The sequence below is a fragment of the Calonectris borealis genome, chromosome 3 (genome assembly GCF_964195595.1).
Source record: "Calonectris borealis chromosome 3, bCalBor7.hap1.2, whole genome shotgun sequence".
NCBI classification, from domain to species: Eukaryota; Metazoa; Chordata; class Aves; order Procellariiformes; family Procellariidae; genus Calonectris; species Calonectris borealis.
Window position 1 is genome coordinate 17,194,709 of NC_134314.1, and position 144,179 is coordinate 17,338,887.

At 42.7% G+C, this 144,179-nt stretch overlaps 2 protein-coding genes across 5 annotated transcripts; both read right to left on the reverse strand.

Annotated features, from left to right (window-relative positions):
* Positions 1 to 2,487: 2,487 nt before the first annotated feature.
* Positions 2,488 to 47,630, reverse strand: GRHL1 (grainyhead like transcription factor 1). Its single transcript, XM_075145065.1, has 16 exons — positions 47,496 to 47,630; positions 43,585 to 43,771; positions 40,439 to 40,509; positions 38,584 to 38,974; positions 37,711 to 37,787; positions 36,749 to 36,905; positions 36,147 to 36,258; positions 35,080 to 35,174; positions 22,052 to 22,210; positions 14,392 to 14,479; positions 12,033 to 12,172; positions 10,890 to 10,927; positions 10,699 to 10,787; positions 8,805 to 8,890; positions 6,938 to 7,002; positions 2,488 to 5,731 (listed from the first exon to the last, which is right to left on the reverse strand). The coding sequence occupies exons 1-16, from the start codon at positions 47,513 to 47,515 to the stop codon at positions 5,617 to 5,619; spliced, it is 1,890 nt and encodes a 629-aa protein (XP_075001166.1). The 5' UTR covers positions 47,516 to 47,630; the 3' UTR covers positions 2,488 to 5,616.
* Positions 47,631 to 54,430: 6,800 nt separating this feature from the next.
* Positions 54,431 to 109,118, reverse strand: TAF1B (TATA-box binding protein associated factor, RNA polymerase I subunit B). Of its 4 annotated transcripts, XM_075145069.1 has the most exons (16): positions 107,743 to 109,117; positions 106,746 to 106,844; positions 106,195 to 106,282; positions 104,248 to 104,345; positions 103,862 to 103,957; positions 103,112 to 103,244; positions 99,534 to 99,690; positions 92,927 to 93,026; positions 69,667 to 69,814; positions 67,360 to 67,537; positions 67,012 to 67,058; positions 64,132 to 64,222; positions 63,606 to 63,676; positions 61,321 to 61,546; positions 56,274 to 56,388; positions 54,431 to 54,955 (listed from the first exon to the last, which is right to left on the reverse strand). In XM_075145069.1, the coding sequence occupies exons 1-16, from the start codon at positions 107,821 to 107,823 to the stop codon at positions 54,944 to 54,946; spliced, it is 1,740 nt and encodes a 579-aa protein (XP_075001170.1). In that variant the 5' UTR covers positions 107,824 to 109,117; the 3' UTR covers positions 54,431 to 54,943. The 4 variants fall into 4 exon arrangements, with proteins under 4 accessions (XP_075001170.1, XP_075001168.1, XP_075001169.1 ...); XM_075145067.1 differs by lacking the exon at positions 54,431 to 54,955 and having other exon boundaries at positions 55,711 to 56,388; positions 107,743 to 109,118; XM_075145068.1 differs by lacking the exon at positions 54,431 to 54,955 and having other exon boundaries at positions 55,711 to 56,388; positions 107,777 to 109,114.
* Positions 109,119 to 144,179: the final 35,061 nt, after the last annotated feature.

The window sequence follows — 144,179 nt, forward strand, 5'->3', positions numbered from 1 at the left end:
ACTCAATTCGCCTGCCTTTCCTTACGTCAGTTTGCCCCCTCTCCAGATTTCACTCCAATTTACACTGTTTTTTCCAGCCTGGCGGCAGCAGCCACCCACACACCATGCTCCATCATCCCTCACTGCCATCGATCCCTGAGCCCGGGGCCGTCCCCACCTCCAGGTATCAAACCCCCAAAAGGTGCAAACGCTTTTCCACCATGTTCCCACTCTTCAGAGCTGCTGCCAGGCTCAGCCACGCACCTTTCCTCTGCCCGGCACGTGCTTCCCACCCGTCAAACTGCGGCGGAGGTGACGGGCCTGCGGGCCAGCGCCAGGCTGGGGATGCTGCCTGAGATGACCAGCGCTGCAGCGGGAGCACGCAAGTTCAATGCCGTTGACACTGGTCACCAGCTGGGATTTGCGAACGCATCTGCGGCCTGCAGGATGGCCATGCTGGAGAGATGGCAAAATAAATAACGCTTAAGCCAGTGGGCATGCCATCCCTCCGCGAGCCGTGTGCGCAGGCAAACAGATCGATGGGGTAATGGAGCATTGCCCTGCGCAAACAAGAAACTGAAAGATGCACCAAAAACCCCACAACCACCCCGGCAACCGCAGCTACTGAAACTAGCCAAGAAGAAAAGAAAAGCCAAAATATCCCTTCTGCAGTATCATGAACTATGCAAAGGTACCCAACAAGGAGCACTGGTGGTGTAGTAGGGTAGTCCAAGAACAAACAGCAAAACAAGTTATAAGTGCTCGTATTTTTTTATTAGAGTGATTCATCTAGTGGAGGGGTCATCTAAATATCATCTAATATTTAATAATTTAATCATAATAACAAAGCAAATAATCTAAAATAACAAACCAACCAAATAGAGGAGCATGTAAGCTCCACGCTCTTGCAAAGCCTTGAGAAAAAGCTCCTGCAATTAATTTATATAGACAAAAGATCCTTGAATAAGCTGCAAAATTCAGCTTTCCCATACAAAAAAAGATCAGATCTTAAAAGCTTAACTAAATGTTTGTGATACTAGAGCCCCGAGTCACGCCCCAGGGAAGTAGCACGGCTCTCCCTGTAAGACTGCCTGGCTTGCAAGTTCAAAGCTGCATCTCTGGGAGTTCACCTTTCATCCACTGACGCTCTGCTGCAGATAACAGCGGCTTAAAAACACGCTTTCTTTAAATCCAGTAGATGAAGAGAAAAGGGCCGAGGGGCGGCAGGAGGAGGAAGGAGGGATGGCGTAGGCGCACAAACACACGCTGCGTAAAGGCTTGGGAAGTCGAAGCTATCACATGGCCGAAGAGGCAGCAGCGCTGCTGCCATTTCGCAGCCGCCCTGCAGCGGGTCCACCCTCACGCTGAGGTTTACTGCGAGATGGCCGCCACGCCACAAACCGACTGTATGGGGGCTAAACCCCACTCAACCTTCCGGTGGGCACCAACTTGGCTGGAGATGACACTCGGCATCACCTGCCACTTCTGCATCACCCAGGGCACCCCAGGACCTGCTGGGCGATGTCCTGCAGCATCTTCCTACATCTGGGACACAAACTCTGCGAGCACAGCCCGTACCAGAATAGAACTAACTCACTCACTCATTAAAAAGTGCTACCTGCCTTTTTCTAGCCCAGAAATCTTCTGCCACCCACGCTGCCCCCCACCGAGCCGGGGGCACGCTGACGCAAGCCCAGCGATTGGGAAGGTGCCGGTGCAAAAGCGGCCCCAGGGCAGCACCCTGCAACCGCTGCAGGGGCTGGGGAGCCAGCTAAAGCAAGAGCTTGTTGAGACATTTTCTAACAGTGAAAAAGAGGAGGTGAACACCTCTCCAGACGCTACAGCAATTAGGATTATTCTGGAGAATTAGAATTTAGTCTGTTTTCGTTTCGGGAAAGTCAATGCCTGCAGCTTCACCGGCGGTCCCCCATGCTGCCTGGGAAGTGCCGGTTACAACAGCTCCTCCTGGAAAGACACCCACCGCTCCCGGTAGCGATCGCGGGCTGGTGATTACATGAACCACCTCGGACCCGGCAGCCAGGGACAGCCGCTGGCACTGCTGCGAGCCCACAGGTCCCCCTCCACGCCTGCAGCCGTGGGGGACCCCATCCACCACTGCACAGGGCGCAGAGTGTGGCAATGCCCCCGACGCTTTTGTTCAACCTCCAGCAGAGACCATAAGGCATCACCGACCCACTACGCACCCAAGCTTACCGATGGCTTTTTGGTTTTGTTTTACTACCAAAAGAAAGCGTCCTACTAAAACACAATACTACACGGCTTCCCCACGCTCAAAAATGAATGAGGTCGGCTGAAATCAAGCAGGGAGTGAGAATGGGACTAACCATTTCTTATGTGGGAGTAACAGCAAGGCTGGCATTGGGATTATTTTCTTCTGCACAGAGGAGAAACTACTAAACGATCATTGAGGTTTTGTTTTATAGCTCAAAGGAAAGATAAAGGGGGAAGGGCAGATGCGTTTACTACATAAAAGACTCATCATTAGAAATGAACATATAAAATTTAATAGCTTGGTTTAAAATACATTTTCAATTAAAAAACAGCAGGTAAAACCAAAAAAATCAGTTTCATAAAACATACATGACATTGCTGCTACTGTTATAAGACCCGTGTCCCAGAATATCTTATAGTGGAAAACAATCGTCAGATTTAGTTCACATACTTCATTAAGCAGTAAAAAGAAATAACGTTCATATCAATCCTACCTCTATGAAGACTCTAAATCTACTTCCCTGACCCTAGACTGAGTTTCTGTAATAAAACTTCCATTTTCAATAAAAATGTGTAAATATATATATGTATTCTATATACCAGGTTTAAAAAAAATTCCCTTGCCATAGTAACTTATTCCCCGTGACTGATGAAGGGAAGCCCAAGCAGCTGGGTACGAGTCCCATGGCTGCTCTGCTCTGCAGGCGGTGGATTTCTGTACTAGGTGGCATGTGTTGGCCAAGGTTCTTCAGCGCCGTGCTGCGTGCCGGCTTCTCTCATTCGACTTCAAGCCCACGGGCTCCGTCCACGTGCCCACAGTCATGGATGCATCCACGCGGAGTTTGCTCGACTCCAGTCACAGCGTGAAGAGGGCAGCATGCCGTGCCCAGAGTGCTGGCAAGCCTCCATGGGGCCCGTCAATGGAGGAGGAGGAGGAGGAAGGAGGGGGGGAATGAAGCGGTCTACGAACCAGCTCAGGATTGGTCTGAACACAAATCCCAAAATACTATATTTCATGTAAATCATTAAAAAAATATGGTGGGGAGGGACTTCAAGTGGTCACCTAGTCTCAGCACCAAGGGAGAATCAAGTATACCTGTGACAGTCCAGAGCTATGTCCACCCAGCCTGGCTTTAAAGACCTTCGATGCCAAACTCCACCGCCTCCCTGGGTGGTGAGAACCCGGGTGAAAACCTGCTCTTCTCACTAGAAAACCGCCTTGACACCTAACCTGAATTTCTGCAATTTACACTCGCTACTTCTCGTTGTGCTTGCAATGGACCGGGAGAACGCTTCCACGTGTTGGGAGGCTGCTCCCCTCAACCTTCCCTTCTGAAGATGACCCCTCACCAGGCCACTCATCCAGTCCTTCCTCCTCAGAAGCCATGAGCTCTAGCTGAAGGACCAGGCGGGTCTGGCCTCTCGAGGACATCCGATAGGAGTAGGCTCTGCTGGAAGGGCCAGGCTCAGCACGGGGCACAGCACGCCAGCAGAGGCCTCGGCAACGCCAAGCAGAGCAAAAGGCAGGTCTCCTATTTCTTGCAGGCCGTGCTCTCGTTTATCAACTCAACACGGCATTTGCCTCTCTCTTCCAACAGCAGTGTGACACAGCTGAACAACATTCGGTTACAATTCGTTAACCATTAAGTAGAATTGTTAACGATTAAGTAGAATCATATCCTACTTTTCCGGACTATTTCTCCAGCCTATCCCGATTGACCTTCACATCCTAGGTGAGGCATGTGCAGCTCTGTGCTGTCTGAAAACGTTATAAATCTCTTTTTCATTATCCAGATCCCTAACAAAAGCACCGAGTGACACTGGACCTGGTACTCGCGCTCATCTGCTCACCCTGTAATGCAGGTTTTTGCGTTAGAGCCAAGTGCTGCTGTTTAAGTGTTCCTCTCTCACTTGCTACTAACCAGAGGGTGCCTTTCCTTCATGAGCACATGCACGCGATGAGTAAATACTGTACAATCCACTGCAGAGCAGTATTTTTTTGGAGGTGTATGGCACTCCCAGTTGAGGCTAGGCTCAGGACACTGCTACCAGCTGCCCCTGTTTGGTCTCTCCACCTCAGCAGCAGGTCAATGCGATGTACATACACCAGGAACGCTTAACCTGCTTGCAGCCCCCAGTGCCCGCTAACGCTTGGCCTGCTGAGCCGGGATGCCACCTTCCTCTCTCAAAAGCCTTGCCTGTGCACGTCCAGTCGTCGACATCCTAGGACCCTGCAAGCTGGCTCCGACCCATGGGTTCACCCAGCCTGAGCAGCTGCTGCAGCCAGCAGCCAGCTGAGCCTTAAGTACACTGCTACAGAAAAAAATCCACCCTCCAGCAGACCTTCTTCCTCGCTCCCAGAAGTGAGATTTCAAGGAAACTGCATCTGCTCAGCTCCTCTTGGGACCCAACTCTCAGACTCGGACCAAATCGCCTCCCAGGGCAGCGTACGCAGCCGTTTCAGGGCTCAAACTGGCAGTTCGTAAGAGAAGCCGGGACTGCCGTCGCCTGGCTGTGCAGGAGGGTTTAGGAGAGAGCTGGTACCATTTTCCTTCCACGCAGGAAGATCCATGTTGAACAAGCAGGTCTCTGGTGCCTTCTACGAACGTACAAACGTGTGCTCACCTTTGGTGCGTGTTAAGGGTTTGTCCGTTTTTAAATAGCTACGTTAAATATCTGTTTTCTCTGTATATGGCATCCTTTTAGGTGGGCTTCATTGCATATATTCACGGTATATACAGAACACCATATTTTATATATATTATATATCACTTGTATGTACACATTTACAAACCTTCAAAAATATATTGCACTTATATACAATATAGCTTCATCTGATGAGAGTTCACACAGTTACTAAGGCGAGTTCTTCATAAGCAAGGCAGTTTTACATTCCCCCCAAATGACACAAGTGATTTCAACAGTCTGCCCTGTTCAAGAGTAAACATTATAAAGACCTTTCTCCAACCTGCACACAATTCCTACTAGTATCAATTAGTAGTTTTGCAGCTCTACCTAGCAGAAAACAGTCCAATAAAATGGTATTAGCTGATAACGGGCTCAAACATGGTTACTGAATAGATAAATAAGATATCACCACTCTAAAAGGCCACCTTCAAGGAGTTTTCCCCTCCTGTATTGACTAGTGTTTTATACATGCTCTCTATTTAATCGCTGATCTTTGCTCGCTCATTTCAAGTGCAAATAAGGTCATGAGCATTACAACGTTCTTTGGAAAGAACAGAAACACAAATGTATTAAGCAAAACCACTGCTCTGCTCCCCAGAAAAAGTCAACACCTGGCTTTCTTCTGGAGAAGGTGATTAGTGTTTTGCCCGACATACTAAATTATGGGAAAATGTTCACTTGAGACCTGTGTTTAAAATCCACAGAGGATCCATGATCTTAGATCTCAGTCAGAGTGAGCTTGTAAGATCCTCCAACTTCTTCAATCTGCAACTGGAAGGTATCTTCATTAGAATAGTGTTTCACGATGTTATCGTCCATGTTGACCAGAATTCTGGAAAAAGAAAATAAATCAGGGATATATTACAGTTCTAAGTGCCAAAGACAGCAAAGGTGCCCTCAAACCTCAGAGAGCCTGGACTGTCCCAGAGTAACGCAAGATCCCTGCTCACCTATTTCTGACTCATCGCTTGCTATAGCGGATCTAGCTGTCCTCACCCAAACCTGCCATCAAGGCTTGCAGCCACGCTTCTAGGATCTGAACAAAAGGGTTAAGTCTGGCTCCTGGACCAGGAAGGGAGAGAGATCTTGGAACTGGCAGAAATCCTTCTGAAGCTGCAGACACTGGGGCAACCTTGGCGCTCTGAACTGATTTGTTTGACAGTTAGAAACAATCAGCACAGGACGCTACAGAGCTTGCAGGGAAGAAACCGCCAATGCTTGGCCACTTCTTTCATTTGCCAGAAAGGTCAACACCTGTGTGTTTATGTGCACAAATGCGTGAGTAACGCGCAAAGCTGTCCTTAGCAGTGGTTCAGCTACCATCAATTTGAAACTTTTGTTTCTGGTGGGGTAATTCTGCTATGAAAGCACAACCCTTGAAACTACATTCCAAAGGTGATTAAAGGATGTAATTTCCTGGCCAGAGGGGCTTTGGGGAAGGGGCTGAGACACCAAAGTGACTTTAGAGGAAAAAAAAACAAAATTACTGAGAGATTAAAAGGAAAAATAAAAGCGGACAATGTTTAGGAACTCAATTATTTATGCTACAAAATAAAAAGACAGTGGAGTGTGGCCTCTGTGGGGAACAGGCACTTCACAATTAAGTTCTCTTCAATTTAGCCCACAAAAAGACAACCAGGTTTAGTAACTGTAGCCAAATGCGGACATAGTGAGTACAGTTAACCACTGGAACAATTTAACATGGGTTGAAGTAGGTTCTTCGTCACTGGGAGTCTTTAAACAAACTGAACTCGTCTTCCTCTGACATGATCAACTCCGGTTCAAATAGCAATTAACTCAGAGAGGTTCCGTGACTTGTATTTACTCAGGAAGTCAGACTACATATTTCTATAGGACCCTTCCAGTATTCAGCTCTATGAGTGACATTGGAACGTGTGTATGTTGCATGCACACACACATATCTGCAAATGGCATTTGCATACATGCAGTGCATGGAGGAATTATAAAGCAGATTTGCCTAAGGTTTGAAAAAAGGAGTTCGGATTCTCAGACAGTTGCTGCATAGGTACATACTCACCCTTTTTTACATTTTTTGAAGATTTTTCCTATTTTATCGAAAGGAACGTCATACTTGTCAGATATCTAGAACAAAAGAAAGCAAGCATCGATGAAGCAGGGAGACTGCTGGCATTGTCTTCCACTTACTATTTTACAGAAAGCAACAACAAAAAAAAGGTCTGCAGATGAAAACAACTGCTCTGCCCTATAAAGGCAATACTAAATCCTAAACTATAGCACAAGCCTACAGATGAGAACCCCTCCTCTGCAGTTTGCCAACTTCTGTGCAAAAATTTAATCATGTTCTAAACCTGGCCGCTGACTTCTCATACAGCAACCCCCTGCCCCCACACCAAAAAGCCCACACATTAAAAAAAACCACCCCACACCCTGGTTCTCATCCTCTCTTGGCTCTCTCTTCTACTTGGCATACCGAAAACCATTTTTAAATTCAGTGTCAGAGGGATCAAGTGAAAACTAGTCATCACAGTGGCTGATGCAGGAAGAAAATAGCAACAGAGCGAAGACCTCTGCTGCTAAGGACACGAGCTGATCAGAAATGTCCCTCTTACCCAGCAGGGTGACCTCAGTGTAAAACCACAGCCACTAACGATGGCGCTTCACCGTACAAGCCTCCAGAAAGTCATGAGGTCAGTAACCTAAGCCTGGTTTACTTTGGCAAATTGCTTTATCACACCAATACAACACACAGCAAGTACCAAACCAATACGCCGTTTCAGGCTGCAAAAACACAGGGGGTTTCCTCCAAGCTGCATTTGTGACCTCTTGGTTCCTTGCTTTAAGAAGTCCAAGTGAAACAACAAAGGTGCAGCTTCACTTCAGGACCATGAGGTAAAGGAGGACTTCATAGCCTTCAATCCCCCTCCCCATTAGCCCCCACCCCTAGCCTGCCTGTGCTGGCAAAGCCCCACAGCCAGGAAGAGAGAGCTTCAGGTTATAGAACCACCTCTGGGTCCCAAACCTAATGGCAAGACTTGGCTGTACAGCCCCAAAGCCTCCATCCACTGAGCATCGACGAGGCGTTAGTCACAGAAAGAGACAGCCAGAAACGTCAGTTTTGAGCTTGCGCCAAACATTACACCATTCCTCAGAGTTAAGCTCTGTATTTCCTCTGCAGCACTGCAGCAGCAGAGATGGTGGAAGGCTATTTTGGAAGTCAAGTACCAGCGAGCAATTTCACGCATGTGTGCACAAATATATAAAAGTCTTCAAGCACACTCAGAAGCTGGGACTTGGAGCTCTTCATAAGCAGGTTATGAAAGGGGAAGGGAGGCCGCCAAACAAGGCTTTGAAAGAATAAAATAAACCCAAGCCACCGAATGCATTCTGGAAATCACTCCATCTTCTCATTAAACACCCTCTCCGACATGAGGGACATCCATGGTGGGAGTCTGTTGACCATTTTTTGATGCAGCTAGGAAAAGACCTACACAGCTGCTTCTGCAGCTTGGCCAAAGCAGAGCCTGCATAAGAAGTGAGCCCAGAAGGCTCTCTCTCCAGCAGTGCCTGTCATTTTGAGACTATCTCAGGTATCCAGTTATCAAGCTTGACACACCTGGATTTTCAGGAAGGTTGAGTAACACCTTCTTACACCCAGACCTCACAGATGTGGGGTGAGGCACTTAAAAGAGAAGCTTTCTGAAGTCCCTTAATAATGAATTAAAGCATTATTTACATTAATTTCCATGTCATTGAAAGGAAATCAGCCTTATGCTTCTTATCCAGAGGAGCAGGAATATGTGGACACAAGCTGCAATTGAGAGTCTAGCTCTGGACTGTCCAGTGTATAAGGACTAGATAGCCAGGGACCACACTCACTTCTTCTCAAACTGGAGGCAAGGACTGTAAACAGCCTTATTACTTACTGCTTCCATTAGACCTTTCAGAGACGGTGTCTTTAACATTAGTGCATCAAAGACTTCCTCCGACTCTTTTCGGACATACAGCAACACTGAAAAGCAAATCAGAGAGAGGAATTAACTGCATAATTGGTCCTCAGAAAAGATCTGTATATGATAGTGGTTAAGCACACAGTAACATACATTGAGGATCTTATGAAGAGATATACATACGTACATTCAATATACATTGAAGATTGCACCAGGAACATGCATAGCTAGGTTAGCTCAAAACATACTTTTTGCACACAGAAATACTGCATGCTCAAGCATCTTTATTGTCAAAATACTTTTAAATTTCTCTCTATTTGATATTTTCTCTATTATTTGAAAAAGGTCATATTTAAAACACGGAAAGGAGGTACACAAAACACAGAGCTTTGAGACTCTTGGGTCCCTCCATATCTCACAGGTCATTTGCTGTAAGACTTTGCACAATAAAATTATTTGACAGATGCTACCACAGCAGGTGAAGACATCCTGGCCACCTCCTCATTTTTAAATAATTTATTTGTATAGTCCTCTACTCCTCCTACACTGTCTCATCTCTCTTCCTACCCCTCGCCATGTTTCAGTAATACTCATACCACCACAGCTGACATACAATGCAGACTTAGTCTCCTGCTAGGAAGGGAACGGAAGAATAAGAAACCCAATTAGGTAAGCATCCCTAGCATTCTCACGCTAGCAGAGAGTCATTGTAGGTAACATCAGCCTCATTAAAAACTGCATTAGGGCTGAGGAATAAGCCATGAGAGCAAGAAAGCTTGGACTTTAACAGCTTTGCTGTCTTTAATTCATCTTCTAATAACTAGGTATCACAGCCTGGATTGTTTACAAGGGTTCATCAGCCAGGGCTTTGACACACCTGCAACACAGAACAATTACTGGCATATCTAATTGAACAAGGTGAACTCAGGACAGCACAGCAACTTGATAGATTTCCTTTGCTAAAGGCAGATTTAAAAAAGAAGGACATAGATTTAAAAAATGAAGACAGCACACATACTCTTAGTTACAGTACAGGTCGGACGATACACCAGCCAAAGGAGAGAGAATCCCATGGGTCTCATTTTATGGCATACAGCAAAAAGAAAAACCAGTAAGTCTAATTTCCTTTTATAAAATCCATCCTTCCTTACTAGTTTATCCAGACTACAGAACTGCAGCCCCATTAAGATCAGTCTTGCTAGACTTAACCTTCGCCGCATCACAAGTTTAATCCTCCTCTTTTAATCCTTTAAGCTTTGTCATGGTCCTTCCACACACGACTGTCATCAGGCAGCTAATCCTCTACATCATCTCCAAAGGGACCTCTCATCTCCTTCCACAACACCACAGCAACATCCAGTCCCACATCAAATTGCAAAGGTTGACAACAGGTTAAAAACAAACAGAATATTCTCTCAGTTTGGCTCTCAGCGGTCAATTGCCCATTTTCTGGCACCATAAAAATGCAACAGTTTTATACCCAGAATCAGTTCTTGGCATTTATTGCTTGAAGTCCTAGAGAAGATTTCCAAAGTATTTTGTAATGGATTACATGATGAATTCTCTCCCCCAATCCACCAAGGAGACTGGTAAGCTGCTCACCTCCTCTGAATCTCTTTCCTTACAGATTCAGAGCAAATTAGTGTCCGAGTTGGCAGAAAAACCCAGAAATTCTGACACTGTAAAAGATTTGTGGAGCTGAACTACACCCTGATATACAAACTCTTTCTATTACTACTCAAAAGCCAGAAAAATCAGGCTAAAGTATACTCCAAAATAAATTAAAACAGCTCTTTGACCTCAAATGCATCCTTTTATCATGATGGACAAATACTCCAGTAATTCAGACTCTGAAAGAAGTAAATAATACCTCTTTTTGGTTCTTCTATTCTGGTCATCTTATTCGGAGTAGCAATAAAGTCCTCTTCACCGATATAGGCTCCTCTCTTCAGGTTGGAGCTGTCATTGGCAGGGCAAAAAGTTAGTAGTGCTACCATTACAGGGACCTACCCCTCTGTCTGAGGGCAAGACTTCAGTAGGCTGAAGTAGTACAGCTCTTACCTTTCACCCTCCAGTTCTTCTGAAGCAACAGGAAGGACCTTTTAAAACAAAGGGGAGATTTTCTTGACATATGCAGAGAAACACACGCTGAATTAGCTAGCTAGCGAGAACCTTATGTGGTACTCAGTCCTCTGAAAACACTACAAAGGGCTCTGAACACTACAAAACAAAGTTGCACAAGGACAGACCCATTAGCAGGTGTAACATGGCCTCGTCAGCAACGCTCTCCCCATCCCTCTAAGTGCTACCTGTTAACAGTGACTGAGCAATAGCTTTGTTTGCATTAAAGAGTCACTGGCACAGAACAACTATCCTGCTGCATCTGGCATGAGCAAAGGTCCAACAGCATCAAATTAAAGGAGAGGGAACCCCTGAGCCCACGGCAGGAGCTGCCAGGGATAGGCAGGCGGCTCACCCACCCAACTCGCTTGCAAGCACATCAGTACAGGACATAGGGGAAGCCAAGGCTGTCAGGCAGGGAGCCAGCCACAACTACACTACTAGAAGAAAACACGCAGAAAAGTCAGGCTTACAGATACAAGTTTATTCTCCATCCCTGCTAGGAGTTTAGGCAACGCTCTTAAAAAGTAAGGTTTAGATTATGTTAGAGCATGCCAGAACTCCTGGCACACGAAAGTTGAAGATTTTGAAACTTGGTTGCACTTTAATTTTTTCCCTTCCAGTTCCCTGTCAGCTGGGACTTTCCAGGAACGCTGAGGCAGGGCGGTCTGGCAGCGGATCACAGAGCTGACACACTTGCCAGTTCCACAGAAGGGATTTTCACCCTGCAGCAGCAGGCTGGAGGAGCCCGCGGTCTACAGCAGCACACCGGGAACCCAACGGACTTTACAAGAGAAAACCAGCCTGCAGTTCCTTCAATGAACTCTTGGCTGGAGATGCTGTGGAAAAATCCTTTCAGGTTCATGGAAACAGGAGTTCATAGGAAAATAATTTAATTGGAAAACATCCCTAGCTAACTCCAGCCAATGCGTCTAGGAGCAACATCTCTTGCTCACATGAGACTCAGCCTGTATTTGTTTACAGCACCAATGCAGACAGTCTGGCATTGCATACATATGCATCCCAGGCTTTTTGCAAATACATCCCAAAGCCTCCTCACCCACGCCCATGAGCTTTACTTACATGAGCCCCACGCTGAAGATTTGCAAAGTGAACATCAGGAATGAAAAGGACAGGCTGAGTGTCGAGATCCATGAAGGGCTTGAAGATGGTGATATCCGTACGTTTGTGTGAGGGAAGCATGGGCACTTTGACATCAGAAACTGCAGAGACCAAAGATTGGAATAGAGGATAGTGAAGGCACTGACGGGGCTGTGACTTTCCTACATCATTTAAAAGGCACATACGCTGTTGAACAACGGTCCTCTGTAGTCAGGGTCAAAGGGAGAAGCTCCTGTTTGAACCTGGGTTGTCTACCTCTCAGGTGAGGGCCCAGACCCTGAGGAAACAGCTTGTTTCACAGAGTAGTAGTTTTCTCCATCTCTCCAAGTGAGCTGCTTGACTTTGTTCAGATATTAAAGTGGGCTGGAGTATGGTCTGGCCACTCACCCCAACAGAGGAACCCAGGTCTTCCACATACCCAGCAAACCATCCAAATAGAGGGCAAAAGCTAGTCTAGGTCCCCCCTTCTCCCTATCCGTTCCCTCAAAAGGTTGCTGGATTTCCTATACCAGAAAGGCAGAACGAAGACAAAGAGACAACTCGCAACCCACATGGTTCCAGCTGGGAGCCTCTCACAGAAACAGCACCACAAAAGCACTATCACACTACAGAGGTGGTACAAATAGTGTTTCTTGCAAGATGCTATATTTAGAGTTACGTTTCGATTCCACGCTTTCAAATTTTACATTTTTGTTCGTCTCATTGTTCATCCTGGTCACCTCAAGCTGCCAGACCCCAGTTCATCCCCCAGCAGGACCAGCACTGTCTCCCACAGAGCACTTCGGCTCTCACGATGCACCAGCTGATGTGACGCAAGCCACCAAGTGGACAGACTTCACCCACAAAGATCCGCTTGGGAGAGAGCAAGGCAGGGGGTGCCTTAAACTGCACTTCAGGCACGTTCATGTCAAACTGACCCCAACTGAAGACTTCACTTTACCAAGTGGAAACATTTCAATTTTGGGTCAAATCAACTGCAAACAAAACACTTCATTTCTCATGTTCCCAGTGGAAAATACACTACTTTTTTTCCTTGCAAAACTGGTTTTTAAAATATTGCTTAATCCCTGTAAAAATAACTTTGACTAAAAGCCACAAACTATTTCTGCTGTTGATGAGTCCATGCGCACATGGCATTTGTGATCCCGGAGGTGGGTATAACAGCTTATGGCTTATAGCAATCAAAAACTTCCCACACAAGAACTAAACAGCAATGGATTGTACTTTCCAGGAAAACAAAAGTCACATCAGGCTAATCCCAAGCCTAAGAAATTCATATTGGAAAGCAGCTTTTGTAAAATCATAAGATCCTGGAAATCTGTATTGATACCGTTTGTACTTTCCAGCCATTACGCAAAGGACTGCATGCAGTAATCTGTTGGGAGCCGCTGGGGCTACTACATCTATGAAATGCTACCAGTGTGCTGAACCTACCTTTCACGATGAACTTTGGGAAAAAAACCAAAAACCCAGCCCTTTCTGCAACTGCCCTTGAGCACATGGGTTCCCTTGTAGCATTATCTTCTGAAGCTGCTCCAGCAGCCTGTACCTGCTGCGTCAGGAAAATCCTGCCCAGCAGGCCGTGAGGTGCGTGCTTGTTGAACCAGTTGGACTGTTAATAGCACGGCTCTGACAAGCACACTGAGCACAGCAAGGGAGAGCACGCACCTGCCCCGTGCAAAGGAAGAACAGGGAGGTGGTGAATAACAGCTCTACCGGTGAATAACCAGTCATCCAAACACAGATCTGTTGCAGTCATCTGCAGCAGTTAAAGGAAAGATGCTCAGCAGGAAGAAGCTCCACAGCCTTTGCGTACTACGGTGCTGAGGCCTTCACATCCTTCACATGTGCAGAAACAACTTTATTGAAATTATTTACTATGGACCACTTTGCTCTACAAGAGTAAGCGTAGGGCTGGGAGGCTGGAGGCTCAGTCCCAAGGCTGCCATTGCCTTGCTGCAGAGTTGTAAATGCATTTTTAATGTAATTTGAAGCCTAAGTTTAGGATCAATCTGGAAACATTTGGAACAGCTCCAGCAGTGCCCAAAAATCCCACCTCACCCTGTCCACTTCAACTGCTAAAACCCATACCTGACTGAATATATAGCAGGACCCTGTCCTGGACAGGAAGAACTACGTAGAAGTGTCCCAAGGGACCCACTATGTTGCAAAACACAATTAATGACTCCATAAGCAACTGCTTAAAACAAGCACTATTCCATAAGGGATAAAAATAAACTTAACAGTTCTACTGCACAAGTTATTTGTAGCCAAAATGACATCTAGTATTTAAAATACTGATGGAATAATTTCTACTTACAGGCATTCAACTGAGAGCTGGGGTCAGTGCACTTGCCTTTTCTTTTGCTTTGCTTTCGCTCTTCATCCCTGATCTTCCTCTCTGCTCCCTGCCAGACAAGAGATTAAGGGAAGGGGGCGGGGGGGGGGGGGGGGGGCGGGGGGGGGGGGGGGGAGGGAGAGAGAGAGAGAAGGTCTTTTTAGTTTTTTCAGCTTTTCAGGGGGGTTTTCAGCTGCAGAGGCAGGAACACCGATTCTTCCACAGCTGTGTTTGTGGAGGTCAGCTCCACGGTACCTGAGCTGCAGGTTTGCCAGAGCGTGCCAACTCTGAGATCTGTTTACTTTTGAGTCTGTCATCTAATGAAATCCAACAACCATATCCAAGATGCAAACATTTGCTTTTCTTTCAAGTCAGATGGGGATATGATGACAAAAGTTATCCACAGCTGTAACAACTGTATAAACTGTGAGATAAAAATACACCTGAAGTGTTTAAAACAATAAAAATTGCAAGTTCCCTTAGTGAAGGAGTTCACTAGATCATCATTAAATCCTGATCTATAAAAGCCACGCCACACGTGGATCACCAAGTGTAAGATACCTTCCTGCACGTTGCACATGGAGCCAGCAGCAGTTATACCAGCCTTCGCTGATCTCAAGCTGTAGACATGCATAATTTTAAAGCAGGCATTATTCCTTCTCTTTTTGTCAGGGCCAGCTATGGTGGAATCCACAGATACCAAACTGGGTTCACACCTGCATGGTTCCTGGCCTTCCAAACCAAGCAGCAGTGGGGAAAGCACCATATTTTCTGCAAGGTGCAGGCAGCTACGACGGAAAGAGAGAAGGAAGGAAGAAGATTTGTATTGGAATCGTGTTCATTCCTCCAGCTCTGCCCAGACCTCACACGTGACTGTGGGTGAAGTCGGATGTCACGCTGCCAACTGCATAAGGTGATAAACCCACAGTAGATCCCCAACTCTCAATCCTGGTACTACCACCAGATCACTGCCCAAACTGGTATACACAAGTTCTACCTGCCTTCCAACACCCTCCTGCAAAGCAGCATAAAAGGTAACAGTTACCTGGCCACAGGAAGCCATTATTTCTCATTCCCACCCCTGCAAAGCTGCCAAAACACACCCACATCCTTGCTCGGTGCTGGGGGAAGACTAGAAAGCATGTGACAATGGGGTGGGAAACAGTGCCTAACAGTGCACAGCATGGGAGAAGGGCAACAGCCCTCCTAACCGCCCAGTAAATCAATACCCTATAGCTGACAGAATGCCTATGCCTGCTAGGTAGCAGTGGGCATGTCTGCACTAGCAATAAAAAGGAAAATCAGCCCAGGTATTTGATGTGCATTAACATGTACCACCTTTTCTCCCACCTAACAGCAGGGACACAAGCAGCTTCAGGCAGCTGCTGTGAAAAACAGAAAAAATTACTAATGAAGACACAGACGTTGCCAGCTTTGCTTGACCCCATAAAGCTGTTTACACTAGTCAAGGACTTTTCAGCTTCCCATGCTCTGCCAGATGCACAAGAAGCTGGGAGGGGGCACAGCCAGGACAGCTGACTCAACTGGCCAACAGGGTATTCCATACCATATAACATCACGCTCAGTATATAAACTGGGGCAGTTGGCCCCGGGGGTGTGGCAACTGCTGCTCGGGGACTGGCTGGGCATCAGTCAGTGAGTGGTGAGCAACTGCATTGTGCATTACTTATTTTGTATATTCTTTTATCATTATTATTATTTTCCCCTTCCTTTTCTGTTCTATTAAACTGTCTTTATCTCAATCCACGAATTTTACTTTTTTTCCTTTCGATTCTCTCCCCCATCCCACTGGGGTTGGGGGGGGGGGAGGAGTGAGCGAGCGGCTGTGTGGTGTTTGGCTGCCTGACGGGTTAAACCACAACACATCCCACCTAAACCTCAGTACAGCTGGACCCGCACCCCTCTGCGGCCTCCCTTACCAGAATAGTCACAACATCTCAGTTCGATAGCAGAAAGATCAGATTTGGCTCCAGACCTGTTTGTTACCTTTCACATGGAAATAATAAAGGTCTGCTACTCAAACACTGTGCTACAGAACAGCACCTGCTTCCTCATGGAGAACGTGCTAATCCATCAAGAGGCACACATCTTGAGAAAAACCCTGCCCTCCCATACCTACAGCCAGGGGTCTGCTTGAAAGTCAACTTGTTCCAGGCTACAGGGGCCCAGGGAAACATATCTCAAATCCCACATAAAAAAAGGAAATGTCTTGGTAACGGGCTTTTCTGCCTTGCCAGCAGTGCTCAGCGACAGCCAAGATCAGATACTTTTGAAGGAAAGACACTGGCAATCCTGTACTCTGCAATTATGGAATAAATAAGCTCGTAAGAAACAGGTTTTCCCAACTTCATCACCTAGAGAACAGCCTACAGTCTGAAAAGCAAGATTTCACACTCTTGTCTATGTGTTAAAGACTGCAGAGGGTTTTTTTGTTGTTCTTTCCCTCAAAGTCTCCAGTCGTGTAATGGACCCTTGGGCTGAGAAAGGGAACTGGCATTTTGGGGACAGCTGCCATCCCTCCCTCCTGCAGAGAAACATGATGTATTTGATAAGCAACAGAGATGTGCGGAGAGGATGTGACGTCGAGTCACAACACACTGGGATTTGGACCCTTCATGACACCACGGGACTCCCCGCTTCCTGCGTCACGGGCTGCGTCAGTCAGATGTGCTCCAAAAATGGAGGGCTGCTCCCTGGCCCTTCTCTGCACGCCCTCTCGTGCTGGGTGCCGCTCTGGTGCGCAGCCCACAAGCTGTTCGAACTCTTCTCCTGCCCTGTGGCCCCAGCGGCCAAGCTGCCAGGGGATACTGATCGGACAAAAAATCGGACATAAACTGGCAATGTGCGCTCACAGCCCAGAAGGCCAACCGTGTCCTGGGCCGCATCAAAAGAAGCGTGGCCAGCAGGTCGAGGGAGGTGATTCTGCCCCTCTGCTCTGCTCTGGTGAGACCCCACCTGGAGTTCTGCTTCCAGCTCTGGGGTCCCCAGCACACGACAGACATGGACCTGTTGGAGCGGGTCCAGAGGAGGGCCACAAAAATGATCAGGGGGGTGGAACACCTCTCCTGTGAAGAAAGGCTGAGAGGGTTGGGGTTGTTCGGCCTGGAGAAAAGAAGGCTCTAGGGAGACCTTAGAGCAGCCTTTCAGTATATAAAGCGGACTTATGAGACAGATGGGGACAAACTTTTTAGCAGGGCCTGTAGTGACAGGACAAGGGGCAATGGTTTTAGACTGAAAGATTAGATTGAACATAGGGAAGAAGTTTTTTTACGATCAGGGTGGTGAGACACTGGAACAGGTTGCCCAGAGAAGCTGTGGATGCCCCATCCCTGGAAACATTCAAGTGAGGTTGGATGGGGCTTTGAGCAACCTGATCTAGCAAAAGATGTCCCTGCCGAGTAACAGCAGGTCCCAGAGAACAACACCAGCTACAGCCTGTGAAATCCCGTATTTAATCTTCCCCATGCGGATGCTTCGCTGAGGTGCCATTTACAGCAGAGAAGGTCGTCTTTCTCTGGACAGGTCACCCCCATCCCCACACAGACCAAATATTGCTGGGCCAAGCCTGAACAAAGCTTGTGCTGTAATATGCTACAGGCTGACACCATTATGCCCATACTGCTTTACTCAGGTCTTGAAACCATGTAGAATTAGATGAAAAACAAACGTCCTGGGCACCTGTGGACCGCCTTTCCACAGAGCGAGTACGGAAGCGGAAGGGGAAAACAGAAACGCATGAAGAAACTTGGTCTCAGAGGTAGCAGCCAAAAACTAGAAACAAGTATCAGCAGCTTTCCCTTCCACCCCAAGCATGGGAACGCCCCTCCTTCACTCCTCTTCCGTGCAAAGGCCACCACACAACATTAACTAAACTGTTTGACCTTCCATAGGATATCTATCAATTTGTACACAGAAAAAAAAAAGACAGCAGAGGACTGCCATGCCAGTGTCTGGGTTCAAAGTCAGTTCAGGCATGCAATGCAAGCACAGCCTTAACAGACAAAGGAATAGAGGGGACCTACACAGAGCTGTCCCTGTTAGGTGGCCACAGCATCACCATTTTGGGCTGGTTTTTCCAACAGACCTCCACACTACAGACTTGGCCCTCCACTAAGAAAACATGGATAACGGCACTTCTACAGACATGAGTGGCCACGTGAGGACAAACACATTAAGGACTGCAATACGTGTGGATACTATAGTAACAATGGTCCTGTAAACATTCAAGACCAGCTGACTGATTACTTAATCCCCAAGATTCAAAGCAAGGAAGAAAATGGGTGCTCTTTCTGAAATGCCGATGCTCTTCAGAAGCCTGGAGAAGGTGGCCAGTGTTGGGGTCTATGAGCGTATTGGGTTTGCATGGCAAGGTTTTGGTTGCAGGAGGACTACAGGGGCGGCTTCTCTAAGAAGCTGCTAGAAGCTTTCCCTGTGTCCGACAGAGCCAATGCCAGCCGGCTCTAAGACGGACCTGCTGCTGGCCAAGGCTGAGCCAGTCAGAGACAGTGTTAGTGCCTCTGGGGTAACATATTGGGGGGCGGGGGGAGGGGGGAATTGCTGCACAACTGCAGCCAAAGAGAGAAGTGAGAATATGTGAGAGAAACAGCCCTGCAGACACCAAGGTCAGTGAGGAAGGAGGGGAGGAGGTGCTCCAGGTGCCAGAGCAGAGATTCCCCTGCAGCCCATGGTGAGGCAGGCTGTCCCCATGCAGCCCATGGAGGTCCATCCACAGTGGGGCAGATATCCACCTGCAGCCCGTGGAGGACCCCATGCCAGAGCAGGGGGATGTGCCCGAAGGAGGCTGTGACACTGTGGGAAGCCCACAGTGGAGTGGGCTCCTGGCAGGACCTGTGGACCCGTGGAGAGAGGAGCCCACACTGGAGCAGGTTTGCTGGCAGGACTTGTGACCCTGTGGGGGACCCATGCTGGAGCAGTCTGTTCCTGAAGGACTGCACCCCGTGGAAACGGTATGTGGAAAGGACCCACACTGGAGCAGTTCATAAAGAACTGCAGCCTGTGGGAAGGACCTATGTTGAGAAGTTTGCGGAGGACTGTCTCCCATGGGAGGGACCCCAAGTTGGAGCAGGGGAAGACAGTGAGGAGGAAGGAACGGCAGAGACAACGCGTGATGAACTGACCGCAACCCCCATTCCCCATCCCCCTGTGCTGCTGGAGGGGAGGAGGTAGAGAAACTGGGAGTGAAGTTGAGCCCCGGAAGAAGGGAGAGGTGGGGGAAGATGTTTTAAGATATGGTTTTACTTCTCTTTATCCTATTCTGATTTGATTGGCAATATATTAATTTCCTCAAGTCAAGTCTGTTTTGCCAGTAATGGTAACTGGCAAGTGATCTCCCTGTCCTTACCCTGACCTGCGAGCCTTTCGTCACATTTCCTCTCCCCTGTCCACCTGAGGAGGGGAGTGATAGAGCAGCTTTGGTGGGCACCTGGCGTCCAGCCAGGGTCAGCCCACCTCGGTGAGTCAGCAGCTGTAAGGACACAGCTCTGCTCACAGGAGCACTCGCCCAGCGCACCTCAAACAAGTGTTTGAGTACAGAGTTTGATTCAATGCGGTGACAAACAGTATTCCGCTTGTCGGCCTCTGTCCCCAGCTCTCATTGCTGGACTCAGACCGGATCTGAAAGGCAGCAAACTTCAACACCATTTCTCTAAATGCAAATTGCAGAATCTTCAGGCACCAACCTCACATCGGCTGCATGTTCACAGAACGAACAACAGTCAGATTAAATACAGAAAAGTTATCTTTTCTCCTTCACTCCCTCCTCCTTTAATTCAGGTACAATTTGCAAAGTATCTGGAGGAATAAAGCAGGAGAAAAGGGTCAAAATTCCAAAGGAAAATAAAAAATACACTGGCATTACTGTATTACTAGATTTGCTGAAGTTTATATATAGACTCAAATGGTTTCCTTTAAGCTATGTACTGACTACACGCCCGCCCTTTTATTAACCTGATTTGTCTTATTAGCAGTGGCAAAAGCCTGTCAGTAATTTTAGCAGAGTGTCAGTAATTGACTAGAGAACTTACAAGTAAAAGATCCCCCCCTTCCCGGCAGCAAGTCTATACTCACTGGTATTGTAGAGAATACAGGTTGATAACACGCAAGACTCCCAGATAATGAAAGAGCTTTAGATGACACATTTGCCTCAGTCTCACTTTAGAGGAGGAAAGAGAAAAGAAAAAAAAGGAAGGAGAAAAGAAAAGAAGAGGCCTGAAGAAAGTCCATGAGACCCAAGCCTCTTAGGCTTACTGGCAAGTGTTTAAGATAGCTCTGGGGGGCATCATCCACTCCCTGGTAAATTCTTTGCAGAAATCACAACTGGCAGGCAGCTACAAGCAGCTTCTCCCAACCATGCAGGAAAGCAGAGGGGCTTATTTAAAAGCATACAGATAGACAACAAAACGTGGCAGGATGAGTCAATGGGATGCTACTGCAGCGGCAGACTGTAGAGGGCTCCATAGATTTTGGGAAGTAAGCAGAGGCCGAGCAATGGCTCGTGAGATGAATCTTTGCAACAGTTCCCTGGGGGACGACGAGGCAAGACCGCACAGTACGCAATCGGTGCAAAGCTAGCACAGGACTCAAGAGTAGGGGTCACCTGCCCGCCTCAGACCTGCAGCTGCACAGAGAGATATTTGAGATCTCACTCGCCAAGAGTCCACGCGATGAAGACGCAGTCCGTATACAAAGAATGAGAGGCCCTAATCAAGCAGGATGCCAGCAAAACAGGACGTCGGAGTGGTTCAGTGATCAAAAGAGGGACTGGGGAAGTCGGGGTAGCGCTCACCCCAGCCTAGAAAGACCTTGGTCACTCTGGAAATAGTAACTTTGCACATTACTTGCTCCGGTCCTTCAAAAGACTCTTCTGACAGGAACAGGTTACAAAGATTGGGAAAATGTCCTTTCTTTGCAAACTCAGTTAAGCTTTTACAACTGCTTTCAGCTCAGCTCCTGCTGTGTTTCTTCCACAGCTTCAGGTGAACAGTGGCTTTGGGAAAGGTGTTAATTCTCTGTGTGCTAAGTGCATTAGGCAGAGCAGTCAAATTACAGCACCCATCCAGCTTGTAAATGGGCTTCATAATACTGCTGTATCTCACAAGGGCACAATGAAAACAGCAACATTTTCTGTTCACAAGATGTGCAAGTTGTTGGGCTTTTTTAATGACAAATGCAGTAAGAACGCACAAAGAAATTTAAAAGGACCAACACGACATAGCTTGGGCAAAAAGGCAAGCCTCCACTTGCTCCAATCAATTGCAACGATTTCTCCTACTGAAGGCACTCTGCAGGACTTTCCAGTGTCTGGAGTACTGACAGTCAGTCTTCTGCCACTGACCGACCCTTCTCCAAAGTCAAAGCTCAGGAACACTTCTCAGCGCTCCAGTATTTTGAAAGCAGCAAATTTATCTGAGGCCATCATACCATCTATGAACCAAGTAAAAGGGGGTTGAAATTTTTTCCTTGCAAAGGCTGAACGCAGACAGGAGTTTTCAGTGAGCCAAACTAGCAAGTGGCAGAATTAGGAAAAAAAAAAGAAAAAGGCTGCTAAGCTGTGGAGAACAGCCTTTCCCAAAGAGTCACTGGCACATTGACCCAACCTTACCTTGTCACAGAAGACTTTAATCTGGCAGTAGGCTCTGTGGACAGGTTTGTTACTCCTGTTATTGTAGCTGTAGGTGTCAATCTGAAGATTCAGGGGCAGGCCTTTAACTCCCTTCTGAGAGGAGAAATCCGTGCTGAGGCAGTTCACAGAAATGAAAACCTGCAGAAGAGGAAAGCATCACCTGTCAGTAGTGACACACAGCCTCCTGGCTGGCCACTGAGCAAGGGAGTACTAAGATCTAAATGCTGGTCCTTGCCACTACGAACAGGAGATCTGAGAGATCAGGTAAAATCCCCAAGAAGCGGTATGACATTCTTAATTCTTTATATAAACCATTGCAGGGGACAAAGCCACTTAGTCCAGAATGAATTTCAATAAACTCTCCAAACTTATGAAGACTCCACCCACCTTCCCCAGGTATTTCTGCCCAAGAGATCTCAAATGTCATCATCAAACTTTCAGCAACAGGAATCTTCCTACACCCAACCTTCGCTGGCCAATGCTTTACCATCTTGGTAAGAACATAACCATGCTTTGAAAAACTTACATTACTTTGGGCAAGTTAAAACAAAGCTTTCCATGAGTTTTACATAAGCAGCTGTGAGCACAGCTTATGAGTGAAACTACTTGGGGTTTTTCGTTGTGGTTTTTTTTTTTTTTTGTGATTGATATTAAAAGCTTTTAAAAAAATATTAGGCAAAGTGTTATCTTTACACATAGGAATAATGCCATTATTTCAGTGAAGGAGTTTCTGGGCTTTACACTTGAATATTCCCCAGTAAGACCTACAATACCCTGTTAATGTTCAGATCAAACGGGAAAGAGTAATATTTTCATTATTCTAATAAAAAAATTAAATTATGGGAAAAATGAATTAAGAGTGATTTTCAACATATCTAATTTCCTTTTCATAATTGCCTAAAAAAACCAAACACAAACCCACAACCAGAGAACAAGTCCAACGCTGCTTAACAGAAGGAAGAAATATCCGTGTGCAGATATGAACAGATAGAGCAGAGTACTTTGTATCCAGAACACGGGCTTGCTGTGTGCTAGGCTCTTCTCCAGACACAATGTTCATTATTGGCATGTCTCAGAAGAAGTTGCAATGATTAATTACCAGGAATTTATGAGCTACCAAGACCTGCAGTGGCTACTCTCCTCTCTACCTCAAGAACAAAGCTAGGAACCCACTGCTAAAAAAAGAAAAATAAAATAAATCAAAGTCTTGGGAGTCAGAAGCACCTTGCCAGAGATTTTGCAGGAATACTGTCCCACCACCTGATCGCTCACTTATTGTGCTACTACCACGAAGCACCCGTTTGACAGTCCCTGCAGTGAGTTAGTGCCACCTCCCGGAGCCATCCCGGTGTTGCAAAGTCTCAAGGTAGATTGTGAAAAGCTTAAGGGTTTGGGTTGGATTTGTGGTTTTGCAAAGTGCTTATCACGGGCTTTTTCACACAGGTTCTGCAACATCCTTTACCAGTTTTAACAAAAGAGGGGAAATGGAAATGTAATAACTATCACCAGATTAGGGATATAAGCTCTTTTTTTTTTTTTTCCATATATAACAGAGTAGCATAAAAAGCCTGGGAGGAGTGGGGGAGGGAAGTATACATAAGCGTCTTCTCTCATAATAACTTGCCCGAACGTTCAAGATGCACGTGCAATTTCTTGCAGCCCCTGTGAGCACCAGCTGGCCCAGAGCGGGGAGACAGCTGCCGGCACACCAGCTCGGCAAACAGTCCCCATCCCTTCCCCTGGGCACCCACACCGTCTCACAGACCTGGCAGTGCCCCCGCCCAGTCCCGCTTGTGCAAAGGGAAATTGAAATGTGTAAAATAACGTCTAACTCACACCAGCGTGGCATGCTGGCAGAGCCCCATCCCCAGCCACCCCAACCTGCGCTGCTTGTTCTGCGGTGGCCCAAGCCAGGACAACGCGCAGGGATAGCGGTGCCGAAGGTGAGCCAGCCTGTGCCTCAGCATCCCAAACCCATGTTGTTCCAAGACAACTTGTTTCGAAAGCATTAAATACATCCCAAATCGCAGCCAGGAAAATTATTTTCAAATAAGCTCTTCTCAATCTTCCCCACACTAACCTGAATGATGGCTTTGCCATCTATCCACCCCCCTTCCCCCCTTTTTGCTACCTTCAGCTTTATGCGGGCATTTTGCTTGCAGCACTGGCACACCCCAGGGGAAAGCTTCAAGGAGTTTGAAGAGCTGCTTTCACCCACTTCGGAGCTAGGTAATCAGATGTATGCACAGCCTGAATAATTGCGTTCCCTGAGCAGGGGTTTTGTTTTTTAAAAAGAGCCTCAGCTCTGGTGTTTGCATATTTTTACATTTTACATTTTAATTTTAAATTTATTTACCCATACTGAATATTCACACACAACTCTCATGTCTGTGTGAAGAAATGACTGCGTTCTTCACAAAACATGCCCGAGCAGCCATGCCAGCAGGTCCACCACCGCCTCAAAATTTCTGTGAAATCCCTCGTTTGAGTTTCACACCACTGGACTCACCAGCGGCCTCAAAATGCAGCATCGGCCACCAGTTCCCTAGCAAGCGGTGTCACTTCTTTACCAGATAATTCAGGTCTATGTTTTCAGTTTTCATGGCTTACCAGCCACGCAAAGCCCATGCAGCAGGCTGGGTTCAAGGTAAAAGCATTGGTCTCAGCACAACAGATGCACGCTACAGCAGCGGAGCTGCACGGATATCCCATGGGAATTTGGGATTGCCTGTCAGATGACAAAGATTATCCTCCTACTTTAGAGTCTCCTCATTTGACTACTTTTGGCTTTAAGCAGCTGACTTCATTTTCATGCCATTTAAGTCTTCGGGACTCTGGGAAGGAGATGACAACTAAAATCTAATCACCTCTCTGAAGCAACAGAGAGCCAGCCTGTCTTCTCCTGTTCATGCAAAGCCATTTCAGTTCAAAGGATCATCTACTTCTCCCTACCCATCCTGTAACTCCTGTTTTTGAGCAGCTTCAGGTTGCCTCAAGTTCCACAAAAATGGAGTTTTAGCGAACAGCTTTTCCAGTTTGGGCTAAAACAGTTTCAAGCCAGGTGCTTTTTGTTCAGGAAGATTTATTTGACTTGAGTTCGAAAAGAAACGTAAGGCCAAGTCACTGCGCCAGCTACATCCCCACCCCAAAATTGCCAGAAGAAAGAAAAACGTAACCGCAGAAGTTGCTCTGCGTCTTCAGCCTGCTGAGCAAGATTCCTTTTCATGTGTCCAACCTATTTTTCTAAAGGCAGTTCCGCATTCTCAGCTATATTAAGATTTGTTGTTACTTTTAAAAAAAACATTTTCATCTCACCTCCCAAGATTCAACATAAAGACAGCATTTAAAAATAGAGCATTGTCAAGCCCAAGCACTTACAAACATGAGTCAAGCCTTCAAAAGTTACGCAGATTTTCTTTAAAACTGAGATTTCTAAAAGGATTAGAGACCTGTTCTCAAGCTATTTCGCTTGCTTGGCAGTTAAGCCTTTAGTCTATATTTGAATCATATTTCCAGGTTTTCTCTCCAACCAAAGCCAGGCTTTATTTTCCTTTTCTTTTTTGTTGATTTTTTTTTGTGCTTTTTTTATTATTATTAATGAAAGCTGAGATTCTCATCGAGACAAATGGCTCCACAAAGGCGAAGTTTAAAGATAAAACACCAAACAGCATGAAACCTGCGAGCTGGTACGAGCCGTTAACCCCCCACATCTGGTGAGGTTCAACCCAACATAGTACAGACCCTCCTCCACCCAACACCAGGCTGGGTTTCCTGCAGCTTTTGTGGCAGACGAGCAGCAGCCCAGCCGCACACAACGAAAGACAGAAGGCAGAAGGATTAAAGCACCTCCTCCGGGATCACGCTGGAAGTCAGCGTGGGAAGAAGCCAGACCTCATGACTTCCCGGTCTGCTTTAACCACCCGACCACTCGCGCCCCTCCTCGCGTAACTCAGGAGAAACACACCGTGCCTACGTTCAAACCTACGAGAAACAATCTTCCATTTTAATAATGCAGAAAAAAAAAAATTAATCTGGCAGCTCTGCTGTGTGCCCTCAAGGAAGGGCAGCAGAGACAGCCAAGTTCTTTCCACACAGCACCTTTTTCTAACAAGATCTGCCTTTCAAACAAACCAGGAAAAACAGGCATAATTAAAGGGCAATCAGAGCGCTGCAGGAACCTCGCTGTCAGCGAGATGAAAGATGCCTTTTTTAAATGAAGGCTTGCATACCCAGATCTCTTCTCCTCGGTTTATCTTGGACGCCGTGCTCTTGTCACACAAAAAGCACCAGCAATTTTGATTAGTCCAAAGGCTACATATGCAGCAGCTTTAGATGAAATGTCACCTTGTACAGCCTCTTCTGACTCACTGCAAAGCAAAGTTAAAAAGGAACGATATGTAGGTACACACCAACAATGTCTGGGGTTGCCATAGGTAATGGAAAGCAACTCGGATGGGTATTAGCACACTGTAAGCTCTGGCCAGTCCCCGGCAAACACAGGCGTGGGTAACACTATAATGGCCACGTAACAGATCTCCCGTCGTGCACAGTCTTGTACGTCCTTCTGGATAAGACCCTACACAGACAGACTTGGGACTATTCCAATCTGATCACATTGCTCCACAGGGCTTTCATTTCAATAGAAGACACTTAAATTGAATTCACCTCTTCCTATTTATGCTCCATTGTATTTTTGTACCCAGAGGATGAAGACATCACTCAATAATCCATGTCCATTAGGTATTTCTTTCTCTGTTGAGAATTCAGATAAAACTTTAGCTCTTTTCTATCATTAGTAGGCAAAAGCCTCTCATTTTAATGTTATATTCAACTTGAAATTGTCAGAATGCTTTTGATTTTGGATTACTGTGTTTGGACAGAATACAGAGTTTGGAGCCTACAACATAACAACCATGGCTAAATGATTTCAATGTTCTGCCCAAGACACAGTAGGCAAAGGGATTCCAGTGTGTCCTGGGACCACTTCCCCGTCACAAAGGCAGTGTCTCGCCCGTGAACCGATCACCGTGCATCCTGCTCGCAGGCCAGCCTGAGGCCGCAGGCAGCCCTCGCACAAGGGGACCCACGCGGCACCTCGCTTTGCTCTCCCTCGGAGCAGCGCGGCCATTCCTGCGGTCTCTGGCTGGGGAGGGCAGCAGTCACCGCGCAGCTGACTTGATCTACGTATTATTTTCACTTTTTGCAGGACAAAGGGTCATAGAAACCCTCAACCAAACTGAGATGTGGAGGAGCCTTTGAGGCTACAACAGCAGATTAAAAACCAGAGGAACAAATAAGGTAAAGGATCCATCAGATCTAAATAACAGCACGTGGGTATGGACCAGAGGACATGAAAACTCCCTCCTTCTCCGCCTGCACAGGCTCCCTCGGAGAACAAAGACACGCACCATCCCACACGAGGGAGTGGGAAGCTACACAGCTATCACCAACGCCCGGACACAGCGGCTCCCCACCCGGGCTGCCAGCAGGAATTCTGGGAATGTCAGTGCAAAGCCCAGGAGCCGCCAGGTTGCTTGGTCTCCCGCAGATGCGTGTGCAATTCAGGGGTATGCAGCCATTTGGTCACAGCACTCCTCGCTGGCTGGCTGAAGGAGCAGCCCTAGGCCCAAATTCCACAAACAACTCATTTATCAGCCCTCTACTAAAGAAAAATTATCCGGAAGCTCAAAGGTTGTTATTTAAATGCTGATGGCTGAAAGCATGTGGTTTCTCTAAAGACTTGAACAAATACAAACATAAAAGGGAAAAATAAAGGGTCTTCTCCTAAAGATTTGTCCACATGGGCGTAATACAAGATAGGCCTTAACGTGCTTCATCTGTGCTGTGAGCTGGCTGGATGCAAATCACCGCCAGCCCAAAAGCCCTATGAATTACACCAGCGCAGCTCCAAGCCCTTCGAGAGGCAGAGCTGTCAGCCTGGGCACCGCGCCGTGCTAACGTAGCTACGTGGCTTCCAGGACTGGCGCTGGGTCACGGCCAGGCAGCTCGGAGTGCAGGCAGGGCAAGCACGGGTCTGCCTGCACACATCCGAAGGCATGTCCTAAGAAAGCAGCACTGGGAAGACTGTTCCGTCTTTAAAAGAAGTGGGGGGGGGGGGGGGGAAGCTTGGTACAGATCACCTGAGAGGTGGCTAATCTTACTGCTCTCACATTCGTTTCTTCACCTCCCACATGCACCACAGGTTTTGCATCAGCAGGAGGCGAGCCAGGAAAGAGAGATAAAAAAATTGGGCAACTCGTGCACCTGTGGGCTCCCCAGCTGCCTCCTGCCTTTGGGCTCGGACGCTCCAAATAAGGCTTGTCTGGCAGATGTGTGATAGGGCCACATCCGTTCCAGCTCCACTCAGCCAGACCCAGCACCATCCTGCTCGCAGCCCAGGGAAGTTAGTTTGCAGTCAAACCTACCAAGCCCAATTTGGGTGACTGACACAAAACACATCGCGGGTCCCACACCACAGCAAGGAATGCCAAGTGGGAAACATGACCCAGCCCTGGATAAGAAAACATCCTCCTAGCAAGTTCACTCCATCAACAAAACAAAAATGAATGGTAATAAAAGGAAAATACATATTCCTGCTCACAAAGAGCAACGCTGATTGTTATTCCAACCTCTTCTGAGGCAAGGAAATACAGGAATGTCTCCGCTCGCAACACGTGGGAAACCTGGGGATAGAGGTTCCCAGTCCTACTGATGCTTCCTCCCACCCCACGCTCCGATAAGATAAAGGTGCAGGGCCAGGTGTCAGCTTTTGTCAGGTTGGTTGGAAAGAAAGTAAAACCAGCAGTTTGGCAAAAAAGTGGCGATACGTAAAAAAAAAAACAAACCAAAAACAAAAAACCCCAAAAAACAACCACAGCCCCAAAAACCAACCCACCCCCTCCAAATGAACAAGCCAAACCCCAAAACAACCACCAACAAAAAAAACCAAAACCAACACAAAACTGAAAGAATTAAGTCTACAAAGGCGCAAAAATGGCTGAAAAGGAAGCACTGCCATCAGGTATAAAAGGAATGGAGAAAAAGAAAAAAAAAAAATCACCTCCCAGTTTTCTCTATAGAAAAGCTAAGGTCAGAAGGATTTTTCTTTCAGCTTTAGGAAATACACTGTGAGCTCCGTAGTTGGAGGCTGGAAGACCAGACGGATGGTGGAGTTTGGGACAACAAGTTCTGAAGAAAAACTGCGAGTTGAAAACCTGCTTCTAATTTGCAACGCTTAAAATCAAGGGCAACACATGCTTGTTTTTAAGAAAACCCAGGACAAAGCAGGGAGAGGTCTGCATTAAGAGGCAGGTAAGCAATACTTGCTATGACTTTCCTATGTCACTGCTCCAAAGGCTGTGTGTACTTGCGCCTCAAAGTACTTGTGGTCTGCAGCCTTGGCTTCAAACCAATCTCTTTAAGTATGTTTGACTCATCAGATTTCATAGTTTCATTTCCAACTAGCCAAACCTGTACCTCCTCAATGCTGCTGAAGGTGGCAACACCTTCTTTAATGAGGCATATGACTGCTGTTTCATTACAATGGCATCCATATAAATGTATGCAATATTCATCAATCAAAAAAGTTGAAATTCTTCCTACAGTGAACACCAAGTGGGGATTATGCTAGGATGAACTCTTAAAATAAATCAGTGATGTACACCCCAGCCTTACTTCAAGTTGTTGCAAGAGATCCACCCTCTTCAAAAATTCAGCTCAAAATTTGAGCTGAACAAAAAATCCTGCCCAAGAACTTCAATCAAGACACATGAGGATCTGCCAGAAGACCACCCTTGTTGCCCAATCTGCTATTTCAAAAGGCTCATCCCAAATTAGCTGCAAATTACTGTAACACAGGACCATTCCACCTTTCTTGACAAAAAAAAAAAAAAAAAAAAAAAAAAAGGCAGCATTGTTTAATTGCTCTGTCATTCAGGGCATCACTTAAGAGATAACACAGCACCTCCCCTTTGGTGGAAAGACAACAAAAAGCTCTACCATGACATTCTCCAGCTCAAAACGCCCATTACACCCTTACCATGTATCCCCTTTTTAGTAGAAAGGGTCTTTTCACACAGAGCATCTAGCTTACAACGCCTTTTTTTTTTCTTGAGGGAAGGAGTGGGAGGACAATAGAGTCCTTGATGTGCAGTGACATCATTTTTGGCTACAGTCCCACCATCCAGCCTAAAGCAAGCCAGACAGAAGACCTCCACGGGGGCCCTTCTCTGGGAGCTGCTGGAAGCAACACTACATTCCAAAAGTGACCCGTTGGCAAGCGTGGAAGGGGTGCCCCAGCACAACAGCAGGGTCCTTGCACTGTTAGGACTACAAAAACGGGGCAAGGAGGCTCTTGCAATCACCATGTAGACAACAACTCGCCCTGTTCAGACATGAGGCCCTGACCCTCCTGCTCCATGGGGCAGGAGCTCAGACGGGATTTGAGCAAAGCGGGATCCAGCAAAGCCAGTTAACGCTGGGGAAACCGATCTGTCCAGATTGTTCGACTGCTACTGACCTGAGAGCAGGCCATGTCCCCAGGCCAGAGTTAAGGGATACAGAATTTGCTTCACAGCCTAACGGGTAACACAACAGAGGTAACAGGACAATGGCCAACACTATGAAGAGTAGCTGGAAACACTCAAAAGAAACGTGCACTTAACCATGCACATAGTGGCAATTTTCATTAGAAGACCTCTAATGGGTACCAACCAAGAGAAGGAGAACTGGGCATGCTGTACAGACCTGAGAAGAGACGGTTCCCAGCCTCATAAACTCATGACCTGAACCTACAAACACTTCTCCTGATTGACATACGGAGGTCAAAGACACAAAAAGGGCTGCAAAGACAGGATTCCTCTTCCCAACCTTTAAAATCCCCAAAGATGGCCAAGCCTGCTCAGTCAACAAGGAGGGGCAGGATCCTCCAGAGAAAGCTCCATCCCAGCTCTAGACACCCCATCCCTAATGAAGTCATAGAAGCAAAAGATGACGAGCTTGTGTTCAGACATCTAAAAGCTTCTTTGCAGAAGAACCCCACCTTGACTGTCTGCCCAACATGGCAGACGTCCGGGACAGGATGGGAAACTGTTTGAAGTCTCCACAAGCCTCAGGGTAACTCCGGCATTACCTGTTGCGTGCAAGCGAATATCAGCTACACATCTTTGTCAGACTCATCGGACCACGCTTCCACTCAACCAGGATGGCTCCTGACTGAGTAGCTGCGCTGGCTTTCCTAAATATCCCATTCAACAACACACCAGTTCATCAAGTAATTTCCCAGTTCACCATCTCCCTTTTTCTTCTCACAAAGCATGATTGTCTCCTCATCCAATTCTTCCCCTCCCTTGGTCTGTCAGGTGGTGGGGTCAGACCTCACCTCTAACACGGACACCTGGAAGCCCACCTGAATCACTGCTTCCCCACTCTTGGCAATCTTTCTAACCCTGACCTCGCTCTCCTTCCAATCTCAGGAGCACCACTTCAGGGCAGTCTGTCTTTCCCTCTCGAAGCCTGGCCTTCCTCCCCACCCTCAGCTCCCTTCACTGCCTCAGAGCAAGGAGGCTTTGAATCCTGGGCCCTTTTCCAGCTTGAACACACTCTTGCAAAGGTCAGAGAATACTTAACCCACCACTCTTCTAAAGTGGCCGCTTCTAGCAGCTCCTGTGATGTCCCAAAGCAACAGAAGAGGGCAGAGAGGAGCTGCCAGAAAGAAGCACACAGCATTTGCTCCAAAACTCATGGACACTGTCTGGTCCCAGAGTGGGAAGTGTCTGTCATGCATGAAATACTCCTGATTTCCCCACACACGGGCTCACAAACAGCACACCAGCGCATCCAGCTGTGTGACAACTCCATCTGTGCAGAGCCAGACCTGCCTGCTGCGTCCGGCGTCCAAAGCCCTGGAGTTGCCCTCAGCTCTCCCAGCACAACGCAATTGGGAAATACTTGTTGCTGAGGGCATCTCAAACATCCTTTCCATCCCCCAACTCCACAGCTGCAAAATCTGCACATTTTCCTTGCTACAGAGTGAGCACATGACTCGTATCGCCTGAAAACAGTGTTTCTTCACCAGAAAGCTGTACTTTACAAAATCCCTAAAGCGCCCCAAGGGGACTGGCAAAGCACTCTCTCAGGCAGGTGACACCCTCCTGCACGGACAAAGCAGCAGAGGTCCGGTATTCCTGTACATCCCCACAATGAGGGCTAGCACAAGAAGGGCAAGTACCTGGGCCCACAGCTGCTAGGGGTAACTTCTTGTGATAATACGCTATTTCTCCCTTAAATCTGACACACACCCAGAGCCCTGGGTGCCTAAATGAGTAATTACATCAGAAAGCCCAGATGCAGAGCCTCATCACCTCCCACAGGAGGTGCACAGGACCAAATCATTCCCACAGCGAACTGGGAGCAAGAGCAAGAGAGAAATGGGAGAAGCAGCAACCCCAGGAGAATCATTTGGCTCTGGTCCAGGTAACTCCAGGGCTCAGGAAGCAAGTTTCTAATAATCAAGGCTTGCTAGCTGGTTAAACATATCATCTACGCAACATTGCTGCTGTTATTAAACATAAGACACTGTATTACTGTGGAGGAATTTCTGTAGCATCAGAAACTCAGCTCTCTTTATTGCCTGCTCTCTTCATATACTTCAAGACTATTATTTGGGGGGGAAGAAAAAGGAAAGAAAAAAAAAGGAAAATAAAAGAGAGGGGGGAGGGGGGGAAGAGAGAGAGGGAGAGAGAGCATGCAAGGTAAACGAACCATGCAATAAAAATTGTTGAAATTGGCTCAGGCATCTCCTGATAAGATCACAGGAGTTGAGAAAGAACTGCAGCTCTACTGGTGAGAAATCCAACCATTGACAAAACGCATCCACTCAGGGAAAAAAAAATAAAGTTAAACAGACGCTTAAACACACAGATCATTTCCAAAAATTGCCAATTCTTTGAACACTAAAGTCCAGAGTATTTTTGTCTTAATATGATTCTGATCCCAGGATCAGAAGGCTTGCACTCTTGGTATCCACAGTCCTCTCTGCAGGTTTACAGAAATCAATACTGAGAGTATATGGGTCTCACACACTAAGACTGTGAATCTGACGGTAAATTTGCCTATGTAGCTGCAAAACCAGTGTGAGTCACACCTCCCCACACCACCTCATCCCATGAAGTTCAGCTCTTAGCTGAAATATCACCTTGAGGGTCCTTAGACCTTTTCAAGCTGCTATTGGCAAGTTCACTATGGACTGAAACTACTTATTCAGGGGTCTGTAGAGCACCTGGGCAATAACCACCTGCTTCAGAGGGCTGGGCTCTGTCACCTGGTGGGAAGGGATGGCTTTCCTTGGGGCAGCCACAGGGTTCTCAGCACCAGCTCTAAGCCCTGCTCCTGAGTTAGCGGCCTGTCCCTACTGCTGTAGGATGGCTCAGCCAGCAGAGAGGCAGTTGCAGAGCTGCAAAATGCTTCTGACTCCCTGGGGATCTGAAATCATCACTCTGTCTGCATGATCCATCCCTGCGTGCAAATCCTAAGCCCTCCAGTACCTCGCAGACAGAGATTATCAGAGTTCCTTGAATGGGACAATGTTAGACTGGCTATGGCAGCAGGATACCATTTTGGGAATACTTACTGCCTCCTTTTGACAGCCCTTCTGAAGCTTCATCTGTTTGTTCACATAGCCAAGTGCTTCATGCTTCAAAAATCACATCAGCTTTTTAGCATCCTCCGGGAGGTAAGGCCCTCCCTGCCATCCCTCTCAACCCAACTGAAGCCAAATCTGGTGAACAGGGAAGCCTGGCACCCAACACCAGCCCCAGAAGTAATGTCACGCACGCTGCAAGGCAGAACTTTCAGCAGCAGCACACACAGCTCCTCGCTGCTGCCGGCCAAACATCTCAAACTTCTCCCACAGAGCTGAAACCCAACAGCAGCCCCCACACAACGCCCCCTCTCTCTTTTCTCCAAAGGTTTCGTGCTGCACAGAGGAAAGCTCGTGGTGACAGTGAGCTCTGTGCAGTGACACCGTCCTTTGTGCCTCCTGCAGAGCATGGTGGCACACACAGCTCCAGAGCACCTTTGCATTCTCTGCTGAGAGCTCCTGTGTCCCCCAAGCTAGGGCTCTCCCTAGACGTGGCACTCTGCAGCCACCCGTAGTTTTCCCCATGATGCTGGTGACTAGCACATGACGTACTAGCAAGGGAACAGCCAGCCTCCAAAAATTGAAGGAAACCGTTCCCAATTTTTAATGAAAACCCAGGAAGTAACGAAACTCTCCAAAGAAAACTCCTGCACTTTGACTCCAGCAACAAAGCAGTGGGAAATGCCTTTGGAACGGATGTGACTCCACTCTCTGACCTGCTGTCCTGGCACCCAAAAGATGCACGGGCCTTTTTCAAAGGCTGGAGTGGCTTCAAACAGCTGCAGTTAGCTACTAGCTAGGGAAGCTGCCTGTACTTACACATCTACCGTAGTGCCCACAGTTCCGAAAAAAGATCAAACCAGAGTTCACCAGAAGGCTGCTCTAACTTGAAATAGGTCACGGGATGTTGGGATCCGCGGTTTCAGTAACGCATGCTTTGGGAGCTCAATGGCAGCAGCTACTCCCTTCTTCTGCTAAAGGCAAGCCCATTGCCACAGCTTTAACTCCCTCAGAAGCTGGCCCCTGCCTCTCGCAGGGATCCTCCAAGAAACTCTGTGCTCCCTGCCAAGCCCAACTACACTCCATCACACCTCCCGCACCACTTCATCTGCTCTGGAAATGCTCAGCGCTTCCTTTTGTCAGTACTTGTCTGTCAGGTAGGCAGTTCTGCCAAGAACCTTAAAGCAGTTGCAAAGCTCTCCGCAGTTGCACATGCAAACCCTCTTAAGAAATAGCCAGAAGGTTTTGCCTAATGTAAGAGCGTAAACAAACTTGTTACATGCTAATCACCAGGTAGGCCACACACCCTTCCCCTCCCCCAGCCCCCAAATCTGCTAAAAGGACAGGAAATATAATCGTGGTCACATACCTTTGCTTCCTCATTGATGTCCCAAGTGAAGGATATGGCGTTGTACGCGATCTCCTCAATGTTACTGATGGTGTTGAAGCTCTCCTTGTAGTCAGCTGTTAGAAAGAAGGATGCATGAGGGAGAGGAAGAGGAGATACCACCTGGAGTCCTTAACCACACAAAGCAGCTAGAAACTGCAACTCCTCAGCAACCCCTTGGGGACAAAGGAAGCTGAACTGTACTTAAGAATGGATCGTTAAAAAGGCTGGAAATGGTTCTCAAGCAAAAACAAAATACAACAAACAGGAGGAAGGAGGAAAATGGGACTCGGCAGAAATTCCAAACTAGAAACTCCAGTGAGAAAGGCAGCCATCCCAAATATCGCACGTCCTGCGCCATAGCCTGCTGTGTGCGGGAAACTCTACCCTGTACGGCAAGGGCATAAGCTCTCAATAAAAGTCCTTCAATAACAAACAAAGATTTGCATGCGCGTCTGCTTTAAGTGCCAAGTGATTAATCCCTGCTTTTATTCACAGAATGAAGGGACTAGAAGTACAACCCAGCCTTCAGCCAGAGAAGGCTGGAAGCCAGCCAGCCCCAGCCTTGTCTGGAGGCAAGTGGAAATTTGCAGTGTTTTCTTTTTTTATGTGTACCAAAGACCAGTTGTGAGCGAAGCTGTGGGAAGGAGGATCATTAGTGTCGAGGTATTTCTACAAGGATCTTGTCCTTTGAAGAAATACAGTATTTGGGACAGCCACAGAGTCTATAAGCTGCGATTTAGCTACAAGCACCAGGATATGCCAAAGCAACTGTAGTTTGGAGGGGGTGTTAGATCTATCAAGGCAAAACCCTAAACTCGGACTGCTCACCAACTAAAATCCTCCAAAAATCAGCCTCTTTAAGGAGTCCTAAAAACTCCAGCATTAGCTCAAGCAATCAAAAGCTCTCTCCAGGCTTTCAGCAAAGCTATGGATAGTAGAGAGCATGATCCAAAGGTTCCTTAAAATAACAAAGCTTTAACAGAAAACCAAATCTTGCCAAGGAATTAGGTTTGGAGCTTGACATCAGCAATGAGAATGTTCCTTACCTATGTCAATGCATCTTTGTTTGGCCGTGTGCTGTCTTGAGTGCCAGTATTTCCAGTGCCTGAGCTGATCTTCTCTTGTTTTGTCTTCAGCAAACACGACCATGATGACACTCTGAAAGGAGAGGGGGAGGGGTAAGATTAAAAAAAAAAAATAAAATACAACGCAAACACATGAAAGAGAAAAGGCCACAGAGTACATTTGTTTTGGAAGTTCTCCTCGGTATCAAATTTTCTGCTTTAGGCTTTCCAACTTGATGCACTGCAGAATACCTGGCACACCGCTGCCAAACAGGAAGGCAGACAGCAGCGCTTTCTGTGTCATAAACAGAGGTGAGCAGAACTGCTCTCCTAACTGGAGTTCAAGGATCTCATTCCAGGTGTTGCATCACCTTTACACAAGTGCTGACACCACTTCTTAACAGACTGAGCCAGGATGGGTTGGTCTGGAAGTAGGTGGACAGCAAAGGAATGAACATTGACGTAAGACAGTGGGTAAGCTGGCCTTAGTGCTGATGCTCTGGTTTAGATTACTGCACTTTGGAAGAGTTTAAGGCTACCACTGCACACACCCTTTTTCCCAAGAAACCACAAGAGCCACTCACTCGGACTTTACTGATGGGGTGATGGATTCCTTCACTGCTGCTGACTTCTTTTAGCGTGATCGGGTAAAATTGACCTTTATTCAGGTAAGTCATCGTGCTGTCCCCAGGCTTCTGTCGGAGGGACTTGGAGGCTTCCAGAGTGTATTCAAAGTTATTCCTACGGAGCGAAGAGGGCAGTGATTGCTAAGGCATTTTCCTGGAAAGCCGATTAAATGTTCCACATTTAATCTGGAGAAATTCCAAAGTCGTTAGTTGACTCACTAAGCCATCAACAGGCAAGGAAGTTGGAAAACAGGATGAGCCCCTTTTTCAACCATTTCCTTCATGAATGAACATTTAAGAGAAGTTCTTGGCAAGCTAAATCCCAAGACACATCAGCAGGCAAGACTGGAAGCTCCCTATTCAGGCTGAGAGCAGCAAGCTGATCTCATGGAACAGAGAAGTATCTATTGGCAATTAAATTAAATTCACAAGCTAATAAGCCATTCAGTGGCCACGGTCTTCTCCTCTTCCCTCTTGGTCAACTGCAGCTAACCAAACAACTAGTTTATTCCCCTCCCTTGGAGTTCAGATGAGTTTCATGCTTCCTATTTCTGCTGTAGATTTCCAACAGGGAGAGAGCAAGGCAAGCAGGCCAGGGAGAGGGACACAGCTGGAAGCCAGCTACGAGACCACTGCAGAAGCACTGCATCTTCCCATGGGACAGGGAGTTGGTACAAGGACATTGACTGAAACAGGGTGGTATTTCCAACCCTGCATGTAGTTTTCCTTAAAGATACAGGTAGGATTTTCAACTGTGAAATTCAAATGAGCAGGCACAGTTGTGGTTTTGAGATCCACAGCGTCCCCAGTGCCTGATAGAGACTCAGCGCAGAAGGGAGTGAGCTGTACTGCTTGCTCGTGGACAAGCCAACTGTAAGAGAAGAGGAGGATATAGGCAAGCAAGGGGCTTAAAGCATTACCCAGAAATGCTGTCAAACACATAATCTTCTGAATTCATGTTGGCCATCCGGAGATTCAGTTCAGTAGGAAAGAAAACCTGGGGTAGACAAAACAAAACAACACAACAATTAACACAGCAGCAACAAGAAAAGTCAAGATTAAACAGATACTCGTTACCACAGAACTTCTGGCAGGCAAATTGATCATCAGATAACAACTGATTTTTGGTCTGTACAAACAGGACACTCGAGCAGGGTTTTAATCCAAAACTTTTGGGTGCCAACTAAGCACAACATCTCACAAGCCTTCTGAGTCAGTTTAGGGCAACATTTTAAAGCTTTCCCAAATCTCAAAGAAAGGGCATAGCTACACAGTTCCTCGAGGTCTGGCTTGAAAATAGAAACATGGTTACGCTACTGTTTTCAGTCGGTACCATAAAACAAAAAACACGGATTTTCATCCAGGTTTAACTCTCACTCAAGGCCCTTGGATAAACCGACTGTTTTCCACTGACACACACCACACCTAGAAACTGGCAGTAAGGAAGCTTACAGACATAGTCACCTCACTTCGGTACCTGCAAAGGCACTGCGGAGTGCCGAACTCTTGCAAAACCTGGCCCGCTGCTGTGGATCAAGATAACTATTTCCACACTCTGCAAGCCAAAGGCTCTGTCACTAGTAAGATTACTCATTTGCTTTTGGTAATGATTTCATGTTGTGAAGTTTTATTTACTAAGTTATACTTATGCACCTTTCTGAGAAAGTCTTGTATTCCTAAATCCCTGGACAGATTTCTGGCTCACGTAACAAGAACAATTAAAGATGGAACTGGATCTCTCCATCCAGATCAAGACACGCACACATGCACACAGTGACCATCTCTCTTGGTACCTCTTGCACGCCCTCCTTGAAAGTCTCTGAGAAGGTGGAGTCTGGCGTTCGCCTCTGGGAGTTTTGAGGCTGGGTGTTGGAACTGAACTGGTCAGGATTGAGGTTCCTGTCAAAGACCACCACTCGCTCCGGGGGCTCGGGGTGGTAGACGCTTGGCGGAATGCCCACTGCAAAGCCATGGGGCTGTGTCTCCGTTTTGATGGAATGGGTGGGCATCGTGGCAATTGAAACAGTGACGGTTGTGTCAGGGGTTGTAAGGTGGCCTCTTTTGTCCATGCCCATCTGGGGCGTGTGTGGAAGGACAATATTGAAAGGCACATTTTTCAGAACTTGGACTCTGTTTTCCCCAGCAGAAATGAGCGACTGTTCTGTCACATTTGGGATGCTGTTCCTTTAAAGGACAAAGAAAAAAAATCATGCGTAAATTATACAGCTCATTTTCTCATTAAACAAGAGCTAGAAATACTTCTCAGCCTTTTGGACAAGGACAGCTGATACCAACTCTCCTGCTTGTGCAGAACAGCTCAATCCTGAAAAGCTGAGAAACTCATTCAAAAAAGAAACCTCACCCACTGCTAACAGCCCCACCTTGGAGATGAATTACCCTGGAGCAAAGGGTGACGGTTCACAGCCCAGATCCTCACTGCCTGGAAAACAGCGATCCAAAACTAAGCGTTTCGAGGCCCTTCCCACCAACATAGGCACACGCGGGCTCCATGAAACTGCTCTTGGGTGGATGGAGGAGGACTGAGAGCAAGGTTGCTGCTCCTCTGCCCTGGGACTGCATGCCACCCGGGAAGCACTAATAGGGAAATTACACCCCTCTTTCATGCACAAAACCCCAAGAAAATCCACACCGAGACTCCCTGGAGTGCTTTGCATAACTTCCCACTCTCCACCCCACCACACTCATTTCTGCCAGGACGACACTGAGATCTGTGGCTGAGCTGACCTCATAGCTAGTAGCCACTAAATCAGCCTGCCCTCCCTTTCTCCCTCCCCACAACCGTGGTCCTGCCCTCTCCTTTGCACCAATTCTGACGCTCCCCTGTCCCCTTGGTGAGCCAGTTTGGCTTGTTCCACTGGCAGAAAACTAGCCACTTCTTCTTTTCCTGCTAGGTTATGGGTCAGTGGAAGACCAGAACTGGTACGAGGGGAGCAGTGGGAACACATGGCTGGGAACCAGACCGCTCTTCTCAACGACTTGTTCAATTGGCTTAGCCAGTCCACAAAAACCTCACCTCGAGTCCTTAAAGCATGTGAATGAACCTCACATTTGTAATATTTACTTAATCTTCTTCTGCTTGGGAGGCACAGGAGAGAGAGGCCAGGAAGAGGAAGAAAGAAAGGCGTTCCAGAGGATACAAAAGAAGTCCACAAACAATACAAAACCAAAACTAAATCACAAGCACTCTGAAGTCCCTCCCTATCAGCCCATGCACGAAGAAGCAATGCTGCTGGTGCCCGAGAACAAAATCAGTTGCAGTGAGCAACTGAGGCAACTGCATGCAAAAATAAAAGGGTCACCAGTCACCTCCACAGCCCTGGGAAAGGGTGCCTGTGCTACCAAGCTCTGCCTAGTGTTAAAAAGAGCAGCTTTTACTACACTGACTGTATGACACCAGTACATAGAAAGCAGATGGATGGTGATGAGAAGCAGTTTGGGCCTCTCCACATCATGGTCCAATCCCATCCTGTTCCTAGGGCAGCACAGGAATTTGGGGCAAAGAGTAAAAGCAAATAATTTCTCTCCTCCAGCACAACACTGCAGTGCAGCAAGGTGCTTTCCCTCAGCAGCTTTGGTGGTCTAGGAGAGAAGGGAGATAAGCAGACATGCAATAATAAAAACTAATACCTTTTGCTATGGTCTTGGTCAGGATGTTCTACCTCTGGTTTAGCTGTCGAAGATCTCCTCTCCCTTGGAACCTAGGAAATACAAGACATACTATAATTGCATTCTTCCTCCACACAAAAAAAAAAAAAAAAAAAAAAATTAGCTCCTCAAAACACAGCCATTTGGTCAAATTAAGAAAGCATTGCTCTCCGACACCAGTCATTATTAGCATTACAGCTTGACTGATGTTCGCATGGCTTTGGGATGCCAGGCCCATCCCAGATGATGCCCCACAGGTCCCCGCGTAGCTGATCCAGCCAGCTGTGCCAGCCCTGGGCTCCTGCCAGCACCAGGCAGCGGGAAAACTAGTGCAGAAAACTGGCCATCGCTGGCTGGAGCACCAGCACTGGGGTGAACAGGACCAGGAGGAGAGTCCCCAGGTTTGTGCTGGCAGTGCAGGTTTTCTCCTCTGCAGGCTGGCAGGGTTCAGCTTGCTAGATGAGCTCAAGGCTTGTGAAAGGGCGCTGCTCCACAGCCCCTTCGCCCTGAACGCATGCTCTCTAGGTCACTTCCTCAAAGATCACTCAAGGCTCTTCTTTCTCCTCAGAGACCAGGGGTTTCGGGGACGACCAGGGTCAGTAAGTGTATTGGGATGCTACAGCTCATTTTTGTGCATGGCCACGTACATCACACTGGCCCAAACTGTATTAAAACTTTCATAAAGGAAAGGTAACCACCAGTGCTCTGGATTTAAGACAGCTCAATACTGCTCCTCATATTTTATGCCATGGGCAAGATTTGCCCTGAAAGCACCACATACTGCAACACCGATCACACAAGGCATCTTGTCCACACACAGACACACGCCATTTTCCTGGCTGTGCTGCAAGGCCAAGGCATACAGAAGAAGGTGAACTCTTTGACCTATGGTGGCTCGGTTCACCAGAGCACACAGCCAGGGCCCCAGCGACCCAAACAGCTTTCGCCACGACTGGCACAAGCCCGAGGTGCTCAGCTCCCCTCGACCGCGCAGCAAGTCCACACAAGCTCCTCTGCGAACACACATACGGTGCCCAGGACTTTTGTCACCCTCAACACACCTCCCAAATAAGCAAAGCAAACACTTTGTGCTATAAGGAGGAGTAAACTCCCACCACTCTCCTTTGCTGAAGGTTGCTCAGATACTGCCCATGTTTGCCAGCTTGGGTGCAACACGGGGAACCACCGCTTTAGTGCTAATTCGAAGACTGATGGCATACCTGTGTGAACAGCATACTTCTCTAAACAGTCCCCAACTAAATCCTAAGTCCTGGCTCTTCCACATAACCTGGAATCTCCAGTATCAAGCAAAATTGTTGGATTTTCCACAGTAACCAAAATTTGGAGAACCTCTAGCTGGAGGCTGCTAGGAGGCCGACGTTCACTAGTCACTGAAAAACAAGGGTCTTCCAAGCCGCGTTTGGCCTCAAGTCCAACACTCCTAAACTCTAGATTTTGATCAAAAATTTGTTTCACGTAAGGCCTTATTAACCACAGTTGAGCTGGTAGCCCATTAGTGGAAAAAACCTCGAATTGTTTGGTTTCGTTGTTTTGGGGTGGTTTTTTTTTTGTTTGTTTGTTTGGTTGGGTTTTTTTTAATACGAAGGTGATCTTAGCAGCTGCCTTTAATAATGCAGAGGGGGCGTATTAGAAATGCCTAGACATCGTCCCTCTAGCATTACTTTGTAACAGCCCTCAATAAATCTTCCAACCTCTAAACCATTTTGCTTCATGGAAGTGTGTGGCATACATGTTGTTTCACTGGTTTTTCTGTACACCCGCTGTGATACCCAAACATAAGAGGAAACCCCGAATTAGACATTAATGTACAGCAAATCCCTTCCGCTTTGCCAAGCCTGAAGCATCAATATCAGCGTTCTCTTTGTAATCTATAGGTTTAGAAATCAAAATTGATTTTGTGGATTAAAATCGTTCTGGTGAAAGTGTTGGGTTTTTTTTCCAAGAGCATAGCAAGTGCAGGCAACAAAGCAGAAAGCCAGTTTTCTCACAAAACTAGCTGAATAACATCCACATCAGTGAGTTTGTGGCATTTTGTCGTGTGTGTGTGGAGTGCTAATCTCCATATTAAGCATTACAAGAATATTTTGATACGTAAGACATGTTCAACTCTTAAAAGGACAGGCAAGGATTTCGTATGCACAAGGCAGCCTCTCCTTGTGCTTGAAGAACATACCAAGGCTGGCAATTGCACTCACTACTATTAAAAGACGCTAGCCAAAGTGCCAGGCACGCGAGTCAGCCTCCTGGCCTCCCTGCACGCTCAGCAACGAAAAAACAGGCATCTCCACCCAGTGAGCCAGGCCACCGTAACGCAGGCATCTAACGTGAGCAGGATGCCTCTCTGCCTGAAAATGTCTGCTGGTCTCCACTGTCTTGGACATGGACCGGGATAACTACCCTGGCTTAGACTTCTGCTATTTAGGAAAGAAAGCTCAGCAAGATGTACCCCATGCAAACCAGGTTAACTGTTTGACTGTTCAATTCATCTGTGAGCATCTAGGAAGGCGCATGTCTCCGAGAAGACCGTGAATGCTGGGGAAGACAACCACAGTTGCCAAAGGATTAAGAGATTACAGTAGCTGAAGGTTAGAGGGATGCAGACAGCAACTCCTTCAGGTGGACACTTCTGCCCCGCACACCACCAAAAATCTGTAGTTACAGCTTAGTATCAGCTGAGACTAAGGTAGCACATCAAAGCCCCAGCAAAAGCCAACGGTCTCACCAGAATAGGGATCATGTGAGCAAAAGGAGAGAAATTTCTTTCTCCATGTGCATTTACATTCAGACAGGGATATGCTCCCAAAGTCTCATTCTTCACAACTATTTCTATAATACATTGCCTCCTGCAGAACCTGGAGTCGACAAGCAAAGTGCAACTGAAGCTTTTGACCCATTACATTAAGATGCAGGGGATCTTGTTTTACTGAGCTAAAAATAAACCAATTTTCAGAAAAAGGGACATGAAATTTTTTCCATTTAAAACCCACATAGTTTAAAGTCCTTGTGATTTATTCATAGCTTCTGTAAAATCCTCTAGCAAATGACACCTTTTCCACAGGTAGAACAGGACCTCTGCTGCCTGCCAGAGTGTACCCACACAAATCTACCTTGTAGTAATCATAGAGCAGTCCGAGGGCAGCTGCGCTGTCTTCATCACCATTGATGCTCATCATAGCTTTGGTAGCTGCTGTAAGGGGATTTTCAAGAAAGGTTTTCCAGGCCTCATCTTCACTGGTGTAAGGACGTCTCTGAGAGTAGAGAGAGTCATTCTGAAGAACCAACACGGGTCTTTTACTTGAATCACAGAAAAAAGAAGAAAGAAGAAAGAAAAAAGCCACCTGTTAGAACACATGAAAAACATTCCTAAAGTTCTTCAAAATTAGCTGCCCCAGTTTCACAGGGTTCATATTCTGATTCAGTGCACTGCAAGGATTAGTCAACACAAAAAGCCCAGAAACCTAATTCTGATCTCACTCCCGCTCAATGTAAATCAGGATTAACTTGACCCAACTCAGCTGGATTACACCAGCCTATATAAAATGGCAAAGCCATTTAAGAGTACCACTGACCTGCTCACACTCTGAATGCAACACAGAAAAAGTTACATGCGCTTACTGGCCTACCACCTACAAAACCTCTAGCACATCCTACGTAACACTACCGAGCCGCAACCTGCTCCAGTTCCCACGTGGGACTAGAAAATGTGAATTAATGAAACATCTCTTTCCCCTAGAGCTTCCAGAAGAAGGTGTCTTCCCTCTCAGAGTGTATCTGAAAACACCACCTAGAAGCTGCTGATTAGCTATGGACTACACAGGAAAATTGGTCAAAGGGACCTCAAATCAATTTGGCAGTGAATTTTTCTGACAAGGGAAGCCAAAAGACTTACTGCCTGGTTACTGTTGAAATAATACGTGACACTCGTTTGAAACACCCTCAACAGATGACTGGGAATAAAGAGAAAAACTGGAGTTTTCCCCTTTATGTTGTAGTGTACAAAAAAAACCATATTTATTCTGAACATTTTGAGATTGCTGAGAACAAGACGACTTGGACCTTCTACCCACAGGTGAAAGTGGGACATCTGTAGAAAATGCTGTCCTACCAGCTTAGACAACTTAATATACTTTGGTTCTATTAGTAAAATATACGCTTCATCTTTCAAGCCAGCTAAAGCTAACGTTGTTTAAATCTGACTTTTAAGCCAGTTTTCTTTCCAGCGCAAGTGTAACATTAGTTTACTGCAGATTGGCAGGGAGAGGAGGGAAGCTTTTTTATTTTTTTAAATAATCCCAAACTCGGCATTTTTTAATGAATTGGTAATAGTTTGAAATAAAAAAACCAAACCCCACAAAAAACAGCTCCCCACCACCATCACACCCCTTCCCCAGTAGATAAGCATTCTTGTCATCTATTTACCCAGATGCATTCAGAGATTGAAATATACTACAAATACAAAAAGTTGTGAAATATAAAGTTGTGAAATACTCTAATCACTATAATCAGCTTAACAGTATCCTACATTTATCACCACCTTCTACCAAAAAGATTGCAAAGCACTTTGCAAATTATGCGTTCGATCCTTTATCAGTTACACAAGGAGTCTCGCTGAGCTTCAATGGGACAGCTTGGCTGAGCTGAAGATACTTCAAGCAAGTGGGAGTTTCCAGGACTTGTAAGAGCACTTTGTGGCTATAAATCAGTCTTATATAGTCGGAAAAAAGCAAACAACAACAACCAAAAAGACAAGATCTCCCACCGAGCCCTTTCTTTAGGTCTTTGTACATATTTGTGTACACACTGACGCAGATACCAAAACGCAGTGTACCAAAATGCAGATACCTCTGGTATAGAGGACATCCACTTTCTATCAAAAACTGCACAGCAGAAGATAAAGCGGAATTTTCCTCAGGGACATGGTACAAGCTCCTATTCTTATACAATGTGATAAAAGAAACCTCGAATATCCATAGCAAACGGGTAAATCCTCCAGTTAAAAGTCACTCGTAAAGACAAAGGCAACTGAAGTATCCAGAGTGCAGTTCACTTGACTCTCGTCTGCCAAGCTGAAGGGCTAAATCAGCCTTGCTGGGACTCACAAGACCACTAAGCTGATTCTCTCCAGCAATGCAACGCTCACATGGAAAGAGAGAACCAAGGGAGAACCAGAAAACTAAAGCAGCCAATAACCAGAAATGTAGCAAATGCAAAAGCTACGCATTTTTGTGTGATTTCTTCGTCACCGCAACACCTAAATATAATGCACGTTGCCCTACAGGTAACCTACCCCCTAAAAGCAGCATAGAAAGAATAATCTGCAGAATTATCAAGAGAAGCGCAGGGTTTGGCAGTAACTCAATCCCTTAACAGAACCACAGCTTGTTTCAGGAAAATGAGAACATATTAGTAAGAGAAGGCAAACATTTATTTTTCCCAAGTTTTAGGTTTCAAGATTACTGGCATGGGGATCTGCTCACAAAGTAGTAGACATGTCCAGCAAAGGCTGGAAGTAAGTTTCCTACTGCAGTTTTAATAATGTCTGAATTTTATTTTCTACGTGACCGGAGTAGAAGCAGAGGAATATTACAAAAAGCAGATACTCTCTCTTTGCCTGCGAGGATCCCGCAGCCCGCAATGTCCTGTGTTCAGATCACAGAAACTCTTCCTACTTACTTCCCCGATGCAAAACCCACCCTTTCTCTCCCTCACCCTGCAGTTTAACTCCAGACGTTGAGAGATCCTCAGCCGCACTGTGCTTTATACCCGGTCTTTGCACAGAGCACACCTTTAATGCTGAGGCAGCAGAGACGATTTCTTTGGCCGGCTTCTACATGCCAAAAAAGCAAAGCGCGTGTACCTACATTACTGTGGCCTCATCTATTAAGTGTTACTAGAGGTAAAAAAACATATGGAAAATCCTAATCTCAGGGTGAAGTTAGTGAGCTGCTCCATTAGAGTCCTCCTTCTAGAAAGCGATATACTGAAAAAAAACTTTGGTAAAAATGCTATGCTTTCCCTAGGAAATGAGTGCATTTGAGCCACCGATCATTCAAAATACAGTAATTTTACAATCGGTTCTTCAAATCACTCCAGAGTTACCCCGTTTTCTATTAACTTACAGTGCCCATGGCCACCGTCTCCAGACGGACACGGTGTAGAAATAAACCCAAGCCATTAAACACAGCGAGGGATCCGTCTGAAGAGGACGTCTCGGCATTCAACGCCATGAAGTTACAAAAACACACTGTAAGCTCAGTTTTAGCTCTTCTAACACCCACTTTCGCGTAGTACGAGGTAGCTGCAGCCCAGCTCACCGAGAGCCCCACTTGGCCGCCGCGGCGGCCGGCTGCCGGCACGGGTGGGCCCGCCGGAGGGGCACGGCGTACGCCCGCCGACCCCCTTACCTGCCGAAATCCACCTTGCCGGAGGGGTGCGCCTCGTAGAAGTCCATGGGGGCCGCTCCCGCCGCCGGGCAGCGGCGCGGGGCTCCGGCGGGGGCGGGGGGACAGCCAGCCGCTGCGGCTCCGCCCGCCTCCCTCAGCCCCCGGGAGAGGGGCAGCGCGGCGCTGCGGCGGCGCCCGCTCCTCCCGACGGCGCGGCCCGTTCGCCGCCGCCGCCCGCATTTAAGGCGCGGCGCGGCGGGGCGGGGGGCGGACGGCGGCGGCGCTGACCCACGCCTCGCTGCGGGTGTCAGGTTTCAAAGCCGGCCCTGCCTCGCCGCTCGGCTCGCGGGGCGGGGTGGCCGCCGGGGTCTCCCCGCTGCGCCGCAAGGCCCCCCCCGGGGCTCACCCCCTGCCCCCCCCCCCCCCGCCATTTCGCACGGCCCCGCCGCAGCCTCCGGTTACTCATCCGCGAAGGTGGCGGGGGGCGGGCCCCCGGGGAGAGCGGTTCTCCCCGGCCCGGCCCCACGGGAGAGCGGGCGGCGAGCCCCTCTCGCCGCAGCCCCCCGGAGGGGCGGCAGCACCGGTCGGACCGGACCCGGTCCTTCCCCCCCCCCTTCCCCGCCCGGCTCGCTCACTTGTCGTAGTCTTGTGTCATGTCTGGCGCAGGCGGCGGGCGGCAGAACTGGCCCGGCTGGTCGGGAGGGCGAGGCGGGGGCGAGCGGAGAGAGCAGCGCGCAGCCCGCCGCACCGACGGGTTTTGTCGGCTTTTCTCGCCCGCTCAGGTGGCTCCCGCAGCCGCAGGTGGACGGGCGCCGCGCGACGCTTTCCATTGGCTGCCGCGGACCGCGGGGCGGAGCCGCCGCGCCCCCATTGGGCGGTCGGGCGCAGGGCGGGGCGGTGCCGGCACTGGTGCGGGGCTCCGCGGGGGACGGGGGGCGGCGGCGGCTGAGGCAGGGCTGAGGCGGCCCGGAGGGCCCGGGCCGAGCCAAGGCGGTCCGGGTCGGTACTGGCCGCGGCCCCTTAGTTACAACGCGGGGGACGGCGCAAGTAAGGGACGGGTAAAACTTGGCGGGGAAAGTGCTGCCCCGCGGTTGGGGGCCGCCCTGGGGCCCGGCGCCCCCCCCAGCCCGCCCGCTGTCAAGGGCCGATTTCCTGAGGAAAAAAGACCTTTTTCCCCCCGGTTTCACCTCTCCCCCTGCACGTACAGCGTTCACGGGGGCTAAGGCGCTGGCACCGCAGCTGCACCGGAGTCCCCAGCCCTCTTTTCCCGGCCGCGGGACGCGAGGGCTCCCCGAGCGCCCATGCCACGCCCCCCAGGGCCCGGGGCCGCGCTAGAGGGGTATCGCCTCACGGGCCGCCGGCCCTGCCTAGGAGTCACGGTAGCGCAGGCGGGAATCACCCTGGGATCGTTTCCGCGCTGAAAATGGCTTTCCCTTCTCCCTCTCCCATTCCATATAATCTTACTTCTTTTTCCTGCACTTAACCCATTTTTAGGAAAGCCTAAAAACAGCACAAGGTGCATTAATTTGCATGAGCACTGCGACGACTGCCAAAGTACAGTGGATCCTAGCATCGTTACATGCCTCATAGATGAACCCAGGTTTGGAGAGAAAGGGACGTTTACGATGGAGTAACTGCTGGAAATGCATCTAAATCCTCTGGTTTAACAACAGCAGCGACATTACAAATACATTGGATATATCCAAAGTGGCACGCATGAATTTAAATCAGAAAGATCTTAAGTTTCTCCTTGGGAAATAAGGGTGGGAGGTTGCTTGTTTAAGTAACGAGTTGAATCAAACCCATATAGCAACAGTGCTATCTATCGTATGTCAAGATGTTTCAGATAGCTACTGTAATTTAAAAGTATGCACACTAATAAGAGGTCTCTCCTTCTAGGTCAAAATCTCTTCCCTATTTGTACAGGATATACTCCAATGCAATATTATAGAAGGACAATTCAAGCAGCCAACTGAAGGAAATATGAAACTAAAGGGAACAAACTTTCACTAAGGGTCTAATCCTGGAAATTGCTTAATATCCTCTGACTGGATTACAACTCGCATTCTAGAAAGAAAACGCTTTGTTTGGATCTGCAAACATTGTCATTAGGATGGCAAAAGATAAATATCATTACTGAAGTAGGATCTTGCTCTATAAAGTGAAAGGAACCGATGTAAATTGTTCTTTATGACATGCAATGAAAGGTATTTTTACATTTTTAACATTTTTAACCCATTTTAAAATGCAATTCAAGATTACATAAAAGAAAATTTCTTATCTGCTCCCGCATATGAAAAAAATACTGTCATCCAATTAAGATGTCAGAAAATTACATTTTTCCAAACAAGTATAACTCGCTTTGTTTCCGATACAAATTACAAAAACAGCTCAAAATTGCAAGTACTGGAAAGGACTGGTAACTTTCTCAGGTTATTCACTCCTCACGCTCCCTGCTTCTGTTCATAGAATTCTGGGATATGCAGACACAATCACTGCTTTTTGGCACACGTGCATACTTTTCATTAACAATAAAATATTATACTACCCTGTAGCTGTGACCCAGATGCAGTACGTGCTGAAGTTCAGTCACATGTTTACATTGCACCCGAATTGCTTAAATCTTAGTAATGTGCCACGCTTGGTATTTCTACTTAACTAGAATTTACCATGATTTTATTCCAAATAAATCAAAGCTGTTGCCTCTGCAAAAGGTACGGCTTTTCTTAACAGCCTGATCTGCCGATGAAAACCTAGTTATCAACATAGCAATCACTTCCACATTCAGAAGACAATGATATAAACACCGGATTGTGACACCGCTGACTAATCTGCCGGTCACAATCTAGACTCTGTAACACCACTTGTAGGTGTATTTCTGTGATGTCACTAACTGGGTTGCATCATTGCTGAATAAAATCAGGCAAGAAGCACAAAGGGATTTAGCAGAGCTTTGGCTCGGGCATAAAGCCATGCCAGCCTGACGCGGCAGCGCTCTGGCAGGACTTCCCTTGCCCCGCGCTGACTGGCATTCGCTCCAACATTTTCCCTCGCTCAGCCCTTTCACCTCGATCTCGCTGCTCTCCTTCACCGCTCATGCCCTTCCCTTTACCTTTCCCTCTGCCTTGGTCCTGCCTTCAGCGATCTCCTTCCCTTCTTCACGTATTTGTTTCCTTTTAAACGAATCCCACTCAAAACAGGCAAGGAACCCCACCGAACTCACACACCATTTGCAACCATCTGGCCGAGCACTGTCTCAACGTGCTTGTACCTCTTCCTAGTCTGTCTTTTCACATCGCTATCTAGAGAAACTGGGAATTATTCTGGACAAGGATTAGCTACTGTTATGACTTACCTAACAAATAGGGTTTTAAAATCTCATACCTGATAATTATCATCTACACACACTGGCCATTCACACCTGTGTAACAAACAAACAAGTTGCATCAAGTTTGTAACAGTACTTTTGATTTCACAAAACGCAGCAGGGAGTCAAAACAAGATACTTTCTACTCAATCTGAACCCCTAAGATGCGAGGGCCAGGCTGCAGAGCTGGCTGTAAAGAGCAGTGAATCTTCTGTACTTCTCTCCATTATGCAGCACAGCAGGCAAGCTTTTCTCTCTGCAACAGGCCTGAAGCTTATCACCGACCCCCGCAGAATTAGCCTTAAGGCATAAAAAGGCTGGAAAAAAAGAGAAAAGCCCAGGCAGAGGTTCATGAACTCACTAAGAAGTGAGGTGAAAGCAGGCACAGTGGAAAGAAATAGAAAGACAAGTGACAGTGGAAAAGGAAGCTGCAAATGCCTTGTAGGAAAGAGATGGAAGAAGCTGGGGGGAAAAAAGGGTAAAGAAATAAATGAAAGCACAATGTGTGAAATACAGAACAGGAAAAGAAGCAGTTTGGTTTTCACTTCAGTCATATCCCTATATGCAATCTCGCAGGCATTCCTTAAAGATTCCCCTTTTAATTCTGTATTTACCCCCAAAGTTAATGTAGAAACTGTTGAGACCACACAGACTACTCAGGGGCAGGAGATGCAGCTCCATCAGCCTGACTGAGGACGCGCTGAGATGACTACAATGTAAATGAATCAATTTTGCAGTAGCCTATATATGAAAAAAGAAGTCAGCCTCAAGCCTAGAATTTTATCAACGATAAAATCTTTAGCATGCTAACCGGTCCCACTGAACATTTCTCATCTCTGCTCTGGGTTATGTTTCCTCTGGGTTTGACTTCTCTGTACGTAGGTCCTGCCGCACAGGCCGATAGTGGTGTAGCAAGAGAACAGCGTGCGCAGCTCTTTCACTGCATACTGTTCTGCCTAATCTGCTTTGCTCTGCAGCACAGAAACCACCCAGCTGCCCAGTTAGAAGTTACGAATGCCACGGATCTCAGTTTAGTGAACAAAAATGTTTTGTCACAATCTTACATCAACATAGCACGACTTACAGTGCTGATGAGATCCAGGCCAGGTGGATTCCTTCACATCCTAGCGTGACAGCAAGTTGCACGCGGCAGTCATGGGGAGCCCTGCTGCACCATGTTGACGTACCACAGTCGAAGTCCTGCTCAGAAGCACAAGAACCAGCCTGCCTACCAACATGAAGCCTGCCTAGCTTGCGAGGAGCTGACGGCTCACCAGGAACTCACTAGCTCTGCACTCTGATATCCTGGCCTTGAGAGCTGGGGGACTTGGATATAGTTTTAGGACGCCCTTCTCTTCCCTGGGCCTGTAAAGAGGTGGTGTCTTCACCCGTCTCTCTCACAGCAGCCTCTACTCCGCACCCCTCAGACAGCCCTGTCAGAGGCAGGCAATGCTCACTAAGAAGCACCCCAGGATCCAGATCAAGCTGTCGGATCACAACACAGACACTAAACACACTCCTTGGTGTTCTCACGAGGCAATGGCAGGGTCTGCAGCTGATGAGCAAAGCCACTGCTACGACAACAGGGAGCAGACACACAATACTTCTACAATACAGAGAAGCCATGTGAGATTATTAGAGCAATGTGCTTGTATTTTCTTTTAAAACTACCTGATGTACTGCCGGAGGCAGAGTATAGATGCTGAGGATCAGGGAGGAGTGTTCTGGCTCTGGAAATGCTGCTATTAGCAGTTGAACAAGGGCAGCTATAACCTCACGTGAGGACACAAGCATTCATCATCTCCTGTTCTGCCAATCCTTACTCACTCTCTTGTTCACCATTTCAGCAGTATCCTAGCACAAGCAGCAGTGAGGAAAGCTCCTTCACATATGCCTGTTTCCACATCTTGGCATTCTCTTTATGCTCTCCCTCATCTAATCTGGCCAGGAACAAAGGAGCTTCCTATGTGAGGAGCAACAAGACCAGTAACTGTGGAGGAGATATCGGAAAGCAAGCATTCTGCATTTAGTGCAAGGACAAACGCAGTGAGAGACATTGCTTTGGCAAATCCACAGGTTAACATGCTCAGCCAGGAAATATGTATGACTGTATGTGCTGGGAAGCCCGTGTCATTTTGGATCAAAATAGGAGATACTTAATCAAAGTTATCCCAACTCTTCTCCGCAAGTGCAGCAGCATAAAACTTACTCAACCTGACATGGGGAAGGGATGGATGAACCAGGAAGCAGACACTTACTCAGGGACTTAATATTTCCAGACTTAACCTCTCCCAAAAGCCCTGTGGGTCCTGATCCTGGCCCTTTTGCTCCCCGTCCTGCAAAAGCATCCTCTTAACAACTTTCCATAAATACCTTGAAATCATTTTTCAAGACCATCAGCAAAAGTCTTGTTTTCAAGACCATCAGCAAAAGCCCATAAAAAAGAAAAGTCATTCTGAGGAAGGGACTTTTGAGCGTCCCAAGATGTTATGAGAAAGCAACTTATTAACTGCGTTGCCCACAACATTGCACGAAGCTTTCTCAAAGCTTCCAAACATGATTGTTCCAGGGGTCATGCTAAAAATAGGTTAGGAAAGATGTAATTACAGTGAAGCCCATACAACACATTATGGACAATAAATTAGACTAGTATTGCTTGCAGGCATAGGGCTTTGTTGATTCTTATTCTCTGGTTAAATCAGGTTCAGGGCCTTCACTCTGCATAAGAGGTTAAGGAGAAAGTAAAACATCTCTCCTTCGTATCTAGAAAACAGTAAAAACTTTAAAAAGAAAAATGTATTTACTGAGACTAAGTTGATATTGAGAATGCAGACACACTGAGGTAGTGAAAAACTAGTAAGGTAAAATTCCAATTCTGCTGAAGGCTGTACCTTTCAAAAGAAAATGAGACATCTCCCATATTTCTCCACTGAAACAACAGAAAGGTTGCATTATTTAGAAGAATTCATAATGCAAGATTACTTTCGCACCAGTGTGTTTAACACACAAACTAGGAGAAAGCCTGAATTCACTTTAGAAGACACATCACGGTCTCAGAATAACTGATTTGCTATTGTCTAAGTTAATAATTATTTAACTATTCTAAATCTTCTCAATATATAATGTTTTAAAACTTTAATCTAAAAAAACCACTTGCCTTTATCTATATACTTAAGAACTCTCATTCAACTTTTAGAATAAGAAACAAAACAAACCAAGTCTCTTTACTTAAAATTTCCACAGGAAGAAGTACAGAAAAGTAGCTATCAAAAAGCTGAGCTTTCCCCAGACATTTTCAGCAAATAGTTACAAAAGGAGCTGTAACTTAAAAGTAGATAGAAGAGGTGGTTGGAACTGCTGGGTTGCAGCAGACACCCTACCCTTCAGCTATCCGCTGGTAGCTGTCTGTTCAACCAGCGCGGCTCCACCTCAGGGTTATATTAACTGGACGCAAAGTAGTTGTCCCAAGAGAGCTCAACTACACTTCACTGAAGATAAGGCACTCTTGTGGTTCGTCAGCTTCTTAAACATCATTACTCCAACATAAGTGTTGATTGATTAAACTGGATAGAACTAACATTAAGTATTTTAGGGGCACACCCTTTACTTTTAAATCTGACTCTTAACCTATGTGTCCAGAAGGCACATGGCTCTTGATGATTAACTGCAAGCTTTATTCCAGTTTATTAAAGTACAGCTTTAATTTATTCTAACATCTAAGGGAGCTTTGTTACATTTGTAACAATGTAACAATGAGCACAGTATTTTTAATTTATGAAGCTCAGATTTTACTACTACAGTAGTTTTAAAAGAAAGGTGTACCTATAATTAAGTGCATAAGTCTTTCAAATAAAGACTTCTGAATTAAATTAATCCTTTATGTATAATAAGGTGTCTTTTAGATAGTTAATTCAAAACTTTAACAGATATTATAGTAAAAAGAATGAGATACTTTCAGTCGCTTGAGCAAGCGCTGTTGAAAACACTGACAATGTGTATTACACTTCTGTAGACTTTTAACGGATACAAATACTCACCTAAAACAAGAACAATTAATAATTTTACCAAATATTTACAAACTTTAGTAATTCACTCAGGTAAGGTCAAACATAATAGATAATGGCTAATTTTAAAACACAAACACCAGCCACAAGATGAGATTCAAATCGGTATATTCCAAGTCTGTTAATGTAAACATCAGTTCAAGACACATCTTGTTAAAAGTCTGAGATATCTAGCACAATGTGGCAACAAATTTAGACATACTAAACTATACCCACTTATGAAATCTCTAACACATAGAACAAGTAACAGCTCAGTCTGCTCTTTCCTCTTCCCCCATCAAGCAGTTTAGCCCTGTATGGCTAAAACTATGCCTTCTCATCTGCATGTTACAATCACCTTATAGGACCATTGCTCTAAATCCCTGTTCTACAATAACTACTTAAAATACCTGAAAAAGTAAAAATTTTCACCCAAATGGTGTCTTCTGTCACCTTACATCAGAACACCACGCTCTATTACTTCCTGTCTCTACTGAGCCAGCAAAGCCTCCTGGTTTGCCAGTATTTCCAAGTAACTATTACAACTTACCTTTAACAGTCCTGTCTGCTCTACCCGTGCTTGAAATACTGCTTTATCACTTTGCTCCAGACAGGTAGGGCAGCACATCTCCTCTCCTATCATTCGCCTGTTCTCAATTTTTAGACAACGGCTTCACGGATTGAACTGCAACAGATTTTAAACCCTTCCATCATACTCAGAGGCTACCTGCTGAATTGATTACCTTCCCAGATTACATCTCACTGAAGGCCCTGCTCAGGAAGGACGCTATCGCTCTTTTTAAAGTCTGCAGACACCATTTTTCTTGTCTATAATAATGCTCAGAAACAGCTGTTGATTTTGGTTTTGATCAAATAGATTTGGCAACTTCTGCACTGCATACGGATGGTTGGAGCTGCTGAATTTTATTTCATTCAGCTGAAAGCAGCTTATTCATCTGGGTGTCTACTCAACATCTCTGTTCAACATATGTATATGTTACGGTGTCTTTAATGTAGTAGCAGCACCCAACTTCATTTACACATCGTCTGGGACAGTTTGAAAATACAGTGCATAAATAAGGTTGAGCATGAGAAACTGGTAGAATGGCTGAGGCGCAAGCTGCTGAAGATCCTGGATTATAAAGTGGTCAGAAGAAATTCAAATGACAGTAGCCTTGCAAAAGAAGAGTGACAGGTAACTGGCAGTTACCACTCCACAAGAAATAGGATGGGCAGTTCCAGGTATGAAAGTAGCTGAAAAATCTGTGAAGCCTGGAGTGGATCATGGGCCCGAAAGGTGTTAACTTGAATGAGAGGCTCAGGTATAACAAGAGACTGGGAAATATACAGGATGCAAGGAAAGATAGAAAACAGTGCCAGAGTTGCTCCAGAACAGGCTGTTTAGAAACAATGATTAAAAAACTCACTGCAGTGAAAACATCAACCAACTGCTCCTTTTATTTGTTAACGCACTATTTCAAAACAAAGTCAACATTACTTTCTAGAAATATATTTCCTGTCCTACAACAGTAGGTAAAAAAATAGGTAATATTTTAATTGCAAAATCTCACAATGTGATTAGATGCTAACGTGCTGTCCAGTACACTCAAAGTATGTACAATTATGCCAAAAAAATGGTAATTTCATAGCTTCCTGTTGGCTCTGATGCAAAGTGAGGAAATAAATTGTGATAAACAGTTTCCTTGATAACTTTCCCAGCTGGAAACCAGTGACTTAAATTATAGATAAAATGACACTACAACTAAAGTACAGTAGTAGATCTCGGCACTACTATCTTAACAAAAAATTTCCATGCAGGCAAAAGGATCAGTATAAATTTAGATGTAATACCATGGTTTGGGATCCAACCAACTAATTTACATGGTTTTAATACTGTAAATACTTTAATATTTTTAGGCTTTTTTTTACTTCCTTAGGCCTGTGTTGTATTTTGGCTTTTTACAGAGTTTTTTATTAAAAAGCTTGTGTTCTATCACACACACCTCGTCATGGATATAAGAGGGCTGTATCCTCAGAAGAAAGGCGAATAACCTTAGTACAAAATGGTAACTCTGGGGAAAGTCCACTTCTCTGTAATGAGCCAGATGACCACACAATCTGAAATGAAAGGGGGAAAAAAAAGCCCTAAATTTCAAGTGTATTTAGTTAGTATTTAGCTAGCATTTATCTATTTAATTGTAATTAGAGGAAAACTATACATTTTATCAACAGCATAAATCACAATTCTGGTCTACAATGTCGATTCTGTGAGGGGATCCACTCCTGCAAAACCTTGAAGTAGAGGACCAGACCAAGACGTGTTCAGAGATGGTGCAGACACAGTAAGAAAGAAAAGCCTGTATAGCTTCTTGCTCTGTGAATCAGGATCATGCAAAGAATACATTCTTTCCCTTTCAGGACTAAATTGAACCAGTGTTCATTCTGCCAGCTTTTAGCAAATGTAGCAGAGTGTGAAAATGGCTCCCTTAACCTATTTTTAAAATTTCTAAGACTATCTAGTGTAGACATCCCCGGCTCTTTTCTCTATTCTTTGCCCACACTCTCCGTAGGGTCCCTTCTCCTCTTCCTGACACTATGCCATGGGATTATAACCCATCCATTTTTTTGTCCATTGCCTTTGTGGGCTAAATATAAATTACCTGTCTAGAAACAAGAGAGAAAAGCTAAGTTCAAGTCACTGGAGTAACATAAGAAAGACTGGGGCAAACATTGGCCAGGTTCACAAAAAGTAATTGGTGCTGTAGCAGCCTTCTGCTTAATTATTTTGTAGCTTTCACAGTGAAAACATTAATGAACGCGATGAGGTGATTTTACTGATGAAGTATATAATGAAAATAGCAGGCCAGACTTGCTGGTAACAAGTGTCAGACTGAACAAAAGATGACACAGAGGACGGACTGCAGAGATAGTTCCGTAAATATTAACTTCAGCAATTTAGGTTGGAGAAATACCCTGTTCTGGGTTAGCCCCAAATTTGTTTTTATTAAAAGTGGTAAGTTTAAAATAGTATAAAATCTAGCTGTTTCAATTTTTAAAAAAATCTTTTACATTGATACGGGGATTTAGGTGCTATTCACCATATAAGCCCCATGCATCTTCCAGCTTACTAGATATTGCCCTGGGATGTGGAGAAGCAGAATTTAAAATTTCCCCTCTGTCTGATTCAGAGCAGCGGTCTTAAATATTCACCAGAACAAGGACTGGAACCTGTCTGTCCCAATTTATGGGCAAGTGTGCTAATTACTAGACTATAGAGTCATTTGCTCGCTCCCTCTGGCCCAACAAACATTTACATTTTACCTCAAACTGGAGGAATAGACGGACCCATCCTGGAGTGCCACGCAAGTCGCACTTCGGGGAGCGGAGTCTTTGTTTAAAGCCTCCCCCGAAGTCTGGCAGATTGGAAATCTGAAACTAGGTCTCTTGCACCGTACATCCCATCCTCTTCCTTACCTCACACTCCCCAAAAGCTGCCAGCGACTTCTTACAAAAACTAAATTAAATCAGACATTTCGGCAGTGTCAGAACGAATTAGCTGACCCCACAACCCAACATGTTTGCTAAATTTGAGCTTCATTGAGAAATGTTGTTGGTTGAACCAAATTGCATTTTTGGGGTAATATGAATTAAGGCATTTTGCTACGTCCTAGTCCTAACTCTGAGATTCAGCAATTACAGCTCTTACGGCAACTTAGGTGTCAAATCTCAGTTTTCATTGGGGGTGGCAGGGGAGTGATATTGTATATTCTGAGGCAAATGCATAATTACATCAATACTGTAAAGCACCTATTTGATTAACTGGAGATATGCTTTTCACAAGAGTACCTAAACACACACACATTTTTGCCCCATTTTGTGCCATTTTTGTGCTATTTACCTTAAGAGCATCTCTGAAGAGCCAAAAAAATCCCAAGTGATTTTAAATTTAGATGTAACAAGTTAAATCCATTTCTCTCAACATTTTTCACACATTATAATACCTCATCATATATCATCTAAAGACTTCTATACCAAATCAGTTTAGAATCCAGTTTAAAACTGAAAGTTTTAGAATAAAAGAAAATGTAAAAGCATTTTACCAACCACTTGACCGATCTCAGCTTTGCCCACACTGAAATCATATCTTAGTCCTAGGATTAAAGCATTTCAGTAGTCCCAGTTAGACCATGCTGATTTTTAGAGAAAGAGAATTTGTAAGTTTGTTTTTAGTTCTATTATACATACACACACTTGCATAGGATAAAACCTTATATCTGAGGGAGTAGATGATGTTTTCCAAAGTTAAGTGAGTGTCAGATGTATAATTAACTACTTGCATTGCAAATGATATAATGGGAAATTTAACCGGTAAGAATTTAAATTCAAATCTTGTTTCATGAAGGCTATGACAGTTTGCCATTAAAATTTTAATATATTACATATGAAAATGTAGGCTTAAAAACAGACTTTGCATGAAAGATTATTCACACAAACATACACCGAAATATCCACTCAGTGTGTACATAAGATTTACGCAAATTTGTGGTAAAAGGATTATTACCTCTCCTCCCTTCAAAAAAAAAAGCTTCTTATTCATACAAAAGAATGAATCCATACAACCAAAGCTCTTGTAATATAACACTGTGTTTACATTATTCCAACCCATTTCTGTCACGGTGGATATGTGAAAAGTAATGTGAAAAGGAAAATAAAGATAAGCAAATAAATCCACTGAAAGACAGAAAAGACTGCATACATGTAAAAGCTAGTTATTTTCAAGGAGAATATTTAATGTTTTAAAAATCAGGATCACAAAGATTTTGTAGGGGCTGATGCTCTCCTAAGCATGACATTTAGCAGTATATACCAGTTAAAGATTTAAAATGTTCTTCAATGCGCTAATGAAATCTCATTTCACATTAACGTACCCCGACCTCTTTTCCAAAAAACACCCTCCAATTGCACACACGAGAAATTCAGAAGAATCCAATCCAGCTGCAAAGTTCATCTTTTTCACTGATACCCACCGGTACCCTCATTTTCTGGATTAGGATTTCATGATACAACCAATGGCAGAACCAGAATCTGGCCTATGATCCAGAAGCCTTAGCTACACCAGCAAGGGAGTTTGTCAGAAACACTATTTTAGATATTTTCAATTCATAGAATCATAGAATAGTTTGGGTTGGAAGGGACCTTTAAAGGTCATCTAGTCCAACCCCCCTGCAGAGAGCAGGGACATCTTCAACTAGACCAGGTTGCTCAAAGCCCCGTCCAATCTGACCAGACTTTCCAGGGATCTACCTGGAAACATTCTACCACCTCTCTGGGCAACCTGGCCAGTGTTCCAGTGTTTCACTACCCTCGTTGTAAAACATTTCTTCCTCACATCTAGTCTAAATCTACCCTCTTTTAGTTTAAAACCATTCCCCCCTTGTCCTGTCACAAAAGGCCCTGTTAAAAAGCCTGTCCCCATCTTTCTCATAAGCCCCCTTTAAGTACTGAAAGGCTGCAATAAGGTCTCCCCGGAGCCTTCTCTTCTCCAGGCTGAACAACCCCAACTCTCTCAGCCTTTCTTCACAGGAGAGGTGTTCCATCCCCCTGATCATTTTCGTGGCCCTCCTCTGGACCCGCTCCAACAGGTCCATGTCCTTCTTGTGCTGAGGGCCCCAGAGCTGGACGCAGGACTCCAGGTGGGGTCTCACCAGAGCAGAGTAGAGGGGCAGAATCACCTCCCGCGACCTGCTGGCCACGCTTCTTTTGATGCAGCCCAGGACACAGTTGGCCTTCTGGGCTGTGCACGCACATTGCTGGCTCATGTCCAGCTTTTCGTCCACCAGTACCCCCAAGTCCTTCTCGGCAGGGCAGCTCTCAATCCCTTCATCCCCCAGCCTGTATTGATACCGGGGGTTGCCCCGACCCATGTGCAGGACCTTGCACTTGGCCTTCTTAAACCTCATGACGTTCACAGGGGCCCACTTCTCGAGCTTGAGCAGGTGCCTCTGGATGGCATCCCGTCCTTGGAGTAAATACTGCTGAACTCTTACGCTCCCTCAGCAGGGCTTTTGCCATGGTTCTCTGCCAGCACCCACCAAATAGAAAACTCATCAGTTTTTGCAGAATTTGACACGAGGAGAAGATACTAAAGGAAGAATGGGAAGTTTGACACAAACCAGACAGATACTGAAATATCTCTGTAACTTTGTACAAGGCTGGATTAGCTGGGCTATCATTCTCCTTGCTACTTAGGTCCTTTAAAGAAAATAATTTTACTTAACAAATAGCATGACTGTTTTGATATACCCTTAATTGAAAAAAAAATTCCTTTTCACTTGCAAAGTCAGGATTTGGGAACAGTTCTCTAGTAAAGACAGACACTAAACTTCCTTAACAGCACAAAATGTTTTCTTTTCCCATATTTCTTCTTTTATTTTTCCAGTAGAAGAAATTTCTTCTTTTACTTTTCTGCTTGCAAAAAATACAACTGTTGATTGCCGATATAGTTAGACGAAATAGTGAGAGTCCTTTTCATTCGTAATTATTCTTTTAAAAATATGTTCTGGAGGCATTAATTGCCTGCTTATTTGAACTCCGACTGCTAATTTTAACTTCAATTTTGATTAAGGCCACCACAAAAGAAGGACAGTGATTTAAAAAATTAAGTTGCTATGCTTTTTGGGGGTCCAGGGGAGAGAGGAATAGAACTGTTTTCCCATTCTCTGGAGAGCTGTGGCACAAGCTTTTTCTAAAATACTATGAAGAAGGAAGTGAAGTGAGTATTTGTATCTAGCTGCTACTCTTGCCATGTGACTCTAGTTGTTGATTTTGTCTCATCTCCTCTCTTCTCAAAAGCTCACTTTGATCACTCTTCATATTACAATTTGTCTACTCCCAATCCAAGACTAACGATTCTGCACACACCCCTTTCTACAAATGATTTTAACTATATGTGTACACACCCCATAGTTGTCATTTGTAAAAATATATATATGGCACTTCACTTTCAGGAGAACTTTCCAAAATGTTTTTAACAAAAATTTGAATACTTACTTCTCAGTACATAGTTTAACTGTACAGAGCCAATAGTCAGGGTTCATGGCTGTTAGTAAACCACATTTTTCTTGCAAAATTCCCTTCAGGCTATGCCCGTGAAAACAACTCCCATCTGTGTTTTCTTCAGACCAACTTAACTGAAAACTTGAAGGATTTGGCTTTTCAGCAGGTCGTGCTGAACCAGACAGCTTGCCGAACTGATTTTGCAAGTTCACAACCATTTCTGTACAAATAGAAACAAAAAACCCCAAGCATTAAGTATTAGAATACTGTTTAGAGGTGATTAATACAGGAAGAAAATAGGGTATTTGTGTCTTTTTTTTTTTAATTTCTTTTTTCTTTAAACCTCTGTGTGGAATACTGAGAAACCTTGAAGGTCTGTACGTTCTCTCCCCCATTCCATTTAAAATTCAACTGTCACATGTTTTAGGGAAAGATTTTGAAAGACAATTCAAAATGCCATGTCTTTCATACCTAATGATATTAATACTGGGGTGCTCCAAAATCATTCCCCAAGTAAAACCTGTAAAATCCATTTGATACTGCTGGTATTTTCATTCTGATAGAAATGCCAGGATGCCTTTCGCTACATTTACCTGGTCATATGCTATCACTCAGACTGGTTAAGATTTTTTGAGCAGTTTCCTGTGTATCAGAATTAAGGAAGCCTGGTTTCATACACATATGGATTTAAGGTTAAGCTTTTCATAGGGCAAATTTCAACTGGGAAAAAAAACAACAAAAAAAAACACTCCTCCTTTCCCCACTGCTAGTGAAAGAATGTCATAAGTTACTGAGGCCGAGAAGGGATGATGATAGATCAGCACATACAATATGACCACCTAAGCCTTGTCTCCCTAGGATAAAAAGCAGGTTAAAAACCGCTGTTGTTGGAGCTTCAACTTCTTTTTATGACCTGTATCTGAATAAACTCATTCATAAACTGGAAAAAAAAGCAGAAGAGACATCCTAAAGTAATCCAAGGACTGGGAAACTTATCTTTCAAGAGAACACTAAAATCTACTATCAAAACCAAAGGTTTCTGAAAATCCGTATCTGGCACGTAAGTGTTCTAGAGCACTCTTTGTTTCTACTATTTTAAATTTGTTTTAAGATGAATCTTGCCCCATTACAATGGCATTATGCGATATTCCTGCTTGCAACAGCCAGTGGTAAAGCTCTACAATCTAAGTGGTCGTCTTCTAGCTCAAAGAGAGGCAGAGCCAGAAGAGGAATCTAGAGTGCCACAGAAATGAACAATGAATCATTATTCACTTTTTCTTATAAACGCAGGAACTAAAGGGCATCTGAGCAAATGATGAAATAAATAAACCTAAACATGTTTTCCATGGAACATGACTTGACTGCAGGATCACCCCTACTGAATTTTGAAGAGTAAGAACATTCAAAAAACCCCAATTGCATTCTTGCAAGAGAAATCCAACATGAGTTATACAAACCAAACAGGATTATACAACTTGTTTAGAAGTCCCTGAACCAGTCACTTCCAGAAACTGGAAGAGTATATAAAGGGAAAAATATCACTTGCCACACTGCCAAATATCTGCTGCTTACTAGATACCATTAAATGTAGAAAAAGAACTTCAGATCTAATTTGGTTGAATAAAATTCCGTTTTTCCATATTTCCACAGATAAGTGGGGTTTTTGTTGTTTTGTTTGTCTGCTTTTATGACAACGTAAAACCCAGTAATTTCTTATAAGTACTTTTAAAGCTACTAAAATAAAGTAGATGTACCTGCATTCTGACCACATACAGCTAGCTATTCAAATAAAGTCACGTTCAGACAAGCCTTCCTCACTTTCTGTAGAAGACTGCAAGAAGGAGTGGGAGAGAAGAGGGACATGCAAGGTCTACCAAAGGATATACTGGGATATCCATACCAAAGGATACGAGGAAGTAAACGAGAAAAGGGACAGGAAAGCTATGGAAGACCAACAATTCACGAAGATCACAGTTATGTAAAAGGAGCTGACAAACCAGTGAAGATGAGGACAGAGTACTCATTCTGAGATGAGGCTCAGTAGGTCATTAGGAAGATTGGCAAAGGCTGTTTCAGTTAGGCATGAGGAAAATGTCTGTCTGAAGAATTCCAGCCACAGGTTGTAAAATAGTACTACATTAACTGTACCCAGAGATGAAAGAAAGAAGAGAAAGTATTTTAAGATGTAAATGTTATCACAGTCAGTGCTGCAGATTTTCTATCATGGGAAAAGTTGGAGCAGATTTCTGCATCGCTGGGAAGAGGCAAAGTTTACTCACGTCTTCTCTTAAGAACTTTAGATTTCTTCTTGGCTGAATAAAACAGTGGCTTTTCACATCTCCACAGATACCTACCATTAAGAGACATAAGAATAGTTAGGAAAAAGAAAGCTGGAACAAACAAGTAAAAGAATAGTAATTTCTTACAAATACTGCTAGAGCTATTAAAATGAAATCAAAATAACCTAAGGTTAGTGCTATTAAAAGCCGCTGCCCCCCAACACATCTAGGAAGTCTTTTTTCAGAGTAGGCCAACTGAGGCACGTAAGCCTAGATTTACTGTAATCAGTTAATTGTTCAGTTGGATAAGCTACTTGTCACAGAAAGTGGGCATTTAATTAATATGCTGGATAAACATTGTAAGTGTAAATAGAAAATTAAGATAGGGATTTAATCGCTCTATTCACCCAAGCTTGCTGGACAGAAATGTGGAGCAAATTCCTAACCTTTTTAATTTCTGTGGGGGCCAGGATTTCACGTAAAACTGTCTACCTTAAAAAAGATAAAGTACTTGAAAACCTCTTACTTGGCTCTTTCTTCATCCAATCTCTTTTGCTCCACATCCAAGGAACATTTTATAACCTTGTACCACTTTTTGAACTCAAAATACGAACCACCTGAATAAAACATTCACATTTTAAGTTGGAAAGAGGTCAAAGAAACATGTAATACACAGAAGGTGGTCTCCATGCAGTTAGACCCTGCGTCTTCCACCTGTATGCAAACCTATCCTGAATTCTATGTGATTTCAGAAGACATACTTGATCTAACAATTCTGTAAGAAAGAGAAATGCAAAAATACAGTGAAAGAACAGTATGTCGTAAGAAGTGCAAAGAAGCTCCTTAGCTTAGAATAGATTTCATAAATTTAGCACAATTCAACCCTTTTCCTTCCTTTCTGAAAGTTAAGCCTAGAAACTACCCCCCCACACACCAAATGAACTAGATCTCCACAGTGTGAAGTGGCCTTCATCTGTTTGAAAGTTGACTTCGAGGAATTAATGAAACTATACATCAAGCTTAGGTTTAAACAAATAAGATCTAAACAAGCTCAGATGTAAGATTTCAAATAGTTTCATCAACTCCCCACTGTCTATCCTACTATCCATGAAACGTTACAGGGCAGGAAAGATGGACTAGATAATTGTATTCACTTCATATCAGCCTCCCATGTTTTTGAGCACAGGAACTTCACTTATAGATATGTGAACAAATAAGTATCAGCACATGCAAAAACTTTAAGTCATATGGCATTCTAGCAGCCCGTTTATCATCGATGCTCCAAAGAGGCACAGGACTGAAGTAGAACAACTGGGTATAGTAAGTATAAGAATTCCAAACAGAACTATGGTGTAGATTTATATATTTAAAATATAGTCAACTCTCATTACCCGTGGGTGGATTATCTGCATTGTGAATTAACCAGGCTTTGCATTTCCCCATCACCCCAGCTGCACTGCATGCGATGCTTGCATCATGTTTAGGTTTGCCAGCTAGCTGTTTAAACTGTTTTGAAGGTGAATATACTGTTCTTATAATCAAGCTTATATACGTTTTGTATTATCTGCATTTTTGCTATTCAAGTTATCCTGCCACAGGATGTTTTAGATGCTAGAAATATAGAGAGAGTCAAAAAGCAACAGACAAATGAAGGGAAGAAAGAGCCTTCAGTAGTTCTTAAAATTCAAAGGTGTGTATACAACTTCTTTTATGAACTCCTTAAACCCAGAGGTTTAAGTAAGTACTCCTAAATTGCTGGGAGGGCAGTCGGGGGGAGGGGGGCAAAAATTTTTATTAAACCTCCTATGAATTATTAATCATATGTCACAAGCAAAACCATTGTCAGAGACATAATGCTACACTATAATAACCATTTACCTGGCCAGTACTGCTAGCCTGATGTTCATATAGCTGAGCTAACTGGAAAATACACAGCTCTGTGCTACACACATACATGTATACACCTCAGACACGTTTTATTTGAACATAAACAGTATTGTGTATGTGTGCAGTTCATAGAACATACACACACAAACACACTAGGTAACTACAACTATCTACAGCTTCCAGTCTGTCTTGAAAAACTGTAGGAGCTGAAATACTATTTTTTCCATTAAAAAAAAAAAAAGACTAGAGAAAGGATAGTTAAATTGAGAATGGAGTCAACATAAATTGGATCTTTAAAACTCAGTATTAACCATTATTCATTTCAGCATGCTAACTTTGGGAAAATGCCAGAGGCAGTTTTGAGCTCTGGCAGTAGTCAGTGCTCTAACAAAAATTCTCACATCAGCTCCTCTGCGCAGCTGCTCACCATCACCCCAATATTTTAAGGATAGGGACAACGTAATATAGCGTATAGATCATCTTGCATCAGCAGATTTTAAAGTAAAAAAAGTGGGCAAAAAATGAGCTGTTAATTCCCAAGGGCATTGAGACTTGTTAATAAGGGAGAAACCCCATTAAGACATTAATGGCTTTGAGCCTCAGCTTGTAAGCAGTTGCACAACTTCTACTCTTGTCACTATACGTATTTCAAGTTTTCAAGGGAAATGAAAAGGGAAGAAAAAAAAAGATCCAAAATAAGTTTGTGTATCCACTTGAAAATAAGAATTACCGGTTTTAGTTAACAGTGATGACTATCTCTAGATACAGCAGTAATTGTGCTCACGCATGGCTAACACCGATTTTATTATTGACTTAATTTTAAAAAAGTAACAGAAGGGTCAAAATGGCCCCAAAGCTGGATGGAAGGCTTAAAAGATAAACCACTGTAACACATCTTTGATCTTATCTTCAACTGTGATCTGGATCAGGCCATGGAACATCTTCCTGAAGATTTCTAATCTTCGATTTGGTCTTTCTGCCCTCAAAGAACCATGTTCACACCATTATCTTCTCTATCTTAATTGCTGCTAGCTTTTCCACACTCTCTCAGGATTATTTGGACTAAGAAAACAGATTACATCTGAAATATGTTACACACTAAGACATTTTATTTAACAAGACTAAACAAGTTTGGATTTTATCATAAACGTGGTTTGATGCCCCTAATAAGTATCTGCTATTTACGATCAAAGTGCATTCCCTCTTTACTGCATATCCATTCATCTTCACCTACCATGCATAAAATTCTAAAACAAGAGGCAAACATGCACAAGGAGAAGCAGAAAGTACCTAACGAAATGTGTACCAAATTCCCCTATCCAGTATAATAAGAATTATGCAGGTAAACTGAGACGATTTTACATGAACAAGATCTACTGTTTTCTTTGAATACAGATTTGCCCTAAACCAATAAATGAGAAAAACACATTTTAATGATCAATAAGTCTTTCTAAGCCTGATTACAAAGTTATTTCATTTACAAAATCATAAGACTGCTTCTACTAGAATATTTATGTACCTTCTTTGTTATTTTTATTTCTTTCTTCAGCAAAGTCTGAAAGTAACCTGAAAAAAAAAAAATCAGGCTATTTTGTAGATCCAAATACTGCACTTTTCACATGAAGTTCAAATACAACCGACAAAAATTACACCATAATTTTATTCCAAGTTTCAGATTCAAACTGATGATTTTTAAAAAGAAGTAATATTTAGTATCTAAAATGCCTTCAGTATATGTTTTATGCTACTGAACTTAATCAAAATTCAAATACTATAAATATAATATTACCAAAGAAAGAATGAGCCAAGACAATCACTTGCACTATTTGAAATTCGGGCTTTGCTGCAGATTTGCCTGTACACTTACCATTCATAGTGATCATCTAATAAAAACAATAATTTGAGCACAACTACAATAACTGCTGCAGCAAGAACATCGTATTTCACGTTTCTTGTTGACTTATTGCCAGGCACAAGAGTCAGGAAATCCGCTTCTCCAATACAAATCTTTTTCACCACTCGACAAGTCCAATTATGCAATTCATCTGATTAATGTAAATAAAAATATAAAATTAGTATGTTGAGACAAGCTAGAAGTACTTTTACAGTGCAAATATGTTGGTCATTTGAGGAAAACAATGCTTATGTCTTTTAGGACCATCAGACAGCAATTTTTTTCAGGCTGAAAAGTATTTTGGGATATTTTTAAAACTATTAGGCAACCTTCACTGTGCTTACATGGAAAACAGTCATGATTTATTATATATTCACACGAAGGGGGAAAAAAAAAAAAATCACATTTTTAATAATGTTTTGATGTTACTCGAATGATGTTGTTAGAACATCCTGCATGTTGTTGTGGGAAAGCCTATCTTAAATCTAGATAAATATAGTATCAAAAAACACCAAAAGCCAAAAACTTATCACAAACTTTCCTCCTGCATGTTGACTAAACACCCATGCAAGGACAGATTCAATACTGCAAAGGGGAACGGGGGCTAGTTTTAAAGAAGTCACTTGGGTATGAAGAGCAACCCAGCATCGCAGGGCAACACTCGCTGCTACCCCGACAAAACCCGGCTGAACTACAGACAATCTCAGCCTAGGTTTAAAAACTGGCATTACGCTATAAAGCCGGGTTATGTCAAAAAGATACAACTACAGCTTCAAAAGCAGCAGTATGATATCTATACAGTCTCTTATTACTCTATGCTTATTTTTCACAGATACAAATCCCCCAAATTTCTCACCTTTCCTGTTCAGCAAGAAATGCAGGAGTTGATTACATCACCATCAGATTCCACAAAGGTTAGCAATGTATGACTAAGTACAACCTTAATCCGGCTATACTTTATACTTTCTTGCTGCTTACGAAGAGTTCAGTAGGAACTCATTTTTAATCCTCTCATACATAACAGTAAAAGTTAAACAAAATCTGGAAACCAAATTTTCTTATAAATACTGTCAGTATATTTTCTTTTATTTCAGAGACTTAAAATGGCCTTTTCATTATTATTATTATTATAATGTCCTAAGAGGCACTGCCAATTCATTGCTTAATTTATTTTTTAGGAGTTGTTAGATAACAACAGTAGTCCTTTTTCAAATTGTAAAACAATGCTTCTACATGATAAAAAGTTTAGTTGCAAGGAAAAAGTAAAGGACAATATATTCTTCTTTTACAGTAATTTTCAAAGAGTACTTCGCTTTGTATTTCTCTGTAATAAATCTGAAAATGCCAAATTTCTAGCTGCTGCTTTGATTCAATTGATACTTCAAAATCTGAAACATAATGTGATCCTCTATAGGCTCTAGCACAACACTGGTGTAAAATTACAAAATCAGAATTTCTACTCTGGAATTTTAGCCCTAAATCTGTTGTTTGTCTTCTCTTCGTTCAACTGTGAGTACACAGAAAAGCCGAGTAGCTTTATTCAACATAACTAACTGCAAAATAAGACAATAAAACCCCCCAAACTATTAATTGTTGGAATTCTTTGAGGGAAAAAAAAAAATTAATTCACAGGCTATTTGTCTGTGTAACTCATCTTCAGTGTCAGTGGTATTTAATAGGAAGTATGGTAGCCCAAGAGACAATTCACATACTAGGACTTATTGGTCTTTCTTTGGCAATTCAATATTCAAAACTTAATTTTAGGATAAACAGAAATATTCAATATTTATGCAATATACGGTTTCAAAACTAAATCGGAAATCAAATGAGACAGCAGCTAGTTTGTCACACAGCATCACTTGTTAATACTAAAATTAATGCTAATATGCAATATTATAGAATATTCACTATTGTATATGACAATCCAGTGCTAAGCAATCAGGTCCCAACTTCATGAATCATTTAGCTGAAGTTAATAAATTGAGTGACTTCAACTAGTGCCTCTTAGTTCACATGGATACTGAAAGATTTGAAATGAAGCATCCACTCAGCCTTAGAGAGCCAGCACCAGAGTGCCCCTGCATATCTGGGGCTATACTACAGCCTCTAAATGTTTGATGAAGGTGCTTTGTATAGAAATTATTTTTCAGTTCAAGCTTAAATGGGTATAAATTAGAAGGAAAAGAGTAGGCACTTTTAAAGTAGTAATTCAAGTTTTTTTGCTAGAGTTTAATAAACCAAAGAAAAATTTTATCAGTTCGGGTTTGGGAAAATATTTACCAGGTAAATTAGCTTCCATCAAGTACTTCATGCACAACATGTCTGGATGAAGAAAGCAGCTGTCTGTAATATCTGGAAAACGAGGCAGGTCTAAAAACGCTGCAAGCTCAAGCATTTTGTTGTATACTTCTTCATATACAGGCCATGACTGAAAGATGGGGTTAGAGGATGTTACACATTTGCTCTATTACCATATTTGTTATTGATTTTAAATTAGTTATCCATTTTAAATTCTGTATTATTTAATACAGAGTTATTTACACAGACTCTTTTAGCACTCTGTATGACTAAACACACATGCAAGAATGGAACCAAACTGCAGAAAAAAAGTGAAACGTCCTAGTTGTAAAGCCCATTAAATATATTTAAAAAAAAAAACAAATAAAAAGTTGCTTCAGACCTGCAATCAGCCCACTACCTTTTTTGTGAAGTGATCAGTATGTCTCCAGATGTTCCAAAATTGAAAGAGCATTGAAAAAAAACCCAACAAACCAAACAAAAAAACCCAAATGGGTGCAATTGAGGATGAACTCTCTAAACAGCAAAGAGATCACAGAACACAGGAGGGTTGGCAGGCACTGCTTGAGATCATCAGGTCCAAGCCCCTTGCTCAGGTCAGCCAGAGCAGGTTGCCTAGGACCATGTCCAGTCGGATTTTGAATATCTCCATAGATGGCAACTCCACAAGCTCTGTGGGAAATCCGCTCCAGTGTTTCACCACCCTCACCGTACAAAAGAAAAAAGGTTTGGGTTTTTTTTTTTCTTTATGCTTAAATGAATTTCTTGTATTTCAATTTGTGTCCATTTCCGTTTATCCTGTCACTGGATACCACTAAGGAAGATCTGGTGGTTCTCCTTTGCATCCTCTTGTCAGGTATTCATACACACATCTTACCCCCCCACCCCCGAGTGTTCTCTGTCTTCTCTTCTCCATCTCCAGGCTGAACAGTCCCAGCTCTCTCAGCCTCTCCTCGTTTGTCAGATGCTCCGCTCCCTTCATCATCTTCATGGCCCTTTACTGGAATCACTCCAGTATGTCCATGTCTTGTACTGGGGAGCCCAGAACTGGACCCAGCACTCCAGATGTGTCTCACCAGTGCTGAGTAGAGAGGAAGGATCACCTCCCTTGACCTGCTGACAATGCGCTGCCTAATGCAGCCCAGGATGATGTTTGTCTTTGTCACAAGGGCACCTTGCTGGCTCACATTCATCTTCACAGCATCTTGACCACCAAGACTCCCAGGACCTTCTCTGAAAAGCTGGTTTCCAGCCGGTAGGCCCCCAGCATGTGCGGGTGTCTGCATTTGTTCCTCCCCAGGTGGAGGACTTGACATTTCCCTTTGTTGAACCTCATGAGGTTCCTGTCAGCCCATTTCTCCAGCCTGTCGAGGTCCTTCTAAATGGCAGCATGCCCATCTGGTCTATCAACCACTCCTCCCAGTTTCACATAATCTGTGAACTTGCTTGATTCTCAATCCACCTTGCAGTCCACTTAACTAGTTCTTTACTTCATCAGTTTGTCAGCGAGGATGTTGTGGAAGACAGTGTCAAAAGCCTTACTTAAGTCAAGATAAAGAACATCCACCAAGCTTTCTACTCATCATAGAAGGTTATCAGGTTGGTCAGATGATTTCCCTTTCACAAATCCATGCTGAGTACTCCTAGTCACCGTCTTGGTCTTCTATATTTGGAAATGGTTTCCACATTTATTTGCTCCATCACCTTCCATGTTTATCATATTGATGTATATATTTATAATATTTATCAATATTAATATGATCAATATGAGGCTGACAGGCCTTTTGTTCCCCAGATCCTCCTTCCTGCCCCTCTTGAAGACAGGGGTAATGTTTGCTTTCTTATAGTCCTCAAGAAACTCCCCCAGTCACCATAACTTTTCAAAAATTATTGACAGTGTCCTTGCAATGACACCAGCCAGCTACCTCAGCACTTGTGGCTGCATCTCATCATGGCCCATGAACCTCCGTACATCCAGTTTGTTTAAATATTTCCTAACCTGCTCCTTCTCCACCAAGGGTAAGTCTGCCTTCCCCTGGACTTTCTCACTGGTTTCAACGACCTGGGACTGCTGAAGGCCGATCTTATCAGCAAAGACTGAGGCAAAAAAAGCATTCATCACCTTAGCCTTCTCCTTGGTCTTTGTGACCATGTCCCCATTCCCATTCAGCAGCAGGCCCACATTCTCTAGAACCTTTTCACAGAATCTTTAATATAATTTCATTAAAAAAAAAAAATCTAATTCCATACTGGCATATTTATTCATGAAAATAAATCTGCAACTCTCTCTTCAAAACTATTGACTGCATGAAGAAAGTTCTCCCAATTTCTACTGAGGTCTTCCTGCTAGAGGAAAATATAACTTACTGACAGATTTTGACATGCTTATTCATAATGAACTCAGCAGGACCTGAAGTTTGTGTAAATACGGACTGTAAGACCTGACCTTCATTTCTTAATACTTTAACTTCTATTAAACATTCTTAATTCTTTATATTTTAAATGATTATTGAATTTATCTCTTCAAGTGATAATTTTCAGTTGTTCAGGCTACTTTACCATTTTAAACATATAAAAAGCAATGTTGCTTCTGCTTGTGTTGGTGGTTCTAATTCAGTAGAGCACTTTATCATGTATTCATATTTATCAAGTCAATTTGTGCATAAGGTACTTTCCTTTAATAGGAATTTAGCAGGGGTTTACACTTTGTGCACCGATTCAAAACTTTCCTGAACGAGTGAATTCAGGCTTCTGTTTTAAAAACAGAGCAATCATGTTTACACCACCAGTAAGACTGAAATAATGCATTTTTATGCAATCATTTGGTTTCATCTGTTTTAATATAAGCTGTGTAGCCGATGCTCAAATTTTATTGTTTTGAATGATTGCCAACATTTCCTTTTCTTTTTTTAAATGATCTCCCCTCAGACTGCAGTTCAGACTTGCTTAACTGCATGAACACATGCTTAAGCAAATGAATAATTCTGCTGTCACTTACTATTACACATGCAACTCTCTGTGACAGTTAGGAAGTTGTATCATGTTCATTATATTTTCTAAATAGTGTTAAAAATTGGCTTAGACTGCTACGGGACTATGCTGAGAAACAAGAAAAACATGCATTACCAGACTTCTACAGAAGACCAGGATCACAGTACTTTCCATCCCTCTTAAAAAGCAGTGCTAAATTGAATACCAAAACAATCTAGAACAAAACCTGAATCATATGCAACTTCTCTTGAGCATATTTGGAGAAAAATTAAAGTCCTACATAATTCAAATAAAAGCATCACATAAATACTGTTCCTAATTAGATATAAAGAAAATACATTTTTCCCTTTAATGAAAAGCAGTTGAATTAGTAGCTTCTTAATAATATATCACAGATGAAAATAAATTAAGACACGGGAATTCAGTCACTTGAAGCATTTCCATTCTCAAACATTAAACTATCACACGTGAAGTTAGCTGAACAGTCTAATTTAACACAGAGGTACTTTAAGGAATATAGCTCTTAAGTGGAGGGCTCAAGGTAGGCACCTGTATCACCTTATATCTGAGCTTCTCTCACTGCATCAGGCTAAGGAGACAGCTTTCCTATCCTAGGTACTAGTGAATCATCCCTTCCTCCTCAAGCCCAACACCGACTTTTGTTTCAAAGCTTTTGAATTCGGTTCTTTTTCAAAATGGCTAGAAAACACTCTTTGCTTTGCAATGACAACTGATGCTTGCTTTTTTTTTTTTTTTTTTGAAGAGCAAACAAGTGGTGTAAAAACTACAAATAAAAATTAACCGAGAGCTATCATTTGGGTTATTTTAGAAAGGACATTAACAGACAAAAACAGTTTTTAGTTTATGTGTGTTCACAGAGAGATGTAAATACAACTGGACGTGCAAATCTAGGAAAGGCATACTAATCCACCATAAAGATCAACCAAATCAATTGCTATTTTCCAGGGCTTGACCCCCTAAGCTCAAAAACATTCACTGTAGTACTCATGTTTCTGCCACACAGCGCTGAGTCATGACGATGCAAGTTGAACTGAACACCACGCTTCCAAGGAGTACGCAGTAATCTCTTGAACTGTAAACTGCAAGCGTAAGCTGAATCCAACACGAGATCACATCTCAGTGGGACACATCATAGCAAAGGGCTGAAGGCTGAAAGCTTGAGGACTGTGGAGTCTGTAGCGTGTTTCAGTAACCAAGCACTGATAATTTTCACCAGTCATTAGATACCTTGTTCATATTTTGTTTAATTCTGAAAGAGCTGTGACTTCATACAGCAAATCTCTTATTCTGCAAAGTTTCATACACACTGGGAGGGTTAAAACAGAAAGAACACCCAACAGAAACAACAACCAACATAGCAAATGTTAGGACAACATTAAGAAAAAACAAGATACAGCAAACAAGCAGCCTCAAAATTAATAAAAGTTATCACCTTCTACCTAGCTATTCATCTCTGCCAGAAGAAAAGAACCTGATAAAACAAGTTGCACTGAAAGTCAACCAGCAAATCAACTAGGAAAGCAAGATCTAGAGCTGGGACCTCCCTCCTTCAGATGAAAAAACTCTGCCTCCAGCACCCCATGACTAAACCCCAAGGGAGGAGTACTTGGACAAGAGGGGACAGCGTTAGATCATACGCTACACGCTCTCCAAGTATAACTTTCACTTATCCAATCATAAATTAAAAAATTTTGCGTTACATATTTTCAAGTTGTATTTCTGTGCTAAATATTAGGACAACTCCCCTGTCCATCACCATGTGGAGTTACTGAGCTCTCACTGTGTTTCAAGAACCTGGGAAACACTCCACATATAAAACTGAGTTACAAACCCTTGAGGGCACTTAATAATTTCAGGAAGACTGACAGAAAACTCTTCTAAAGTTATGCCACCTGCTAGCCTTTTCAGGTGTTTCGCAAGCTGGGATTTCTTCAAGACTGATCAACAACACTGACAGAGTCTATAACTTGTCTAGATTGGGTACAGAGGTTACCGAGAACTTTTCTTAACTGTTTTGTCTTTAAAGTCTTTGTATCTTATTCCCACACGTGACAAATATGGTAACTTCAGGTCTTCTCCAGAAAGCAGTAGGAAAGATGAGTACTACTTGAGAATATTTTTTCCTTTTCTTTTTTCCCCTCATCTTCAACTGAGCATAGGACAAAATACTGTTGAGTTGGTGAAGAAGTGTCTAGAACAAGATTTTCATGATGATAAATATTCATTAGACTATTTAAATCAGTTGCCTTTATCTTTCAAACTTACACAGAAATTTTTCACCTGTATTAGAAAAGAACAAGCTGGTTTTCAGAAGCAGATGAGCCAAACTATTAGCATGATAATCAGATCACAGTAACAGGTAATTGTTTTGGGTAAGCCAAGATTGCAGCCTCTCCTACTTGTTTGGACAATATCAGAATGTTGCTGATCAACAAGTAGAAAACAGTATGCATTGGCTGGCTTTCTAGATTCATTTGCAGGCTCCATAGCTTCTTGTTTTAAATGTGGTCTGACTGACTCTCTTCTTAGATGACTGTATAGGCTGTTTCCTTCTCCTGTATCAGGACAATATCTCAGCAGCCATTACTTACATATTCACAGTTCAGTTTATTGTGATAATGTTCTACCCTTTCTGAAAAGAATTAATTATAGAGTTGATGTAAATTCTCTCTTTTATATTTTTCCCCTTCTATCCTCCTCTCCTGTTCAGTACTTTTTTCGCAGCACAGTTCCCTTCCTTGTCCTCCTCCTACCTGTGAATTTCCATCCTGAGAACACTTTCTTCCCATGCCTGCACATTCTCTAAGGCTCTACCTTCACCTGTGCTGCTCGTGTTCAGCAGTGGACATCTTTCCTAAGTGATTCTCTTAATGACCATTTAATACTAGAATCTAGTAAGGTCCAACTTCACTTTTTCATTATTGGCTTTTTGTAGGTCTCTGGGAATCTTTGACATTTACAGTTTGGATATGCTTGGAATTATCTAAAAACCAGCAAGGCTTCATCATTTTTAAGATGACCAAGTCAACCTAGACAAAGTTTGAAAAAGAGTGTACCAAACTTCTCAGGAAATGGACCAAGAAAGCAATTTAACTTGAAGATTTGGAAAACATCAAGTTAGGAGGGTTGGAGAAGGGGTTTTTACAACACAATCCAGAATTTTGGTTCAATCCTTGCATAAAGCAAGACATGTTCATAAAACAAAAGATATTGTAAAAGTAATAAATCAAGTGGATGCCCTAACGTGTGTAAACATCTTTGAATATAGCCTGCAATGAAACACACATTGCCAGGAACCCAAACTAGCTTTACTGTAAGGTAAAATTAGGTACCAACAACGAGCACAGCAGTCGAGTGCTCTATAGAGCCTGGTTCACCTTACATTGCTTCTGCTGCTCTACTGGTTCAGATATATCTGGTCATCTGCAGCATAAGCCTGATGTGGGATGATGCCAGCCACAGTGCATGCAGGTTACATAAAATAAATGACAGTAAAGATCATAACTGTATCAGCTGTGAAATTCACACCCAAATTAGTATTTAAAACTGAATGAAATGACCTTGTGAACCAGTCGTTATGTACTACATCCTTAATGTCGTCGGCTAGCCCAAACTCCTACATTACTAAAGATTTTTTTTTCATGTTTTGTAGGTACTTTGGCAGTACTGCCAATCTGGCTACCTCCCATACAAACACGCACCAATGAATTTGCCTGATGTATATTTTTTAAATTACTTTTTTTTTCACCCTTGCCTAACTTCTGTCCACCTTCCCAGGGACCATCACCAACCCACCTGGAACAGCAGCAAACTAATGCAACAGCCATCACACACAAATTAAATGTGCTTTAACTCAGTGTTTTATTATGAATACGAACTTCAAAAAATAACCAGCACTCACTAATACTTTTTCCCCAGCTAGGTTAGATAGCAAAACTAGTGTAGTCAACTGTGTTGCACAGTTAGATCATAGAATCATAGAATCATTAAGGTTGGAAAAGACCTCTAAGATCATCGAGTCCAACCGTCAACCCAACACCACCATGCCCACTATAGATTCTGTGTATTCTCAAGCTAAATTTTTCATGAATGCCTTCTTTGCTAGAGCACAGGGTATACAGAAAAGACATGCGCGCTGTAAAGGCTGGGCATTGTAAGCACTGTTACCACTGCTGTGTAGAAATGTCCCAGACTTGTGAATTGCTGGTGAGTGTGAAAGTATACTGGGGAGAGCCACTGCACTCTGCTCCTACATCCTTTCCTAGGTCGCTATCAGAAACAGGAGACCAGACTCAATGAGCCTGGAGTCTGACTCGGTACAACCATTTTTATGTGGACTAAACGAGCAGATACATTTCTTCAAACTCTGATATCCATGAATCACATACAGATGCTGATGTAACAGCGAGAGGGTGTGCCTGGAATTATTAAAAGGGAACCAAATGACAAGAAGAACAAAGATGGGTGAAACTGCTACAACTCCATTTAGATAAATGCTAAGAAATACGCATCTCATGAGACTTCTTCCACTAGAAAAAACATAAAGAGACCAAGCACACACTTAGAGTTGCTGCTTTACAAGCCTCTTGTCAAGCAGAAAGGAAAGCTGAAGGTTAACACAAGATAATGAAATCAATTTGTCCACCTTGAAGCCAGGCAAACATGTTGCCCAAATTATCTGCCTGGCAACACATGGGGGGGGGGGGGGGGGGAAGGAAAGTCAAGATACCATTTGAAAATCATAGTAGTCGTCACACTGGCAGCCTCTCTCTTGCTCTCTCCTTTGATAACTGTCTCAGCTGAAACAGCTACTACATCTTAAAATCCCAAATTACTCCTGATCATTGTTGCAGAGAAAGTGAGAAGGATCTTTGGATAGAAAAAAATATTAATTTTAGAAGATGACTCAATAAACAATGTTTATACATTTTTGAGAGAAAAAAAATCTAGGTGTGCTAGGACATTAGACTGCATTAAATTGAGACAGGCAGTTTTTACTGAAGAATTCAAGATGGCATGTGGATGAGCCAGCAATCCCCACACAAGAGAAAAAGCTAACTGAACATCCAGTACAGATGTACTTCTTTACTAGGAAAAAAAAAAAAAAAAAAAGAGAAGAGATTTTCGTTGGATGCATAGCAGACCTTTCAATATGCTACTTTCAGAGGAAGACATCTTGTTCATTACATGATTCCTGGCTAACGTGGTTTTTGAATAAATGAGTTTCAGTATTATTAAACCAACAGAGACACGTGCTGGAGTGTTAGCCTGATCATGCTCACAAGCTAACTCTGACAAATATCACTTTTCTAAAAAATGTAGTTTCTACAAATGGAGAGAGTAATCCAATAAGGAGCTCAACTGTCATAATGTATTGAAAATTAAGAGTTTGGGAACAAATTTTATTGAATTTTGTAAATATTTTGGTAGGTTTGTTTTCTTTCTTCATTAAGTAATGCTTTAAGACAGGTATGGACAAGCTAGAGTTTCTGTTACACAACAGCAAGCTCCCATGATAAACTTGATTACAATAACCCTTTCAGCAGTGAACTTCCTCCTCAGGTCCTTTTTTTTTTTTCTTTCAAATAAAAGCCTCACCCTTGCTTCTTTTCATTCTGCACTACTTTCTATCCTGAACAAGTACTGCATGCACCTGTTCAAATGCACAAAAAAATATACAGACAGAAAAAAAAAATCCCACAGATGGAAAGACACCCACCCCCAACAAAAGTAAGATTACAAGGTATCTCAAAACACCAGCAGCCCAAAGCAGGAATCACTGCTTGTTTTGGAAAGTAAAAGCAGCACAGCTGATTAGCAGAATTTGTACGGCTAGAATTTTATACCTCTTAGAAGATTTTTTTAAAATAAACCAGAATGACTGGCTTCTGTCTTAATTTGAATTCTTTAAATAGTTACCACTAAAAGAAAAAAAAAAAATCATACGGCAGTTAAGCTCATCCAAATTTTAGTCAGGAAAAGAGGCTCTTACACATCAGACCTTGAATGTTTTTAGAACAGGACCTCAGCAAACAGAGGAATGTGTCTAAAAGCCAGTCTGGTGGATACACTTTCCAGGGAAGCAGAAAGCCATTGTCATTCTGGTCTGAACACCCTGGGTGAAAACAGAGCAAACATTTTGACCTGCACTCATTAGTTTATTAATAGATTTAGTCAGGAATTACTTCACTTGAATCAGATCCAAACTAAAATATAAATATGCAATCCACCAAAACCTGGAGTGTGAGACAATCCAAACGGCAGCAGTTTCCGATAAGCTGCGTGATGACTTGAAGACAGGGGTATTAGCCAGTAGCAGATTATTAAGTGATATGAAATCCTTTTGAAAAGCCAGTGTGAAAAAAAAATTAAATACGGGGACAACTTTACAGGATTTAGGAAATCTTCAGGTTTCCTCACCACGGTGCCACAAACCACCCTGTTGCCTCAGGCAGGTCTCTTTGTCCCAGTTTTCCACCTTGTGATAGAGCAGCACACCACCACCCCTGAGAGCACGGCTGTGGAGGAGCAGCTGAAGGCACCGTCGCGTGATGAGGGGGAAGACCAGCATCAAAAGAAGAGAAAGAACCAAATATTCTGCAACTGTGCTGGCTTCGCACAGCGTGTGCTAAAGCAGGCTTAAATTCCCACATTAAATGAAGAAAAGGAAAAGATACAGAGCAACTCATTATTTTCTGCATGCTAAACTAAGACGCTATCTTGGTTTAGAAACAAGATGAGATGAAATGATTAATGACTACACCCTAGCGCGCTTATTATATCAGTCTCAGCTAAAAGCAAATTCATTCCAGCAATTCCTAAATTCCATATGCTTAACTTTAAAACCTTAATCACTATTCAAAGACATGAAAAGAAGATAATATTAGACTAACCTGTTCACAAATCCAAGACCTGTGCTTACTTTTAGGGCCAAGAAAAATTGCACAGAACTGAAGGGTGTTTAGAAATATTACAGGTAAAGTACAAAAACCCTTAAGCTGCCATCTCTGCCATTCCAAGATGGCTCCCCCATGACCTAGAATTTGTTTACTCTTACATGGCTTTTCACGTTTCTCCTCTTGCCACATTTCTAGGCCAGACTTCTTGCAAACGTTCCTTCTTCCTCCTGGCATTGGGATCATCACTACTACTCAACAGTAAGATATTTTACATTGTGAGTTTTTAAACAAGCAATTGCTTTAGTTCCTCCACCAAAACAAACCAAAGGATCACTAGAAAAATAGAAGCATGCAAAATCTTTTTTCAAAAAGCAAAAGTTTTTGCTTAAGAAAGCTGTAGTTTTCATTGCTTAGGATTCTTTGCCATAGGCTAGAGATACCCCTTTTAAGCAATGATTTTGCATACTTCTACCATTTAATCATTCCTCAACATTTTTCAAGTTGAATAAGAAACATTCCCAGATCCCTAAATCTGAAACGTTAAAGGACGGTATTCAGCTCCCCTAACTTAAAGGCTTGAACTATGACTTTAAAAAGAGTTGTTGTGAGATAACTAGTTAATGAAAAATAAAGTTTTACAATCTTAAAAAAAGTCTTCCCAGAACACAAAAACCACAAAGTGAAACCCTAATTGAAATCCCAGAACAAAAAAAAAAGTGGCTGTAGCACATGAATCCAAAAAGATCTATTTAGCCTTGCATCCAGCAGTGAGCAAGAGAGATGCGTAGGGAAGAATTTAGGAACCAAGCAAGCCACAATGACACTTTACCACGTATCTTCACACCATTTGTGGCTGAGTCAGCAGTGAGATCTCTGTATTTTTTAGTTCCAGATACCTTTTCTTTCGTGGCATTTGTCCAATCATTATGTGGCCCTTTTAACATCCAGAACATCCTACCGCCAGGATTTTCACCAGTTACCCACAAAACATATGAAGCAGCATTTCCTGCTGTTTGATTCTGAACCTGCAGACCAGCAACCTTTTCTGACATCTCCCAGTCCTTGTATTGGAAGAGACATTGAACAGTTGCCTCCTAACCATGTTCTACAAACTATCACCTCATCTTCCTCTTAGTCACCTCTTCTTTAGGTTGAAAGGTAAGTAGATAAAGTTAATTATTGCTTGTAGGAAAACTGTCCCTATATTTGATATCCTTGTTGTGACTCTCTGTACCTCTTAGTTCTTCTATAACTTTGAGAAGACAGAGGGTAAGAAAAGCAAAAAAACCCAACCAGAATTCCATGGAGTATTTAAAATATGGGTGCATGACAGATTTATACATTAACATAAAGTTGATCTCCATTTCTTTACTGGAAGTCAGGAGTTATAAGAAAATAATTCCAATGTAGCTGGGCTACAACAATGGCATGTTCAAAACCAGAATCATGAAGAGATTACAGAAACATGTATAATTAATATCACACAGATATTTAAATTAAGGCTGGTACATAAACATAATAGCATTGATAACACCAGCTTTCAGGGAATGCTACAGATTTTATTCTTTAAAAAATAAAATCTCTTCCTATTTAACAAACGTAATAGCGTGGACAAATCTATTGATTGACATGTACCTCATGGGCGTGCTTGGACACAAATCAGACGTTGCTGAAATATAAAGTATATCTGTGTGTTTTAATAGCAGCTCGTCAGTCAATAAATTATAATCTCTTTTTAAAGAAAGCGAAAAACTAATGTGTAATGCTTACCCATTGTAATGATGCCATACAAAAAACCCAAAACTTGTATTTTATCTGTCCTTTAAGGTCTCCTCCCCACTCATTTTTTCTTTACTTACTGCTATGTTCTCCAAATAGACTCAAGGAATTTTTTCAAGTTAACTGTTGGACGGGAAGAAAATTTGAGAAACTTCAAGTGTATTTGTTCCATCCGTATTCTCACAACTGTGAAACTCAGAGATTACATATTTCAGTAGATGCAGAATGGGGCAGGTTTGCCTTTTTTTTGTTCCTTCTGCTCCCCCCCAATAAATCTTTTGCAAGACTTTTTCCAAACTGCTCATAACATAGAATTAAGAATTTTGTCAAGAAAAAAGAGAACAGCAGTGAAAAAACAAGACTGAATAGAATGATGAAGACTAAGCAACTTGTAGGTATACTTTTGTTTACACTGGGATTTTTTGTTTAAAATTATCATTCTTCTTTAAAAATGACTTCTGCAAGCGTAAGTAGTCTTTACTTGCACCAATGATAAGCATTTTACTTTTTCCTACAAGGTTTACTCATCAAAAATGGTCAGCAGACCATTTTATTTTAAAAACCATCCTCAGACTAGAAATGATTTAACATGTCAGCATTCAAAACAGTAATGTCAGTTTAGAGAACACTTTGTTGTCACCTATCAAATTATCAATACCAAAGCAGTCACCAAGTGGTATAAATCATTTCCACAGTAAGAATTTCAGTACAGTGTCCTCATGCAATATTCAGAATACAGAATTATAGAGGAATTTCAGTCCTCCTTAGACAGTGGGACAAAAAACATAAAGCCCTAGAACAGTGATTCATTTCATCTGCCCCTCCTAGAAGAGTACTATAATTAGGAGACTAAATCCACACCCACAACTAAAGAAACATGAGCACTTAAGAAATACTGTCAAGTTTATAAACTTCTATTCACATACCCAAACTCTGTAATGAAGCAAATGCTAATCCTTCTGCTTTTAAGTTGATGAAATTATAGTACCATAAATAGCACCTTTGATATAAAACAATCACACAGAATGAAATATCATTTGCTGTATAAAAGCACTCAGCCACATTGCATCCAATTTAGGGTACAAACTGAGGAACAATACCAGCAAACCTGAAGAAGGCATTAGCCTGAAGAGCAGGACAAATACCTGTATTTTTAGCGATGCTAAAAACAGTCATCATGAGAGCTCTAAGGATCTTCAGTGGTCAGTATTACAAACTTCATATAAGTTTATGGCACGGCTAGAGTTTATCCATCCCCTGGCTCTACGTATGCAGAAGGGCAGTTACAAGCAGTGTGCTCTACAGCCATCCCCAAGCAACAACGTCCTCACAGACATCGTGCTTTTCCCTGAGCACCTCATGGTTTGAGCACAGACCTCACTCTTTCCTGTGCTCACCACACAGTATAAAGTGGTCTGTAAAGCTCACACTCATCTATGTTCTTATGTAAGAAGATACTCATTTTTTCTGTATTCAAAAGAATGATGGAAAAGTACTTGGGCTTTGTTCTTGGTGCAAGGTGGGAGGAATTACTACCGTGAGTGAAAGCAGCATGCAAACTCTACGAGCTTGCCCAGCCCTCCAGGAAAAGAGCTGAGCATAGGCAAGAAGAGAGAAGCCTCAATACTCTAATAACAGCCCCTCTGCTAATCTCTATCTATCCTTCTTCAGTATCTACATTTAAGTTAGCTAATGAAAACGCTCTCAGTAAGTGAGAGAGGTAGCTACTTTTCAAAGCCTCACAAGGAAGATCCTATCTGTCTAAGTTTAGGCACTTCAAACACAGTAAAATATTTTATCCATTTGTGATATGCTCCTGACTGCAGGAAACAAAACAAAACAGAGGCAGCTCAAAGTATCTGCAAGAAAATGCAAACAGGTGTTTCCAATGTGAATAAGCCAAGCAATACACTTAGATGCAGAAGTGATAGACAGTTTTCACATGTTACTTGGTACTGTATATTCAAAGAACTAGTTTTAAAGAAACCTGTAATACTGATGCTACTTCTGGTCAGAACATAGCCAAATTATTCAACCAATCCTAGCAGCATAAATTACATGAACCCCCTCACACTTTATAACAAGTTGGCAGAGATTATTAGAAATTAATGAGGACTGAATGCCAAATTACTTCTAAAATTGAGCCATTAGCCTCGAAAGCTGAAAACTACAAGTCCTAGTTTTGGTTGTATATAGCAGGTAATCGTCAAAATACCAAGCAATCTTCTTTTCTTAATCCATGAGAAACCCTCCAATTTTATGTTTTCCTCCAGGCTACCTGACAGTTCTTCTGCCCCCAACATTCACAGGGAAATCAAAATCAGGAGGCGTCTTAAACTACTTAAACCTGTCAGCTAAATTTACAAAACAAAATGGCTTTTACTATGCTTGAACAATGCTGAATTGATTCAAATACATTTTTGTGGCACATCCCCATTTAATTCAAACCAGTTTTTACCGAGCAACTGAGTTGTTAGATGGTCACAAGGCACAAAATGTTTATACAGCGCAAGTATTAATAACTGTATTCCAACTGTAACGTTGCCTGAAACGAAGAGAATCAGAAAGGGGGGCTAAATCTGAGGTTTGATATCTTTAACCTTCTTGCCATATTAAAGCTGAGCAACATTTAACCATATTGTAACATAAATTATTATCATTACATCATCATTTTCAACCTGGAAGACAAGTCCCGCACTGGGTAGTACTGCACAAGGATACAAGTCCCGAGTTTAAACCTTGTTCTCAAGTAGGATAGTAAATGATACAAAAATGTGTAGCTCCTAGACATGAAAGCACATGCTTTAGACCTCTCCAAATACAGTGCTGGTAGGTGACTACACTGCCAGACAGGTCTGTCATATCCCTCTTTTTATTGTGGGATAATGGGATAAAGGGAAAACCACAAATAAAAGATCCCCCTATTGAAGCAGAGGGGGGATTTGACTGCATAGTGCTCAGGGACAATCTCCTGGATAAAAAAAGGCAAGAAACAGCACTATAGATATTCTGCAATGAAACAAGAGGTAAAGGCGACTAAGCTGTAAGCAGCAGGGACACTAAAAAAAAAAAACAAAACCTAAAACCTTGAATTTCAATGCCACAGGTAAATGGGTAAGTCATGAAACAAATACGAAGAAAAAGCAAGATTGTTCTGTAACTGGAAAAAGGATATGATTCCATCTCCTTAAAATCGTATGTAAGGAAGAGAAAAATTATGTCTGCAAAAAAGCAAACCAGTATCTGATAAAACTGACTATTTTACAAAGGAGAGGCCCAGATAATTTACACACAAGAAGCTTCAAGGAAATAACTGAGGAGCTCTCTGAAACACAAATGTTGTTTTTTAAATAATCTTAAGAAATCCTAAACATCAAAGTACTCTCCACATTAATACACAGTATTTAAAAAAAAATGTAAAAGGGGAGATTCAGGAACTCTAGAATGATTAGCTTGGCACGGATCCTGAACAAAATAATACAATGGCAATGGGAAAAATGGAAGCTAAAAATATCCTGTCAGTCAAGCAACCTTCATAAGGTCAGGAGAGGACAGAGACAACTGAAGCTCCAGCTCCCACAAGGAAGACAGCACAATCTACTGGCGTTGCTGCTCTGAAAAACCTTTTTCTTCTTTATGGGATAGCTAAAGGGGACGCAAATAAAAAAAAATTATCACAAAGTCTCACTGGAAGACCGTAACTCATAATTATACTCAAAACTCAAGAGCTGCTCCGCTGGAAAGCAAAGCATGCAGAACAAAGGAGCAAAACAGAAGCATCCTTGATACCAGAGGAAAATCTTGGCAAATTCATCTCAGAAATCGGATCTTTCAAATCCTCAGCAGAAGTGAGATTTGATTGAAGCTGACATAGAAAGATGGGTGGCAGAAGGATTAGTGGCAGAGCAATACGGATACAAAAGTGCTGCCAAGAATAAAATCAAGCAAAACGTAAAAATAAAAAAAGTAAAGAAAGAAACAGAAAAGAAGAACAAAAAGAAAATACAAGCTATAGGATACGGTAAGAGAAGAAACCAAAGAATTGGAAAATTTCCAGACAGCATAGAGAAGAATGATCTTCTCTCCATGTTTAAAGCAAGCCTTTCATTCCCAAATAAAAGAGGGAAGAAATTTAATAATCCAAACTAGGGAGGGTTTGTATGTGCACGCATGCATGCAAGGTATATACTCCTCCAACTCAAATAAAATAAATCCAAAGCATCATATAGAATAAAACACTCTGCACTGAAGTGGCACATTCTCAAAAGAGCTAAACTTCTCTTTAGCTTTAGTCTACTTTATAAATACATTATGGCTCCTACTTCAACACCTATTACATGTTATTTTAAGGAAAAGGAAGACCCTGGATGAATTAGACCTTTTCTTAGGGCAGCAAATATTTCTTTTCAAACTCTTCCTTTTTCCATCAAAGCCAACATCAATTCATAATGGAGCATGAATTAAAATTCTTATTAAACTGAACACAATGGAGAGCTGCCCACAACTACTGGCCTAATCTGACAGATAAAAACAGACATCATTTTTATGCATAAAGACAAGCCTGAAAGAAAAAAAAGATATCAGGGAGAAGAAAGAAACAAGAAGCCTTTCAGTTAGGTGGGAGAAAGGGGAGAAAATCCTGACACGTGCTTTTGAGTTTCATGATTCTTTTCCTTTTGTCCACAACACTAATTTCTAACAAGCCCAATATATCGCTGCCACATTACCAGGATGCATTCAAGAATTTTCCACAGGCAAAGGTAAGGAAGATGCTAACAGCCTTTTCAGCTGGAAGTTTAGAAAGCATTTCTGCGCCATGGAAAAACCTGAAGAGTAACACTAGGAGTTATTTAAGAATCAAGACATCTAAGGCTGGAAATAAGTGAATTACATCGAGCAGAATTCAAACTAAACAGTGCTTCTGTTAATATGGGTAAGTTGGAGGTAGCATGTGTAAAAGAAAACAAAAAAAAAAAAAATAATGTATACTAAGACAACCAAAAAGTAACCTGGATATTAATTTTCTCATGTTGCAAGGTCAAAGCTGCCTAAATAAGTACATTTCTTGTTAAAGGCAGCAATACTCTGTGGCTTATAAAAAAAACAAAACAAAAACACACAGAGGAAGACAGACAGAAATGGAATTAAATCATAAAACAAAAAGGAAGCATTTTTAAGACATAGGTTCCTAGACAGCAAGGTGTATCAACAACACTGTCAACACTGAAGCATTCAGTGGCCCTCTCAGAAGACAGAAGGTTTCAGATAGATTTAGAATTGTGCAGGTACTTCCATCTAAGATTAAAAAAGAAAAAAAAAGAAAAAAAAAGGAGAAAGGCTCATACATAGAATAGTTTGGGTCGGAAGGGACCTTTAAAGGTCATCTAGTCCAACCCCCCTGCCATAGGCAGGGACATCTTCAACTGACCAGGTTGCTCAGAGCCTCGTCCAATCTGACCTTGAATGTTTCCGGGATGGGGCATCTACCACCTCTCTGGGCAACCTGTGCCAGTGTTTCACCACCCTCGTAAAAAAATTCTTCCTCATATCTAGTCTAAATCTACCCTCTTTTACTTTAAAACCATTCCCCCTTGTCCTGTCGCAACAGGCCCTACTAAAAAGTCTGTCCCCATCTTTCTTATAAGGCCCCTTTAAGTACTGAAAGTACTTAAGTACTGCAATAAGGTTTCCTCAGAGCCTTCCCCAGCCTGAACAACCCCAACTCTCTCAGCCTTTCTTCACAGGAGAGGTGTTCCATCCCCCTGATCATTTTCGTGGCCCTCCTCTGGACCCGCTCCAACAGGTCCATGTCTTTCTTGTGCTGAGTGCTCCAGAGCTGGACGCAGGACTCCAGGTGGGGTCTCACCAGAGCAGAGCAGAGGGGCAGAATCACCTCCCGCGACCTGCTGGCCACGCTTCTTTTGATGCAGCCCAGGAAACGGTTGGCCTTCTGGGCTGCGAGCGCACATTGCCGGCTCATGTCCAGCTTTTCATCCACCAGTACCCCCAAGTCCTTCTCGGCAGGGCGGCTCTCAATCCCTTCATCCCCCAGCCTGTATCAATATTGGGGGTTGTCCTGACCCAGGTGCAGGACCTTGCACTTGGCCTTGTTGAACCTCATGAGGTTCACACGGGCCCACTTCTCGAGCTTGTCCAAGTCCCTCTGGATGGCATCCCATCCCTCAGGCGTGTCGACCGCACCCCTCACCTTGGTGTCATCTGCAAACTTGCTGAGGGTGCACTCGATTCCGCTATGTCATTGATGAAAATACTGTTTAATATCTTCATCAATGACATAGACAGTGGGATCGAGTGCACGCTCGGAGACAGAGAAGCCGTCCATGACCCCACTCCAGGGCAGAAGTAGTAGCAAGGACAATCTGGTAAATACCCATTGCTTTTGTCTTTGAGGGCAGGTTGGTGAACAATTTCTAAATAGAATTCATCTAACACTCACCAAGCTCAACTTTCTCCTAGCCCCCCTATCCCCTAAAAAAAAAAAAAAGGTTCTTAATAAGTTTAGGAAAAAAGGCGTTATTTTAAAGTTGGAGGAGAGATTGAAAGAAGGGAACTTCACTGAGGTCATGCATCGGGCTCCTTGCCAAGTCCAGATACTTGTGCATCTAAAAAGATGACCATTCCCGAAGCTCTTCAGAACAACAGGATCTGAAGGACATTTATGAGACTACACCTATCCTGTTCCACACAGCACATACTCCAAAGTGACGTGTTTGTTATCTTCAATACTTTACTAAATCATGTTGCCCAACAGCCATGGGAGTGACCTGCTTACCTATATATGCACGTACATTTAAGTTTGCGTGTGTGTGTGTTAAGAACGTGAGAATCAAAACAAAAAATTATTGTTGGACATAAAAAAAAAAAATCAATCTACAATGCATTAATGGTAAAATACGCCAAAAAGTAATGAGTTTCATAAAAAGTAATGAAAGTTAAAGGTAAACTTCAGACAGCAAAGCAGAACCAAATTTAAAGCACAAACAAAATAATTACATAAAAGGTAATCAGGTATACAGTCCTAAGTCAAAAATGCAAGGAAAAACAGATCTATGGCAAGGACAAGTTGTTGCTAGCTCAAGAGAAAAGGGATGCTTTAATCAATTTTGTATGAGGATAAAGATAAATCCCTAAAAGCAAAATAGAGGATGTGTATCTTAAGGATATATCCCTACTTCAAGCAGAAATGGAAGAGGGAATTAGTGTGTAGCTCCACGGAAGGACAGAAACTATCAGTAAAAATAAAACAAGCTGAAAGCAAATTACCCACAGAACTTTATACATACTACTACTAATTTACAAATTTGTTTTAACTCCTATATTAGCATGCTTGTAAAGAAATAGATATCCTCTGCATTAAAAAGCAAACAAAGATGACTTCCACCTAAAAGAGAAAACATGACTGTGCTCATCAAAGACATGTTGGCTACTGGCACAAGCCTAAAGATCAGCAGGGATTTACTGTAGTTAAACAAATTGCAAATAGCAAGAAGAAAACTTGATCTCCTACATATAACAAAACCCAAAACTTAAATGTCTTATTCTTTCCTGATGCATAAAAAAAGGTTTTAATCAAATGGAGTAAGAATACTTGTTTTAGAAAAATGAAATTTTGCAGAGTAAGATAAAAACTTGCTTTTCTTCTCTTGTATTGGAACTTAGAACTTTTGAACTAAGAACTAAGCAGGACCATCCTGCTACTGCTGCTCTTTGCCCTGTGAACCCTCTGATCGTGCACTTAGGTAAAACCCATTTACCAAAGGCTAACTTCTAACATAACCATGATTTTAATAGAGGAAGGGATAAATAGGATGACTGATCAAGTGAAGGCTTAGAAAAGAGACTTGGAGCAATGGAAAGATAAACACATATGGAAGATAACTCATTTTACACAAAGATCTTTTATAAAGTACTTTTATCCTTCATAGAATACTTGTGAGGTAGTACTTATCTCCAGCTAGGACCTGACACGTGTCCAACAGTTATGCATCATGATAAAGATGATACAAAGAGGTGGAGGCTCCTTTTCTCTTTATTTATGAGGCAGTTATGCCAGAGCTCCCAGACTTCTAGACAGAGGTGTCCAGATACGATAATCTTTGTGGCAGGTATTTTAAAGTTCAGTTTGGGCAGAATGAAAAATTATGCCCTTCTTATTAGCTGTTCCATTACTAAAACATGAAGGGTTTATCTGCCACCTACACTGAAAATGTGAAATAGAATACAAGACACACTATACCATTTGAATCATAGCATACTTGAGGTTGGAAGGGAGCTCTGGAGACCGTCGAGTCCAACGCCTCTGCTCAAAGCAGGGTCAACTACAGCAAGTTGCTCAGGATTGCGTCCAGTCAGGTTTTGTGCATCTCCAAAGATGCGGACTCCACAGTGGTTCAGGGCAGCCTGCTCCAGCGTTCAATCACGCTTACAGTAAAAAAGTTTTATGTTTAAATGGAATTTCCTCTATTTCAGTTTGTGCCTGTTGACTCCTGTCCTTCCACTGCGCACCACCAAGAAGAGAGTCTGACTCCATCCCCATTCCTTCCTGTCAGGTGTTTATACACATTACCGAAATCCCCCCCAGCCTTCTCTTCCCACGGATAACAACCCCAGCTCTCTCAGCCTCTCCTTGTATGACAGATGCTGCAATCACCTGTAATTGCTAAATTGTACGCAGGACAGGGAAAAATTGTCAGTGATATGGACTCCATTCCTGTATTACACAGCACAGAAGTTCATCAGCTGGAAAGCCCGAGACTAGTCACATTCCTCACATATGAAATATTACTACTAAATGACGAGGCATAAAAAGAACCTTGTGCATGTACATATACACACGTCACTATATAGAAAGATAGAAAGTAGATGTGACTCATCTAATAATTGTTGTGTTTTTTTTTTTAAAAGCTATAACAACTTCAACCTTGTACAAATTCAGTATATTTTGGGTATCTGGGAAATCGTTACTGGGAAAAAAAAAAACTTTAAGCCACTGAGAATGTTTTTATATAAGATGAGCCTTATCAAGTTGGGCTTCATCTGTATTTGACTGATAAAATGATACTTGGTATCATTAGTATGACTTCAAATCCTTCAAGCTACTACGACATAACTATTTCTTGATTCAAATTTGGGCTGCAGGGAATTACCATAGGACATAATTAAACGCACTAAAAACCTGTTCAAAATAAAAAGGACTACTGAATAGTCCTGTCAGTTATCAAGATTTTTTTAACATGTTTGCAGCTTACGTTAGCCAGACTTCAAGCACAACAAATAATGGCATTAGAGCATCTTACCTGCCTGGTTATTAACAGTCATAATCCCATAAAGGTTTTGAAGATAATTGTCTGTAGAATATTATACACAGAACACCAAGGAGAAAAGAATGCAGGCTGTATTTTCAGGATGGAGCATTACACAATCTGACTTCCTGCTCCAGGACAATAACCTCATCTCTTGAATTTCTCAAAACTCAGATGTCAAAACCAGATACAGTAAGCTATTGGTAATCTCAGTGCTGCAATGAGCAGCAAGATCAGTTCTGAAACATAAGATATAGGAAACAGCTAGTAAGGTTTTTGCAATTATCAGCCCAATGATAGTAGACAAAATGTTAAAACCAAATAAACCTGAGAATGCGTTACTAGAGGAACATTGAAGGTAAAGTAGGAAGCAGATATTCCTGGAAGGAGGAAGCCACAATAATACTGGAGTGGCTGGAAAACAAAACTGTACGGTAAGCTTACAGAACTTTACCTATGTATCTCAATGAAAACAAAGTTAAGAGATGACTTGATTAGTATGTACATCTACTTATACTTTGGAAGTGAGGCGTGCAGGTGTCATTATCACAGACAAGCAAGATGGAAGTCAAAAGTTACACAAATTCAGCTTTTAGATCAGCAATTTCCTGTAAGCTAAATAGCAGACCACACTAGATACAGACTCATCATAAGCAATATTAAGACAAAAAAAAAAAATCAGATTTAGGGGTTTTTTTCCCAGTTTGTAAAAAAGGAAAAGGCATATATGCTATATAAGTGTTTAAGACAGAGGGTGAAGTGGCTAGACTTCCTTTTTTATATAAAAGGTGGAACGAGATTAAATTGACCACCTTGTGGCTCTCAAGTTGTGAAGTCCCGCTCCCGCAGCAGGACGTGCTACAATCCAAAGTGGAAGTGTGCTCGTGGAGGGATAGTAGAACAATCCAAACTGACAGCTCTGGGAGAAAGCAAGCTAATAGGGACTGATGAAATCACCTTCAGGATTGGCATCAGATCATCCTGCATGAAACAGCTCTATCCCAAAAGAAAGCAGAAAGATCCTCCAAGGGCAATTGTCATCTCCTCTTTGCAAACCAGATATCCCACTTTGAGGCATGGTACAAGTTTCACAGCTGCAATTCATATGAAAATTTTATCTGTGTGATTTGTAGGATTGAGGGGGGGTATTTTATTTAGTCAGGCCAGAATACAAGTTCTATGTAACCATTTTTGCCAGACAAAAACACCTCCAAAGGATGGAGGCAGAGAAGGACAGAGAGACTGAGAATTAAAAGAGTTTTAAAAAAAAAATCTTACACCCACATTTCAACCTGATGTATCTTTTCTATTAAGGAAAGATCTAAGACAGAAAAAGAAATCAAGACGTTTTATATTAAATTTATCTCCTGATTTTTAGAAGTTGACGTCATAATTATTATTTATCCAGACAGGATAGCAGTGGTATAAAAAAAAGTGCTACAAATTAGCTTCTGAACAACTCACGACCTGCTGAATATAAGCTACATATTGGAGAACGGTAAAATTACTCGCAACATCATCACTGACGGCTTGGGCCACAAACACCTTATAGCAGACCAAAACCTAGCTTTTCCTGTTAGCAGAATTGCCGCTTTCTGCTCTTAAAAGCTAAGATTTTATTTGCACACTTCAAAAATCCATAATAAACTTTTTTTCTGCAACACAAACACCAGTGGCTAATCGTTACCACAATACATAGTAACCTTAAATAAGGGCAATTTACATTTTACTGAAGACTGTCCATCACTATTCAGCTTCTAGAAGGGCCATAACCCCTTATGTAGATTTTAGGTTTGATATATTTCAACCAGTACAGCAGAAACAGAACAAGAGAGAGCATCTAAACCATATTTTATGAAAAGAATATGGAATTACAAATTCAAGAGATATTTTAAATAAGCACCAAAAAGGATATTGCCCTTAAATGTGAAGCCAAATCCTATATCTGAGTGTTCCAAAAGCAGTCCTGAATACCTTTTTCTCCACAAGTACTTATCGATTTTGTTTTAACTTAGGTACTCAGCTTAATAAGACTCGTTAAAGATAAAGCACTCCAAGTCACAGAGTACACTGGTTACTGCACAGGCTCCAATAATGCAAAACTGAACTCTACAACATAAGAATAAATTTAATCAATTTATTAGTACGGTGACCAAAGAAATTTAAATACCACAAGATAACTACGTTTTAGTTGGTTTTTTTAATCTTTCCCTTTAAGAAAAAAATTACCTCTACACAAAAGATCTTAAGATCAAGTCCACATAATTTCATCTTCTCCGGAAAATGCTGAAAAACATTCAAATATGGAATATGACCTTCAACAACAAACCTGCATAAAAAAAAAATGAAGACCAAATCAAAATAGTATTTAGTATGACAAATGCATATGTTTATTCTAAAATTAATATACAAATGAACTTCTGATTTGAAATAACATCAGTATTATACTGCCTAAGCAATTCTATCTGAAGTTACACACCCCTAAATGCTCCATACAACAAAAACCAGTTCAATCATTTAACAAGCCTTTAAGTTCAAGCTCAGATATGATTGACAAATAATAATGTTATGGCAGTAAGCTTACAATCAACACACTTATATGGAGTTTGTTCTGCACATTCTTCAGCTACTGCATTTCTGAAACTGCTTTAAGCCTCCTTTGAATAGTATGGATTTTTTTTTTCAAAATTCTAAAGCTTTAAGTAAATTTTACTTTTAAAACACACACTTTCTGCTGGAGGAGTTTGAGTCAGGTAATGTGGTAGGGAGAAAGTCACAGAATGATGAGCAGATACACAGAACTGAAACCCCATTAATTACATCTGTATTCTGATTTTTTTAAAAAAGTATTATTCGGGTATGAATAGAAATGATTTTGTATACTAATAATTACAAAATAATTTATTTTTTTATTTGCACCCAAATAATGCATCTTTTGTTAAAAACTGGCTTTGGTAAGTGGTTACCAGTATTATTTGGAATTTTTCTTGACTTTTTCATATATATATATAAAGATGGGACTTAACAACAGCTACCAATGAAAAGCCACCAACACACCAAACTCCTGCTCTTATCTAACATTTTAGCTGACATTCACACCAGGCAAAGCAAGCACTGAACAAGCATGGATCCTCACAAGGGAACGGACATTACTCTCATTCCAGATTAAAGCATATTAGTGGTCTCCCATAGCACTAAGCTAGAACTGCCTTCCTGTTTCCTCTTCTCCCAAACAATTTTGTTGAAAGAGTACATTAAACTGGAATAAGTTAACATTTCAAACAGAGGAGACCCTGTTGTTGAAATAATATTAGAGATTTTAAAACAATTTTCTCTCCTGCCAGCTGTGTTATCTGCACAGTTATCTGCACAAGATCTCTCTGATCTTGCCACGTAGATTAGAAACTTCTTGGTCTACGAACTCTGCAAGTCCCTCCTGGGTTCCTACAGTGGTTGTAAGGCTGGGCTCTGCATCTGCTCCCAGTGCGGGGCAGTACCTAAACACTTCAATCGCTAGCTGGATCCAATCCCACAAGCTGAAACACAGAGTTCCTCATAAAGCACAGCAATCTGCCACTTTCATTCAAAATGCGTCTGGAGAAAAAAAAGAAAAAGAACAAAAATAAGGCAGAACAATGTCTTCACAGACAGAGCAGCCACTGTTGAGGAGGATTCGCTTCCCTTCTGAGCCTACGGCCATTCACAAGCTCACCTTCCCTCTCGCAGTCCAGTGCCCTAATCACCACTTGTTGCATGTTATGTAGTGTATATCTACTGAAGTTGACTAAAATTCTATTTAAAGGCTCGTAACTGTGAAGTTTACAGTTATATCCTAATTTTTTTCAAAAACATTCTTAACTGAATTTTCAGTTTATTTAAAAAATTGAATTCAAACTGGGATTAAAATGAAAAGTGTATTTCTTAATCAAAACTCTCAGTTAGAATTAACCCATCATTTATAATCATTTCTGAAAAATAACTGCAATCTGAAAAATCACATTGCCCAATACTTTTTATTTTGAAGCTCAGCTTATTAGTCTCTTAAGTGAAGAGGTAACAGTCGCTGCACAATCCTTTCTAATCAAATTGTGTGATGTAAATTTCAACTTTCCTCAACCAGCGTAAATAGCATTTCCCCACCCCGAGTGGAGATGTGCACTGGTCCACATACTCGGTGAGGTTATCATCCAAACACAGCACCAGTTGCTTGTCCTTGCCATCCCACCTGATTTGCTGCGCAGCTTGCACGACAGCTCCTTAGCTCATTTTTGTCAAGGTCAGCTGCACTAAATTGAAGAACTTAAACTTGAGGGATGGTTTCACAAAACACATTGAGCCAACCTAAAAGCTCAACATAACTAGTCTGGCTGCTCCTGTTGCTCGTCATCCTCTTCCACAAATGTAACTCACAACAGCAGAAGACTGCCCATTACCCTATGGCAAGAAAGAAGGGTTTGTTTCCCATCATCTAACAAACTGAGAAGGCTCACAGATGGCTCCAACACTGCAAGAGTTGGCAGAGAGAAGGGGATGCATCACACAAGCAGGAGGAGAGAAGAAAGGGGAGCAAGACCTGCCTCTTTCAGCAACAGTGACCCATTACTGGCTCAGGTGATGATAAGCTTTGGCTGACACGTGTTAAGGCACAATCACACCATTAGCTGTCAGATCTGAAGAGCTGGTACCAAGACACCAAGAGCAGCAACCTCCTAAGCCAGCACAGCATCAGCTGGACAAGGACAAACAATCAAGACCTTCCTTCGGGTGTGGTGTGGTGGTGATTGCAGCCAAACCACCCTAACAGCTTGCTGCCTCTGAAATGGGAAATCCCACCCTCCCTTCAGTCCTCTGCCACACGCTCCTCCCTGCTGACAAAAGCACTTGTGTGACTTCTCAGACAGAGGAGTAGATTGAGAACCAGTCTTTTGTTTTCCAGGGTTTGATTTCAACCAGACAGATTTCCAGACTCAGCTGTCTGCAGGAACATTATTGCCAGCACAAGGTGGAAAGGGACTGTGGTGGAGCAAATTAACCTGCGCTAAAATGGCCGGTGAAACTTTCTTTTGCAAAATTAGTTTTCTGCAGATTTACTTCTTTCAACTAATATACCATAAACTGGATGAATGCTAGTACCCAGGGCAAGAGAAAGCAGGAATGTTTATGCAGGACCACAGCAACAGAAAATCAGATCAACTTAAACTGATGCTGGAACCACATCCTTACACTGCAAGAGACAAGCAATGTCCATCAAAATGGTTTTTAAAAAAAAAGTTTTCACTAACTTGGCTGTACCAAGTCAAAGCATTGCAACTGTTTAAAAAATAATGACATCTTTCCTAGCTTGAAATTAATGTCTCCGTACAAAAGAATGCTCTTCTCTCTCAGGTTAAGTGTTGTTTTTACGTTCTAAAAATACACGAAACAGCCCAAATGCCCTGTTATGAATACAATGTGCTGATGATTCAGGTTTTTAACACTTACTCCAAAAGCCCAAATTTGGAATAGCACTTCAGAACAGTTTCTTCTGCTGTTCTTCCAAACCCTTCATTTAACAGACAGATGATCAAAACACTTGTAAGACTACGTTGTATCAGTGAAGTGCTTGAAAACTTGACTGACAGATACAGTACACAGTCCATGTTCTTTTAATTACAGCAGCAGCATACATTAGTAAGGTCCAAGTATGAAAAAAATCCTAGGTCCTCTGCATGCTACGAGGAAATGATGCATCTGTTAAAGCCACGCAGTAATGCCACAAACTGATGACAAGTTCAGTCTTGCCAGCACAGCTAGGTATAACCTCATTTGAAAGGCATTAGTTCTCAGCATCTCGAAGTCTAGCATCTTGAAACTTTTTCCACAAGCCAACAATTTTATTATTTAGATAAATTATTTAGATAAATAATATACAGCATATGGACTATTGTGAGAAAAGGATTTAATGTGTTGCATAGACTTGAGTAGAAGGTTGTTAAAAGTGTAATTTTTAAACCAAAATGTCCCTGTGAAAGGAGGTAATTGTAGTGTTTTTCTGCTAAGCACGTCAAGTAGCAAGGAGGAGTATATTTTTGGAGTTGTAAATCCTTTAAAAGCTGGCAGATTGCCCTACCATGGTGCCTAAGCATGTATCACAAGGGAGGACCTGTAGTCAGCTGACTTCAGGGCAGGGAGAAAACCAAATTGAGGAAAAAACAAGGCAGAACTTTAAGCACAACTGTAATTCAGGTGGTTTAAATAAAACAATTTGCCTATAAAGATTTAAAGGGTAATGCTGAATATTTCATGTTTTCTCTGCATAGTTTTCATCTCTGGTCTGTCACTATTTTGATCTGTGTATCTTAATGCATGCAAAAATGTTAACATTGTCTGATTTTTTTAAACTTAAATATTCAGAAGTTAGAAAACAAGAGTTTTACGGTAGTTCATGCAATTTAAAATTCTTTCCCCTTCTTCATCAAATTTGTGAAAGGCAAAGACCTTAAGGGTAGGGAGTGAAGCATGATAATGTAATTATGGTCTTATATAACTATCGTATCATTGTAAAACTTTGCAATACAAATGACATTCTTTTAAACATCACTTTCTGCATTTAATTCAGTTCATGCGTTCAGTGCATTTAAAGTCACTGAATCATTTTGATTTACGCCCTGTTAAAAGTGTTAAACCCATAAATTGTATCTAATTAAATGATATCTTCTCAATCAAATAATCTTATTTCAATTTCCAATTATTAGTTTCTGGTTATGCCTTTTTGTGCTATATTTGGTACTTGATTTTTTTTTCTCTCCTTTTCCAGCTTTTTTTGCTGTTTTCATGTTTCCTCTAAATCCTTTCCAGCAAATGTGCTCAGCTCTTAAGGATCCCAGTACGAGGGATGTTCTCCAGGTTCTGAATCATTTTCATGGATCTTTTCTGCAGTTCCCAATTTTTAAAGCGCCAAATAACGATCCATATGCAAACAACACAATCTACCTTTCCTCTTAACAGTTGACTTTGACAGTTTGGTTTTTTTTAAACCACACCATCATACTAAGACAGGAACTTGTGAAGATGTTTTTGCCTCGTATGACCCCACAGGCTTTCCAGAAACAGTTTCCAAGATACAGTAACCCCAGAATAGATACTTAATTATCCATTTAATTATTCATTTTTCTCTCCAAATAGGATGGGCTAAGCAAGAATTCTTTACTGTGAACCATTTGCTCTGTCCCAACAATTGTAATTTACTACTTGGATTTTTGCCATATACAAACATTATCAGACAGGATTTATATATTTATTTTCTAATCATTTACAAAAATACAGGTTACACTACAGTAGTTCCGATTCCTACAGAATTTCCGTAGGAAGATACTGGTCAGTAATAAATCTTGTTATTGAAAACTACTTTTGAGTTCTACTTTTTCTTAATCCACTCAATAAATACTTCTATATCGAATTCTCAATACTGTGGCATTTTGCCAAACATTTTACAAGCATCTTTTATGCAACAACAGCATATCCAGTTATGCAAATATGCAATGGTTTCTGCAATTCTGATCCATGAAGGCAACAGCCCCCTAAACTTAAATCAAAGGGTTAAACACCATTTTGCATAGAAATAAATTAGTTAGTATTAACTACTGTACTTCGAGACATACAAACCTCCCCTTTTTAAAAGTACTTGCAAAAGAGCATTCTTCAATACCCATCCTTCTCGGGAAGCTTGTACAAAGCTAGAAAACTGCAGGTGGAAGTTGGCACTCCGGGGGGAGAGAGAGGCCGTGATGGAAGATCAGGCTCTGGGGTAAACTTCCCTTGCATTCATCACGCTTTCAGCAGCAATACTAGTCATATTGTAGTCACTACCTTGCCTTTTACCTCACAGGTTATATATTTGAAAAATAAAAATTTAAGAACTGAAATCTACTGTATCAACTGAATTTTGAATCAGTTTTTCCTTTATTTTGTCCAATTGCCAACGTACAGTTACCTGAGTCTTTCTGTTTCTTAAATTTTGGCAAAGTAACATTTTTTCCCCCATCTTTTTAGAAATACTCGGTATTTCAACACTTGTTAAAAAGGAGCATCAGTATACAAAAGGTCTTCCAAGGAAAATCTAAGAATCCCTGAATTACACTATTTGGGCCTGATTTAAAATATTTATTGCTAACAAGAAAAGTTGAATTATTTTTCATTCCTTAAGTAAATAAGGAATGTGTTCATAGCCTTGTTGTAGGGGGGAGAAGGGAACTGCATTGTCAGCAATAGTTTGACGGTCTCCATTTAGCAAACCCTATTATTAGAACATTTTATTTCTACTATATTAAAAGCTATATTATTCTGAACTCTGATAATTACAGATACAAAGATATGAAGACAAAAAAGGACTTCCTATATTAATTTCTGTGCCCAACTCCATTGCATGAAACTACTTAGCTATCTTTCAGATCACTATATACTGCTGGTATTGTTTGTATGATGACACTGATGTAAGTCCTGGAGAATGTTTACTCATTAATTGTGGCATGCTGACAACAGCAAAAGTAGCAAAAGTGTGACCATACACACCTCCAGCGAATCTTAAGAAATTTTGAAGGAGAAGGATAAAAAACTTCTTTAGCTCCAAAATCTTCTCCCTTACAGGTCTTTGAGATTCATTGCAAGCAACAGAGGAGAACGTTTCCCAAAAGCAGCAGCACAAATTGTTATGTCAAAGAAAAGAAACAACAACTAAATAGAGAGAACTTCTCACTATTACTGAACAAATTAGTAAGAAGGCAATAGTACAGATCTAATTTTTTAAAAACGTATTATTTATAAAAGCAACAAATATTTCACTAGAGACTATTCATACCTTAAGAGATCAGATAACGTCATTGGTTCTCTCAACCAGAGTAATGCCATGTAACAAAATGAAAGGGTCATTGGCATTGTCATCCTCAGTTTCTCCTTTTGGTTCTTCATTAAATACAAGCTACCATCTACCGATCCAGAGCACACAGAGGTGCTTTCTTGGGTTTATGTTAAAAACAGAAAAGAAAAAAAAAGTAATTTATATGATATACACATGATTCATGGTATACAGAAAATAAGATAAAGGAACATACAAGGACCCTTGTTCAGCAACCAGTAACATTTTGAAATCATCACTTTGAGTAGTTTGGTAGTTTGTGTACTTTTCTACTAAACAGCTTAACTCTAATTTATTCATCCAGCACGATATGAGATGACAACCTGTTTCATAAACTGCTGCTTCACTTGACTAAGACGCTGGATCATATGAAGAGACAAAACTCACTCTGGTACCCATCAAAACAGACCTTTTGTTAGGAACTACATTTAAACCTGGAGTTCTAGAAAGACATTAACTCCTACACAACATATAAGTAACAGTACTTACGAGCTGGAAATACTATTTCCTATTTGAGAGCTAAGGGAACAGTGGGGAAACAAGGAAAAATTCGATGTGCTTAAATCAGTTCCTCAGAGTTGGGGATTAAAACACAGAGTTTTAAACTTCAGCACAGTCAGGACTTTAACGAGAACATAATTTACATTGCAGAAATTTTACGGAGGTTAAAGTAGGCATCCATCTGCCATATAATCTCTAACTGTGGAAAAGTAAGTATTCTTTTAAAAAATGTATCTGCATTCAGTGAAAAAGAAAACACCTTTAGAACAAAAACATAGCAAATGGTAAAGAAGGTGGGGGGCAAAAAAACAACCAATAACATACAACCAAACCTCTTTATTTCCTTACTGAGATGAATCACTGAAAACTAAGAGAAGCAGCAATGAGAAATTTAATTTAGGGGAGTGATTTATGAGTTAGGAACCTTTTCAGCAGTGAAACCTGGGAGTTCAGGTAAGGAGGAAGAGAAAAAGAAAAGCCTCTTTTCCCTACATCATGACCCTGCTGGGACAAATGAAAATGTTTTGTATTTAAAGCACACCAGCACAAAATATCAAGCATCAATTCTATAGAGATGTTCTCACTGTGCTTCCCCACAGACTGTTCACCTGTTCAGACAGGAACAGCAAGGGCTGGATCCACAGCTCCCCAGCTGGGAGCTGCAGGGCCATGGCAAGCAGCCTGCAAAAAACAGTTTAAAACTTCAGAGAGCTTGGCAGCTCCATGGTTATGCTGGCAGGTGATAGCCAAGCCTGTAAAGTGACAGCCGTCAGCGGTAGAGCTCCAGCGCCCACTGACACGCAATACGAAGACAGACACTGCAAATAGTGTGTTCCTGAGCCAGAACTGGTCTTTGATGCCACCTACCGGCTCCTAGAACGGCGGCCAGTAGCACCAGGGACACCGCAACAGGTTAAAAGACCCGGCTCAAACATACACCTCGTACAGACCGAGACGAGGTCTAGATGACAGTACCCTACGAGGTCTTTCAGTATAGGTGCGTTGGAGAACAAAAGCAGGAACATCAGCTAGCCTTTTCAGTCAACAGTTTCACCTTTTACACGGATACTGCTTAAAGGCAGCTTCGTGACCGAAGCTTCATTATTAATTTCACGTTCAACTCAATTTAAAGTAATCCTCATCATATTTGTGGCCTTAATGATGGCGCACAATTTCCTTTTATTTCTTCCAGCTTATGCAAGGCATGACAACACACAGTTACACACCTATAATAATTTAAAAGTTTAATAGGCTTCTCTAGCAATATCTCGGCGCTATACTCGGTGGAATTTGCTATTATCCCTACATAAAAATAACAAAAAAAAAAATGCTTGCACATTGGACAAGCCTCTTAGGAAAAAAAGGGTGTTGAGGTTTCCAGTCTGTAGCAATAACAGCTCAGTAAAAACAGCACAGAAAAGGAAACTTATGAACCTTCACAACAATTTATAATCGACTAGAACACATCTAGTATTACATGTCTTAAATTTCAATATACAAAACAATTCCTATGTTTGTTTGATTTCACGAAAATGTACTTCTAAGTGTCACTGAACTCTTAATTCATTTCAAGTGCTTTTAGTGAAATCAGTAGGACTACTTAAAGCTGAATTCAATTTCTGAAACAACAGACCAAGAACATGTTAAATTATGGCCTATCTTAAGGCTATCTAGCTGTTCTAAAAACTCTAAGAAACATAACTATAAAAAGGCACAAATACCAAGGAAGAAAGGAGTTCCTCCAGACATCAAAAAGGGGAAGAAAATTCAATGGAATATTTTCACTAGAATTTTTTCACTCGATTCTTTTCAAATAATATATATTTGTGAAACACCCAAGATCTGCTACATGTACAAACATACAGTGACTTTTTACCTGAAAATTTTGCCATTTTAATATATGAGGATGAAAAGTACTCACATTATATTCACAAAAATTTGTGTCACCATTTTTTACACCTTTTTCCCCTCTCTAATTCTGTCTGGATTTTTAAAAGTTTCTTATTTTTTTTAATTGCTGCAGATCAAGTTTCTCATTCTATTACTATTTCTGGACTTTACAAAACAAAGAGAAAAACATGAAAGAACAAGATTGCATTCTTCTGAGGGCAGACAAGTAATATCATAGAAGAACAGAAATGGGACATAAAGAAGACAGTATATAACAGGGGAAAAAGAAACACTGAAACAGACAAAGAAGGAAAAGGCAAACAAAGAATAACGCAAAGAAGAAAAAACATCGTAAGTTTAAAATGCAAGCAAAGGCTTTGAAATGTGCCTTGAAATGTATTTCCAATATCAGACATCGCAGCATTGTCTGGCATTACACTTGCCCAGTAGCACCAAACACTCCAATTTTTTTGTAAAAAGTAAAATGTTTAGCATTCTGTAATTATTTTCAAGTTGATATTGTGAACAGAAAGGAGAAACTGATGGAATGCTAAAAGAAGATTTTTGATAGAAGGGGTTATGGGGAAAGTAGTAAAAAGAATGCAGAGACAAAAGATACTGTAAGACCAAAAATACCGTAAGGAAAAAAATTAGAAAGCTAAATATATCTATGGGATAGAAAAAAAAAAATAACCCTCCCCCCAAAAGAACAAACTCATGTTTTTTAACATCAAAGTCACAACTGACAGCTCTGCTATTAGCTAAACAAGGGCTTATTCTTTAAAGCTGCCGTGTTTGTGAACATCTAGCTTTGCCGATATAATAGCAATTTTTCCCCACTCCAAACAGGAGGCATGAAGCAAACTTGTTATAAAATAGAGCTTCCTCCTATTTCCCATTGTATTTCCAGGTTCTGTTCAACTTCCATCTCTTTGGGTGGGGTTTGGGGAGGAAAGTCTTCTATGTCTCGTAGAATATAAAGTACACTAGTGGCAAACAGGACTGAAAACTTTACACTTTCCAACCAGCTCCTCCAATTCATTACACATGAATACACTTTATATATATTTATTTATATCAAAAAAACTATACAAAAATGGTTTCCAGATAGTTCAGTTCATTGCTCCTACCTGAGACCCTGCTAGTTGATGAGGCAAAGCTGCAATCAGTTTGTAGATCCCCCTCACTTTCAGAGAGAGACAACAGGTGAAGAAGGCTAGGTCTCTCTGGTTCGCTGTCCACATCAGTACTGCTATCACATACCTGCGTTTTGTAAATAAGTCATTATATTATCTACTGTTAGTTACTGTCTCAATCTGAAGAAACCAAATAATGCATGATAGACGCAGGATCAACAGTAAATGAAGTTTAAACCAAAACTGTTCACATTTTTACTTTGTCTATGAAACACCAGTACATAAAGAAACAGTACATTAAAAAAGTATTTTAAAAGGATTTCTCAAGCTAAGAAGATTTCTAGTAATTACATTACATTTCAATCTGCTACAATGATCAGAAAGTTGGCAATACATAGAATCAAAGCTTGATGAAATAAGTAACTTCAAGAGAGCAGGCAGGAAAGGATGGTAGCTGATGATGCATTTTGTATTGTGATTTCTGCTCTATCTACTGACTATCTATGCCAAGATAAAGCAATATTTTTAAACAAGCAGTTTTCCATACTCAGAGAATTATTTGTCTCTTGAAATGGAAAAAACCCAAAACAACAAAATGGACATGTGGAACCCTGTTTAGAAGACATCCTTCATACTGAAGTGACATTAACACAAGCTAGATATGTAGCTTGAACAAAGGCGGCTTCCGTTGTTGCTTTTTAAAAAGGTACCCAACATCTCATGGGATTTGAGCTTTTCACCTACTGATAATGCTTTGACAGTTTCCCCAGCTGGCCTGTTGCAGTATGCCTGTTTGCTCTTCTGAAGATAACGCCTCCAAAAATTGCACAGAATTTCATCCTGATAAATACAAATGGACAGTGATTAGTGCAAAGTTTACAAAATCATTAATTGGTGAGAGAACAGTCTGTAATTTCTAACTCAGGAATCTGAATAATGTTCCAGCTCTAATTTTATTAACTGTGATTTATAAACTATGTTTTAAAATTACGAGAGAAACTAAGTTTGTTTTCATATGCTCAATGTTTTTAAACAGGGAGTTGTTCAATTCACTTTAAAAATTACAATCTTTTTACATAACACTCCCATTACACACTCAGCGTGTAGAACTCACACTGACATCTACATACCTTCATTTGTGGACATACTCCTAATGCTTCCAAAGCTTCAGCTTGTTTCTTGAGCACAAGCTGAAAGCCTTCACAAACATACCATTCACAGCCTCCATCTAAGTAAAAAAAAAAAAAAAAGCATGGTTTTTTTGTTTGTACTGTTTGGGAGTTTTTTTTAACCTTATGCACACTTATTTCCACTTAATGTTCTGTTCTCTTGGTATCAGGACAGAGACATGTCTCTCTATTAAATAATTTCAGATCCTAGAGCATAGACCAGCTACACTGAATACTCCATTAACTTCCATTTATTCACAGCCTTAATCAAGAAGAAAAGCTACTGAACAAGCACTGTTCTCCACACATTTCCCAAGAGTAACATATTACACTATAATTTCTAGTGTGGCAATCGAGTGGAGAGTTAAGTGACCAGTTTTAAAATAACTGAGAACCTGTCATTAAAAAATGAAATACAATCATTTCTTTCTCATCCCCGGCACAGAAAACTGGAACACATTACGGTGGCGAGTCAGGCAAAAAACAACCAATATCACCACGTTCTTTACCATTCTCTCCCACAGAATCATACAAATGAAAGAAACTTTCTCAGATATTCAGAGCTTCTAGCAAATCCCAGCACAACATGAATTTCATAAGGAATGGGCCTTCTCCAATCAATTCATTATTCCCTCAAACTGCGTAACATTTACTTTTCACCTTTACCTCTCTATATTTACAATTCCTTTTCTACAGGCTTTTGGTCTTCGAAATTTTCCCTTCATTTCTCAATTTCCTTTTCATTCCCTCCACACCTGTTCTTCATTATTTTTCCTTCCAATCACACCTTGCATCTCACCATCTTAGAAGTTATCTGCCCAAAGCTTCTGCCCTGCTTTAATGATGTTGGCTTTAACTGTTAACCACAGATACAGCTTACTCCTATAAATGCATGAAAATAAGCTGCCATAGTATAACGTAACTGCGCTCACAGAAAGGACTGTATGAAGCTAAGGATTTCTTTCTTAGGAAGCCTGGGGGATGGCTAATGACCTTCCTAACAGGAGAAATAAAAAGCACGAAGTGGTACACAGCTGAGACTTTAGGAGCAACACAGGATAAAGACAAGTGGAGGTGTTAAGGTTGTTGCCCTTTTCACTCCTCCCTTCACTTCCCCACAACTGTTCTTTTCAAAGGAATGTAGTAACCCACTGCCACCGCACTAGAGCGAAGATAGGTCAGCGTACCAGAGACAAAGATAATCCCATTGCTTCATTTAGCATTGTAATGCATTTTTGCTTTTTGAAAGTGACCACAACAGTAAAACATCTATCCAGCCATCACAGTACACATACATAGCTCCAGCAGCAGCCTTACCATAACATCCTTACAGCATATATCATCATACACAATGACTACTATTCTTTTGAATCATGAAATTAAAAGTACAGAAGTGACTCTGGATGAAAGATGTAATATTGGTTTAGCTATTGTAACTGCATGAAATCTCTTCCATGTAGGTTTGTGTGTAGGTTACAGTGCCAAGTACCTGCAAGCCAGATTGACATTCTAAGAGCTGGGTCACCGTCGCATCTCACTTACGAAGACAGACAACTTTTCTGGTTTTGTGATAGCCATCACAAGGAAGGAACAAAGGGATCACCACATCTGAATGCATGCCACCAGTATCTTCAGTGAGTATTGGCTTCCACAAATCAAAGTGGCAGTAACACATAGTTCAATGCAAAAAAACCCACCACCAGGCTCACAGAGGTCACCTGTGGCTCAGGAAGTCACCAAAGGTGACCACCCAAGGTACTGACAGCATTTGAGGGGTATATTTTGTTTCTGTTCTTACAGTCTTTCCTAGCTATCTGCTTTTGGCCACTGTCAAAGACATAATGGGCTAGGTGAACCATGACTGAACAGTCATTCTTATGCAAAACACAGAAGGAAACTCATACATACCAGTTTTTTCCTGCTTTCTTAAACCTTTGGAGATTGTCTGGATTCTTGTATTAGAAATAAAATCAGTGTTTACAACTTCTCTAGTTCTCTGCAAAACAGGAATATATCTTAGCAAGGAAAAAAGCCAGGCCTAGCTTGCATAGATTGTCCCATCATAAAACATAATGGAGGAACTTGTTCAAATTTCCTAAACTAAAGGGAGACGGAACGTTCTGAACTTTTAATTCAGAAATTGCAAAAATAGAAGATTACTATCCTGGACATACAGGTGATATGCATCAAGGTTTGCCTACATTGGTACTGTATTGAAGTGCAGCAGTACCCAAGCAATACCTCTAAGGCATCTAGGCAGCATGCCGGCACTACAGCTACAGCAACACAGCATCTTAAAATGGCTCATTTTAAATTTTGTGATTTCAAGGAACATTAGTATTAAACAGTCTCAAGTAAAGCTTGAGACTGCCTTTAACTCCTTTAACTCCTAATGCCAATAAAAAAACAAGAAACAATCAAAATAAACCTTTTCCAAGGCCAGTAGCTTAGCTTTTTACCTCGGTAACGTTGTGGCAAGATCTGCAATAAAATCTGCCTCCATCAGTGAGACCCCAGTTCACTTCTGAACATTGGGCACAGCGTTCATTAAAATCTCTCTAAAAGGGAAAAAAAAACCAAACAACAAAAACAATGTTTCACATGTGTTCAAGTAAAACAAATGGCACTACCGCTAGGCTACTGGACAGCTTTTGAGATTATTCATAGGGGAGAATATTTATGCCCTTTATGTTAGCTGTGGCTGATAACAAGTAATCATAGCATTTGCTATCAGTCATAGACAACTATGAACAAATATTTTTAGCTGGCAAGCATCAGCTCTTGTGTTTGTGAACATTAGTATATGGGGAATAATAATCGACATCTAGCACACATGACATGGCTTGGAAAAAACCACCCATCAAAAATGGAAGCAGAGACAAAAAGCAGAGAGCAGGAGATGAAAATAAAAATAAATTTCTAGAACTGTGAAGAAACATATGTAGTGGAAGAAAGCCTGCACAAGCCGGTGAACAGACGTGCCGGGAGAAAGGGAGACTTCCCGGAGAAACCGGAGGAGGAAGGAGAAAAGAGAGGAAACAACAGACTTTTAAAAAGTGTTTTTCAGAAGCACCCCACACGAGCGTGCTGGGGACGGGCAGCTCCCTTCGGCCGGGGAAGACGGCTGGGGCACACCCGCGGCCCCTCACCGGCCCCCGGCCGGGACAGAGCACCCGCCCCCGCCAGCTGCCAAACACCGACCCCGCGGCTGCCGCGCTGAGGGGTCCGCACAGGGCCTCGCCCGCCGCCTCCAGGCGCCGGCCGTGCCCGGCGGGCGGGGCAGGGCCGGGCCGGGCCGGGGCAGGCAGCGCCCAGCGGCGCCTCCGCTCTCCCGCCGGACCCCCCCACCCCACAGCCCGCAGCCGCTGAACGCCCGGCGGGGAAGCGCCTCCCACGCGGCCGCAGCCGCTGCGCTCCGCCAGCTCCCTCCGGCCCAGCGAAACCAGCCGCCCCCACCGTTCCCTGCGCCGCGGAGCCGCCCGGCCCCCACCGTGGCCTCCTCGTCCATGCCGGCTGCTGCCCCGGGGCCCACACCATGGCAACCGCGCCGAGCGTCGGCACTGCGGGCCGGCCTGGAAACGCCAGCCCTGGCACTTGCGTTCCGGGCCCGCCGCGGGCCTGGGCACCCCCGACCCGGCTGCCTTTGTCGAGCCTCTCCCCGGCTGGGGGACCGCCACCTCCCGCCCTACCGGCTGCTCCGGGCGCCCCTGGGTCCCGCCCCGTCCCCCCATCTCCCCTGGCCGGAGAGCTTTTGGCGGAGCGGCTGGAAGGCGCTGAGGGACCCCTGCGCTCCGGCGCCGCTTGGGGTGGCGACAGGCCCACCGCGCTGGCCAGAGGGCCCGCGCGGGCCCCGGGAGGAGAGCAAGGCCCCGAAGGGGCACGGGGCCCTTCCCCTCTGAGGGGACATGGGCGCGTCCCCACTGAGGTGGCACGGGGTGCTTCACCTCTGAGGGGACGTGCGGCGCTTAACTGAGGGGACGTGGGTGCTTCACCTCTGAGGGGACGTGCGGCGCTTAACTGAGGGGACGTGGGTGCTTCCCCTCTGAGGGGACATGGGTGCTTCCCTTCTGAGGGGATGTGAGGCGCTTAACTGAGGGGACATGGGTGCTTCCCCTCTGAGGGGATGTGGGGCGCTTAACTGAGGGGACATGGGTGCTTCCCCTCTGAGGGGTCGTGGGGCGATTAACTGAGGGGACATGGGTGCTTCACCTCTGAGGGGACGTGGGGCGCTTAACTGAGGGACATGGGGGTGCTTCACTTCTGAGGGGACATGGGTGCTGCACCTGAGAGGGGACATTGAGCACTTCACTGAGGGGACATGGGTGCTTCTCCACAGCAGTGTCCCGGGGACCAGAGGGGATACACGTCCCTCCAGCCCCAGCCCACTGCCATGCCTCTGCATCCTCGCCCTTGCGTCGCCCTGGCCGGGTACGCACAGTGGGTGACCGCTGAGGCTGTGCCAAAGCTGTTGGAAGGGGGACTGCTACTGCCTGTACAAAAGGAGACCACAAGAACTCATTTAATGATGTAAAGTGTTTGGAGATCCTTGAATGAGGGAAACTATGATTTGAAATTCGCTTTCAATTAAAAAAAAAACCCCAAACCTCCAGATCTTGATGTAGGTCTCTAATTTCTTGCACGCTAATAATAATGTTTAAAGATGTCTAAACACTGAGATCTGTTATTGCAATGAATTTGCCCACAAAATTGGAGAACAGGTTTAGGCCCCTTAAAAAAAAAAAGGTCCACTAAGTGAAAGCATGGGAAAAAATTAAAGCTAAAATATACATAGAAAGAGGTGAGGCTGCCTTGACAGCTGTGGTTACATTGATGTTGTAGGATATGTACAGAGCTAGAGGGGAACTGTTGATGTTCAAGAAAAAAAGTTATTACTCATACCAACTGTGATCTTTTTTCAGTGTGGGATGAACATTTGTAACACCCATTAAAGAGAATTACGCATATAATTCCTGACATGTTAAAAAGGTGATTGTCAACCTCACAGAAATGTAGCTAATACTTTGATGAAACAGATCCTACTTGTGATTTTAATTTCCATGTTTTTTATTTGTGGAAATACTGTTCTGGGAAAGCAAAGCCATTTTGTGTGACGGAAAGAGTTTGATCTTTTTGTAATGAATTTCTAAGGTGAAATACTACCTTGAAAAAAATCAGGGTAGCTGTATCTGTGATAAAACAGGAAGAGTTGTGTTCCAGTTCAGAAGATAAGGCATTGCTCTTGCTGACAGCGATGCTCGTGTGTGACTCGACGCTGTGAGCAGGCAGTGGGCCTGCTCAGCGGATTTAACTAAATTGAAGAATTTGTTTAAATTAAGCGTGGAAGTGACTGCTTTGATGAGGCAGGACCTCAGAGTTAGGACTTCTGTTTTCTAATTACAGCTGGTCAAAAAAACTGTTAAAGAAAGCGTAATCACAGGACTCTGCCAATTTGTGAAAACAAGAAGACTTCATATTCGATGGCAGCAGTTGAAGATAAGCACGATAAGAAGAAAAGGGTGGGTGACTGCACGGGGTGCAATATTGGTGTAATTCTGGGCATGCCAGTGTAACGTGCCAGTGAAGTTTTTGAACAGGCAAGCACTTACTCTCTGCTTTTGGACAACCCACGCTGCTTTTCTGGGCTGCGTTTTCCATGCAGGTGAAACAGAAATATGAAAAGCTACCAAACTTCAGAAGAGAAGTTGTACAAAGACTAATACTGATATTACTAGTTACTTATTAGTATCCAGGCCCTATATAAATGCAAAGCTTCTATCAGTATTTCTTAAGACCATCAACTAATTAGTGCAGACTAGTAATCTAGTAGCGAAAAATCAAAGCATAATAGGGGTAGCAAGTCTTATATCTATTTCTTAAATATTTTTTTAAATGACATGTATAAAACCGGTTTTTCAGCATATAAAATTATGTGTAACCTTTGTCCCTAATTACAAGTTACCCAAGCATACTGATAGGGGTATGATAATTTCAAAGCCAGGAGACAGACTGTCTTCCTGCTTTGGCTCACTTTTCTAATTAAGATCATTATGCATAGTAGTCAGATTGATTCAAGGCTTAGATAAATAATACGTCCTGTTGTTTCCATTGATTTGAATTTTTAATGAACTGGGTTCCATTGCTGATATCACATTTCTGGCTCTTGACTGCAGACTTTTTACATGTGAAAACGTAAAAGCTACATATTGGACTGAAAGACATGTCCCTTGGCCTATCCTTCGGGATATTGCTCGTGAATTTGTGTTGGCTCTAGGATACGAACTTCTGTAGCAGAGATTCTCCCCAGAGTCTTTACCCGTTGTCAGACACCTACTACAAAGAATTAGAGCAGAAAGGCAACCTCAGCTGCTCTAAAGATTGTGCAGATCAACACAGGGCAGATCTACCAGATTCGAATTTATAGAAGATATACATAGTTATTAGCACCCACAATTTTATTTTTGCACCATCTCTCCATGGAAGAACTCATTTTAGCTCTGTTTAAAGACAGACAGAAAACAAAAGGGAAATTAGGAAAACAAGAAGCAGATGGCTTCACTCTAACTGATCTTTAAAAGAGACCACGCTATAGAAAGGGTCAAGGGGAAAAGCTGTGCCAAGCAGAAGTGTGGTGGAGGCAAAGGAGAGGCAGTTGTGCAAGAAGCCGGCAGCAGAAGGGACAAAGGTGGGAACAGCAGCGAAGCGTAGGGGTTGCAGCAAGCTCGTCAGGGGAGGATAACCAGGGAGGGGCTGAGCTCAGCGGAGCTTTGAAGGAAGCGACAAGAAGAATGAATTTAACGTTACGGCTTAGACACACCCTTGCAATAGTTAGTGTTTATTATATAGCTGCAGCTCTCAAATTTTATTTTTTGAATCAATTTCTAGCCCTGCTGTGGAAAACCTGAAAATATGACCTCAAACATCCAAAAAACTAGAAAGCAGATAACTTTTTTTCCCAAAGTTTGCTCGGGTTTTCTTAAGCTGTTCTTAGGATGTGAGCAGCATGAAGTTGAATTTTTCAGTGGATGCTTTACCAAAAGCAGCAATACTGCACCCAGGAGGGAGGGCAGACTTATCCAGCCTTATGCACCAAGTACGAGGTTTGCGCCATCAGCTTGTGCTTTGCACATATGCTGCAGCCCAGCTCATCTCACAGAGGTACGTTGCGATGCCACAGTCTCAGTCCAGTTTCACATGTGACTCTCCATGCCACAGAGAGCTGGCGATCATCTGCGATCATCTAACCAGGGGTGTTTGGAGACACAGACCACAGGGGAGGACCTCACGTTCAGATGAATTGCTCTAGGAGGTAAAATTCTTTGGGTTCAACCTCTTCATGTGATCTGAAGCCATGCCAACATGTGGTCAGCAACAAAGTGATTTGGGAGGTCTGGCTGGGGATGCTGAAGTCCTGGCTGGAGTCAAGTAAAGACCTCATTGTGGGTCCTCGCCTTCAAAGACAGGATCTCTTTCCTGAGGAGCACCTCCCTCTCTGTCCATACTAGCAGAGGTTGCACCCCTCAGTACCTGGTGACCATGTTAACCTGATCCTACAGAGATACAGAGTAGGGGAAGGACACTTCCAGGAGGGAGGGTGATCTTAGCAGCCACAAAGGAACAGAGTAGGTAGTGGGTGTTTGAATGTCCCATTTCACATCCTAGGCATGTATAATGCCTTTATTTTCTCCTTTTTCAGATTTTATTGAACAGCTAACATGAAACTTTCCTTAAAATTGTAATACTTTACTTTAATAGTGTCAGGCCTTGTCTAGTTTCCAGCTTTACTGAAAGAAAAATACACAGCATACTGAAGGGGATCTTTGGTTCCACTAGAGCCTTGTGTGTCCGTAGAGCCCTGAAGAGCGTTCTCGGCTCTGTTTAATCCACAAACGCAGTGGTATTTTTAAAGGAATCGAGAGCCACCTTGTGGAGCTGGCACTCACGAAGGGGCTCCGAATAATACTGCTGGGAACAGCTACTCACTGCTAGGAATTCAGATCCAACGGGATCCTGGAGATTGTTAATCTGGTAGACATGCACATGTCTGCGCATATTCAGTGAATGCACAGTACACAGCTCGTCTGCTGATTAAAACTGGGCAGCAAAGAAATATACTTGTGGGCAGTGGCAGGCAGGAATGTAAGGGTCACGGAAAAATGCAGAAAGCAGCAGAATCAAGGAAGCAAAGTAATGTACTCATTATGTCCTACATAGCCTTGGTGGGGGGGTGGTGGTGTTCACAGGGCGTTTTTCACCATATAGTTAATTAAGTCCTCTAAAGTGCTGATAAGTTTTGGAATCATTATGTGTAGATTTCTGTCACAGGCTTATTTTCTCCTGCAGTCATTCATTAACATGGAGAATTAGGATTACCAGAGCCCAAATACTGGCTCATGCTCCATAACCAGAGACATAGCAAAGATGGGATCACTGATGGACATAATCCATAACTGGAAGTATTCACTGGTCATTGTTCCTGCATAGAAGTAAAGAGTAGTCTTGGTTCTGGGGTTGCAATAGGAGCTATAAAACGGTTCTTTTACCATTTCTCTCCCATCATTTCTCATTATGAAGTCTGAGCTGCGTGTCAGTACCAAAACAAGAGGAGAGGTGTTTGATATTTTTCAGTACCTTAATGCAGCAGCAACTTTATATCTTCAGCATATATTGTCATTAGATGATGTCTTAAAAATGTATTTTATATAAGCACAAATTTTAAAAGTCTTTCTAAGTGGTTGACCTTAAATATCTAAAGAAGCTCACACAAAAAAAGAAGAGACTGTGATGCTGGAGTCATTCTCCATGTGCTAGCGAAGCCATTGCTGAGGTAAATGGCTGGTAATCTGCTGGTAATCAGTCTGGTTATTGGATCATGACACAACCAAGTCCAGAGCAGGACTTGAACACTAAGCAATCCTACATGCTTTTACCCATCTTCTAGTAAGCTAAGTTTCAGCTCCAGAAGCTTTTTTAATTAGTTACACACTAGCAGAGCTCTAAGTTAAATTAAATTTCAAAAAAGATACCGCTTTCAAAATCCTTCTTAGCCAAAACAGTCATTAATATCCCAAAGCATGCTACAAAGCAAATAGCAAGTCATTCTTTTTAGGTCAAGTCTTAACAAACAAGCCCAACATATCCTTTATGCTTAATAGCGTTTAGTTTACCCTTTTGTTCAAACATTGTTTTGGTAAACAGGAGATATCTATTGGTATCCTTAATGGTCGCTTCAGACTGGTTTAATTTTTCCCCCAGTAATTTAAATGTAACCACGTATAAAATGACATGTGTTAGTAGGAGAAAATTCAGAAGAAGACACAACAAGGCTATGGCAAGGAACCAACAACTTCTGGTTTCAAAAAATTGAAATCTCAAAAAAACCTGCACCTTTTCCTATCATACTTCATTCTATCATGCTTCCAAAAGGCCATCATGCATGATCTATAGAGCACTGGGAGCAGGTTTCCAATGTTTGTTCCAAAAAAACCATGATGGATGATTCCACACTGGCATACACAGAGGTGAAGGAGAGCCAAATGTAGAAGAAATAGAAATGAGCAGAATGCAAACCCCGGTTTTCAGAACATTCCCAAGCTTTGGACTCAAGGCTGCACTTCCCAAGTTGTCTCTGTCAAAAGGAGAACGCAGCAGCATTCAGGAGAATCCAGAAGAACCAGTAGGATCACCCTAGCCAGGATGCTGTACTCTTCAAAACCGACCTGCATGTTCAAGGTTACAAAGGATGTTTGATAAATGCCGTTCTAAACTACACATGGTTCTGGCAAAGTGAATGTTCTGTAAAGAAAATTAAACCAAGAATAATATTTAATATACCCTTAAAATAAAGAAAAAATTTCCCTTTCTCAATTTCTATTCCCCATCCCCAATACACATCTTTTATGATAGTTTTTATTATAAATACTTATGCAGGATTGTGGCGTTTAAAAGGAGAATTTAGAAACATATATTTTCTGATCTAACTACAACATTAAAAAAAATTGCAATTAAATTTGTAGGACCCCCTGCAGTTCATGAACTATTTTTTGAATGGGCTATAAAAAGTAGTTGTGATTGCTATTATAATAACAAAAATGAGAATATAGTAAAATAGAGGAATAGGTTTGCTTTGACTTACAATCTCATTTCCCCAATGGCTTTTGCCCCCTTTTCTCACCATCATTTTTCTGTCCTTTCTTTCTGAAGAAAAGACCTAGATAGCTTCACACCAGCGTGAATATATTGTGCCTCAGCAAGGTTCAGTGGTGTTTTGAGCTCACCTGTGCACTGGGGCATTTGTGGTGGTGGTGTTACTAAATAGGCCATAATGACAAGGGGACAGAGCCATGGTGGTTCCTTTTTGCCTCACCCCTACATAATATCCTTAAAATAACTTATTTCTGTGGATACACAGAAAGGTCGCAGAGGAAAGCTTTGCTCCTGCAGTGCTGAAGACTGCACACGTCTTTGGTTCAGGTATCAAGTGAGGACACCAAAAGCGTAGAAAGGCTCTGGCCAGGACTGAGGTGTACCTGAGACTCTGTGAGGACCTGTTTGAGTATAGCAAATTGAATTGTAGCTCTGTTTTATCAGTACAGTTCTAGCAAATTTTTGGCTTAAGAGGATGCATTTAGCGGTGACAAAGGGATCAAGCATTATAATTGGGAGAAAAATGCTGGAACGAATTTTTAAGAGTTTTTGTGCAATGAGGATGAGAAGAGGAAAGTTAGGAATGAGTCAAGCTTTTTTCAGCTTATTGATATGTTTCGTCTTAAGACTTTTTAGTTTTTAAACAATGTAGTCTCTACTTGAGGAGAGTGATTGAATTATAATTGAAAATTGTCCATTTGGTGACCTTTTACTACCATTAAAAGAACTCATTGTGTTCCTGCACTGGTTGTTTTCCTGGTTTTAAACATAAAGCTATGTGGTTGTTCATTAAAGTATAAGCTTCAAGATCCTATCCAAAGCCCATTAAAGACAGTGGAAAATTTTTCACTCATTTCAGTGGATTTTTGATCATGCCCTCTTGGACACTGACATGGGCTAGGTGTATGTATGCATACGGTGGCAATTATCACAGAATGCATTTAGCCTTAGCTCACCCTTGGGAAACAGATGTATCACTGTCACCACTTGCAGATGGATCTGTAGATCTGCACACCACGAGTTCTCTTAGTCAGATCAGCGCATAATCCTGCAGCACGTAATTCTGGAGCGATAGCTTACTATTGCATCAGGGATTTCTTTCCCCACAGTGTCTTTGATATTTATTTATTTATACCTTCTTTTCTATCGCTGGCACGTGAAGAACTTATAAGTAATTAATTTTCTTACAGCCCCCACTTCTTGGATCAGTCTGCACACAGAAAACGTTTCACGTTGGCTATAGAGCTTTAAAAAATAGTAATTCTCTTTCCCTATCCCTGCTGCCTACCTAAAGCACCTCTTCAAACGAGCTCTCCTCAGAAGAGGCTTTGAAACCGGGAAGGTGGGATGCAAATCCCCAACACATGGTGTGCTCTGGGAATCCCACCCTCGCCCCGAGGAAAATCCAGCACATACCTGTGTAATAAAGTCACCTTCGCTTAGTGGTCTGATCACACTCTGAAGGTAGCGTGTGAAATCATGTGGCTTCACGGAGTAGGGATTTGGGGCGTGATTTTACTCAGGGATTTTTTTCGATGGTAGCCAAATAGATGCTTGCTTTCTCACATGAATATAATGTGCGGTAAAATGGCCACGTGCCCAAATTACTGATGCCTTCATAATCTTTATTCCATTTCTTCTTTTTAGCCACGCACATAAGACACTATGCGTGAATTCAAGAGTATACTCAAGACAGGGAAGGGATGATTTACTGATTTAAAAATTCTAATGTACTCTAAGTATCCTTCACAATCGTCGGAAAGGAAGAAAAAGAAGGTCTGAAAGTCAGACCAAGAATCTTATTTTCATCTTATCCCTGTCCATATGACAAGGGCAAGCAAACCCAAACAAAGGCATAAACAGCATACACCCATCCCCAGAATTGCTCACACCATTTAGGCAATTTAGAGCAGTAAACAAAGATAAGCGATCTGCATAGAAGCAGCTTTAGGTGACCACAAATGGATACCGCTGTTTAATTCAACCCTCTCTCACCTAAACAAGTTTGTTTTCTCAGCGGTGTTTATTTGTACTAGGGAGTGCTAGGGAAAAAATTCCATCCTCCTCCGGATTATCTGCTCCAATGTTGTGAAAATTCAGTATTTCCCCAGCCTTGAGAATATATTCCTCCTACAGGCACGCTCTGTATTTTGTGGTCTTGCCAACATTTGTTGGTTCGTTCATTTTTTCCCTGTAACTGACAGCATTTTGCTGGGACTGGAGCTGGTCTCCTAAATGGGAGAAGCCCTACAAAGTTCAGTCCGGAAGGGAAGCCCCATCTGATCAGCATTTCTGTCTCAAGAGGCAGGGAAGGGGGGAAAGGAGAGAGAAGGCAGAAGTAGATGTGCGAAGGTTTGAAAAAATAAATTGGGGGATGGTGGCAGGGGAATGTTTTTCCCCTTTTTCTGATGCTGAAAAACGGAAATGTTGAGGGAAAACTCAAGAAAAACTTCTATGATGTGAAATATTTTTTAAAAATCCACAATGAAATAATTGCTAGGCTAAAAAGCTGAAAATTACATACACTTCAAGTTGTCAAAATGTTTTTCTGTAGCTCATACACATTTCAATCTTTTCCACTTTCCTGTGAAAACCTACGCGATTAGACTATTGCTATTAGGCAACGACACATCCCTTGTGATGCTGCTGGCCTGGATACTGGAGGCCACGTTACTCTCAGTCCTTACTGAGCCGTAACTTGGTTAAACTTTCAGTACGAGAATTCAGTAGGAAGAGCCCATCCGTTCCAGATTGCCCTCATCTGTCTTCCTTCTTGCCTTTCTGTGCAACACAGACCTGGGAAGGTGGAATAAGGAGCCTGCGGTGTTTTCCCCTCTGTCTGAAGTTTCAGGGACTCCCTGAGTAGGCAGAGGAGAGCACCTGGGGCTGGATGGGTGTGCGGAGGAGGGCTGGCGTATGGGCCGGGAATGGAAAGGGGAAACAGACGTAGGATGAGAACTTCTGCCTCAGGGACTACGTTCCAGAAATGTGGGGGATACCACAGTTCTCCCCTATCTACACACAAGGACAAGAAAGTCTTGGAAATATCAAAAGACAGATCAAAATCCACAACTTCTTCTCCAGAGAATCTGGGGCTAGTTGCCTGATACTTAGGGCCTGGTGTATGAGCTTTGAACTTTCGGGGTGACGGTCGTTGAGGTATCTCAAGCTTTGGCAAGGTAGCAAGAAATTGCCTATATTTGCCTCTCTATTGCACCCCAGTGCATTCTTTCGCCTGGCAAACAAAAGGTCTGCACATACAAGGCGAATACATGAAATTGTTGCAGAATTAACATCTGAAGTGAAAATCTGTCCACTTTCCACCCTTATTCATTCACAAACCCATGAGAAAAAACAACACATGGTTTATTAGTTAACTTCGTGATTTCTAAACTTGCAGGAAGGTTCTTTCAACAAGATTATATAATAAAGTATGTTAAAATAATCCATTCACAAAGCAAGTCTGAAATAACTTTGAAGCACAGGCTGACAACAATATAAAGTACTCGTATGTGACCCTTCGCTTCAAAAGAGTTAAGAAGGTGCTGGCAAAGGCACAGAGATTATCTCCACCCACACAGGAAAACATACATGGCTGAGTAGCTCTGTAGCAGCACACAGGGAAACAAAACAGTCTAGCCCAGAATTATCCTTGTGAAGGAAAAAGTGCATTCTGCTGGGTAGCAGAGAGTTTCCAACCTGGCAAACAGTTCAGAGACCTGCAGTCAGGTCTGAATGCTCCATCCTTGCGTCTCCATCACTCTTTGGATAGGGTGTAACCATCGAGAGAAAGAACAGCTAAAACATATACACGTTCTGGCTATAAAAAAAGATGGAAAACATGATCCAGGTTTTTACATTTCCCCTGATGTTGACAGTCTGGGTGTCCCACGCAGATGCTGATCAGCTGCTGCAGAGCAGACACCAGCATCTGGGGAGATGGTGCTGGGGTGTGCCGGGCTGGCAGAGCTGTGATGTTGCTGCTCCCTGGGTTTGCAAGGCGCTTTCCAGGCAAATGCTGTTATGCACTCCTTGCTCCAAAGACTTCATCATTAAGAAAGCTAAAGTAATACGTGAGGAGACTGAGGAGAAGCAAAATTAACTATTTATATGTATATGTGTATTTAATATGTAGCTGCAATTCTCACAGCTCTCCACTCAACCATCGCTTTCTGGGAATGTCTTGTATTAAGAAGCAGGGCTTGAGGAGGGATTAATGCACAGCTTAAATATTCTCCAGGCCTAACTCACAAAAGTAGCATGAAGAACCTTGCCACTAGAAGCAGAAAATGCAGAACATTTTTCTAAGTCTTCATCCGAGGCAAAAAGGTATCGAAAAATCCATGTTTGCTATTTCTTTTTGCAGCTGTCAGTTAATGAATCATTAATTGATTGTCACTGAACCCCAGGGGCTGTCACTTTCTTTCTGTCTGGGATGCTTATCATCAGGAGAGCGTGAGGTTCATTAGGGATGTGGTTGCTCTGGTCAGTACACAGTGACTGGGCAGGAACCTGTCATTTGTGGCACGCATACACCAGGCTGGGTCCTCTTTTCCATCCACCTTCCCTGCCCTCCTCAGAGAAGGGTGTTCACTCCTTTTCTCTCTGGTTGCTCTTATCAGTGGCCTTTTAACCCCAAAGACACAAAGTGAAGCACCTGAACGAGACAATTTCTTAACTCTCAGGATTTTCACTATAGGACCCTTTGGAAACAGCTGACAACCCTTTGCAAAGTTTCCTATTTACTCTTATCTCTTGCCTCCTTTCCCAGGTATTGCTGCATGGAAAAGCCATCCATGGCTAAGAAGCAGTGGTGACAGCCACCAGCATCCCGGTGCTGGGGAAGACCTGGTGGAGTGCTCTGGTGTGGATGGCAGGAGGCTGCTGAGGCAGGAAACCATCTGGCCAGCTGCATTCAGGTGTCAAGTGGATTTAGGATCTCACTGATATGGCTCCATCCAAATTCACTTCTGCTTGGGTTCCTGCGGTGTAGGCTCTTGGTGTCACCAATAGCACCCTCACTCAGAAAGTGCACCTCAGTCCTCTCATTTCAGCTTATCAGGAGCTTCTATAATAAAGTCAGATTCCTAATTTCAATAATTTGGATCATATTTGGGTTAGATGCCTAAACTAGGCAGTGTGATAAACATGCCTTGCTCCCAAAGTGCTAAGAGCTGCTGAAATAATATACCCATATTTCCATAATTGCATGCCTTCATACTTATACTGAAGGGTGTATGATAGTTTAAAAAATAGTATATTTCTCAGTTCCATGTCTGAGAAGGTGGAAAAGATTTTCATATCTGTTCCCATTTCCTTTTCTAAGCACCCTTAATGCCGGCTAGAGGAGACCAGGGTTTTGTGGAGGTTTGCTGCAGCACACGGTATTGCTGCTGTAGCTCCCCGACTGCTCTCAAACTTTCCCCAAGGAAACCCCATTCTTCCCTTCCCATCCCCTACACTGGTAGTTTCTCTTCGCATATTACAGTTTCTAAAGCATCAGTATGGATACACACTGTACACTTGTAAACCACTTTTCAATACCTCTCAAGAAAAAAAACCTAGGAAGCTTTCTATGCTGTGACAGAAGTTTGGTTTGGCTGCTGTATTGCACCAAGGCTGGTGTCATTATGTTGCCTTGTTTAACACAGATTGCCTTCCAACAGTTTATACTTCTGCACATTTATATGCTTGATTGCCAAATTAGAAACAAGTAAACACGGTCAAACAAATGCAAACAACGCAAAGGAGTTTTCAGACTTCCAAATGTAGCCCTGGTTTACAGCAGTCGTGCAGCTGTGCCCAGCCCTGGAGCGGAGCTGCGAGGCTGGCTGTTGGCCATCGGCTGCTGCAGAGCCATCAATACAACTGGTGTTTTCTCGGTCCTTTATAAATAACAGCTATAGAAAGTTTTATAATGACATTCTTGAAGCAAAAGCTTAATAGAGATCAGAGGGCTTGCCTTAAAAAAAAAAAAAGAAAAAAGAAAAATAACTAATTCAGAGAATGGGAAGCAGTAAAGAAGTGTCTATGTCTGCACCTACTTCCAAGTTCAGTCCTAAAGCAAAATAAGATGCATAAATCATTCTTTCCATGCTGCAAAAAAGGTGCAGCCCCAGGACTAATAGCGGTGGTGGAACCTATGACTTCAGCATTTTAGCACTATGCAGAAACACACGTCCTGCTAAAATATGGACTGAGCCGTGTGCACACAACAGCTCCTGCAGTTACTGCTGGGCGTGGAGCTGCGTCATCTCGCGTGGATCCAGTCCGTAGACAAGCACCTTTGTGTTATGGTGAGACAGTGAATTAGATACAAAATCGTGGTGTCTCGTTAAGGCAAGATTCCAGCATCTCAGCTGGGGAATATCGGATGGTGGGCAGAAGTAGTGTTCGGAGAAGGTGCGTAAGGCTTGCATCAGGAGAGCTTCGGTTCTTCTCTTCGCAGCTTCCTTTGGTTGATTCGGGTGGTAAGGATGGCAAACAAACAAGACTGCTTGGAACAGGGAACAGTTCCTTTCCAGCTCTTGCCAAAGTCCTTTCCAGCATCTTAGCTGACTGGAATGGAAAAGGCCATGTCCTTCTTTCTGCTCGAGAGTCACCTCCTCAGAGAGAGCCCAGGACACTGCCTTTTGGGGGTTATTCTCAAAAGAGAACCTCTCCTGGAGATGGGACCTGCACCTGCAAGAGGGATGAAGGTTGAGGTCTCCTAACGCACTCCTCAATATAAAATGACACCATGTTACTTCCAAGCAATACAAATAAAGATGCTTATGGCATGTTGTTTTTAGAAATATACTTTTTCCATCTCAAATTGTACGCCTAAGAGATCACAAAGTACTAATGCATTCTTCAAAGCTTTTCCATAATAATTCTGCTTTTTAATCTGAGGCAGTTAAACCATCTAATAAACAAATTCTTGTACTTCCAATAAATGTGTGTATCTGGATGCCTTCCAGTAAAAAATCATGGAATCACATTAGTATCATACATTACATTATACAGGTTAATTTATCCTTAAATAGACCATTAAATATATATTGGTTTTAAATGACATCATTCATACCCACTGAAGTTCTGCTGATAAACCATATATAGCAGAAACAGCTGCATAAATATTTATTAATTGAGCCCCTAAGCAAATAGCTACAGTAATAAATCATTTGTCATGTGTCCAAATAATAAAATTGGGCTGAATACCTACCTGATGCAATGACACCATCTTCAAAACACTTTGATTAGCTCGTTGTCCTTAAATAATTTGTTACCTGCACTTGACAAAACATTTTAAAATTCTCTTGAGGCGTATGTACAGCTTTACATCCCAGTTCTGGAAAATCTTATAGCTTGTCCTTAACAAAGACCTTTCTGTAGGAATAAGGATTTCAAATTACGTTTTTCTAAGGGTTCACTTATTTCAGCTTTCTGGTATATAAATAGCTCAGGGGCCTACTGGAGTGCAGGTAGCTATCCCAATCATTGACGAATGAAGTATGAATGGAAATGTAATTCTCTACTGTCACCTTGATTTTTTTTCTTTATTTGAATCCCAATATTGTTTTCACACCAGTGTCCCATTAAACGTATCATTGATTTATCTGGATTGTACTACAGAGACTGACAGTAGATAATTCATCACACATTTTAAATACTGTGGGCTTGTATCTGCTGCTTCAATGCTGAGCTATAAGCAGCCACTGCTTTAATATATTTGGCTTCCCAGAGTTTTTATCAGTCCAGGATTTCCACTTCTTCTAATTTTATTTATTTGCTTTGCAAGTTTGGAAATGTTAGGATTTTTGACAGTTTCCAGTTTACACATAGTTTTCTTGAGGGGTCACGGTCGTTCTTGTAGGGAAAAAATCTTTTGCCAAGCGAGGTAGATTTGGAGGACTTCTTTCCAAGCAGGGCTCAAAGAGAGAGAAACAAAGGGTATTACTCTCACGAATGGCCAGAATTACAAACTGTTACTGTTTGAGCAGATTTAACAATCCCATTATCAATCTGGGAGCTCGGTGTGATTTAGCTGCCAGCGGGCACTGGGACAAAGCGTGCCCAGCATCCCGACAGCCAGCCCCGGGGGGTCCCTGGGGGAGGTTTGCTGGCGCAGTCCTGAACGCGGCTCTTCTCCTGGCCTGCGCCCGTCTCCCATATATATTCAGCCTCTGCTGACAGCTGGGTCCAGACGCGATAAATTGCACGGAGCAGAGAACTGCGCCGGCCGTGAGTCAGGTAGGGAGCTATGGGCTCCACAGCCTCCACATTTATTTCATATTTCTGAATTTACCGCTTGTAAAACTGCAGTGGAGGAGCCCAGCCAGAAAACTCTGGTCCACTAGCACTGATCTGGATTAACCCCCAATCAAGCCCTAAAGCCGGGCTTGCAGAGGCTGCTCTTTTGTATGTCTTCCAGGGATTTTTTTCTTTCTGGTCAACTTTCCCTGAACCCAGGAGGAGCAGAATTGCCTTAAATGCGTGGTATGATTGACTGCAGGAGCTGCCTCAGTGGCTGTGCTTTATTTTTCAATAATGCCATTCTCAAGGCTTCTTCTGGAATTTGGGTAGTTTATCTATCGAGCCAATGAATCGCTGCCTTTGCCAGCTATTTGTCATCTCTTGCTACCATTTGAAATATAAGAATACATTTTAGAGAGGGGGCTCATTTTATTTTTATTTTTGGCAGCTTGGTGAAGTCTTTTATTCCAGTAGCAACACGGAGTTGTGCTTGATATGTTACAGCTACCTCTAAGCTTTAAGACTGGGGATGTAAAGATGTTCTTGGCTCAGCGTACAGTACATATGGAAAACATAAATGGTCACAAAAGCTTCTTGATTTAAAAGGTGGGATTTATTTTCTTTTTCCTAAAGCTCTCTAATTTCCTGAATGTCATATATTTGCTGTGATGAGCCCTGCTTTGCTTCTTATTGCAATGGAGAAAGCCATGGCTGGGGATTGAAATTCTTAGGTCAATAAAGTGTTTTCATGGTGGGATTTGTCATAGCAGGTTGAATAGTGCAGCTTAAAGGTGAATATTCATTTATAGCTATGGAAAATAGATCCGTTTCTTTGCTCCAAAGCTTTATGCTTAGAACAACTAAAATTTTCCCTGGCTTTACACACCGTGCAATCCTGATAACTGTTCAGTCATTAATATTATTTTGGACAAGTTTTATGTATAGAAATAATTGTTTCATTTTATTTTTGTCCTTAGCACGTTGGCTCAGTACGATGGACAGGACTACATTTTCCTATGTGGATAATTCATGAACTCAGTGGCTTTCGTCCCCTTTTTTGACTGTGAAGCTTCTGAATATCTTGCCAAGAATTTCAGTGCTTACCTTACAAAACTCATGCCAGGATTCAACCGCTCGTGTAATCTGCAAGATCCTATCGGAAGTCATTGAGGCATGATGCTATTAAAGCCAGTTAGCAGATATATATGCCCGAACCTATAGCTGCCTGGCTTTTGCTGCAGTGCCCTTCCAATATGCTCTCACATTTGGGGAGTGTAAGTGACAAGGAAGGGGCTCCATTTTTTTCTGTCCCACCTGGCAGGTTCCACCTGAAACGATATGTCCTGAGACATGGAGGGGCTCTGACCTGGGGAACACAAAAAAGGAAAGGATCCTTGGCTTTTTTCAACGTTGCCAGGTCGAAAGAGATTTTTCAGAAGTCTGAGAGGCCTGGCCCGTATGGAAAAGAAAGAGCTCTTCCAAAAGTTCCTTTAAAAACCCTTAAAATGTAAAATATTAGGTAACCTAAGTATACGCTAATGGTCTCCTTCTCATTAACGCTCTTCTTGCATTATGTAATATATACAGGTCTAGCTGATGTGAAAAGGCACGGCCCACACAGGGTCTAACTAAACCGCTGAAGATGTGAGGATTTTAGTTGTTCTGAGAATCAAACCATTCTAAAAAATTTATGCAATCTTTTATAGCATATCTTTTAATCTGTAATCTTTAATGGTACAACTAAATCATCTACTAATATTCAGATTTTTCATAAAAACCCTCATGAAAAGTAAAATATAAATAAACAAAACATATATATACACCATAAAATGCTGCACTTTAGCCAAGAGCAATACCCTAGAAATGGTTTTTGTTTCTGTCTGTATATGCGTCAAGGTTAACAGTTGCCATGCAAGGTGGCTGTTTAAGAAACATGACTATAAAAAACTCCTCAAGTCTATGGAGGACAATATGTTTAGTGCACAAAAATAAATACTCATGTAAAATTGATTAGGAAAAAAATTAAAATAGGATAATTATAGTTATAAATCCACTGGAACAGTGGGATGTGAACAGCACGGTTTGATTAGATGATTTGCAAGTTGATTAGTGATCCTTATCTTTTCCTCCAGCATTTAATTGCCCCTGTTGGTCTTACTTGGCCTGATGAGTGATCGTAAGGCAGAATTCATCACCTAATCACGCAGGCAGGTGCTCGGAGAGAAAACCTTATCACCGCAGTGGAAATCCAAACTCTTCTCAAACCTCTCTTTACAAGGAATTTTCACCGTGCCAGGGGGATTTGATCCAGGATGACTTTATTTCCCAAGACTGTGGTGTACGCTGAACAGTTTTTCCATCTTCTCAGTCTAGTAGCTGTGGCTGACTTGCAGTCAGCAAATTATTGCTCTCCGTTGGAGGGTACTGGGGGTTCGCTCCTTATGCATAAACCTACTCCTGGAAACTAAGTTTTTTGTGCAGTAGTGCCCAGACCTTTCCTCTGGTAGCTCCCGAATCTTTGCTGGTGGCAGAGAAGGGTGATGCACCCCACTTTTTCCTGCAACGTGAACTGACCTCCCAGCACCCAGTGGGCCCTATTGCATGGGGAAGAGGAAGGCTGGTGGCACCCCCGTTTTGCATCCTCTTTCCCTTGGTTTTCTTGGGAAAAAGCAAGAAACCAAGGGAAAGAGGATGCAAAATAAAGAACCTCTTTTTTCGTACTCTGGAGTTATTTTCACCCTCTTCTGTCAACAGAAATGACCCTAATGGCAAGGGGAGTCACTGTTTCCATACCTGAGCATGAACCGTGAAGACCTGTACAGCATGAAGACCTGTACAGCGTGCATACGTGTGTGTGTTTACACTCACTTCTAACGTGCAGATGGATAACTCCTGCTAATCACAGGCAGGCACAGGAAAATAATATTTCACTTAAGCTTTCTAACTGAACATAGGAACTACAGCCACACAGTCCAGAGCTGGGTGATGCTGCCGAAACACACTTTGTCTCCTGGCAACAGCTTGGGCTTGGGTGACAAATACACAGAGAAGAAAAATAAAACAAAACTGAGAGCAGAAAGAGAGAGTTTTGCTGGAATTTTGTGTTGGTGTTATACACACATCTGAGGGGAAAATTCAAACGTCAACAAAATAGCAAATAGCAAATTTAGGCTTTACTCCAGCCATCAATAATGTCCAGCAGTTATTGGTAAGTCACCGCCTTGTGACTTGTTGTATCTCTGCATGTTAGCTCAGAGGCAGGATGATCCCTGCAGAGACAACTGCCTGGGACGTATTTGAGAGCATCTGTGCTGAGTCCCCGACCCCCCTCCTTGGACTTCCAGCAATCCAGCGATCAATAGGGGTCACTGATTGCACAAAAATGTGGCCCCAAACTTGGGACTTCTGGCGATGTAACTCTGTTTGCGGAACGTTCGGCAGCTGTTCATGGCATGAATCAGTGCAATCATGCTTACCTAGTAAGCGCTGTTGTAGGAAGGCCTCCACCCACAGCAACGCTTTGCTGGGGCTGAGCTCACCGCCACCACCAGTTTCAAAAGGCAGACTGCAAAAGCGGTTCAAAGACAGGGTTGAGACGCTTGGTCCTTTCAAAAATAATTGAAACTTTAGGTGTCTGACTTTTATAGCCTTGCTTACCTCCCATGAACTTCTTCAAGCAAAAGTCAGCAGCATCACACAGGACAAAATACAGCATAAAGCAGGGCTTTCATGCAAAATATTTCTCAGGGAGGTTCATCTAGCCTAACTATAGACATGGAAACTTTGTTGTCTAAGTTTAGGGTAAGTCTCATACACAGGTCAATTCAATCAGCTCATTTTAAAATAGGAAGTCATGGTGTCCTGTTTCTTTCCACTGACTATAAAGGAAACCTAAGGTTGCAAACACCAAGTTTACCTTTTTTTTCACCATAGTTACCTGGCTTAAAGGTACCAGTGGTCAGCTAATCCTCTTAGGTCTTTTGCCTGTCAACAGATTAATTCCAAGCTTATAGCAAAACCAAAAAAAAATTTTTAATGCATGACCCTGTCCTTAAAGTCCATCCTTTTCTTATTCTTGTAATCCTCAAAGCCTTTCAGATTTTTCTGAACTGTATTCTGATTCTTCTGTCTTTGTCCATGACAAATGTCATTAGCATTGGCATGCTTTTTGTGTCAAGCTCACTAATAAAAATAGTAAGTTGATTCCAAGATCAGTTTTTTAGTAGCTCCCTAAATAGTTGTCTTCTACCCCAATAATTTATTTAGCTACCATTTCCATTTCAGCTAATTCTTCACCTGCCTTGGATATGTTCCTCATGTAGTTGTTTCTAAAGCGACATCATATGAAATACTTTACTGAAAACAAGATGAGAAAAAATTTTGGGATTTTCCCTGCTAAGAATCAATTAATCTTATCAGAGAAAGATAGCAGGGTAGTGTTGTGTGACCTAAGCTGTGCTAAACTATACTCTCCTTTGTCTACCTCTGCTGGCTGATGACATCAAACTAACAGTGGGTGTTTAGCTAGATCAAAATTTTCATGCTTTCTAAAATATAGAAGCTACTCTTGTTCTTCTCCCAGCATCCATTCCTGAGTTAACATATCAATTTACTAGTTTTGGCAGGTTCCTGTGTTGGTTCTTTCAGGGTTTTGGATAGAGATGGGACTGCCGCCTTCATCTGAAAATATTAAGCCCTTAGATTTCTGTTTCTGCTCCAGATGCTCTCTCGTTCCTGTGAGTCACGCCGTCTTTGCCCCACATGTCACCGTGCTTACTAAAAACTGAAGCAAAGTTTTCATTTCGTTTTTGGCCCATGCTTAGGTTATCTTTAACTCCCCACTCCCAATCTTTACTGCATAGCAGCCTCAAATTCCTCTTTTTTGCTCTCTATTTGTTTATATGACTAAAGAACATTTTACAATGTGTTTTTAATTTCCTTTGCAAGGTCTAACACAGCCCAGCTTTTGGCAGATCTCACTTTCTCCCCACATTTCTGACCTGCAAGATGCAATTTTCCATGTTAGTCAGCCCCTTTTTTTTCCATTTCTTGTAGGCACTTTGCCTACACCTTGTATCCTTTTCAAGGTGGATTGTCATCAGTTGGGTCTGGAGTTCTTCTCTGTGAGTTTTTTCTCCTTCCCAAAATGCAGACTCAATTATGTATCTTTGACTTCAGGAATCTCCTTTAAAGTCAAGTCTCCAAGTTCCTCAGTTCAGTTGACTTCACTGCTTTGAGATTTAAAAAAAACAAATGCAGATTTGTTTATCTTTCCATTCAGTTTAATCAAAATCCTCTATGATCTGCTTGATCAGGGCTATTTTCTACAGCTACCTCTTCTGTAATATCCTCTCTATGTCTAAATTAGCACTACCTCCTGCAGGTTCAATAAATATCTTGTTGAAAAAAAAGTCTGTCAGATTCAGGAACATCTGAGCTCTGGCATCACCCGTGGCCTCAGTTTTGTTATTGGTATCACGCTGCTCTGATCTATCTCTAGGAACAGAAGGTCTCCCGCACGTCCTGTTGACTGTCTAATACTATTCCACTGTTCCATAGCCACAGTCAGATTTTATCCAGAGGATCTGTAGTGGATCTATGCTACTGCTGTAATAACATGTAGTTTTCCAGGTCTTTTCAAGAAGGCAATGGACCTTAACTGATTTTATTGTATCATGCTTTTCCTTCTTTACATGCTACCACACCAGTAGTGTGCGGTGCTTCTCTGTGTCCGTCTGTCCTGAATACTGCCTTTCTCTCAATGCCTGTACTCCAGTCAGAAGGGACATCCCACCATGTTTCTGTCAGCCTTGTAAATGCCAGGCTGTAGGTCCTACACCAGAAGATTTGGCTCCTACATCTCACTGCACGGGCTCATTACGCAGTGTCCGAGCAATCAGCTCTTGTGCCCCGACCTCTCTCAATTTCCTAGCAAGCAAAGTTGTTCCACTGCCTTTTGCTTCCCTGGCCACCCATCTTGTGCATATAACTTTGTGTTTTCTCCTTGCTTTGCAGATTCCTATCTCGGCTATGCTGGTTTTTTCCTTCTTCCCCGCTTATTCCATTTTGCGTTTCCTACGTATTAACCTAGGGTGAGATAACTTGAGTCTGTTCCAACCTTAACCCCAGCACTTTGATACTCCATATACAAATGCGGTTCAGCCACTGAAGACAATTTTCTTCCTGTGAAAGCTTTCCAGTAATTGAATGTGCTGAAACCATCCTTTCTAGCTCTGTCCTTGAGCTATTTGTTGGTTTTGTTAGTTTGACATGCTTTCGCCTTTTCTTGCTAGGAACTCTGAGACTTGAACTGCAGATCACTTAAGCCTTCACCTCTCTAGCAGACAGAAGAAGTCACTTCGCTGGCTGATTTTCCACCCCCCAGTCCTCTCCTGTAGCATAAAGAGATCTAAAAATGCACGTGCATATAATTTTCACCAGAGCAGCAAACAAATAAAAACAAGATTCAAAGAAAAGGTGCAAATTAAAACCAATCTCTGTCATTCTTAAAAATAATTTTTTCTGTATTTCTGAAGCTTTGCAGATGCAATCCTAGGTAGCTGCTTTGTGTTACTGATAACTTCCCATCTGACGTCCTACATCAAAGGAGTTGTTCCCTTGTATGGTTGTTAATGTGACATATACTCTTAAAATGTTAAAGAGATGAAATTTATACTTTAAATGTCTGCCTAAAATGGCATGTGCTTCATTAAATATATATTTGGAAATTAGGAGGTTGCTCTAAATGAGTATATATTGTCAAATATTTAAGATAGAATCAATACAGTCAGTCTTCCTAAGTTTCATATTAAGCAATAAAAATATTAAATGAACAGTTTGTAGTACAGTTTCCTACACAAGGCTTTCCAAGAGTCAGCACTTAGTGCTTTCTTTGATACACGTACATTAATTTAATATGTATGCTTTGCCTGAGAACATGAATAAGTCATTCCTTTTAATGTTTTCATTTGCATGTTTAATTTGAGTATGGGAATCAGTGGAAACGCACTTAAATGCTTATGCTAGTTTATTCACTTTGTTTTGAAAATTGGTGCGTGCAGCATGGGCAAGAAAGAAGTAATCTATGTAGAAGCAGAGTTGATGGGAAAGTAGGTTATAATTTACTCACACGTTGTCCGTGTAGTGGACAAGCGGTCAAATCTGCAGGGAAGTCAGTGTTTTCTAATGCATTTGAATGGGATTTAAAAATAATGTCAACATGATCAGAACCAGTTTCTACAAAAACATAAGTTAATTAACTAAATTTCCTAAATTACATAGTTCGCAGCCCAACCCTGCTCGAAGGACTATCATGCCTGCTTCCACCCAAGTTCAGAGAAATCACACCATTCGTGGAGGCAGAACTGAGGCTTTTGTGAGCATCTGTGAGCATTTTGACTTTCAATTACAAGATCCTGAAATTTTTTTTTCCAAAATTCACTGGAAGTGCCCACTCCACAGGAACTTCAGGATTTCTTTAAAAACTAATTGAAGAAGCCACAGAATTTTTATAGCAATTTCTGTAGAACATTTCTGGAGTTGGTATTTTTGAGCAAGCCTGTTATAACAGGTTGTGTTAGAAGCAGCATATTATTTCCTATTAAATTATAAAACATGATCAGAAGCCGTAAGGAAGACCTATCTTTTTTTATGATATCAAGGAAGTTTTGTGGATGGGCAGATTATGGGAAAAGGAAGGGAGGGGTTGCTATTATTTCTGTGGCAGCACCCCAGGGATGTTTTAATGCATTTTTCCTGAAGAGCTTCACGGAGCTCTTACAAGAGATGCGATGCTGCCCTGCGCAGGTCCCCGTCTCTCACATGAAAGTCTCCTAGTAACGGGTGCGGTCTGGTAAAGAGGCGATTCCTGTGCTCCTGAGCGTGCTGCAGCATCACTGAGCCCAGCAAGGCATCGTGTGGCTCTGCCCTTCTTAGAGGGGGAGAGCTGGGGCTCACAGCCGCCCCCTGAAAAAAGAGAGATCCCCCCACTGCCCCACTCCTTTTCTGTAGAGGCTACGAGTGACGGGGACCCCCCGTGCTGTCCCACTCCTCCTTTGCCCTTGTGGGAGCTGGAGTTCTTCGTGCTGACCCCAGCCCTGCAACTATTCCTCCTTGCCCCATAACCTGAGACATCATTGGTTTTGGTCATTCTCTTCTCCCCCTCCTCACCGAGGGACCTGGGCTTCCTCTTCACTTCATACCCCTCATCACGCTCCTCCCTGCCCCTCTCTTCCCGCAAGGGATCGAGCTCCCCCTGAGCACTCCCTGCCCAGCTCCTCTGCCTCTTCTGCCCCCTGCCCAGCACATGCCCCAAAACTCTTCTGTCCAAAATGGGACCTTTAGCAGCTACCATCACCCTCAGTCTGCAGGAAGCCAACTTCTTGCCCCAGAATAAAATTATCAGCGAACTCTCGCATTCAGATTTTCAGTGGATTTCTCTTCTGTGGGTCCTGAATGGGGGCTGCAGGCCTCAGCCCAAAAATCCTCGCTGGACCCAAGAAGGATCCTTCAGAATTTGAACTACTTTGTTCATTGCTTTTAGCTGCTTTGCAAGGAAATGCCCCAGAGATCTGACTCCCCAGGCCTGCATCTCAGCAAGCTTTTTCTACAGCAGTCGGAGAAGCCACCCCACGTACCATGGGGTACCAGGTGACTTCTTGCCTGAGCCAAAGAGGTGACGGACAACAGGGAAGGGACAAAGTTAGGGAAGACCAGAAGGTCTCACAATTACTCAGTTTGAGGCAGCGTACTTCCCGATGGTCTTACACATTTGTTTCATACCTGTTTGACAGTTAAAACGGACTCACACTTCGTAGACATCCCTGAAGAAGTGAATGTTGAGCAGAGATGTAAATGCTACATAGGAAAAGGCTTCCTTTGGATCTTCTGTCCTTCTTGTTTAATCAATGAGTTCAGTGATGTAGAACTAGTTGTGTACCACCAAATTTGTGGGTCTTCAGGTTTTTAAGTCTCTTCTTTTTTTTGTAACAAAACAGTCCAAAAGGCTTATATTTTCCCTATTACATTTAACAGCATAGCACAATTTCCTTATGACTTTGGGAAAATCTATAAAAGCTTGGAGTTTTTTGTTCTGCTGGACACATGATCCCAATTATTGAAAAGCAAAGGATGATTTACTGCATAACATTGAACTTCCTCCTCTTTTGGAAGTGAATGCTCCTGCCATTACACTAATTAAAGCTAATTTGCTGAAGAGACAATTGCAGAATCCCAGCTCACCTGCTTTCTGCTACTTATTAAATAATGTTTCATGCTGCAGAAGAACTCAGACTGGGTCTTGTCTTCCTTTTTTCTCCATAAATAAGCATACAAAAATAAAGAAACAAAATCAACAATATTTCTACTGGAGACCAAACTGTAAAATAATATGTAACAAATCACATTTTCCTATAAGGTACAAAATGTCTGGAAGAGAATTCAGTCTAAAGTGAGAAGCTGGAGGTCATGTTTTACAGCACTGGAAGACAAATTATAAATTTAACAGTGGGTCACTGGTATGAGGGATTAAGTAAGCGCCACGTATTGCGGAGGAATTACTTTTACATATTGCAGAACCGCTCTACCCCTCCTGCTGGTAACCTCCCCGGTCTCTGGCTGGCTGCAGCCCAGCTGCAGGTCACCCCGAAATGCCAAGAAATGGTATGAAGCAGGTCCACACCCCCTGCGGAGGGGGGACTCTGCCTCTTGGACCTGCAAATGTTCACAAGTCTGTATGTGCTTCAGCAGCTACACAACACAACCAACTATCAAGTGTTTCATGCTCACCCTTGGGACTTGGTTACTGCTGAAAACTCGACTCGTGTTATACAGTGAGAAATCTGTCACTGGTGGGCAGGGACTGTGCTCTTATTGCTCGCCTGTTAATGCTTCCAGGTATCTACAGTCCCTCCTGGACTGCTTTACCTTCTGACAATACGGAAAGAGCTATTTCTCACCCCCAATTCTACAGGCAGTGGCATACAAAAGCCAATCGAAGCATTGGCATTAATAAGCTGCAGCAGTATGCATTTTGCTTGTTTTTAATCAGCTAAAATTGTGAAAGGAGATTCCTCCCCTTGCTTAGGTGGTGTTTAAGATGGGGCAAATGCTCCCTCTGGAGGTGCTCGTCTCTGCAGTGTGCACAGAGGCAGCCCGGGGCACGCACGCTCTGCCGCTCGCAGAAGTCACCAGAAATTCCCAGAAATTCTCTAAGTAGGAAGGATGACCATGAGAGGAGGGGAAACGCTGGGGTTTCTAAACCCACCGGCCAGTTTTGGTCGCAAAATATTACAGTGGCAGAGACCTCAAAGGTATACAAGTCCCTACTACAAGTCCCTGCTTGTAGTCCTTCGGCATGGGAGGACTCGCAGGAGACATGGGAGGTGGTCACGATCCGGGGTACAGAGATTAAAGACCCGAAGCTGCGGGGAGAGGGGTTTCACCTGTGCCGTGGCTCGACCAACATCTTTCAAAGACGATGCCACCTCGCCTGTGCTCCAGCCAGGTCGAGTGCAGGTCCTGCGCCATCTGCCCAGCAGCCTTCGTGCTGGATGCAGCGAATTACAGCACATCTCTCCTGATTTTGGCACGAATTAACCCATCTCGCTACAGGCACGCAGAAAAAACGCAGTCCCAGGTATATGGAAAATCAGCCCTGTTGATTTTTGCACCATCAGAGGTGAAAAGCTTGGCTGAAAAGCCAAGCCAAATTTGGCTCAATGTTAATATGGGACAGAAAGATCATAAGCACATCGGGCATGTCCGTGTCTGTACTTGTGTGGCCAGACACTTCATAACCAAGAAAGTATATGTCGTGCCGAGCGGATTTGAAAGAGAAACTTATCCTAACAAACCCAGCATTTAAAGACGGAGAGAAATAAATAAGATGAAAGTGTGTTTCTACCCGCTACAGCTCTGTTGTGGTTTACAAAATAATTTTCAACACTCCTGAACACTTGCAAATTATTTGTTTTGTTTGGTTTGAGGTTGTTTGGGTTTTTTAATTTAGAAAAAAAAAACATCCTTTCTTCTGGATTTCTGAAATATAAAAACAAGAGCTATGATGCATCTTTCTGCTTATTAGTGCATGACATTGTGGACTACAGTTCTCCCTCTTCCTAAATGCTGCCTGTTCTTTCACTGGGCGGTGATGGAGACCAACTAGCCCATGCAGTGCCACTCTTCAGGTCATCCGCAGATGTTGTGGCAGCATCTAGCGCAATAGGAAAGTAAAATCATGGCTATTGCCAATGTAAATTCTTTACCTCTAGAGAAAAAAAGATAAAACCTGTGTAAAACTGCATTTGGTTTGCTATAAATTTCATATTCTATGATTCTATGAAATCACTGTGATGGCTGGGATTACACAGAAAAGACAGTGCATTACTTTTGGCTACTCTTTTATCATGTTTGCTTTCTGATTATTGGGACCGGCCTTTCCTTTATCTGTGCTCTTTTTTAGCTGTGTGTAGCCATCAGCCATCAGTCTGTCACCCACAGTGCCTCAATGCTGCTCTGTCTGACACAGACAGCGGGACAGAGTTCATAATTAAACCTGGAAACCATTACATCTGTAAAAGGATTCATAACAAACATTCTAGTGGCCACGTTGGTCCTCTTAATCCATCATCAGCAAGAGTATTTATTTATGTTATATATGTTTGTATTATTGCTTATTATAATACTGTTACCAATATTATTATTAATATTATTATATTTATGTTATGTATTTCTATATTTGCTCCTTTGGGGGAATTGAAAAGGTCTGTGTAAAGATGCGTCAAAGCAGGCAGCTGGGCCAGGAGCAAACAGCAACCTGTAAGTCTCTGCGGACCGGTCCAGGGAAATCAAAGCACCTCCCGCGCACAGCTCGTCCCCTTGCCCAAGTGCTTTGCCACCTCAAACAAAGCAGAGTCACCAACCAAGGGAGCAACATGAGAAAGGTCTGGGTCAGAAATACCTTTGAAGCTGAAAACTCTCGGCCTTATTCTCACGTCTGGCCAATTCGTGTTTGTCCCAGAAGTGGAAGAGAAATGCAGCGGTCACGTTTGGGACAGGAGATTTGGGCAGAGGGATGCTAAGGCTGGTTTTAGCTGGGGTTTTATTATTGACTTGGAGATGGTTGGGTGCTCAGCGCTGGTTTTCGTGCAGACCAGCCTGTGCCGGGCTTCCCCCGCGGCTGCTCCGCACCGGCAGTTACCCCCTTACCTGGGGTTAACGCCATCTGCTCTTAGTTTTTGTTATTCCCAGCATAAGGATATTTGTCAGGAGATAAGTTGCTCTTTTTATAGTCAGGCCTGGAGTTTCCATGGTGAAATTAGCCAACAGGAGTTTCCTCTGCAAAGCAGAGCATATCCTTTACTGGCAAAAACACGTTACTCCCTCGGTTGTGAGGAAGTGTCATTGTCCGAGATCTATTCTGGTTTTTAAGGGCTCCGTATCCTCAAAGAAATATTTTTAACCTGAAAGGAGTATTTATACTGTCCAGTGAGAGCAGTTCACCGGGTTATTTTTAGTTCTGCTTGTGTGTTTGCTTTATCTGTGTATCACTTTTTCTCTATTGATCTTTTTTTACAAACGTTTAATAGAAAATGAAAGCAAAGGTAATAGATCGAAGTAATTCCTGGAATTAATCCACTGACGGGGCCAAAGTAACACTAGGGATTAATTTGATCTGTGTGTATCCTCACCAAAAGGAATGTTTTTGATACAATATTTTCTAAAAATTTCGGAAGCCTTTGAGGGTGCCCAGAGCCAGCACGTGGGCTGGACCTCGGCTCTTGGTGCCAGGCATTAAGCAGAAAACTACCTCTTCCCCTTCTGATATTTGATGCGCTGGGCTAGAAAATGAAAAATCATCTTATTTTAAACTAGGCACTTTGAAGCAGAAATTAATAAAAAGCTGATTATGAAATGGTATGTAAAAGCCCTGGTGTTGGCACAGAGCTCAGTTTGTGGGCTAACCCTGATCTCACCCACGGTGAATGAGGACCGGCCCCATTAAAACCCACAAGGTTACGACATTATAAGCCTGGTGTGAGACCACAGTCACAACCAAAAGGCATCAAGGGATTATACATCTAATAAGTTAAAGAAAGAAATTTGTTTATTTTTTTCCCTTAGGCCTGGTTATCTTAATAAACCGGCATTTTGCTGATGCTGGGTATCTAAGGCCGTGCTTTTTTTCACTGTCTGCTAAAGTCAGCATGACTGAAATGCCCGTATTTCAGTGTTTTGCAGAATCGAGTCCTTAGAATGCTTATCTGCTCCAGCATCCTCGTCTTTCTTTCCTTGATGCTTCCCTGAGGGAGCGAAGTAACTGTGATGGATGTATTTTACATTGCTAACAGTCGGTTAGAGCTACCTGCTACCCCCTGATGGAACAGCTCTGATTCTGCTACAGAATAATGAGAATTAATGACTCATCTGCTAATTATGCTTTTGTTGTATACGTTTGTGCTTCTTTTCTGCAGGAACTGAGCACCTTTGACTCTTACTGATGGCAAGGCGTGAAGCACCCTTGAAAATCAGAGTGCTGAATGATGTATAAGCACGGGCACGAAAACATGCTGGAGCCGTGGCACGTTGATCTCATCTGCATTGCTCAGGTCGCCAGGGCAGATCTCCTTCTACAAAGGGAGGTTTGCTTCTGGCAGTTCAGAAATATCCCTCTAAAATACATCCATGGTTGGGACAAATGTCGATGCAAAGCAGTTCTTTGACATGTTTATTTAAACATAAATATGAAGGGAAAGTTTAGATAAAATTATTCAGATTGGAAACTCCAAACATTCTGTTCAAAACATATGGATAATAAATCTTACATCCTTTTCTTCTAAAACAAGCGATTCACCAAAAAATGTGTGTGGTATAGAATATATATCTTGAATTTGTATATCTATATTAATCAAAAAGTTTGGGCTAAAAAGCATCAAATCCCAACTTTTCATCAAACACAACAGATAAATATCTGTAGAGGCATGGAGATGCTTCCAGAAAGAGAGATGGTGCAAAACTCCCCCATGGCAAGCTTTGGAAATAGGCTCCAACCTTATCTAATACTGTAAACCCAAACACCAAATCCAAACCAGGACGCCAAATTTTGGGTTTGATTTGAACTCTGAGGCTTAATGTCCTGATTCCCTTGTGCGATATTAATGATGGTATCGAGCAGTGGGATGGTTTTATTGTCGCTTTAGGGTCTTTTATGTGACTTTAGGGTCACCTTGCTCCCAGGAGACAAAACTATGAGTAATGGCAGGTCGTTCCAAATAAGTACTATATAAAAACCTTAACGATGCTCTGGATTTTGCTTAACTTTTTGTTAGTTTTACATATATTTGAGAGTCCCTGGTGTGTAAAGGCATGAAGAGGAAAGGCATGGGGTCGGAGGGCACCGGCAGCAGTGCTCCCAGCCCTCCGCTGTCCCTCGCTGTCTGTGGCCCACGGTAGCTCATTTAACCTCTCTCTTTCAGCTTCTTCGGAATAATTACGCTTAGCCCACAGGGGTGTTGAAACAGATTAATTAGCTAAGGTTTGTAGAGACCTTTGAAGATGTCAAGTACTGTAAGTACTGCTTATTATGAATGTATATTATTGCACACTGTATGCATGATGGGATTATGGAGTATTTGATATTGTGCAATTGGAGAGGAAAAAGAAACAAGGAACATCCTTAGGGAGCCTGACCGGTATGTATTTCTAAACACAGTTCTTTCCCCATCTCAATGTTATATTCCATTTACATACCTTTCTCAAGGCCCTAATGATTTGCTGTGAAGTTATCGGAAATCCCTATGCAAACTTCTAAGAAAAGGTATAATTTGGAATTTAATATTTCCATTAGTTCCTTGCCTTCGTAACTGCAGTGGCCACAGCTGCCGAAACCATAGTAACTTTTAGCCAAAACCAGTTAGTTTTGACTTTCAGCTGTATTGGTTTCTTAATCCAGCTGTCGGTGTGGCCACACAGGTGCTAGTCCCAGGATGAAATAGGAATATACCCCAGCGGGGCTCAGGGCTCAGCTCAGGGCTTTGAATTTGAATATATTTATCCTCACAGCATCCTTGGATAATAGGGAGTGCAGTTATCATTAACCAAATAAATAGGTCCGCTTGCAAAGTACCACCGCCACAGATAAAAGTGGTAGAAATTGGGTTTGTGACTTCAGTCTGTTTGAAAGTCGCCTGACTCCTTCAGTAGTGATGGCAACATACAATTTCCTTCCTCTCTGATCAGCATCATTCATAAATCCCTGCCACCCTCCCTCTCTTCCCTCTGGCTATTAAGCAAACCTTGCCCAAGCACTGCAGTCTCTCTCTGAACACAGAGATTCCCTTCCCCTGAACAATTTCGCTTTTCCCTCTTTTTCTAACACCTTTTAGAGATGCAGCAGAACAGATCGAAAAGTGTTCCCATCCCAAAATGGGCACCGTTTTCCGTGTAATAGCTCAGCCTTCTTTCACTCATTGTGTGAAAAAGATTAATTCATTGGTAATCATTGTGAAATATTATTTATAGTATTTGTGAATTATTATTTATGATTATGCATCATAAAATAGTGTAATATTGTAAATACTTGTTAGCAAGTTATAAACAGAGTAAATGCGAATTGTCTCAAGCTATTACAAACCTAGTATCTGATGACACTGTAACAGAGACAAACTTGAAGATTTTCTATCATCACCCACATTGTGATGTCTTTGATCTTGGTTATACAGTGTCCAATCTGATGTCAGCCCACTCTTACTGAAATCATAACAAGACCTTCCATATTACTCCTCTCCTGCTGCAGACCAAGGGCAACAGGACCCACGTCCTTTAGAGAGCTGTGCGGCATCTCTGCCTTCACTCACATCTCGCTGGGAATCATTCCTTCTGCGTGGTCTTCATGCGCACCACTTGGATAAATTACACTTTTTAATTTGTCGTGATTCCTCCTGCGGGAATTTGGCCATATCTTCTCCGTTTCCTCTCCTCGGCTTGCAGAAGAACTCAGTTTGTGTCGTCTGCTGCATCAAGAATATTTTTAGCACTTAAAAACTAAGCCTGAGATGGCTGATCTGGCGGTACAGTGCCTGATTTTCCCTCCAGGCAGTTTCCCCTTGCCAGAAGGATGCTCCCAAATGGGGAAGGTCTCTCAGATAATGCTGTCCCCCCCTGTGCCACCTTCCCTGGTAAGTCTGACGGGAGCATGTTTCAACAAAACAGCAGGTTAGAGGCTGGGCACCTTGGAGGACATCTGAGTTGTGGTTGAAGGTGTATTTCTGCCAAACCCGAGAGTCTCCAGCTTTCACCTCCAGCATCTGACGGTGGGTTGGTGGGAGCCGGGCGAGGAGCAGCCCTTGCCGGGCATGGCTGCCCGCTCCGGGGACCTGCTCCCCAACACAAGCTGAAAAGCAGAAAGCCCGTGGTCTCCAGCCTATAGTCCACATCCTGCGAGAAGGGGCAGGCACACAGGAGGACATTGGTCCTCAAGATACAACTCAACTACAAACTGATTTTTCTATTGCTGCATCTCTTCAGTGCATTCCCAGTTTAACTCCCTAGACGCCAGAGAGGAAAAGATATGTGAGTGTTGCTGAGTGTAATTTTACTTATCCCAGCTACAAATTATTTATAAAGCATGAAGATAATTTGATTACTCCCCTCTTCCTTCTTTGTGGCGCTCAGCCTCTCAGAGAGTCATTTTGTTAAGATGAATCCTTTCTGTTTGTCTCCAGAAGAGTCAGGGTGCACAAATAAATAAGCTACTATGAAAAACACAGATATAATAGAAATTAGAGAGGAAATTACTGTCTTGCAGCACACTGCCCCTCTCCCTTCCAGGGCTGGATTCTTCTCTAGGTTGTGTTTTAGTGCTATCCCATCCAGTTTTAAACGTCCCGAGTGACAACATTTCTGCTTTCCCCCCTGAGATACTCCTATATGAAAGAAGTCTCATTCCTCAAATAGGGAATCAACCCAGCTCACTTTTAAAATCTGCCTAATTGCAGTATTTCCACTGGAACATAGGATGCAAGACTAAAAAAAGGCCTTTTGGCTCCTTAAGTTGGTTCTGTTGAAAATAACATTCATTCATATATTTTTAACGCTTCATCTTAAAACTGATCATCTTGTGTGTCCCCCACTCCCACAGGTTTCTGATAAAAATGGTTCCCTTACTCAAACTACGCAGTGGGGTTTTGTATCTTACTTAAAGGTATGGTCAGTGTGAAGAGTCCTGAAAGACTTCACTCTGAAATCTCTGGTCTGGGTCAAAGTTTGCGTGAACTCTTGGTGATTTAAATTTATTGTCAGGAGGTACACCGAAGGTGTATTTTGGTCTGACAGCGTCTGGTGTAGAAGGAAACTCACAGCACAGCAATATCCCCCCCACCTTTCCCATGGCAGGACCCGCGCAATGGTGACAGTACTGGATGGAGGTGGAAAGTTCTCATCACACATTTCATAGGAGTGAAAAAAATTTGTTCTTTCTGCCTCTTCCCCGCCTTCTTCAAGTCAGTGACACTGAAAAGGGGAAGAGAAAATAACCAAGCTAAGGGAAAGAAGAGGGTTTAGATGGAAAAGCAGTTGATGTTCTCCTACGCGTTCTCCTCTTCTTGCTCTTGCCCTGTTAGCTAAAGGCTTACCAGGTTTTTATCTGATCTCAGCCTCTGAGCTGGATGTGCTCCGAGTTACATGACAGAGTTACTGGTGTGGCCAGTGCCTCTCAGTCACTGTGTTTCTCGAAGCTACAGAAAAGCAGCGGTAGCATTTCCCCTCCCTGCAGGGAGCTGAGCTCTGGAAAGGTGGGGCTGGTAGAGGACTACGAGCAGTGAAAGGTGGAAGATAGTTTCAGCAGGAAAACAAACTATTTGAATGTGTGTAGGCTTAAATTAAGGTTTTAAGATAAGCTGATGAGATTGTTATGGTGATGAATTATTTAGAATTTGCATATAAACATTTTTGCATATAAACAATAACACTTTATGTATTCAAATATGTGATTTATAGATTTAGATACTGTGTACTACGCAGACTTCTTGCAAATTTTCACTGAAAGCAAAAATCAGGCTTTTGATGTGCTACCCTTTCTTCAGTACCCCTTGCTACTTGGATGAGCATCCACCTACACTTCTAAGTTATCAGGGGGAACATAGCTAATCATCAGTTTGTCTGTGCAGTGAAGATCACAAAGTCACAAGCCCCTTAGAAATTACAAGATGTGCTGCAATGAGTCGAAACCTGTGGGAAAGCAATTAATAACCAACCAGCAGATTTGATGAAGACAACTTGTACCTGATGAGGTGACGAATGGCCACAGATGAGTTTCTTGGAGGATGGACTCCTCTTCCTCGGCAGCAGTGAAAGCGGTTCATACATCAGCCGACAGACCTTCATCCCAGAGAGGCCAGTGGCGTTAAACCCTCCTCAAGCCATGGCAGCTGTCCCCTTAGACAGACCACCACTTGGGAGGTTTGGTCTGGACAGAAGGAAACCTCCTTTACCAGGAGGGTAGCACAGAGCTGGGACAGGCATCCAGACAGGGATGAGTCTCCATCCTTGGAGGTTTCCAGCTCAGCTAGGGAAGGTGGTGGCTGGCTTGCTCTACTGCTTTGAGCAGCAGGTTGGAGTAGAGACCCCCCCAACCAACCCACCTTTCCATGATACAGTAACTCTGCAAAATCACACAGAGTTTAGGGGACATCTTTAGGAAATCCCAGATCAGTTCAAACCAAGGTTTTCTTGAAGCAATTACAGAAACTAAAGTTTGAGGCTTATAACCCCAAATCTCCAGGTCAAACCACAGAAGGAGACAATCTTAGCTGGCTTTCCAGCCAGCGCATCCGACTCTGAAGAAGGAGACAAGACAAGCCACGGTTGCAGATGGGCCTTGGTCCAGAGACCTTGACTTGCAACCCTTCCTTGAGGAAGAGGAAACGGCAGCTAACACGGGAGACCGCCTCTCCAGGGCCCCTTGGCTGTACATCCCCAGCCAACCTTCGGTCACCCCTGCAGCATCAGAATTTCCTAACTATATTCTCCATTGCTTTGTAATCTTCAAAGCAGACAGCATTCCCCTGGGAACAGGACCTGATTTCTTCACGTCAAGGGCCCGGCAATGAAGGCCGTACTAAGGCCTTGTCCATGTGCAAAGGTTGCACCATCTTCTTTTCTGAACAGTCAAATCAAAACAATACTGAAGGTATTTTGACCACGAGCATGTGGTCAAAAACAAACCCTGAAAGCAGGATTTTGGTTATGAAATCAGTACCTAAGTGTGGGAAGCGAGAAGCCATCCTCTTAATTCTCCTAAAACATTGTTCCCTTTCTGTTTTCTCCTTTTGTTCCACTTAGGCAGTGTTTAACATCACTTACACTCCGCGTGCTGTTTAGCTGTGTCTGTCTGCACCTTCACACAAGGGTGAACTTCCCACTGCACTTATATCCACTATTCGTATTAAGAAAACATGCTTGAGCCCAATGCCTGAAGTTGCTGAACATGTTTCCAGTGCTGCAAAGCCTCAGCTTTCATTTACTTCAAGATAAGTGGCTGACACACTGCAATTCGTAGGATGTTCTCCTGCTGGGTCTATGCAAAGAAGAGCTCAGGTAATTATTAAAATCTTAATTTCAGCTGTCAGCAATAGTTTCAGTTCTGCCTGTCAAAGAGGGTTGGAGCCACGTGTCTGACAGCAGGCTTTGGGCCCCGGATACCTTAGCATGTAAAGTCACCCGATGCACAAAAACAACATTTTACAATTCTGATGCTTTAAAAACAACCTTTCCTGACTACAAACATGGCATTTGGCCACTCATTCATTGCCTGGATTTAGTTGCAGCTTCAGACTGCAGTCAAACTGCACATTTGAGGACAACACTAGTCATCCCCAGGGGGTAGGTGCTGGAGCACAGGGAGATGGGAGATGCTTCTCTCCTCGTGCTTGGTCCCCAAAGCCTTCTGCCTGTCCTTCCCGTGCGCCCTTTCCCTTTGTGCTCTTCTCTTTCCAAAATGCATATAGTTGGCTACTGAAGAACAAGAAGAGATCTATATATTTAATATTCAGGAGCAAGAAGTCCGCAGCCACTGCCTGTTGGGGATCCAGACCCTTTCATACCGGTGGCCAAGACAGTGTAGGGAAGCGTGGCTGAGATTCAATACTGAAAACCCTCAGGACCACCGATGAGCTAGGTGCTTGTGCCAACGGGCTACAGAGGTGCTGATGGGAAACAAAGAGATCCTGTTGCCTTCTGGGAGAGAATGGCAGCAATTTCCTCATATTTGATAGCTGCCCCAAGTGCATAGGTCAAAAGAGGCATTTTTAAATCATCTCACATGTTTTAAAAAATATAGGTATGTCCAGGCCTTTTTCAACTAATTTATTTCATTTTGATCAGTCCTTCATCTTTGTTTTAAAGATAATAATCTAAATTTCTCAAGCACATAGTCTTGCCAATTGCTCCTTGCTGCAGAGTCCTTGTTTCGTAAGAAAATGTTTTTATTATGCTAAAATCTAAATTACATTTCAGCCTCGCAGTTAGTTGTCTCTAATGGTGTAGCTACATGGTTTGGTTTTTTAACTGAGATCATTTCACTAATACCTGTGGTCCCACGTTACAGCGCAGCCCACAGGTGCTTGCATCAGTGGGGAAATACCCACGCTGAGGGGGTAGCAGTGGGCTGGGCGGGCGATGGGAACCCTGCACACCAGCTTGGCCAGTACCAAAATGTTTATGCAACCACACAGTGATTTCAATATGAAGATAGACTGATAGATATATTCTATATATACTTACAATTATCTTGCATTGAAGCAAATGTTAATATAAATTTGTGTACCGCTGAAAGCTACATGGCTGTGTTGTGTTTGATTAATACAAAAGACATGGTTTTCACTTCTGTTACAATATTAAATTCAAGCAGCAGAAGCACCATTTGTGATGGGGGGACTTCGTTTCTTCCTGACACCCCTCTGGCTGATTCAGCCTCTATGCACCGATACAGAATCCCATATAACTCTGCATAAAGCAGGTTTCAGTTTCACAGAAATGTATCAATTCAGAATTCAATGGTGTGTAACCTAATCTTTTATTATTATTTACATTTTTATAGCACACATATACAGATAATATGCATTGAGGTATTCAAGGTGAATAATACTCTTTAAAATCTCAGTGAAAAAAACACCGCAAAACAGTCTGGTTAGCAGATACTACCTAGGCATTCAAAGCTTAATTATATTCTTAGTCAATTCTGATTTACATTTAAATTACAAATTACATTTTGCTAGCATTAATTTACAATGCTACTTAAAAAATACATATTCTATGGTACATGAATAATAATTCAAAGCAGTCCGATCTTGTTGGATTGCTATGATCTTTTGATAGGGGGTGCTGAATATTAATATTTCTAGAAAGTTTTCTCTATCTGAATATAACATTTCTTAATGTATAAGCCTTGCACATTCGAATTCAGCCAATGATCCGTGGTGCAGCCAGTTGCCATAGGATTTGCAGAATGAGCTGCCTGC

Bases quoted from the DNA above. Each gene is read 5' to 3' on its own strand.
- TAF1B (XM_075145067.1), bottom strand. From the start codon at position 107,823: ATGGTGTGGGCCCCGGGGCAGCAGCCGGCATGGACGAGGAGGCCACGG. The intron at 106,283-106,745 runs GTAAAAAGCTAA...CCTGTTTTGCAG, and splicing joins CTTGCCACAACGTTACCGAG to AGAACTAGAGAAGTTGTAAA. The intron at 93,027-99,533 runs GTATGAATAGTC...TTTTTTATGCAG, and splicing joins ACGTTATCTGATCTCTTAAG to GTTTGTTGTTGAAGGTCATA.
- GRHL1 (XM_075145065.1), bottom strand. From the start codon at position 47,515: ATGACACAAGACTACGACAA. The intron at 12,173-14,391 runs GTAAGTAGAAAT...TGGTCTCTGCAG, and splicing joins CAGCTCTCAGTTGAATGCCT to TTTCTGATGTCAAAGTGCCC. The intron at 5,732-6,937 runs GTGAGTATGTAC...TTCTTTTTCCAG, and splicing joins TTCAAAAAATGTAAAAAAGG to AATTCTGGTCAACATGGACG.